This window comes from Triturus cristatus, chromosome 10, assembly GCF_964204655.1.
Source record: "Triturus cristatus chromosome 10, aTriCri1.1, whole genome shotgun sequence".
Classification (NCBI taxonomy): domain Eukaryota; kingdom Metazoa; phylum Chordata; class Amphibia; order Caudata; family Salamandridae; genus Triturus; species Triturus cristatus.
Window position 1 is genome coordinate 977,330,771 of NC_140593.1, and position 134,522 is coordinate 977,465,292.

The 134,522-nt window shown below is 44.5% G+C and overlaps 1 protein-coding gene across 1 annotated transcript; it reads left to right on the forward strand.

Annotated features, from left to right (window-relative positions):
* Nucleotides 1-27,416: 27,416 nt before the first annotated feature.
* On the forward strand, nt 27,417-121,414 carry DNAJC19 (DnaJ heat shock protein family (Hsp40) member C19). Its single transcript, XM_085628880.1, has 6 exons — nt 27,417-27,571; nt 60,030-60,081; nt 67,081-67,154; nt 72,296-72,372; nt 106,802-106,872; nt 114,492-121,414. The coding sequence occupies exons 1-6, from the start codon at nt 27,569-27,571 to the stop codon at nt 114,560-114,562; spliced, it is 348 nt and encodes a 115-aa protein (XP_085485006.1). The 5' UTR covers nt 27,417-27,568; the 3' UTR covers nt 114,563-121,414.
* The last annotated feature ends 13,108 nt before the right edge of the window (nt 121,415-134,522 follow it).

Below are 134,522 nucleotides of genomic sequence, written 5' to 3' on the forward strand. Positions count from 1 at the left end.
GCATATCCTCCCATAGGGATAGGGTAGACAAGTGGAGCCTGGAATCAGAATTTGGTAACACACCTCTTAGTAAAGGATGGGTTTTAAAGTCTGTGTTTGCAACAGGCACTTTTAGAAAGTGGCTATATTCGTGTCCAATTTTCCTGTGTGTTTCTGCCTCATTGTGGATAGGCTGTTTGGTCCCAGTGTGACAGAGACTGAGAATGTACATTTGGTGTGGTGTCTTCTGGTGGTGTTTTTATTGTGTTACTGTGAGTGTTGATACAAATACTTGACACATTGTATTTGGGATAAGACTATCTGCTCGTGCCCTGCTCCCAAGGGGTGAGCAGGGGTTATCTAAATTGTGTATTCCCCTTAAACGCTCACTGGAAGGAAGGGTCCCTATTTGAACAAAGGTACATACCTTTGCCCACTACAGACACTCATTTTTTTTAACCAATTGTTCTTATCTTTAGTTTTTACTGACCAGGGAGTTTGCTTTTTTAAAGGGGTAAGTATTTTTGACAGGTTTCCTTCTCAGGTCACCTACTGTCAAAGGGGGGTAGGAGATTAGCTCCTTGGCGACTAAGGAACTAACATATTAAATGAGGTGCATGGGGTGCATGGGGTGCATGAGCCTTAACTCTGAATGCCTAACACTTTAAACTGCATTTTTCTTCTTTGGCTTCTGTGCTTGGTACATATATTGTTATATGCTCTTTCGTGTTGTACGTACACAAGATGGTTTGTTGTGCGCTTTCTGTCTTTTGCGTCCGTCCGAGCTGTCTAGGAACGGTCATGACGGTGGCCATTTCCATAATACAATCGGTTGGGCTCGCTTTAGCCACTCATTTCACAGGATGCTGTGAACATGCTTTTGAATAAACAGAGACAACGCACCTCACCAGTGCATGTCTAATTGGCTATAAAATAACACTATTAAAAAAAATGTTGTCATGATTAGGAAAATGTGTCACCTTGAAGTCCGCCATGTTGCTGCTCCTCCTTTCCGTAAATTGATGGAATTGGAATTGAGATGGAGATGAAAGGACGGGTAGACTAGACTGATGTTCCCTTATCTAATCCTTAAGGGGAACTATATGTTGGTGGCTTTCGTTTAAATACCCAGGTGGCACCACCATTATTGCTCATGATACCCCAACACTACATACAGTTGTAGAGACATCACAAATCCATTATTGGTTAGCCTGAGTAACTGGGTTGCAACAGATGACATGGGAAGGAATAATGCGTTTACAGAAAATGATTAAAATAAAATGAGAGAATGTTTGTAGCAGGCCCTGCTGGGTGGGTACTGAAGTCAAGATGTCTAAGTTGAAAGTAAGGCACATTGTCAGGATGAGACATTGCTCAGCCCTTGTACTGTATGGTGCATATGATGCACATTACTAGGAAGGGTACCTGTATGACCCCAATAATTTCGTATTACACATTTTCTTTTTGAGGTTCTTCAGATGAATGATTTAGGAATGGACAGATGCAATGATCCCAAGTAAGTCTGAATTGTTCTTTCAGAGCTTAGTGAATGAATTAAAGCTTACCCCATTACTTGGTTTGGGGAGCGAAAAATAAGTTATATAAAGTTTTATCCTTGCCAGTTAACTACAAGTTCACATTATATCCATTATTAGGTCGGGGACGCCCTGCAGTCACAAAAGAGAGAGAGGGGCCAGGATGCAATGTACAGCCTGGCTGCGTGTTATGAAACATCTATGAATACGACTGAGGCGAAGCTGCAGAGCAAAGAGGTGTTGGACGAGGCAGTATCACTGAAAACAAAAAGAGAGAAGGGTTATCCAGGAGCCCCAGCCTGTTGGTCTACTTGTGCCTGAGTCCCAGCCATTGAGCCTAGTCTGTGGGCTCGCCTGTGTTTGAGTCTCTGCCCCTTGGTCCCTCTTGAGTCTGACCCCCTTCTTCCTTTGACCCCTTTGTGTAAGGTACAATGTACGCCCAATGGAGAAACAGTGCACCAAGGTAAAGTTGTATTAGTAGGGATGGACTTCATGGATGAAGAATAGGGTGCGGGTACCATGTCTAAGAGTTAATATGACCGTTCGTTTTCGTATATAGGGGCGAGGGAGATTAAGATGGGTGACAACATATGACTTCATTTACAGACTGAACATGACAATAGGCCCGTCCTAGAACCTGCCTCATAATGTTCGCTTCGCCTGTGGATCACAAGTTCATATTTATCATCTGAGGGGGATGGTTTGCAAATGCTGTTTTTTTCTTTTCTCTTTTCTTCACTGTATTTGTTGCCCCAGCTAGGTATTGCACCTATCCCCAGGTACAATGTAAAACTATGTGACACGACAAAGTAGGCCCTTGTCTGCACTGTCTCTCAGTTTGTTGCATCTACTGTGTAAGTACATTAACTGCTAAGGAAAGGATATCCATGCAATACAAATGCTAAGACCATGTTTCAGAAGGGGATAAAAGGGCGGATGAGCGTTGATGTGGATACCTTTTAGATCAATATGTCTCTTATAGTTTCCCTGCTTAATAATGAACATTTGAATAGTTCTGATACAGTCTGATTATGAAGCAGTGTTTGAGTATATAGTAGTACACCAGGGGTATACACCTAGATCAGATGGAAAGGAGGGTACCCTACATCCAGAAGTTTGTATAAATGTTTAGGTGATAATTAAGTCTCTACTATGATGATGCAAAAGATACAGGATATGAGGCTCATTAATGAAGGTATTTTTTAACACTAAGTGGATTTTGAGATTCATGTGCTGCTTAGTTTCCCATTGCAATTTGAGTGACTATGCATTTTCTTTCTCTCCACTTAGAAATGTAAAGACCCTACCGGATAGCCTCAATAAAGCATTTAGCCACCCATGCTAAAAGGAGGGTCTGTTAGGTTTGAAAACCCCATTCCTGCTATACACTTGTTTCATGTTATATTAGGTTAGCATTGTATTCACGTTATGCAACCCACTGAGTTATCCCTGCAACGTGCAAGCTTTAGTTAGCAAGTGTGACTTCATTTTGTATTTCGTAATCCCTATTAGGCTGCTTAGGCTGTGTCTGAAACGATGCCTCATTATTCATATTGCTTGCCTCAGCAGAACACTGTATTTAGTTATTATTTTCTTTTTGCCTTTGCATACCTATCTGAGTGTGTAGTTCTGCTCCCACATTAGGAGACGCTGAGACCCAGCACAGTCACCTTGGGTCTCTGATAGCATGCACCCATCTGGCAGTTGTTAGCCCATCCTTCTGTGCCTCCTTTGTTCATGTTCAGCCTAAGCCGGTAACTTTCTACTGTGGGCGTGGTTGGAGGTTCTTGGAGGAACTATCACGCATTGCAGGCTGATGGGGAGCCAGTCCCTCGGCAGACATCTTAGGGTGCAGGTCAGATTGGACTCCTCTGCAGAGTATTGCTAATAATCCAATACTTGTATTCTCTACTGTCTGCCCAACTCTTTATTTGTTTGAAGGCGATCAGGTGTTTGTAGATAACCCGGGTGACCCCTAAGGACCACTTCCTTCAAGGTTCAGTCAGCACTGTTCCTTTTGGAGCACAACCAATTTTGCAATGGTTGGTCACTGTGGCACAATGGGTAAAAAAAATGGTTGACTGGAATGCAGCTCTTGTAATCACAAATGGTTGAGCTTGATTAAAGCAGCCTTTCGATTAATCTCTTGTTTGTTGCATTAGCTGCCTTAAGTGTAATGGGTATGGCCAGATATGGGTCTGGGGCTCACTGTGCCAAAGGTCTTAGGGCTAGATTTAGAGTTTGGGGAACAGGGTACTCTGTTGCAAATGTAATGAAGTACCCTGCCCCCAAACCAATGATGCGCCCACCTTATTTAGGGTTGGTAGGACCACCATTTTTCCACCAAAGTATGCCCCATTGGCTCTATCAATGTAAAGCTTCCCCTGACAGTCCAGTGGAGTTAGGGCAGTCAGAGGATGGGCACTTCACCGCCCGCCCTATTAAGGGTGGATGATGTGATGTTCTTTTCTTTCTGTCCGTCACTGGTAGATAAACCCTGGTGGTGAGGGAAACAAAAAAAAAAAAATAATGACCCTCCAGACCCAGGTAAAAAAGTCCTGGTTATAGGGGTCATTAGTTATTTGTTTTTTGAAAAACTAAATATTGGTAAAGTTTGGTGAATGGCCATCAAACCTGTCTGCTGCAGTCCCCCAAATGTTTTGTAATATGACAGGAATGTCCACAGTGGCTAATTCTGTCAGGTACAGAAATCACTGCAGGCCCTGCGGCGATCTCTAAATTTGGAGCTCGGTATTCCATTAGGGTGGTGAACTTAATGCCTTCAGACAAAATGATGGGCTGTGTTGCATCTCATAAATGCCCTAAATCAGTATCTCATTGATGAGGCACAGGTAGACCACAACTAATCTGGGTTGGTTGAGTTCCTATCAGGATGGGACCTGGTCTGGCAGTTTGAGCAGGACAGTTATTACAGGAGCAGCACCAAGGCTGATTTGCATATGGCTGCTCTCTGAATTAGGGTGGCACAGTAGGTGGAAAACAATGGCCTGGGATGCAGTCTTGGGTAATTACCAGAGGCTTAGATAGATTCAAGCATCCCAGCCATCACTTTCTTTTGTTTTCATTTTTTGTTGTTGTTACCTTCAGCGGGTACCGCTTTTTATACCTGTCCCAGTAGTCCTCTTTCCAAGTATCTACAAGTTCTTACAATAAGACTCAAGCCAATCCATGCCCCAGTCTTATTAATCAATAGATAAGTTTGCACTTGGGGGTATTAGAAAATTCCTCGCTCATAAAGAATGGGGCTGGTAGTAGAACAAAGCAAGTTTTACACCGCGATCAGTCTCATAGCGGATCACGTCCCACATCTTCCTATTTAACACATAGCACACAAGTCAGTCTTATTGTTTTTTTACATTTTTTTATAGTAAAATTTTTTATTGAGTTTTAATAGTATATAGGTCATCCGATAAACAAAAATCTACTGCAAGAATATATGAAAGCAGATTTCTATATCCCATTGTCTAATCCAAAGAAGTCCTTTCTTTACATTTCATTGTCACTTTGAGTCTTCGAAGGTGTATTTTCCATCAGCAACATCTACATTCAAGGTTCAGTGTTTAAGCATATTAATTGTGTTACAGTTTTACAAATGGTAGCAGTGGTTGAATTTAACCACACATCAAAAAGAGATGTAAGGCTCTGTGACAATGAAAACAATATGCATTTAATAAAGCTCAGAAGCAACTGGGTGCTACACAGGTCGCATTTTCACTAACAATTAAGTGCTGACAAAGGGTGGCAAGAAGCCACACTAAACTAAATTTTCAACAGATCCAAAAGACACCACAATTTATAATCCAGAAATGAAGTATCGGGAATCTATGCACACTAAGTAAAAGTTATGATTTTTTTATTGAAGAATAATGTCCATGAGCTAGGTAGAGAGAACCAGTGATAAGACATCCATTAGATATCAGTTGAAAATTTATTTTATTTTATTTATGGGTTTTGTATAGCGCCTGAATCACCCCCTGAGGGGTATCTCTGTGCTCCGGACTGTGCTGCTCAGCGGGCTGATGAGCAATGTTAAAATAGGGAAGTCTTAAGAAGTTTTCTGAAGCGCAATTAGTCAGGGCATTGTCTCAGATGAATGGGAATCTGGTTCCAGTAAAGGGGAGCGAGGTAGGAAAAAGATTTCCCACCTAGTCTTGTTTTCTGACCCAAGGGACTAAAAAAAGCAATTTGCTTCCTGACCTAAGGGTCCTAGTAGGAGCGTAAAGCTTAAGTTTCCTAGAGATGTAAAGAGGGCCTTTGTTGTGCAGGGCTTTATGGACGATACAGCAGACTTCGAATTTGACACGCATGCGGATTGGGAGCCAGTGGAGCTGTTGGAGAAGGGGAAGGGAGGGAGTTTTGAACGGAGCGTTTGTGACGAGGCACGCAACAGTGTTCTGGACCACCTGCAACATGCTGGGTGAAGACTCATTAGCAGAGACCAGGAGAGCATTACAGTAGTCAAGACGGCTCATAATCATGGTCTGAATGAGGGTTTTACTGGTGTAATCTGGAAGAAAAGGAAAGACTCGTCCTAGCAAGCCCAACACATAAAAACAGGTGCCGGCCGTGTGAGCAGCATGCACCTTTAATGTTAAGGCATGATCTAGACAAATGCCGAGGTTTTTAACTAGGGACTTAGGGCCAAGAGGGGCACCAAAGGCTGCCGGCCACCAGTCTGGGGTCCACAGTAGAGGGGCATCTCCGAAGAGCATAATCTCCGTCTTCCCTGCATTAAGTTGGAGAAGATTGCTTTTCATCCAATGAGCAATGGCTGTCATTTCCTCCGAAAAAGTGGGCAAAGCCGACATGGAGGATTTGGTAAAGGAGAAGAGAAGCTGCGTGTCATCAGCATAAGAAATGGGCAGGAAGCCGCTGGACCTAAGGAGGTTGGCCAAGGGAGCAATGTAGATGTTAAACAATGTAGGGCTCAAACATGAGCCCTGAGGAACGCCCTTGGTCACTTCTATCGTCTTCAACCGAAAAGGACCTAGATTGACAGTCTGGGTACAGGAGGACAGGAAGCTTGTCATCCTCTAAGTCCAATATCCTCCAATCTCCTGAGCAAGATCTGGTGTGAGACCGTGTCGAACGCGGCAGAAAGGTCCACCAGCACAAGAATTATAGAGTGGTCACTGTCTAAGGTCATCCTGATGTTGTCCGTGACCTCCAACAGGGCCGACTCCGTACTGCAATTGGGCCTGAAACCAGATTGAGAAGGGTCCAGGCTGCCATTATTTTCGACATGGACAGATAGATGTTGATTGATGTATTTTGCCAGAACTTTGCTCAGGAAAGGTAGTAGGGAAATGGGGTGGAGGTTGGAGAGCTCTTCCATAGGAACCTTGAGATTTTTACGGATAGGGATGACCTGTGCTGCCTTCCATTCCCGTGGGAGATGACCCTCTCTCATAGAGAGGTTGATAATTGTGCCTATGGGTGAAGACAGTTGGTTGGAAAGACAGGAGGCTTCTTTGCTGGGATAACATCCAGGGGGGAGCCTGATTTTACATTATAAAGTAAGGCTGCCACTACCTCGGTTGACAGAGGGAGGCAGCTCTCCAGCAGTTGTGTAGTTGCAAATACTGGTGCGTTGGGAGAAAATGCAATCAGTTGCTGGCTCCCAGGGGGAGACATCTTATCATAGATATGTTAAATTTTCTGTGAGAAATACTGGGCGATGTCGTCACAGAGAGCTTGAGAGGGAGTTTCAGGGTTTTCGCAGGCCTTGGGACTGGTAAAAGATTTCAGTATCTGAAATAGGGTTTTGTGAGCGTTCTCTGCTTTAACTAACTGTTGGTCGATAAACGTTTTGCGCGCTCCATTTATATTTTTGTGGTAGGAGGAGAGGGCATTCTTGAAGTTGTCTTTGTCCCTCGCATCCTGGGACCTGCACCAACGTCTCTCCAGATTTTTGCACTGCTGTTTTTCAGCATGAAGCTCGGGGGGGTACCAAGCTGATTGAGGACTCCTAGCTGTATTCAGGAATGATTTAAGAGGCGCAGGCAGGTCAATGGCACTTGTAACAGCCGAATTGTATCTGGCTAGGCCCTCCTCAGTGTTGGAAGGTTCAACTTCAACTTCCCAGGGTGGCGAGTAGGCTGCCTGGAAGCTATTCGGGGAGATCTTATACCATTGTCTGCGGACGCTGAGGACGGGGTGCATGATCTGACCAAGTCAGAGGTTGTGGGGGTTCACACATGATACAAGGGGCTTTGGAAAAGATGATATCCAGTGTGTGACCCGCAGAGTGGGTCGGGCCATCATTGAGCTTTGTTAGGCCAAGGAGAGCCAGGTCTGCAAGGAACAGCGATGTGTCGTGGAGGGTGTCACATTCACTCTGCACATTGAAGTCGCCCAGCAGTAGGAATTTATTAGTCAAGATTACATGGGGAGCAATTATTTCCATAAGCTGGATTGAAAAGTCTGCCAACGGGCCGGGAGGCCGGTACACTAAGGCACCTTTCCAGCTGAGTTGCGAATGGAAATCAATGTGAAAGACAGAAATTTCAATATTGGCGTTGCAGCGTTGCTCGAGTGTTGAGAGTGAAATGCAGTCTTTATAAGTAATAGCAATCCCGCCTCCCCTTTTGATTGTCTGTCCATCCTTAGGAGCCTGTAGCCAGGTGGTGGCGCTAAGGTAATGGCAGGAGAAGAGTTAGGCTTGAGCCATGTCTCAGTCAGAAACCCTAGGTCGGGTTTACCGAGGTGAGTAGGTACCACACCTCTGTAGCATGTTTAGGGAGGGATCTCACATTACATAAGACACCTTTCCAGCCTTTGTTGGGCCTGTTGGACGACCTTACTGGTTCCGGGAAGGGAGAGGAAACGTTCTTAGGGGGTGAGAGGATGATGTATAGAGCTATAACCCCCAGGGATATCTGATGTTAGATTACTATTAGTAGTGTTGCACTGGAACTGACAGCGAATGCATGAAAAAGGGCCTTCTGGTGTTGGCCAGGACCGCACAGCGTCCCGGGCAGGATGCCCACAGGGGGGTAATAGAACTTTTCTTAGTTCGTATAGTGCCTTGCGAGAATAAGAAAAACCTGGGGTTAATACAGTATCTGGGGTAGGACAGGCAGGGTTCCTGGCTCCTGGGGACATCCTGGCGTGGACGGGTGCAGATGGGCTTGCCTTCGGCGCGCCTTTGGCGTGCTGCCGGCACATCCGCTGCACGTCGTGCAAAGCATCCGGTTTTATGGAGGGGGTTGTGGCCTCTAGACCGCCAACCTCCCTCAAACCGGAAGTCGCCTTTTCCTCCCTCCACTCAAGCGGGACGTGACCCGTGGTGAACCGGGGAGGGGCAACTGAGCCAGAGAGCGTCAAAGGTAAAGCCAGGAGGAGTACTAAATTCACGAGAGGCAAGTAATATCAATTTAAAACTGTGCAAATTCGAGTGCAAATATAGCAAGGTAAAAACAGGATTAAAAATCAAAACAATACAGGCATTTTAAAATATAGACGTGGTTAGGCAGCAGAGAGACAAAATGAATCAGAGCATCAGCCTTGCAGGACCGAACCTGCTGCGCGTCGTGCAGAGCATCCGGATTTATGGAGGATTTGTGGCCACTAGACCGCCAACCTCCCTCAAACGGGAAGTCGCCTTTTCCTCCCTCCACTCAAGCGGGACGTGACCCGTGGTGGACCGGGGAGGGGCAACTGAGCCAGAGAGCATCAGAGGTAAAGCCAGGAAGAGTTCTAAATTCACGAGAGGCAAGTAATATCAATTTAAAGCTGTGCAAATCTGAGTACCAATATAGCAAGGTAAACACAGAATTAAAAATCAAAACAATACAGGCGTTTCAAAATATAAGCGTGGTTAGGCAGCAGAGAGACAAAATGAATCAGAGCATCAGCCTTGCAGAAGCTCGTCCGCACGACCGGTAGTTGAATTAACAGCAATGTTGTAGTCTGCATATGCGTGAGATCAAGATCTTCTTGTGCACTCAGAGGAGGACATATGTTTCGTTGAAACAACATTTTCAAGGCTGAAAGATGTATATTTGCAATATAAAGAAGTACCACAAAAATTCTTTCATTACAAACCATTGTCTTTTGGGACTACACCAACACATAACATTTAATGTGATATGTCTATACAAGATGTGATGGATCTGCATACTCTTATCTCTTTGAATGATGCCCAAAACATTACTTTCAAGGAACTATTCTTTGATCTAGATATCATCACAGGTTTGACTACTGACAGTGGTCTTAAACCGAGGTCTACTTTCCACCCTCCCTTACCTTCTGCAATAATATTGATCTCTTTTATAAACTTGTGGTTCAAGACTTTTATCCTTCTTATTGTAATTCTGCAATTGACTGAAACCTTATTTCATACATCATACATACATCACAACCTCTCCTCTTTAAAGCCCAGTCCCTGTAATCTTACACTACCTAATCTTCACCCACCTATCTATGTCACTGACCATTCATCTGAAACAACATGGCCCCCACTGGTGATCACACTTACTAGGTATTAATATATCACAAGATAACTGGAGTAAATGCATGCACTTTTTTTTGAGAGCACATTACTAATCACAATAACCACTAGATTAACCACTAACCTTGGGTCCGCAGTAGTGTGCTACTTGCCGTAAAGTGCTTCAACGCCTCGGCAGGGGTAGTAAGAGCTATATAAATCCAAGTGCAATTATAATTATGGCATCTGGCACCGCAATTGTAAGTGGCCTACCTACTCTGTATCTAATAAAAGTTTGAACTGCTGCTGTCTGTGACACAGCTGTTCACAGATATGGAAAATGGATTAATGTATGTTTTGGCATTAAACAAAACCTGCCTTGGCTCATCCTTTTTTTGTAGCCAGTGTAAAAGAAACTTGATATGATTTGAGACTTAGAAGGGGCAGTGCTTCTGTTGACAGTTTTACTACACCCCAGTGACCTTTTCCACCTGGCTTTATGTATTTCAGCCTTTCGTTTTCATTTTTGAAAGACCAGGTTGAAATTACTAGAGCAGGGTAGCAAAGGGCACGTGAGTCTGCTCAGGGCTGTCGGTAGCCCCTGTGAGCTCTCATATTTATGGAGTTACTATTCCTTAAATGAAGTGCTTCTGGGCTCCACCAGAATACATTAACTACTAAATGATGTTCAGCATGTGACCAAATGTTAAACACACGTCGGCAGCCAGAACTAAACAAACAGGGCTATTTAAAGCATTAAGTCTGTATAAAAATGCTTGTATAGTACTTTCTAGCTTCAAATTGCACTCCGCAAGTCGAATAATTAAAAAACAATTTGAATCGTTACAAAAAGAAACATGGTACGCTTTCCAGCTGCTGAACTAAAACTACTTGCAGCTATAAAGAACGTGTGGATTTAAGGTTAATCACTATACTGGGTTTGTTAAATATGAACACTAAGCACTTGGAGCGACACTACCACCTAGAGGTCAAAAGTAAAATCACACATTTTCTATGACTTCGTTTTACATCTGGAAGGACAGACAGATGAAGACTGAGTATAAGGGAGCGGATTCATTCTAGAGGTTAGAACTATAAAAGAGATTTGGCTCTTTTGCTTCTGTCGGAGATCCTTAAACAATGAATGATGCTGCATAGAGCAACTTAAGGATTAAAGCAATTCTAAGTGAATTCAAACAGGACATAAATTAAAGCAAAAAGGAAATTGACTTAAAAAGTTATTATAAAAGGTCAGTTTGCTGAAAATAATAAAGGGTTTTAAACAGGAAGAATAGGTTCCCATTCCTAAATTAAATAGAGGAAAATGTCTTTTGAAAGACATTTTTTTCAATGTACTCCAGAATTTGCAATAGTGAACTGTGATTGTAATCAGGGCACAAGTCCCAAAAATAGAAGTGGGAGAACTAACCTAATTAATCAGTATGCAAGTGCCATCACGGCGCCTGACATCACGGCGCGTGACATCACAGCGCGTGACATCATAGGAAATGGCATCACAAGAAGTAACATCATATCTTAAGCCTTCACATGTATGTTTGGCGGGTCTATCACAAGTACAATTAAGCACATTTCCAGTATACTTATGAACCCTCCTGATTTAGGCAGAAGATTCACACTTTTGAAAGCTTCACGTAAACCAATGTTGCCTTTTCTCAGAGTAAAGCTTCTCATAGTGCTTTAAAAGAAAAAATAGTGAAATTTAAATTATTACATGGCCTCCTCAGGGGTAGTATGCGCTATATGAATGCTATTTATTTTGTGCAAATACTGGGAAAGATCAACACATCTGACGTTCTTACAGTGCATGCATATCTCCTAAACAGAGCCTGAACAAAGTGAAAAGCTGCCTCTCTTAAGTATGTGTGAAGTGCTAACAAGGTGTGAGCCTTTGTTTCCCCTCTGATGCATTTGCTTTTAGGTGTGAGGCTCCTGACTGCTGCCAGCCAGGAGACTCGAACAAAAGGAGGCCTGATGACCCCTCCTCTTTCTTTGTTATAGGCCCAGCAGGAGTATGCAATAAGAGACCCCCGTCCCCACCTGCACCGCACATTGTTGAAGATGGAAAGCAGACAACAACGTGCAGGCGCTGCTGAAAGTGTCCCTGGGATTGGAAATTACACAGGGACGAATTCAGCATCTTTTTCTGTGGGGCCCAACTTCTTGGCAGGGCGGACAGCGTCCACCCTGTGAAAAAAGTGGGGGGATGCCGTCCACCCACATGTACCCCCGACTCGTACCCTGTTTGTAATTGGATTGATATAGCGCTTACCACACCTGATGAGTAGCTGAAGCACTTTACTGCAAGTACCACGCAACTCGGGTGGTTAATCGAGTGGCTATTGTTAGTTATTGTGATTAGTCATGTGCTCTCCAGTTACTTTGTGATATTAATAGGCCTGGGCGAAGCACTACGCTACGCTCGCGAAGTTTGCGAAGTTCGCGCTACTTCGCACTACGCGAACTGCACGTAGCACAGTGCGAACACGCGTAGCGTAGTGTTGCGTAGTGCTGCGGTCATTTTTTGCTTGCTCGCGGTCCTCAACTTCAAGTTGGCGACCGCGAGCAAGCAAAATGACATCCCGGCGAGACTTTTTCCTTGTTCGCGATCGCGAGCATGGAAAATAAACCTCCCGGCGAGATTCCCAACGCGAGGAGGTCAGGTTTCTCATTGCGAGGGGTCGCGTATGCTCGCGACCGCTTGCGATGAGAAACTACCAGTTCGCGTTGAGAAAGCTGCCGCTCGAGTAAAAATCTACTCGAGCAGCAGAAAACTGCAGCTCGCACTGTGCAAGATGCCATTTTCAATGATTGCACAGTGCCGGTTGCTTGTCCGCACTGTGCAATCATTGAAAACTACATCTTGCACAGTGCGAACATGTTACTACGCAGTTCGCGAAGTGCTACGCGTAGCTCGCGTAGTGCGAACTTCACTTTGCGTAGCTTCGCGAAGTGCTACTTCGCGAACTACGCCCACCCTTAGATATTAATTGATTAATATACCAGATATGTGTGTGATCATTAGTGTGGTCTATGTTGTTTCAGGTGAATCGGTAGTAAAATAGGTTGGCAGAAATTAGGTACGGTTAGATTACAGCATTAGAGTTTTAAAGAGGAGAAGTTGTGAGCTATGAAATTAGGTATCACTCAATTGCAGAATTACAAAAAAAAGGATTGAGGCAGGCATGATACTGAGAGGAGGCTATTTTCAGAAATAGAAGGTATGCAGAGGATGAAATGTAAAATCAGGGTCACTCTGAAGAAAGAAATGAGAGAAATGAAATGGGAGTAAGTCATGGTCCATTTTTCATGCACGGTTTAGGGGTGTAGTAGGAAGAGTGTTTTTGAGTTAGCAAGAAATCAGAGAATGTAAGCTGTAGAAAGAAATAACATTATACATAGTGCTCCATATCCAGGGCAGACAGTTAAAACATGTGATTCGGTGTGCACACATCATTTAAACATTAAAAGCCATAGCCTATTGTGCCCCAAGCCTGGGACAGCTCTTTTAAACATAGTCTGAAGTATCAGAACCTCTGTACAGGGTCTGTACACTACACAAGGGGAGCTGGTGCAGAAAAAGAAAGGTCTGATTTTAAGATTTTACCTCACTATTCTGTAAATAGGTGATTTTTATTCACTCACAAAAAATTAGTAATTTGGCACTAGTTGAGAGTCTCACTAATGCACAATCAGATTTCTACTCTTTATGTCACCTAATTCCATCCAAGTGTAAGCGGGGAGAGGAGTTGGCCTAACGGCTATGGCGGTCGGCATCAAATCTGGGGAACTGGGTTTGAGTCTCAGCAAGGACATGCAACATCCTGTGATTCTGGGCGAATCACTTAATCTCCCCGTGCCTAACTAAAAACAAATGAATGTGTCCTCATGTAACTCAACTGGTGCTTGTGTAAAGCACTCTGATACCCAATACCTTCGGGTCACGTTCGCGCTATATAAAACTCCGTAAAAAAAAGTGTATGTTTGTGTGTGTGACTATTTTAGATACAGTTCTTCTGAACTATTTGTGTTGACTTCATTAGGACTGTAACTGCCTACTGACTAAGATTTGTCATAAACCAGAAAGACATGAACCACCCACCCCAGAAATCCATTTTAAATTGAACAGTCTGATTCTGGGACTGACAGCTCAATGGCAAGATGCATCTATCCCATGATCATAGGTTTGAATCCCGGCTGGTCCACAGTTTTTTTTAATACTCTACAGACACCCCACAGCATGATCTGGTGCCAAGAGCCACCCAACCTTTATCAGCGTGATGGGCACATCATTGCTAGTGTCCACCTCTGTCTGACCTCTGCTACCAAGAACCTAATTTTTCTGCCCAGGCCCCAATCTGTGCTAGCACAGACCGCTTGCCTAAGTTCATGCTTTTTCATTCTCTTGCCAAATCCTGCTCATACCAATCCTCATCTCTGGGCCAAGCCTCCTCATAGAGAAGTCATGAGTGCCCCCACTTCAGGTCTATATTGCCAGTTCCCTGCCTGGGAGCTGTGTGCCTTTGATCTGCTACAAATGTGTTGCATTCCAACATGCCTTACAATTGGAAGATGGCTTTCTGCTCCCTTTGCTATAACTTTTTTTGTGAAGCTTATTCTACTGCATAGGCTGCACTGTCTCATGTGAGGGAAGCTTGCACCACTGCTGCCAGTACTATACAGGGTAAGTCATTACTAAGGGTAGGTTTTGCTTTTTGGCCCATCAAATAATAAACACAGAGGTACCAAATATAATAACTCATGAAAATAATAATCCGCTTAGCAAGTCTAGCGCAAAAGTAGAATCAAAAATGTGGTAGGGCTCAGCCACCTTTAGTTAGGGGTAGTTTAATAAATCTTAAAACCTTCTTGGTGTTTGGACTCCCGAAGTAAAGCCTGGTATTTATTGGACTGTCAGGCCACTGGGAAAATGACACAGGTATGTATTACAAGACAGAAGGATAGAGGCATTAAATATTTGGTATAATAGCTATTTTAACTAGGAAAAAATGGCAGCCAGCTGATCAGGCTGTCAGGGTGCCCACCAATAAATTCCTACTAGCTTCCCTCACTCTTGTGATTATTGATAACATTTAGAGTAACAGTGTCTTTTGAGTTAATATTATTTCACAGAGGGAGATGTTTCTGGTAGTCCAAGGGGGTGACTTCTGTGGGAGTTGATCCGTGTTCATGAGACCCCTAATCTGTTGTTGTGCATTGTGGAGGAACTGGCCTCTCTGCAAGTAAACTGCAAATTCTCCGCTACTGATCTGTAGGGTCATCCCAACATGATCTCTTATTTACAATCTTGATCTCTGTATGCAGCTGCCGTCTCTGGCAATGGTCTATTCCTGCCTTATGGTGGTTTCCCTTGGTCAGAAAAGCTTGGACAAAGGATCTAAATTTATGAATACCACTTTCACTAAACTTATCAAAAAAGAAGTCCACACAGAGAATAAAGGAAGTAGAAGGCCTCACCCCTTAGCGACACGCAATCAAAATCTATAGCCTTGGTCCACCCTACAGCAGTCTCTCTTTTGGAAAGAGACTTACAGCCAGCTATAAAGACAATTTTTTGAAAGTCTGTTCTGATGGCTCATGTGATCCTTTACAGTGCTCCATGATCTGCCATGTTAAATTTCCTTGAGGAGACCTTTAGGAGCTGCACTTTGTCGCAAATCAACACGCACAACACAGAAAAAAAGTTACACTTTTTGGAATATGCGTGTAGGGACCTTGAGGTAACCCTGCTACTGGTTTAAGGACCATCAAAAAGCAAAGATCTTTTCATTACAGGTACAGAAAAGTAGACAAAGAAAAGGAACATTTGGCTAAGATTAGTGATGATGAAGGGAATTTGCTTAGACTGTTCAATGAAAAACGGTATGGCTTCACCACTCAATCTCTTCTTCCAAGGACTTGCTCCAGGGTAATTGGTGGCAACGCCCTGTAGTGAGGCTGGTGGATTCATTGCTGACATTGCTAAGTTAGCACAAGCTTGGCTCCCATGCTGCTGCTTTTGCGCACATTACTACATGACTTTGTTTTTGCAAAACTCTGCTTGTGTCTGTTCACATAAGAACCGTCTACCTTTCGCGTTTCTTGCTGTTCTCTGTGGTTTTCATCTGCACATGATGTACAAGGTCGAAAAACAATGTCCCTTGTTATTCTGTTCTGGTCAGTCCCCTGCACCTAGAAATAACATGAAGCACAGCTGCACTGCTGAAAATCGAGTGCTTTTAATATTGCACCCATGCATGTTAGAGACACTTGGAGAAATACCTTTCCAGACAGAAGAGCTGTGCTTGTCCGGAGATATAAACCTTTCATCTAGGCCTTGAGATATCGGGTCCCGCTGACAAAGCCCAGCGGTCTTCTAATCTTATAATAAACTAGTTCCTAGCACGGGGAGGGTGGCAAGGCACAGTAGTCCTTTTTCCACTATCTTTATAAAATGATAACCCTGTTTATATTCTATGGACTTGTAACAATGCTGACTATACTGTGTTTATGCATTATGCTGATAGTACTGGCACGTGTACTGTATCATAGAGCACGTTAGTTAAAATAAACATTTTAAACTATACAATGTCTCTGATTACTCATGTTGTGGACAGGCATGAGTGAGTGAGCGATAGAGTGTTCTTATTCCCGCAATTCCTGAGAGGGTCAGAGTGACATGTTCTGGGGTGTCTAATTATTGGTAGCTTCGCTGTAGTATGGAGAACGAATGAGACACTATAGCTAGTCAGATTGGAATTTTGGGCACTAAGGTGGGTAGTTGGTACACCACTTTACACCGAGGTCCTGGTTTCCTGCGCATAGTTCTGTATATGTGCAGAATCCCTGCAACATGGCGCCGCCAACGTTTGGTCTGTTTCTTATCTGCAAGACGCTTGAGTAGTACTTGTGCTTGTCCACAATACCCTCACGTCTGTTTCCGGTAACAGCTGTGACAGTGTAACCTCCTATATTGATGTTTTTATAGGTTCTTTCAAGCTTGACATTGTTAAAAATGTTTTGACTCTTCATTGTTAACCATTTATTGTGCTGCCATCCAGTAGGTTTATTGTCGCTCTTTGCCTTCATGGCTGATATAGATATTGATATAGACCAGAATCGGCTCTATATCATTTGTACAATGCCCAGCCGGACATTGAAGTTTTAATGATCAATAGAAGTAGTTTTTGACATACGTTAGAATGTAGAGTGGGACACAGTCCTGTGTCCTTACACACTAAACAAAAAGTACAGACAGTCAAACACATGAAACATTCATCAGGCTGAAGAGTGAAGCTTGTAGCCAATACGAGATACAAGGGCAAGCTTTCTTAAAGGTACAGTGTCATGCACAATTTTTAACATATGCGTTTAACATGCATGTTTGTACATGGGGTCGACGACGTTTCGATCTATTCAACCAATACATAGATCATCATCAGGACTAGAGAGAATATAAGCCTGAAATTACAATTCCCATTTCGGAGACGAATGACTCCTAGAATTAATTCACACAAATCCAGATAAGGAAGTAGTTGCGCGGAACAACCGGCCAGGACAATTCCATGGAATGGCACAGCTGAAAACACTTGATCGCCGCAGCGTGTGGAGGGAATTTAAGGGAATCACCAGCTACCCAGCGTAGCGGCTTGAGAATCCAAGGTCCGCCAGCATCAGGGGGAACTGCACAATCGCAAGTTCCCCCTGATGCTGGCGGACCTTGGATTCTCAAGCCGCTACGCTGGGTAGCTGGTCATTCCCTTAAATTCCCTCCACACGCTGCGGCGATCAAGTGTTTTCAGCTGTGCCATTCCATGGAATTGTCCTGGCCGGTTGTTCCGCACAACTACTTCCTTATCTGGATTTGTGTGAATTAATTCTAGGAGTCATTCGTCTCCGAAATGGGAATTGTAATTTCAGGCTTATATTCTCTCTAGTCCTGATGATGATCTATGTATTGGTTGAATAGATCGAAACGTCGTCGACCCCATGTACAAACATGCATGTTAAACGCATATGTTAAAAATTGTGCATGACACTGTACCTTTAAGAAAGCTTGCCCTTGTATCTCGTATTGGCTACAAGCTTCACTCTTCAGCCTGATGAATGGTTCATGTGTTTGACTGTCTGTACTTTTTGTTTAGTGTGTAAGGACACAGGACTGTGTCCCACTCTACATTCTAACGTATGTCAAAAACTACTTCTATTGATCATTAAAACTTCAATGTCCGGCTGGGCATTGTACAAATGATATAGAGCCGATTCTGGTCTATATTTATCGTATATTGTATTGTTTTTGAAGGACCTCCTGTTTTTCAAACTAGTAAGTACCCTGGGTCCTTCCTACCTTACGGGTTTCCCCTTGTCAAGTATTAATATGATATAGATATTGAGGCACATAGCCGCGCAGTGCTCCGTGCTCATTTAACAGCTTATGGAGTGCCAGATGCGGGTGTTGATCTTATCTTCATGGTAGAGGCTGATCCAACTTACCACTTTGAAGTATTTTATTCTTGGGTCACTTTTCCGGCAGGGGATGGAACCGATAATTTTTTCCATGTATACACTGCCACGGCCCTTCCTAATATTTATAGACCTTGTCGAAATCTTGAGGCTCCACTCACAGCATGGCAACACCGCATTTTGTTTAATGGAGCCCTCCCATGCCTAGTGACTCCGATCCGTTTAGGCCCTTTATCGATAAATGGTGCCACTTGGCCCGTTTTGGCTGGGTACATCCCACACCCACCTTATCTGACAGTTCGAGTGGAGGAACTCCGCGTGTTGCACACCTCCTTAATAAGGGTGCATAGAGCTGTTGTATGATATGTCAAACGCAACGTCCAGGTGAGACCACCTGGAGCTGCGGTGCATCCAGCTGGACCTTGCGGAGTAACTATCAGTCCCGTCATGGTTAATTCGGTGAAGGGCAGGCATTCTCAAAATAAGTATGATTTACCTTATTGGCTTGCTGAGAAATTTGACCAACTGGAGGCGGTATTTCCGAACACCTCTCCTGTGGAGAAACACAGGATATTAACTATAAGTTTGCAAAAAAGACTGATTGAAACAATTGGGGATAAGGTGTTTGCAGCAGTATATGAGAAGTGTTTTGGCACTCCCTCAATGACTGTACTCTCCACCATGATTAAGCGTGTTCAAGATAAGCACGGCCCTGAAGCTGCTGTTGAATTGGGGATGAGGATGGTGGGGGTGTTTGACCTAGTTGCTGATCTGATCCTTGCAAATGTGAAGGGAGATGCAGTAAACTTTCAAGTAGATATTGCTTTGGCTCTTGTCCCAGAGGAGGACAGGCCACACAAATTACCAAAAATGATTGCGCAAGCTTATAAAACCATTGTCCGCAATAGTTTGGGGCTTAAGCCTTTTGCTAAAATACCACCGCAGACGTAAACAAACACGAAGGCTCAGTCAGATAAAGATGAGCGACCGTTCTTTTCTAAAAAGAATTGGAAAAATAAGAAACAGTGGAAGCAACAACAGCAACAGGGGTCGCGTGCTGTGTCACCGACACCCGAGTCACTCCGGCGGGAAGCAAAAGGTCCCGTTGCTGAGATTCTGACGCAGTTAGAGTATTAAGAAGTGATTGAGACATGGGTATTACCAATGAATAACTCTGTTTTTACATGGGTCATACCACTTAGTTTTGGATTACAGGCATTTGAACTCTCATTGTCGCACTTTTCCGTTGCAGAATACCCATAGTTCTGCTCTTGTAGACAGTCTTGTTCGTAAAAAATATAAAATGACACTTGACATTTCCAATGGCTTCTACAGTCATAATCTTTTCCCTGGATGCATTCAATGGACAGCATCCCCAGCCGACGGGAAACAAAAACAATTCAGGCGATTAGCAATGGGCTATAACAACAGCCCCGGAGTTTTCGCCGCCCGTGTTGTCTCTTTGCTAGACAGCATAGACCCGAAGGCTGCTGTCTTTATTGGCCCAGGTTACTTGGACAGACAAATAAGGAGGCAATATTCATGCCTCCATCACAGACTAACACAGCCTGAGTTGGAACTCTGACTAGGCCAGAGTCCATCTCAGATCCCAGGGTTAACCCTACTACACCCTGACTCTTTGCATTACCACTTTGAGCTGAACTAGGGGTAACAGTTGCCTTAGGAGCAGTGGTGGCTGGAGTAGATTCCTTGGCCCTTGGACAATCAGCATCATTTGTCCAATGTGTTTTCTGTTTACAGATATAACACCAAGATTTCTTTTTGTTTTTACCCTTGCTGGATTGTGACTCCCCCCCTCCTACTCCCCACCCCCCTCCCGATGAAATCTTTTGGGGCCCTTGTGAAGACTTCTGGTCTTTACCTTTCTCCCCACCCTTATCTGAGGTTTTAGAATCTTGCTTCTTAGAGTCACCACCTTTGTTCTGAGCTTTCTGCTTCACCCTGGTTCTTATCCATTTGTCTGCCTTCTTTCCCAATTCTTGGGGAGAGATCAGATCAGAGTCCAACAGTTACTGATGCAACAACTGATTTTGACAATTATTAAGGATCTGCTCCCTCATAATTAAATTGTACAATCCTTTAAAATCACACACTTTACTGCCAAGTAACCAGCCTTCCAGAGCCTTTGTAGCACAATCTACAAAGTCAACCCAGTCCTGAGGCTGTGTCTTCTGGGTGTCTCTGAACGTAATCCTGTATTGCTCTGTGGTTAGGCCAAACCCTTCAATCAATGCACTTTTCAGACTGGTATAATCATCTGCCACCTCCTCTCTAACAGTGAGGAGCTTATCTCTACCTTTGTCAGCAAAGGAGAGCCACAAGATTGCTGCCCACTCCTCCTGGGGGACCCTCTGTACTTTAAAGGCCCTCTCGAGTGCAGTTATCCATTTGTGGATGTCATTCCCACTCTGGTAGGGAGGGCCTATCTTGTTCAGGTTCTTATGATGATGAGTATACTCTCTAGTTCTAGGGACAATGGTGCTGCCACCATGGGGCTCGAGCCCCCACCTTCTGGAAGCTCCCTGGAGCTCTAGGGATTCCCTGTCTAAGGCCAATTGTTCTCTTCTGAGCCTGAGTTTGATTCTCTCATACTCTAGTAATTGGCATTTCTTATCATAAGAGGGGTCACTTTTATGAGAAGCAGAGGTCCCTACAGAAGTACCTGAATGATTAGATTCCTCAGAAGGAGATCTTGATCTTCTAGGTAAACTTTGTACTCTCCCTGGTGGGGTAAAGAGAGAGCCACTGGGGCCTTCTCCTCCACCTACAGGAAGAGTTGGATTTTCCAGGTTGGAATCATTTTGATCCTCCTGGCCAGGGTTAGAGTCCATGTCAAAGACGTGTTCACTTCCTGGTCTGTCCTCACCTCCTGTCCCTCCCACTCTTTCTACTTCATCAGACCCTGGGGTCTTTCTGAGGTCATCTAAGAGCAACATATCTATGAGATGTTGGGTGCTTGCACTTCTCCCTGACCTCAGCTTCCTAGATGTACACATACTTCTCAATCCCTGAAATGAGAGATGATCATATCTAATTGGCAGAGAGCCATTGGCTTCTCCTTTAGAAGACATACTAGTGTTATGAGGTGTAGGCACCTACCTAATCTAGTGGGAACTAAACTCTCTTGAGTTGGAGAAAAGGTGTGCTAGACCCTTAACTACCCAACTCCAAGTTCAGTAGAACTTACGTATTCTAGTATTGATGTATTATATGTACCTAATACCTTTAGTGGTTTTCAGTTAATCACTCAATGAGATTTATCTGGTAAAACAATAGCAAGCTTGAATCCCAACCGCTGCACACCAATGTGAGAAGCTGGCCTGGTATATGCTGTCCACTAATTAAAGTGGGCACCTTGTACCAGTCCAAACAACCCTTATTGATGATTAGTTTTAAGACAACCTTAATAGAAAGCTATGATAGTGGTAGCTAGGGAGAGCAGCCTTCAGGCTAAGTCTCGAAGGAATGTAGAGAAGCTTGTTTTACCAGATCTGAGGAAATTCAATTTTCGATCTCGCTTGTATTCAGTTGTGTTCCACCGCCATTTTGTGTTGCCCTCACTCAGGCAGCACAATGAACAAAGTTTTTCTGCTGATCTTACTGCGACGTGTCAAATAACCTTCTGCCTCTGTTTACGAGACTGATGTCAGGGACTGGCTGAGTCCACTAATCCTTGTCTGGTTTGACTAAACCCTGTCTCAACTGTCTGTCGGTTCACACCATTCTTTCCTGACTTTATCTTATCTTCTGGCCTTCGCTAATCTCTACTTGTATTCTCTCATTTCACAACTGTCCTCCAAAGCATACAAATATGTCCTGCCACCTGCAAGTTGAGTTGTAGACACTACCACTGATTAACTTGTGGGGAGGGGTGACAAAAACAGTTGGAAGAGAGGTTTATTTGGGTTACTTGATATCTTGTTTTCAAACTTTTCTCATTGGTTATATCTTGTTTTCAAATTCTACTCTTTGGATAACCATGTATGCATTGGGAGTGTTCTTGGTGAATCTATGCGCTATAAAAGATTGTGCGCCACGGAGTAAAGTGGCAGTCTCCTAAGAACATACTGAGTGTACTTCTGGGACAACTGTACTTAGCTGCAGTTAATAAACCTGATCTACTACCCTCAACAGAATGTCCTGTGTCTCTGTTCAACAAAGCAGGTGAACTCAGGAGATTAAGGCGTGCCCTGCGCAGCCAGGCCCATAAGGCCCTGGTTCTTCAGATCAAAACCTCCTGAAAGACCAAATGAAAGGAGAACCACACCAGAGTTATATAAAATATATGTATTTATTACTAAACACTCTCTGCTAACCTCTTTATGAGATTAGAGCACAAGATACACAATACTTAATCAATAGAACGATAGTAAATAGCACAATACACAGCGGGCTCCAGGGGGAGACTGAACCATATACTAAACAAAAGGTATAACAACAACGACTGCACTGGACACAGTGCCTAGAGCACGTAGAATCGCTGGGACCCCAAGGAACCACCCAAAGTAGTGACACAGGGGACCGATGGAGGGCGGGTGCAGTGTGAGAACACAGACACGAGCTCCATATAACTCTATTGGAAAGTCGCGGTTGGAAAATTACAGTTTAAGGACACCTCGGAGAGGACTTCAAGCAAACCCCTTGGAACATAGAAGGTTATAAGGCCAGCACCCTTGTGAGTACCAAGGTACCCGTGTTACCTATCCCAGATGAGCCGGGTGCATAGGGGTCAAGTGGTGTCGCAAAAACCCTCGTCGTTTTCAATGGATTGATGCGAAGAAGTGCTGCTGCCGGTAAGATGAAAAGTGTCCGGTGGAATTCAAGCCTGGATCCAAGGTGAGAAGAACCTGAAAGCAGAGGGGACAGAGTCTGGGTCACTTCAGGGTGACCAGGGGCTCAGTGAACGAATGCCCACCGATGTTGGGTGCTTCAGGTGAGAAGATTGGATGCTTGACTCTGCAGCCACGGGGACCAGGAGACGTCGACGGCGACCAAAGTCCGGAGGTGACCTGTCCCACGAAGGATGTCGAGTGCTGGAGGGTCAGTGTCCGGATTGAACACCCACAAGCCTTGGCAACGGCAACCCATGCGGGCAGAGGAAACAGGTTACGGTGAGGACCAGCCAGGTCCTGGGGACTCTCCAAGCAATGGAGAGTCAGGGCAGGTCTGGAGCAACCAGGGAAGCCCAAGGATAGTCAAAGTTACCTTCACAGGGACCCACAGGCCAACGGACCAGGGATCACGAAGGGACCTCGAGCTGAATCACGAAATACCAGCCCACTGAACACTCGTGGAGTGGAGGCCGGAAATCTTCGGTGGAAATACTGCTCAGGGTCAGGACTACACGTAGCCGAAAGCACAGCTTCAGTGATCACCAAAAAGCATATGCTGCTGCAAAAGTACAGGGTGCACAGGGGTTCGGGTTGCACGGTCCCCACGAGGGATACTGGTCTCAGAATTACTGAGAGGTCAGATCAACCTCAGGGACGCTCGGGAACTCACCTCCTGTGTTACAGAAATCTTCGGAGTCCTCAGGAGCTCAGGAGATGCAAACCGGTCAGATGCGTTAAGGTGCCTGCTTCAACAGGGGAGTAACTCATTTACTCCAAGGGAGATTCTTCTGTCGTCCAGCGAAGTGTAGATCTTGGTTTCTGCTTGCAGAGTTTAGTCCAGGTAAAATCTAAAGTCCTGTAGTCAGGGTTTCTACTTTATACCCAAGGAAGGGATTGGACAAACTCTGGGGACCCACCTATGTGAGGGTCAGGACAGAGGGGTGGCTACACCAATGTCCTTTGTCCAGTTTCACGCCAGAACATGAGCAAATGGCTCCTGCAACTGGTTTGAGCTGGACTATGCACAGGGACACCAAATGTGCCCCAGTGTAGACATTCAGGCACTCTCAGAGTGCACCCACCCAGCCCCAATACACTAAATCCTGTCTGGAAGGTGGTCATACCTCCCTGTGACAGGAAACCTATTGTCAAGTCTTCCCCTACCCGAGCTCAGCTCAGCAGTAGGAGGGCAGACTCATGTCTGTGGCTGGCAGCATCCATTTTGTGATGCCCAGGTCGAGAAAGCTGGTACCGGGTGTACCGGTGTTTCACATAAGTCCCTCTAGAAGGGTGGAATCATACCTTCCTCACCAGTTACTGGTGATGAGGTATGATTCCAAGGTGTTTGACACCAGATGTTTCTAAGCAGCCGTTTTAAAGTTAGCATTCACCGCGAGGTTATAATGTACTTAAATATATAGGGTTGGCTGCATCACAGACAACCCCGGAGACGAGAATAGGTTCCGAAGGCTGCAGAGGGGCTTTGCTCATGCAGTGGCACCCTCTCACATAAAACCCAGCACCCTGCCTTCAGGATTGATAAGGCCTGCCATAGGGGGTAACTGATAGGTTTATATGTGCGGTGATTTAGAATAGATATAGTGAACCTATATCTAAGTAAGGGGTGCATACACCACCTTACACAGGCTGCAGTAGCAGACCTGTGGTGTCAGTTTGAATAGTCTCTCAGGGGTGGCATAATACATGCTACAGCCCCTGGGAGGCCTCTGGGGTACCTATGCCCGGGGTACATGGTGTACCATATACTAGGGACTTATAAGGGTACCCCAGTATCCAATTTAGAGTGTACCTAAAGTACATGCAATCAATTTAGAGGAGAAAGCATCTTGACTGGGGTCCTGGATAGCAGGATCCCAGTCAGTCTAAGTCGAAAACAGTGATACATCAGCAAAAAGTGGGGGTAACCATAAGAAGCAGATCCTACTCTCCTACACTGCCCCGCTGGTATTTTGCTGCTTCTGTCCATTCATCCAGATATCTAACACAACAAACAACATTACATATACAACAAGCCAGGACTATTGGCTTTGTCAGTGGTTGTTAGTTGCATAAGATAAATAAGCAACTACTATGGCTTCGTTGTGTAGAAGATTGAAAATGCTTCTGTTCTTACGGGCCAGGTTGTGGCGTAAGGTTAGAGCTGCCAACTTTCGAGCTGCAAAGCAGGTTCGGGCCTCACGATGCCTCAACATCCTGTGATTTAAAACATGAATATGTCCTCGTGTAATGTAACTTGTTTGCTCCAAGTTTGAGGAGTATAAAACTGAAAAATGAGTCTCTTTGAAGTTGCATCAAAAGCAGTGACAGATGGTACTATTGCAGAGTCAAGCTTTTTTTTCCCCCCACCTTGAAGGTAAAAATGGAGAGCTCGATAGAGACCCGTCTTGGCACCTGATTTTAAGAACTGCCGGTGATGAGCACCGATGGGACCCGGCCCACTTAAAGCCCTGGCTGTGGGCATCATGAGCTTTGAGGTTCCAGGAAGGGAGATATGGAGAATAGAGTATCTTACGGGCTCTCTGAACTGTGCAGGACATAGAAGTGGGCGAGCCACTAAAAGCATGTGCAGGATGCCTGGCTCTGGTTCAGGTTGAAGTCTTCTTGAATTATTGAACCTCATATCCGTGCTGTAAGAACATGAACAAGACATTTTTGAAGAACAGTGTATTCTATTAGGAAAGCTATGAGATACTTCTTTTCTCGTACAGATGACATCAGATTTAATTTTGGAACTTCTGTCATACACTGCACCTGGCGCTTTGTTTAAACAACATGGGTTTAAAACCAACCGAAAGTGAAGCTGAATTCTTTGTGTGCCCAGTTTTCATGCAACAGTAAAAATGTCAAGATAACTGGTGAATAAGGAAGTGCTTCAAGACCAGCGTTTTGTCTAGTGACAGTTTTCACAAAAGAACATGAATCACGCATATTTGCAAAACTGTATTTTATGAGGATTAGCTGTGAGTAACTAGGTCAGTACCATTCCATTTCTGGTGGTTTGAGGCAGTTTTAAGATCTTCTTAAAGTTTCTTGTTGTTCAAATGGGTGTAATTTCTGATATTTATGTTTCCCTAGTCTTAATGGCTTCATTTTGCTTGCGAGAAAGTGTCACTCATAGTCATTGAATGTCACTCATAATTACACTGAAATTATGAAAATGTCACACATGCGAAATCTGAAACCTTGGCAGCTATGGTCTGGTAATGAGTATGGTACTATGTCCAGCAATCATAGAAAGGTTAAATTACAGTCTAGGTTCTTGGATTAAGATTTATCAGTTGTAAAGGGGGAGGTGTGTGTAGTATGGGGCTTGGGAGTTATTTCTTGTGTACTGAACTTAATGTTTCTATTTGTATATCATGTCTTGCACATAGATGTTTTGGAAGGGGAACAATGTCAGAGTTCGGATCCCTGGGGTGCATTCTTTGCCTGCGCGCGATGTCCTTCACTTCATTCTCCTCCGTCGTGGGTCTTTGGCTGGAACTTGGAAGAATAAATATCTCATTGGATATATCGCCTATGTTTCCATACCACATACCACACTGGTAACCTGAAATCACAGTACGGCGTGCTGATTGTGAAAAGCTACTGTAATAAACGTTCGCTTTGGTTTACGACTTACGAGCAGCCGAGAACCATCAAATATAGACATTGAAATAAATAAGGGACTAACCGTACCCGAAAAGTGTCGGGAATGCACACTAATGATGTACTTAAAAAGGCTTCCGATGAAACCAAAGAAGATCGAACTGTTTATAAAGAGAGTATAACAAACGTAAATAAATATAGAATGAGAACAAATAGCAAAAAAAAATGTTAAGCTGCATCAAAATTAAAAACAGCATTCATGATTTCATAGTCTCACATTTCTGGATCTTATTAAAATATATACAGTGTTTCGTATGCCAAAGGTTTTCGTTCTTCCTAATAAAGAAAACGCTGTTCACAAAAAGCTACCTCCACCTCGTGAGCTGGTGCGAGTGCTGCCAGTTACATCTATTTCCATTCAAGGGACAATCTTTAGTCCTTCCTCCATCTCAATAGCAGAAACTGTGAGCCGGTGCATAAGCAACTTGCCGTAAAGCGTTTCTAATTGCGACACTTGTCTTGAATTGGTTTCTGTACTCTAGAGAAATTGACCTTTTAGAGTGGCAGGCAGGGGATGATCTGTTCTAGGGGCTCGATGTACGACAGAGCCCCCTCCTACGCTTCACTTCAAAGGACACCACTGCGCTGCTAGCCTGACAATGGTAAGTTTGGTCACTTATCTGCAACTTATCAGACTGAAGAAGCCCTGGTCTGTCAGTCTAGCCTGGGAACTTCGAAGAATGTGCTTCTTTGAACACGTTAGTTTAATTAACATTGCGATTATTATTATTTTAGAACTAAACTAATGATAACCTGTATACAGGCGTTTACCGGTGCTAGTAAATGACTGTATGTGAGACGTTTAAACGAATCCTGGATTTCCCTATTAAGACAAGCCATGCAATCAGTGGCAAGTGCTTTCAGTTGACTCCGCAGAAATGCCTTCCAAAGCATGAACAGTGTTTACTGAAAAGCCAACACTTGCACAGAGATCAGTGTTCACGTGCTATTTTGATACACAAAAGTGAGTAAATAGTACCCTGGAATTTAAGTATGAATGATCCTGTCGTGTCTCATACCCGGCAGTACATAATAAGTGTCTTTGAAGCAGATCACTTTTGTACCCTATATTCTCGTGACTGTAAAATTCTTTGAGACAACCAGATCATCAATGGAGCCGTTAAAGTTTTTAGATGTTTACTTCATCTTGCATTCCATAGGAGGATTGATTTTGTTTCCCCATGTTGTGTCTTTGTAATTTTTTTCTTGCAACATATGACTCTTGATGGAGTGGCCTCAAGGTATCTGGGTAAGTTCAGACTGTGGCCGACATATCAGGGCAAAATATACTTTTGGGGGGGAAGCAGGTGGTTGGATGTTAAGCTTATCTATCAAGAATGAAAAATTTCCTAGCTACCGCGAAGAAAAGTTTCAATTCTATTACGGACACGGAGGCGTGGACTATCCTTTTCTCTTCCATTTTTATTGATCAGCAACCTTAACAACAAGATAAGTAAAAGACTACAAATCCCATGAGTCTTTTCATAAACAAATTACCATAGAGGCAGTCCCATAAAAACAGAATCCGGGAACAACACTTTCTCTTTCTTCGGGCGAACCGCAACATTCAACTTGCATTAATATTCTTGTTTCTGATCCAATCCTGAAATAAAAGGAACAGTGTCAGCCCATTGAAAACTATCATTATACCTACAACAGTAGATGTATTAAGCATGTCAATCCAACTCAAAAACAAAGTTACAAGACAAAGTCACCACCAGCATTTCTACAAAGCCCTCTAAAGAATCCATACTTATCCAACTCAAAGCTTATTCTTGGGAGTGTAAGAGTAAGACAGTACGCTGGGTGGGATAATCCTGGCCTCTGCGTCATTAATAGAATTGAAACTTTCCTTCGCGGTAGCTAGGACATTTTTCATTCTATGGCAGGACCGGAGGTTCGGATTATGTTAGTTCAAAGCTGATCGACAACCATAGATGCCATGCCCAATATAGGCTTAAAATAGAACGTTTTGAAGGTGGAGTACGAGGACCAATCTGCAGCTCTAAGGATGTCCTCTAAGCTCCCACCAAGGGCAAAGGATTTCGACGCCACGGCTCCCCTTGCTGAGTGTGCTCCAAAGGCCGAGTTACCAACTCCTGCTTCCTGGAGCACCCATCTTACCCAACGGGCAATTGTGGCGGCTGTCACAGCTTTGAAAGGTTTCTTGAAAGACAGAAAAAGTTGTGATACTCCAGGAGGTCTGTATCCCTCCCTCCATCATCATCTCATATGCTGGTATAAGACTTAGTACACTACGCGACCGTGAATGACACCCCATCTGTTGTGAACACGCGAGCTGATATCTCCAAAGCTCGGACATCTAATACTCGCTTACAAGAAATCAGGCAAAACAACATCGCCAGCTTACCTGTCAGTTCCTTACGGGAAAGATATTGATTATCCTGCCAAGATTGCAAGAAACGGAGTACCATATTAACGTCCCACAAAGAGGAATACTTCAGATGAGGAGGAAACGACAAGCATATGACTCTCAGCAGCCTGCAAACTAAGGGGTGTTCCCCAATTGGAACCTCATGAACGGGCCGGTGGCCCGCCGAAATGGCGGATCTACTCGCATTAATCGAGCAGTAGGCAAAGCCTTGATCCACTAGCTCTGATAGATAGATCACCACGTGAATCACATCAGACCCCACAGGATCCAGACCCCGTCGCACATACCAGCGAAACCACTTTCTCCAAGATGATCTGAAGCGTTTGACCATAGATTCTGCCCAAGCCTTTCTGATAAGGGATGAAGCTCTTGCCGAAAGGCCCGGGACCTCCCAACGTCCCCTGTAATCCTCCAGCCCATGAGATGGAGGTTGCCCTCTCTGAACTAGAGGGTGCAAGTTGCCCTGAGCATCTGTCAGGAGAAGAGGCGTCTGGGTTAGTAGGATTGGAGAATCCATAGAAAGTTCCATAAGAACTGGATACCAGACTTGAGATCTCCAGTGTGGCGTCATTAGAATTACTTTCGCCTTCTGCCTCCGGATTGGAGCCGTGAGTCTTGGGATCATGGGGAACGGGGGAAAGGCATAGACGCGGAACAGGGTCCAATCCTGTAAGAAGGCATCCGTCACCTCCGCCAGGGGGACCGGGGGCCAGCTGAAGAAGCGAGAAATCTGAAAGTTGAGATGCGACGCAAAAAGATCCACTTTACACGGGCCCCACCGAGCCACCAACATGCGGAAGATGGCCGGATCCAGCTTCCAAGCACTATAATCCTGTAGGTGCCTGCAAAACCAGTCCGCCGTCTGGTTGATGGAACCCTGGGAGGTATTCCGCCGTGACCGACAAATTGTGAGTCAGGCAATGTTCCCAGAATTCTTTGGCCAGGTCCGCTACAAGTTTGGACCAAGTGCCCCCTAGACGATTGATATATCTCTCCGCCGAGATAGTGTCCACTTTAGAAGGATGGGACACAAGACCTTGTTGGCTGCTAGGCTGCGAATCGCGAACGATCCGCTAGGAGCTCCAAGCAATTTATGTGCAACGATTGCTCGTGCTCTGACCAGGGCCCGCCTGTAGTAACATCTCCACAGCGGGCGCCCAGACCGAGACGACTGGCGTCTGACTTGATCACCAGGTCCGGATCTCATCTGAATATGGCCCTCCCATTCCAGGCTTCCATGTGTTCAAGGATCTCCGGGAGGGAGATCTCATCGGAATACGAGAGACCGCGATGTAGATGCGTCATCAAGCATTGTGAAGCCCGATAATGCAATAGGCCTGGAAAGATCGCCTGTATCGAGGAGGAAAGAAGCCCGACGATCTGGGCTAAATGATGTAACGAGAATATTTTTCTCTCCCTATCGCCCTCTCTCCCCCCCCTCTCCCTCTCTCCCCCTCTCTGCGTATCAAGCGCATTTTCTGTTAGGGTAAGCGGAGGCACTGCCGGACTGTATCAACCTCGAAACCCAAACAAGACATTTGTTGGGCTGAAATGTACACCGATTTCTGATCATTCAAGATGAGCACCAGATTCTGAAGAAGGTTCTGGGCCACACCCAGTTGCGATATCACGGTGTGTTTCTCCTGGTGCATCAGAAGGATGTTGGCCAGGTACCTGATGAGAAGAACTCCTCGCACCCAGAGCCATTCCATGGCTGGACGTAAGACCTTGGTAAAAAGGAGCTGAGGATAGCTCGAACGGCAGGCACATAAACCCGTAGATGAGGCCGCCCCACTGGAATTGTAGGAACCATCTATGAGGCGGAAAGATAGGTATGGTCATATAGGCATCCTTTAGTTCGAGCAGTACGAGCCAATCTTTGGGGAGTAACACATCTCTGAGAAGATGGATGCCCTCCATCTTGAAGTGGCGGTACACATCCCATTGATTGAAATCTCGGAGATTGATCACTGGACAGAACCCCTTGATTTTCTTTTCGACAAGGAAGATATTGTTTAAGAACCCGTGGGGATGAAGAGAAGTTTGGACACTGGCCTTTTTATTTAGGAGTTTACGAACCTCAACTTCCACTATTTGGGTACTCTCTTTAAAGAAGGTCAGAGGTCTGGGACGTGAGAGTTGCTGGGGAACCCCATGACACTCAATGTGGAAACCCCCACCGTTTGCAACACCCAAGCGTCTCCTGTAATTGCCACCCAATTGTGACGGAACCATTGCAACCTTCCCCCCCCCCCCCCCGCCCCCACCCCCCCCAACCTCTGGTTGGAAAAAAGGGATAGGCCTTACCGGTGGGTCCACCAGGTGCGTTGTTTGCTCCTCGGGGATAGCCTTTCCCCCCACGGCCTTTGCCACGTCTTTTTGAGGGGTAGAACACTCCAAATTTCTTCTGGTCCTGCCACTGCATGGATCTTTTAGTCTGGAGCTTATGGGGTGGTTGGTATACGGCCGGCCGGAGGAGCGCCTCCTACCTCTTCCGGCCCCTCCAAAAATCTGCTGCCTGAACACCGTTTTGATGGATTGTTGAGCTTTATCCAGTGACGAAAAGGTGTTGACAAAACGGGATAGCTCTTTAATAAAAGGTTTCCCAAAGAGACCCCTATTGGCCACCGCTCCAGCCTTGGTAGAAGCTAGCTCACCCAGTCATGGTTCAATTTTAATGAGCAACGAGCGTCTCTGCTCAATCGACAGCGCAAAATTGGCATTGCCAAGAAAACAGAGGGCTCTTTAGGCCCAGCCCGAGAGGATCTCAGGATCTATCATGTGCCCCGTTTCTTTGGAATCTTCCACCATATCCATAATCTTGGTAAGCGGGCCTAAAATATTCAAGACCTTATCCTTGCAGGAACACCAGGAACGGTCCAGACCCTTTTTAGGGTCCTTAATGAACTTGCCAATGAAAGTGGCCATCTTGGTGTCAATCTCTGGAATACACGCCACCTTACCTGGGAGGGAAGGCCGAGTACATTCGCCTTTCAAGCGGCCTTGGACCTCCTGGTCCATCAGCTTCTGAATCCGGCTAGCCACATAAGACGCCTCCAAGGGCGCGGGAATCCAGTCCGCAGAGCGGGGGTGGTATATATCCTCCTGGTTCAGTAATCCGAGATATCTATTGAGTCCTGAGTGTAAGGTACCTCCAACCGGGATTTCTTAGCGCCCCCATCCTGACGTCAGGGTCTGCTCGACTCGGTTCATCATCAGACTCCTTGTTAGGAGCGCCTGAATCACCCCGGTATCTCCCTCTGCCCCCGCAGGGTGGCAGGAATCGTCATCGGGGGTCCCCTCCGGTTGGTTATCCTCAGGCCGATCCACAGCATTTAGGCGTCTCTTAAGGAAAGCCTGGCACAACCTCTCAAAGGCGTCGGACAAGGAGTGACCCTCGGTAGCCTTACCCGGGGTTTTAGCCTTGCCCTTGGACGGATCCCTAGTATTGGGAGGAACAGCCTCCGACCAGACACCCTCACTAGATGAAACCACCCTGCGCCGGACCGTAAGTACAGTAATACGGCGGCTCAGGGGTTTGAGGGCTGAGGAAACTGCCCTTTCCAGTGATGCATCTATTGCATCCACCAGCCCCATGTGAATGGGGAGTAGTGACTGGTCCTCCTCCTCCTGCTCCCAGGTATGAAATGTACCTGCCATAATCGACTTGTAAAGCAAATGGCCAATGGGGGGGAAAAAAAAAAGCACCAGAGCTCTGGGATAGCTTTAAACTGTCCCTGAGAGCAATTGGTTGTGCCAATGCTTGTTAAGCACAAACCACCTAAGTACCAGGCTCCGCGGGAAAACCGCACTGCTGGAGCAATATTAGCCAGAAATTTGCTACGCCTAACAAGAACGTACGCTGACTCGGCTGAATCACCCTCGGGCACGAGGAACTGTCTCCGCTCCTCAGCAGGAAACTGTCACCGCGTGCTGAGGAATGACCGGAATGCGCAGAAGCATCTCCTCCCTAGTGACCACACCGTCATCCGCTCCACTCAACACGTATGCACAGACGTCACCCAAAGATTACACTGACACATTCATTTATGGGTGAAGAACTGCTGCAGGTTTATTTCATGCAACATAAGTATGACGATAGAGTGGGTTATCTTACGGGCGATCCAGGGCAAGCAGCCCCTCGCTGCTCCGCCTGCCTTGCGAGCCAGCACGCACGGTGGGTCGATGCCCGGCAGTGCGGCACATTCTTTTCAGATCCTCCTTTGGATCACGTGATCTGTCTAATACTCCCGCCCCTTTTTACGGGGGCGGAGCGTGTTATGGCACACCCCCGGTTGGTCAGGCCCCCCAACCGCCCGAAGGACTAACTGGGCGCCGTCGCGGTCTTCCCAGAACCTCCTTCGGCTCCCGGACCTTGGCTCGGGCACCCTTACTGTGCCGGACAGGGGTACCCTTACTGTACCGACTGTCGCAGAGGTACCCTTACTGTACCCTTCTGCCTCCAGATCGCCCTGTAACTCCGCCTGCTAAACAAGAAAAAACATTATAACATTCCAGTTGCGCGCTGCCTACGCCGCGCAGGGTAAGCGTGGGATCTCGCGCGGCCAGGAGCGTACACAGGAAGCAAAGGGCGATCTACGGGGGCGGGAGGCTTAAATAGGGCCTGGCCCCGCCCAGCCCAGTGGCCCGCCTCTTCCAGCAATGCCCATTGGGGCCTCCCCTCCCCAAGGCGCGGCCTCTCGAGAGAGATGGACCAGGGGGGGGGGGTGGGGGGGGAGGCTTCGACGGGTGGCCACTAGAGAGCTGCCCTGCTGATGTCCCCCTGCGTGGGACACGGGCAGCGGCATTCTCAGGCAAGCGCACATCACGCCCTCTACCGGGGTGAGTGCATCCACGCTGACGGAGACTGCGATAGTGAGGACGCCCCGCAGGGCGCAAAGAGCAGCTAGAATTACCCAACCACGCAGGCCGAGCCCCCGTACAGCTGCCAATGCCGGAGCATGACAGGGTGCGAAGGGGTGCGGAAGCGTCCTAATGAGCGACGTGATGAACTCACGCGTTCGCCTAAACACAAAATGGCTAAAAATTGAAACACTCCGGATCGCCAAACCGTCGCAGGCTGCGTGGAGAGCCGCAATGCCCAACCAGTAAGTAAGCGCTGACAAAGGCCAAGCTTTAGGTTATACCCGCAATGACATAAAATTATATCCACACATGATGTCCCAACACATAAACAGAATCGAGTAAAGGCACTTATCTGGCTGCTGAGCAGCAAAGAAAGAGGAAGTGCTGTTCCCAGATTCTGTTTATATGTGACTGCATCTATGGTCATTTGTTTATGAAAAGTGTCATGGGATTTGTAGTCTTTTACTTATCTTGTTGTTAAAGCGCTGAGCATAATCCGAGCCTCTGGTCCTGCCATAGAATCTGAGTTTCACGTTTTTAAGGTATTTGAGATATATTTGGTGCATGGTTCAGAAAGTCAGCAGGCAGTGTGGGAGCTTCCTGTTCATCACATGTGTACTTACTAGTTTACATGTAATTTTCTAGAATGTTATGGTTAGAATGGTCTGAATCGCTACTGGTCAGTTACTCCAAGGCTGCACTCCCTGTTGGACCCCTTTACTTCTGTAGAGTAAAGCTGCTGCTAATACAACTACTTTGGCCTACAAGCATCACCACACCCACTTAACACTATTGCTCAGGTTTATGATTTGTGTGAGTGCATTTCACAATTTAAAAACAATCCTTTCTATGATAACTCTACTGCTGTGTGGGGCCTGACCATACTCTTCGCAAAACTGATTAAAGCTGTCGATCATGTAAGGTTGGTGCAACCTGTTTGCTCTCTGAGCCTGTAAGGTCGGTGAATGATCAATACTATTGCTGTATGAATCAGGAGTCAGTAGGATTTGTCTTGCATATTTTGCACATTTGTCTATAGTATGTGAAATTTAGATGTGCATGACATTTGATTTTTCCACCCGAACAAGTTGATTCTCAGTCATAACTTGTAACATGACTGAGAAGCTCTATTTGGACATGAAAGAAATAAAGACTGGCTAGGTGTAAACAGTATGTTTCCACCCATGCACTCACTCATTCAGTCATTAGCTATCCTATCCAACCATTTACCATTAGACTCATCCAATTCCTAGGATGTAGACCGTTCTAGATGCTAGGAGCAAAACCAGAGAAATACTGGTTAAAGATTAATTGCTTTTTAAGTCTGGGTTGACAGCGCAGCTATCTCCATATCTGATATTGTCCTCAGAGATAGGGGTTTACGAAACACTACTGAGAGAGGGGCCTAAGTTCTACTTTATGTTGATATGATTGGGCTGAATGTTTGTGCTACCACTGAAAAGAATATATATATATATATATATATTGACCACCAAATAACACCTTACTGCTGCTGAACTCTTTTCACGATGGGTGCCTCCTCTCGTGCAGGTGTTTGGCACGTATTTAAATAATCCAACAAAAGTCCCAAATGAGACAGGAGCACTCTCGGGATTCTAGTATCATTTAATTGCTCCAAGAGACGCGTTTCAGCAATTTATGCCTTTCTCAATGTTGGTCACGCAATCACAGTTCTCACGTTGCTGGTGTTTAAAAGAGCATCATGGTGCACTTCCATTTAACCTCTTCTGTTCCCATTGACGAGATAGTCTCGTCATGGAGCACGGTCGCGCTGTGCCCATGACGAGACTATCTCGTCATGAACCCCACCCACTAATGCAACGCCCGGCACAGGAGAGGGAAAGGGCGTGGCACTGAAGGGGTTAATAAAGCTTTAGTTGACAGAAACAAGGGACCACTTGGTTCACGCCCCCCGTTAAGCCTGCAGGTCGCCATGATTGAAAGGGTATTTTTCAGCAAAATACATTCATTTTATAATGCTTTCGTAGATCTTTAATCATGTGCTGAAAGTTTTATCACATGTAGGCTATTGTTAAACACCAGCAACGTGAGAACTGTGATTGCGTGACCAACATTGAGAAAGGCATAAATTGCTGAAACGCGTCTGTTGGAGCAATTAAATGATACTAGAAACCCGAGAGTGCTCCTGTCTCATTTGGGACTTTTGTTGGATTATATATATATATATATATATATATATATATATATATATATATATATATATTTTAGTTTTTTATAGCGCGAACTCGACCTGAAGGTATCAAAGCGCTTTACAGGTGCACCAGTTACGTCACAGACGGATACATTCTTTTTTCTCCGATAAACGCGAGGAGATTACATTATTTGTACAAAATCACAGGATGTTGAGCGTCCCTCCTGAGGCTCGAACCTGGTTCCCCAGCTTCGAGGTCAACTGATCTAACCATTAGGCCACATCATCTCCCCTGTCTGGCTTAGCGGGAAAGGGAAAGCTTATTCTCTGTACATAAAGTATTCCAGTTATTTTTTGTAAAGTTATGTACCTTGGCATAATTCTAATCTGTTTATTATCAAAAGTTGGGACTATTTTTATCTTTATTGCATGATTAATAAAAACCGTTCCAATGTAATAAATAATAAGCACTAATGCAAAACACATGAAATAAAATCATCACCAAATATTTAAAGAATGTGAAATCAATTAAAACCCCATTGAGATTACGAAATTGTGTTCAAAATTAAGAAAAGAAGGCTCTAGCCAATCAAAACAACCATTACACAGAGAACAATTAAGACTAGAGTAAAGGCACAAATATTTTTTAACACGTTAAAATACAGAGATTAAGATTATAAAATCTGGTGGAGCAAAAAAACAACTAAGTGGTACGTGTGGTGTGGTGTGGGGCAAGCTCATGGCACAGTGTCATTTTGGCCTCAAGTTTGAGTGGCTCATTAAGTACAGAAGTGGCCATCTCAGTCTTTTTAAAGTGCAAATACTTACGCCGTAGTCATTTACGAACAAAACAAGATTCTGGGAAAAGTATTAAGGTGTAAGTATGTAAATAGTCAGAAACAGTGGTATTGTCTCATATAATTACTTCTATCTCGCCTTCTGCTGAGTTCTTAATCGCAGGCTTCTGTCCAAGTCTCTGTAAGAACTTGACCATGGCACAATTCTGACCTACATCTGTTGGATCAAAGCAATCCAGTACCGCCTCCCTGCATGACCTTACTCCCGATCTCTCCACTGCCTTCGCAGGAGCCCTCATCGATCCTGCTTCACACAGACATAAGACGTAAACAATGTCATCCTGCTCATTTTTGCAAAGCCGGCAAATGTCTTGCCCCGAGCTCCTTCTCCGTGGGGTAGATGACTTAATAATGGTAATAAACGTAGTAAAGTACATTTCAGGAAATGTACTTTACCCTGATTCCTAAATAGTTCACTAAGGTTGCTTTGAGGTTTTAAGTCTATCTCTGTCCATAAGCATTGATAGGCATTGCAAGCTGGATTTAGTTTGTTTATTTAACTCAGGATGGCCTAAGGATAAATCCAAGGCATGAGTTAGGCTGAGAAAAACCAAGGCCTAATTCAAATCGACCTTTGCCGGGGAGCACAGCTTGTGCATCTGTTCTTGCCATTAGTGGTGGCTCAAAGAACCCTCAGAGGCTATCCTTATCTTGTGACAACAGATCACAGAAGCAACCTTTTGTGCCAAAGACTGTTTGGCAATGCCAAACACCAGCCTGATTTGCGCATGCGATGTATTAGGTGGTAATTGGAAAACAGACCTGTAGATTTTAAGGACCATTCTGTCCAAGGTGGTGCAGTCTTGACCTCTGAGTGCCTTACGCCCATAGGCCAAGGTAGGGAGGCTCCACCTGCAAGATTGGTGTTGGCGTTGGCCCCATTAATTTATTATATAGAGATCTCAAACCAAAAGCCAAAGCATTGCCTTTCTTCCGCATTTCTTCCAGTTGTTCCTGATAACCTTAATACACATTTAAATAGACACAAACTTTTTACTATTTCAATTTCTTCATGGCCAGGAAACCAGGTTTGCTTCTGTGCCCTTTTTCCTTGCACTATCGGTACTTTTGTTTTTTTCTATTAATGGTCAGACCTTTCCTTGTGGAATAGACACTAGTAGCATAAAACAGGCGTTTTAGGTCAGCCTTAGTTCTGTTTATGAGGGCTAAATCATCCTCATACAATAAATTCGATAGCGAAAGGCCCCCTAAATTGGGTGAATGAGAATTTACACCGTTTAGTAAGGGACTGAGGTCAGAAAGAAAGAAAATAAATAAGGTGGAGGCCAGGACACACCTCTGCTTCAGCCCTTGCGCTGTTTGGATTTCTCTTGATACATAGGAGCCATCCCCCTATTTTCTTCTAACCCAGGTTTCAGTGTGTAATAATTCCAAGGCTTTTAACAATCCAGATGGAATGTTTTAAGTTTGTAAATTTCCTTCAGAGTTTACCCCGGTTCATCTTATTGTATTCTGATTTATAGTCGATTAATCCAGAGTAAAGTGGGTGTTTATTTGTTTGAGCGGAATCAACCAGCAGTGAAAGTGCCATGATGTTTATGATAGAGATCAGGGTATCACAAATATGCCCACTACCACAGATAGAGTAATCTCACAGTTACACGCACATACATTCATCATACACTAGGGCCCATTTCACTAACACACGCTCAAATACTCTACCAGCAATAAACCTGTGGGAAGAAAACTCCTAAACCACCCTGCATCTATATCTAAGCGATAGGACCTGATTATAGTGGTTGTCCCTAAACATACTCTATAATCTATACAACAATAATCAAAATGTACACAATAATTGACAAGAAAGAATATTCAACACCATATTTTAAAAGTTATATTGCTTTATCTAAATTAGTCAAAGTAAATCAATCAGAATAAATCATTTCTCATAATTACCTATTCTAACTAAGTGTCAGAACGGGTCAGGACCAGTCTCTCGGTAAAGTCTCTCGGGACAGAGTCCTCAGCATCGAACCTCAGCAACGCGTGAAGGCGGTCAAAGAGTGGGGAGAGCCCTCCCTAAACTAACAGTTTTTATAATGGAAAATACAATAGAAACACACATAAAGTTGGCTGAATAAACTGTATCACCGAGCAGAACGAGAAGGAAGAAATGTAGCTTTGCTACATCTGGAAATCTCCGCTCAGGAAAAGTCACAAGGCATAAACTACGGAACAGGAACCAAGGAAATAAACATGTAACACTTTTAATCCGATTCCTCCTCGGCCATCGAGCCACAGTTCAGAGTTTCCCTCTAAGGCTCCTTTGTCCTTTGAGAAAGCCAAGGACACTCTCATTTTTCTTGGAGTACACCCAAAGCTGCTGCCGTCCTCATGGAAATTTTCATAGAAGGACTATGGTCAGTTGTCTTCGACCTTTCTCCAGCAGGGGTCCCTCTTGCCACATCACAGAAATATTCACTCGAGGCCAGGCTCTCAAATCAGCCAACAAGAATTAGGCCTCCATAGGCCACAATAGACCATCTCAATTTAAAAGAAATAAAAACAACGTTAATACAACATAATGATTAAACAGTGTTAACCCCACTAATACCCTTATGTGTATGCATTTATCTAGCTTTGCAAAATAAAAAGCATTAATTCTGACAGCATTTTGTGCTCAAAATAAATAGCACACAGCAACGTTTAAACATGAAAACTTGCACGTTATTGTAAATACATGAACAGCACACATAAGCTAACCCTCATGTAACATTCTCTTATGTTAGAACAAACGAGTTGATTATTGAAACATACCTTCACAAGACAAATAATTAATTGTTAATTATTAATAAAATTAATAAAACGCATAGACATGCCAGAGCTTCAAAAGCCCAGAATTTTCTAAAGGAAAACTCTGCTCCAGCAATCCCCCCTTTGGTGATTTTATCACCAAATAAACCCAAAAAAAAATTAGTGAAAATTTTAGTCCCATTCTAGGAAATCAGAAATGTCTCTTCCCTTTAGACAACATTAAACACCAGTCACTCTTTCATCATCTCTCTTTGTCTCCAAATAAACACTCTCCCTCAATTCTTCTAATACAATCTCTTCTGGTTCTCTTTTCGCAATTTTCGAATTCTTGTTTTTCTTTTCATTTTTCAATTTCTCTTTCCCTCTCCTGTTTTTACAACACACACACACCAATCTTAGTATCAGTAAAGCAACAATTATACAAGACAAAGGAAACAATATTCTACCTATAATAGTACTACCTATTTTTGCAATAAAATCCTTAACAGCTATCATTTTATTAGCTAATTTAGTCCATAAACTCCCAGTTTCAAGTGGTACTAATTCTTCATGCAAATCAGTAATATTTTTAATATAGACCTTCAGGTCTTTACTTTCGTCAGGAATGTAAGTGCAACAATGTTGAACTTTTAAAATTCCACAAACTCCACCCTCCTTAGCCAAAAGAATATCAAGGGCAAGTCGATTTTGCATGGACATGGCACGTACGGCACTTAATTCCGTATTCACTAAAAGAAACCCTCCTGCGGTATTTGTTGATAAGCGATCAACCACTGTGGACAGTTTCCGAATTCCATAAGCATTTAAAGAAATTCCCACTGCTGGAATCAAAACCCCAAAAATGTCACCCACAATTTCAGACCAAGTTTCTCTCTTAAAACGTGTTAATAGATTAATATCTTCTACATCTTTTACTTTATCTGTATGAAAAATCTTAGGAAAAACCAGGCCCACATAACATGTGCCATACCAATGGTCAGGCAACTTGTAATAAGCCTTGTTCCCACAAACATAGTACACTCCTGGAAAAATCGTATCTTCTCCACCTCTGAAACCCCAACCTGTCGCAATGAAGTATGTATCATGGCACTCACTAGTTCCCACAAAATATGTATCATATTGGGATTTCCTTCTGGTAATGCATAGTTTACCCTTCTGCGGTGCATCTAGAGCCAAAGTTGGACTAGCCCCATTCCTCAACTCCTTTCCCATCTCAATGTCCCAAATTGTCTCACTCACTTCATATTTTCCCCCTTTCTCATGCATGTTCATTCTCCTTTCCTCAACCATGTCCAGGAAAGCTTTCTCCTCTCCTTTCAAATTGCAAGTTAAATTATTCTTAAAAATGTAATCTAATGTTAGTCCTTTTTCTTCAATAAAAATCTCACCAAAAGTGTTAGCTTCTTTAGCTGGATTCAGCTCTTTGTTCATTGGCAAGTGCCCAAAAATACTATCTCTGTTAGACATCTTATAATCTATTTTCCCTAACAAATAAAAAACACTACTTAAAATACTACAAGAAATACCATATGTAGCTGGTAAATGGTGATAAGTAACACCCTCTGAAACGGATGCAGGTAATTGCATGCAGACATAGCAATCCCTCACTTCCATCGTCTTCACATATTCATATAACAGTTTAGAAAAAACATTACTTGAAAAATTATTAATTGACCTATCCTTATGTAAGTAACTACTACTTCTAATTGGAACTACTTTTTGTGAATTCTTCTCTTCATTAGTCACATTTGCTATATCCATTCCAAATTCTACTCTAAAAGTAACTAATAAAATTAAAACACCCCATAGAAGCATTAATAATCCAGTACAACAGCAGCACATTTTGCACCATCTCTTTAAAAAGGCACATCTATTTCTATTCTCCTCTATGTTAGCCATTTTAGTTTATCTTCTACTACTCCACTACTGTTTGAACTTCTTCAATTCTTCAGCAATTCTTCAGCTTTCAGTCTATCCAAATGATCTCCTTATTCACTTGATCCAAGTGAATCCTTCTTTCACTCAGTTTGGATACTTGTCGATCTTTACTTCAATTTCCTCAGCATCAAATTGTATCAGATCCCCAACGTCGGAATCCTCAGTACTCGACTCTTCTCCAATGTCAGTCAAGAGTACTTTCAGAATTTCACCAGTATCTTCCTCAACCACTTTTCTCAAGACCACTTCCGGATTATCTCGAGTCACTGTTTCTTCTTTTCCTTCTTCAGACAGTGTCACATAAGACCATTCCGGTGATCTGTACTTTTGGTTGGGTCTTTTAACTCTTCTTATTTCTACTGGTTCTTTTGTTTTCTTTGTTTCTTTTTCTTCAGCTCTCGGAGTTTGGCTTGATACTTCATTCACTTGTTCAGCTTTTGATGAATTTGCTCTTATTATTCTGTATCTCACCCTCTTTACTCTGTTGTTAGGCCAACGATCTCCTCTCACAACCTTTTTCGGCTTCAATTGTTTAACACTCTTTTCTCCAATCGAAGTTCTCTTTCTCAGAACTCGACCTTCTGTTTGTTCATCTTCATCATCTGTTTCAAGTGCCTCTTGTTTCCGTTTCCCAGTAGCTTTTCTTTTCTCCACAGATTTTTCCACCACTGTTTGAGACTTCCCTACTTCTGTCCCTCCTCGGGTCTCCGACACGCAATCTTCTTGCTGTCTACTTGTCCCTTCACCTAACTCCTCATCAATGTTCCCTACACCTCCTCGGGGGTCTTCCGCAATCTGTCCCTCTCTATCTTTTTCTGACCCTGTTTCTTCAAGAATAATCTCAAGTGGTTCTTCAATCTCCTCCTCTTCTGATTCAGGAGTAATCTCTGTGTGATTTTTCTTTTCTTTTCTTTTACTCCCACTGCTACTTGAAACTTCAGGCTCTGTAACAGAATTCGATTCTCCCTCTGATACTCGCAGTGAATCTCTTGAAGCTCTCTCCGCTTCTTTTCTCACTGATTCTGTATCTTCAGGATCTTCACCATCACTGGAATCTGACTCTTCATAATACTCTTCACCAGTTCCCTCTCTCGGGCTTGGAACTCTCAGAGTATGACTTGCATGTACCCAGTGCTTCACTCCAGCACACTTTACTGCAGTCGTTGTAGTCAGAATGACTTGTCTCGGCCTTCCCCACCTTGGAATCAAGCAATTTCTTCTTCTGTGCACCTTAATCCTTACCCAGTCACCTGGACTCAGATCATGGGCTTGCTTCTTCTCAAGTGTGGTAGCTTCTTCTCCAATCTGGTGAAACACAGAATGAACTGCGTCAGCCAGGCCTTTACAGTAATCCAAAATCATGTCATCAGTTATTGACACCAATTTATTCACAGGCACGAATGCATGGCGCATAGCACGTCCCATGATTATTTCATGCGGGCTCAAACCAGTAGTTCTATCTGGAGTAGATCTCATTGTCATCAGGACTAGAGGTAACACATCTGGCCATTTCATGCCAGTGGCTAAACACATCTTTCCAATTCTATTCTTGATTGTGCCATTGATCTGCTCAACCACACCAGAAGCCTCTGGTCGGTATGCACAATGTAGCTTCTGCTGTATTTTTAATGCTTCACAAATTAAACCAATGAGCTCATTTTGAAAGTGTCTACCTCTGTCAGACTCAACTGTAACTGGAAACCCGTACCTAGGAATCAATTCCCTCAACAGTAATTTTGCCACTGTTAATCCATCATTTCTTCTAGTCGGGTAAGCTTCCACCCACCTTGAAAACAAACAGACTACCACTAGAACATACCTTAGTCTGTTCACTTGGGGCATCTCAATGAAATCAATTTGCATTCTCGTAAAAGGACCTCCTTCTCTGCCAATTGTCCCTAGACTCACCACTGTCTTTTTCCCTGTGTTAAATTGCTGACAAATCAAACACCTTTGACAGATGCTTTCCGCAATTGTCCTAAACTTTGCATTGTACCAGGTTTGTTTAAAGGACCTTACCATTGCGTCCCTCCCCAGATGTCCCTGGCCATGATACATCCTTGCCATTGACGACAAAATTGAGTTTGGCATTACTGGTCTGCCATCTCTGTAGACCCAAACATGGTCTGTTTCTCTTGGAGCACATCCTGCTTTAACCCAATCTTGTTTCTCTTCCTCTCCTGCCTCATCTTGTAACTGCTTTACTTCATCCCACGTTTCTAAGACATTAGTAAACATCACAGAAAGGAGAGACATTTCCTCCATCCTACTCCGGTTAATAGATTGGTTGGTCTTAGCGCAATATTGCGCCACATCGTTGGCAAACCTGTTACCAACAGAGATAAAATCGTCCCCTGTACCATGTGCGGTACATTTTACAACCGCTAACTCCTTAGGCAGCTGTATTGCCTCAAGCAATTTTCCAATCAACTCAGCATTCTTTATCGGGGTTCCACCCGATGTCAAGAAACCTCTTTGTAGCCACAGTTGGCCAAAGTCATGCACCACTCCAAATCCATACTGACTATCAGTCAACACGGTTGTTCTCATGTCTTTCCCAATCTCACAAGCTCTTGTCAATGCCACCAATTCAGCAACTTGCGCAGATTTCACTCCTTTCAATGGTGATGCTTCCATGATCTCTGAAACTTTGCACACTGCATATGCTGCACATAGCACACCATTATCATTTCTCAGGCATGATCCATCCACAAACAACACATGGTCATTCTCAGGTAAGGGAATATCCCTTATGTCTGGTCTCGGTTTTGTACAGTACTCAAGCACATCCAAACAATCATGATCATCTTCCATCTTTATACCCACATTTTCAATATCCGGCAAGAGTGTCGCCGGATTCACATTCACACATCTCTCAAGAGTCACATTTGATGCTCCCAGAATCACTTTTTCATATTTAGTCAGCCGACTATGTGACATATGCTGAGTTCTGCTTCTTGTCAAAAGAATTGCCACATTGTGAGGTACGAATACCCTTACAGGATACCCCATTATGATTCCCTCACTCTGTTCCAGGCTTCTGCATGTCGCAGCTACAGCCTTCAGACAACCTGGTAACCCCACGGCTACAGCGTCAAGTGTCGATGAAAAGTATGCAATAGGCCTTCTCAATTGCCCATGTTTCTGGATTAACACTGAAAGTGCACATCCATTCCTCTCACTGCAGTACAGTTCGAATTCTTTTTCATAGTCTGGCATACCCAAAGCTGGAGCCTCACACATTTTAGTTTTGAGCTCTTCAAATGCTGCCAGTTGTTCTGCATCCAGATCTAACGGATCTGTCATTTCATTTTTTGTCAATTTAATCAATGGCTTTGCTATCAGGGAAAAATTAATTATCCACTGACGACAATATCCCACCATACCCAGGAACATTCTCACTTCTCTCTGGGTTTTCGGAGCTTTCATTTCTTTGATTATTTTGATCCTGTCAGTAGTCACTTTTCTCAGACCTTTTTCAATATTATGTCCAAGATAATGCACCTCTTTCTTGCAAAATTGCAATTTGGCTGGAGATACCTTTAACCCTCCATCTGCCAGATGATTCAGTAAAGCTATGGTATCCACTTCACAAGCTTCACGTGTCTTTGATGCCACAAGTAGGTCATCAATATATTGTACTAGCACTGAGCTCTCAGCCATGATCAAACTTTCCAACGATTTCTTCAATAACTGATTAAATATCGAAGGACTCTCCGTATACCCCTGTGGGATACGACACCATGCTAAGATACGCTGGCCAAACCTAAATGCAAAAATTGACTGGCTGTCATGATGCAATGGAATTGAAAAGAACGCATGACACAAATCAATCACTGTATACCACTCAGCATCATGTGGAATTTGATACAGAATCACTGATGGATTTGGCACAATGGGACAACATGCCACCACAATTTGATTAACTTTTCTCAGATCTTGCACGATCCTAAACTTGCCATTGGGCTTTTTCAGTCCCATTATCGGTGAATTACACGGACTACTCAGTAGTTCTCTCAGAACTCCCTGCTGAATCATTTTCTCAATTATAGGAGTTATCCCTTCAATTATTTCTGGTGTCATTTTGTACTGAGGAATGTTAGGATATGTAATTCCCTCTTTCACTGCAATTTTCACTGGATCTACATTATTCATCAATCCCACATCCTCTCCTGTAAAATCCCAAACTGCTCTTTTCACTGTATCTCTCAACACTTGAGGCAAATCCTCCGGATTGAACATTGGAAATGCACCAATTAACTCATTTTCTCTATTCTCTAGAGTCATTCGGTAGAATACATCATCATCTGGTGTCTCAAAAGCTATTCCATCTGGTGTACAAAAAATTGTACAATTCATTTTACACAATAGGTCCCTACCTAACAGGTTCACTGGACTCGTGTCACAGACAATAAATCTGTGCATGTCTGAAAATTTCCCTATCTGTACTCTTACTGGCTCAGTAAGACGTGTTCTGATCTGTGTATTGGCTACACCAACTACTTGGATTGCTTCATCCGAGAGAGGAAGATTTTTAACATCTGTTGACCTGACAGTTGATCTTGTCGCACCTGTGTCTACCAAAAAAGTAACACCTTCTTCATTTATTTTCCCATCCACAAATGGTCCTGCCTGGTCTACTTCTAGAGTTGCACCAAGTATGCACTCTTCTTCCTCTCCTCGGCACCGTCAATAATCACCCTCAGACTCACTCCCTTCACTTTTTAACAAGTACTGCTGTACTTTGTTAGTACGTTTCGGTTTGTTTACCTGCTCATCATTGAAGAATCCTGAGTCCTGATTGTACTTTTGTACCCCTCTATTCTGCGGTAAGGGCGGTTTTGGCTCTTGACTCTGCTGCTGTCTCACCACTTTCTGCTGTTGTTGCTGCTGGTTATTCCCATCATTCTGCACCTGTTGATTTAAGGATTTACCCTCATTATTCACTAATGGTGGATTAGGACATTCAGATCTCCAATGTCCCAGTTGGCCACAGTTGTGACAAGGGAACTTCTTTTTGGCTTCCTCAAGACTTCCCCTTCCTTTTCCTGCAAATCTCGGTCTATTTCCTCCATTATTTCCTGGATTATTTGCCTGTTCCACCAACTGTGCTTCCTGTCTTTCTGCAACTTTCACTTGTGCCCACATTGCTTTCTCTTTCAGCTTTCTTTGTTTTGCTTCAATTTCATCACTGAAATATTTTGCATGTCTCAAAATCTCATCTACTTTTTTACTCTGCCAATCCACTGTGTGTTCACGAATTCTCTCACCAATTTCAGGTCTAAGACCATGTACAAACCTGTATACAAAATGACTCAAATCCTTGTCACCCAGGTGTTCATCTCCACTGAATTGTTTAAATGCCAGTATCAGCCTTTCGTAAAAAGCATGAACTGATTCTTTTGCTTCCTGTTGTGTTCGATCTATCTTAACCCAGTCTGTCTCTTTTGGAGGAACTTTACTCTTCAGGTATACCATCACCTGATCATACTTCCTCATCACTTCTGGATCTGGTGCCCCTGTTCTTGAATCTCTTGGATATTCCTCAGTAGGCCAACTCACAACTATTTTACACTCAGTCCACAAGTCTGCTGGAACAATTATATCAAACAGACTATTCAGGTCAACCCACAGCACTTTTGACAATTTCACAAACCTATCTACCTGCCTATACCACTCGACGGGCTTTTCTCTCAATCGAGGAAAATCATTCGTAAATGATAAAATATCCTGTCTGGTCCATGGAACATGTACATATCCTCCTCCAGGTATTTCTCTCATAGGATAATTCTCCACTGGCTTCTCTTTTTCTCTCACTGGAAATGCTGAATAAGTTGTTCTATCTTCAGATTCCTCTCTTTTCTTATACCACCTATCCTTCCACTTTTCTACATCACCCCATCTTCGCAATAATGCCACCATTTCTTTAATCTGTCCTGTTCTTCCAGAAGTATTCAAATTCTCAATGTCTTTCTCAGTGAAATCCATCCTGTACGTTTTCTGCAAAGCCTTTACTCTATCAATGTCAACTCCTTGCTCATTTGCTATCGCTCTTAGTCTATCATGAGTATTTCTTGCTCTCCATGTTATGCTCTTGCACATAAACATTAATTCACCATCATGATGACTCTTCAGGATTTCTGTTGGAACTGTTCCTGTCACAAGCTCTTCTAATTCTATTCGTAACTTAACCACATCAATAACTTGTGAATCTTTATCCTTTTTCTGAAGAACTTTCATCCAATCATTTAAATCGTCCACTGTTATTTCTGCAGTTTTTCTTACTGGAACCACTTTTTTCTGCGGTTCTAAAATCGGCATTCCTGAACAACTAGGTTCACTGACATCCAATAGTTCACTACATGTTTCATGTCTGGTTTGTCTCAGGTCACTTCTCCCTGTCCTTTTTTCTGAATCTCCTGAAGGACCAACTGAATTTGTCGATTCATTTGCAATATATGGAATTACCAGTCCATTCTCACCTGCTCTCTGTTTGTCAAACACAGGCATAACTGGACCTATAGTTACAGGCACCGTAACAGCTTCCAGATTCTTCGTTAACTCTCTAATCTTCTCAGCTAGTTCTGTTGTCGTCTTTGCTAATTTTCTAGCATTTTCCTCACTACCTCCATTCTCCCTCTCCCTGAAGGAACTACTACCTCTTGATTCAGGTGTCATTTTTTCTTTCTCAACTGTATCTCTTATCGGAGAAACAACTGGTGTACTCTCATCTGGTTCTGTTCTATATGGAGGTGGTCTCTTGTAAATCATGTCATTTAAGACCTCATCCTCATATTCTCCATACCTTCTCATATCTGACTCAGAAGCTCTTTCTGTCGAAGGAGCAGAAGCTTCAACTGTTCTCATTGGATATAATCCCTCTGACATACAAGCATCTCGCCATCTTTTCATTCGATCTTGATGTGTTTCCCGATCATGTCTCCTCCCAAACATGTACCTATAATACCCTCCAGACCTTTGTTTTTCCCGGTCATGAACTTCCTCTTCCCATTCCACTAAAGCCTCGAACTGTGTAGGTCTCGGCTTCGGGTCAAGACATAACATCTTTTCCCGTAAATTTCTTAACACGGCCAAATTAAATGAACCATGTTCCGGAAATGCTAGAACACCATCTTCTTTAGTATACTTAACCCAATTCTGCAACCATATACAGGTATGCAATCCATATTTCACAGCCATGAAGGATGCAGGCGTTTTCGCTGGAGGTAACAACTCACCCTCTCTCGTTTTAACCTCTTTATCCTTGGTAAACCACTTTTTAACCTTTCCAAAGAAGGTCTTTTTCTTTTTCTCTTCTTGGTAATACATTTTAGCAAGCGCTTATCAAATTCTCTACTTTCTCCGTATTATAAATATACAATACAAGTTTCTCAACCAATAACAGCGCGACTCACACTAACGCACCAATCCTGGAGCGTCTACGTCACTAAACGGCTCTTCCAATCCCTGCGCGACTCACACTAACGCACCAATCCCAGCGCGAACCCTATTCTGATTCACTATCCAATCAGTGCGCGGACCTTCTGACGTCAACAGTCGCTGCAGTCTCTGTCTCCTGTCTCTGTCATTCGTCTACCCCTCCTTTACAAAACTCTCAATAGAGTTCGTGTGTCAAAATTTCTACAAATCTATTAGTTACAACATAAAAACATCTCCATTGTCTGCTTCGCTAACCACAGAATAGTAAAAGAGAGTCTATTTCTCAAGAATCAACAACTTTCATACATCGCATAACCGTTTTCTCTAGGACTTATCCAAAGAGTCTTACAGTCAATAAATGTATATGCATTCACGCACATTCATACTTGAAAAATATAGTATATGCACACAGAATCCTGCTTCTCGAGAACAGCATAACCTGTCTCTGTACAGAATTATAACTCCCAGTTCCTCAAACAAGCTCAGAGAATACCTATTACTCCTCCCGCGATAAGCTTTAACGGCAATCCTTACGGATCCCTGGGACTTAAGACCAGAGTTTCACAGATAACCTTCACTACGATACACACTCCTTATATACCAGAAATGTTTTCTAATAGTAACATACGACGATGTCACTGATTCCGAACCCAGACAATGTGAACGCGCAACTTCAATTGTCACACGTAATTCCTTACAATCCCGTCTTTCCCGAGAGCAGCATATACACCTTCTCTGCCCTACTACGGAACTGTTTCCAGCTTCCAAATTCCAGAAGCACTACATATAACTCAACATGACAACCCCAACATATAATATTAGTACATATACCAACAACATCAAAATAAATCAATAATCAATAAGCTAATTTACAAGCAATCTTATCTCATCTTATCAGATCAAGACAACCATCTACAACCATCCTCTGCTACCAGAGAAATTGATAGAGATCAGGGTATCAAAAATATGCCCACTACCACAGATAGAGTAATCTCACAGTTACACGCACATACATTCATCATACACTAGGGCCCATTTCACTAACACACGCTCAAATACTCTACCAGCAATAAACCTGTGGGAAGAAAACTCCTAAACCACCCTGCATCTATATCTAAGCGATAGGACCTGATTATAGTGGTTGTCCCTAAACATACTCTATAATCTATACAACAATAATCAAAATGTACACAATAATTGACAAGAAAGAATATTCAACACCATATTTTAAAAGTTATATTGCTTTATCTAAATTAGTCAAAGTAAATCAATCAGAATAAATCATTTCTCATAATTACCTATTCTAACTAAGTGTCAGAACGGGTCAGGACCAGTCTCTCGGTAAAGTCTCTCGGGACAGAGTCCTCAGCATCGAACCTCAGCAACGCGTGAAGGCGGTCAAAGAGTGGGGAGAGCCCTCCCTAAACTAACAGTTTTTATAATGGAAAATACAATAGAAACACACATAAAGTTGGCTGAATAAACTGTATCACCGAGCAGAACGAGAAGGAAGAAATGTAGCTTTGCTACATCTGGAAATCTCCGCTCAGGAAAAGTCACAAGGCATAAACTACGGAACAGGAACCAAGGAAATAAACATGTAACACTTTTAATCCGATTCCTCCTCGGCCATCGAGCCACAGTTCAGAGTTTCCCTCTAAGGCTCCTTTGTCCTTTGAGAAAGCCAAGGACACTCTCATTTTTCTTGGAGTACACCCAAAGCTGCTGCCGTCCTCATGGAAATTTTCATAGAAGGACTATGGTCAGTTGTCTTCGACCTTTCTCCAGCAGGGGTCCCTCTTGCCACATCACAGAAATATTCACTCGAGGCCAGGCTCTCAAATCAGCCAACAAGAATTAGGCCTCCATAGGCCACAATAGACCATCTCAATTTAAAAGAAATAAAAACAACGTTAATACAACATAATGATTAAACAGTGTTAACCCCACTAATACCCTTATGTGTATGCATTTATCTAGCTTTGCAACATAAAAAGCATTAATTCTGACAGCATTTTGTGCTCAAAATAAATAGCACACAGCAACGTTTAAACATGAAAACTTGCACGTTATTGTAAATACATGAACAGCACACATAAGCTAACCCTCATGTAACATTCTCTTATGTTAGAACAAACGAGTTGATTATTGAAACATACCTTCACAAGACAAATAATTAATTGTTAATTATTAATAAAATTAATAAAACGCATAGACATGCCAGAGCTTCAAAAGCCCAGAATTTTCTAAAAGAAAACTCTGCTCCAGCAATTACACTGGTCCCTGTCTAATTTCTGATGCCAGTTTGATTAGGAGGGAGGATAAAATACTTCTCTGCCCAGTGCTGTAATTTCTCCAAGAGCACACCAGCAAAATATTTTGCATCAGTGTCAATGAGCGGTACGAATTGATAGTTTCCAGGGTTGCTTGTTTCCCCATTCTTCGAAATTGGAGAGAGAATCGAACCCCTCCAGAAAAATGGAAAACTATGTAGCTGAATAAGTGTGTTAAAGACCAGGGCTAGTTCTGTTGCCCAGAAGGATGGGTCCTCCGTGTAGATAGCTGAGGGATGCCATTCGTACCAGGCACTGCTTACCTGCACCCCCTTGCTATTTGCCTCTGAACAGAACATGCACTGACAGTGCACCAATGTGTTCTTTGATCCCTCTCCCTGTATGGGGATTGACATTACCTTACTGTAACTGAATCTTTTGAGTTGTTTTCAGGTTGTTCCACCTGACTCCCTGGGTTGTGGGGATTGAACAGAAATTGACTCCAGGTGACCTCAGATATGTTGGAAATGGACACCCTCGGGTGGGCACTGCTGATTCCATTTACAGTTTGCCAGAAAGAGGTGGAGTATGCTTCCTTATATCGTGCAACAGTTTGGCCCAGAATGAATCCTGGCGCTCCCTTAGGAGCTGCCACTTTGCCCTTTTTAATTGCCTCCTCGTGGTCCTAAGAGCCCTCAAGATAGCAGGTTCAGAGGTTGATCTTTTCAGAGCATGCCTGAGGAGATTTAATTTCCTTTTGATGATCCTAATCCTCAGGGGGCACTTCATCCCCATATGAGGGTGAGCCTTACCCTCATACCTTTGAATATTAGATGTCACTGGCTTAACTGGTTTTGCATTCTGCTCTCCAAATGTTTTGATTTACTTACGACTAAGGTAGTAGGCATGATTGATTTAGTGTGAAAGCATATGTTAATATATTATTATTACACTGTGTTAAAGCCTATTAACACGTATTTAGTTAATTTGAGTCTCATAGATTAATGTAGTAGGCAAGGGCTTTGGTGTATCTTTCTCTCACTGGATGGGTTATATATTGTTTAGCCAACTGTGATTTTGATTTGTGTTAAAGCTTATTCTCGACACAGTAGCCCTGATTGGTATTGACAACAAACCACTGAGTAAAGGATGGTGGCCTGATTGGTGCACTAAGAAAACGTTATGTCTGTTAGCATATATCTGATCTCTTTATAATAAAACATTAAAACAAAGGCAGTAGGACTGACTTGTTTATTTTGAAAAGGATCTGCTAAAGCCTGGCCTTTAAGAGGGAATTTGCATTATACTCTTAACCAGGTTTGTGTTATGTTATAAGGGAGTTCACAGATTCCTGTGGTAGGCAAGGGTTTTAAGTGTTGGTTACTGTCCTCTAACACTCCCTGGTTGTAGAAGAGTGTGAATAGATCAATGGACTAGCCCATTCAACCAGCAGCTCTGTTGCACATATGTCTGAAAAGTCGTGCCAGGCGAGTCCTTTTTCTTTTTTCTTTCTCTTCTTCTTTTGTAGGTCACCTTCATATATTTTCTTCTGTTCCACAGTCAGTCCTGCCTGGCTGCTCTCATGTCACTAATTTGATCTGCAGTGCTATGCATCTGGGTGGCCACCTGTTTTAAACTGGATGGTCTTTTTGGATTTTTATTGTCCATATTGTATCGTTGTATTAAGGTCAGACTCCATTCAAGGGCCACAGGTTAGACCAGGGCTATTGGCCCTACTTGAGGTTATTTTACACCAGTGTCCTGGGGTTGCTATTACTGCGGCTCTGCAAAGTACATGTACATCTTTTCTGCACTTGATTCACGGGATAGTAAGTTCAAGCAGTCAACTGCTCTTCAGGGAGGTCGTGTGGGGCACAAGAGCTCAGAACTCCACAGTCAAACAACATATTGAATATTGAATAACTGTCCAGCCCGTTGCTAATTTTTTATTTACAATAAAAGTATTTTAAACATAGAGTAAAATTGAAATATCATACACTGCAAAGCTGGCAGAGTTACAGTATAGCAATACCCCTACAAGTTTAGTGAAAGGCTGGTACCCACCTCCCATCCCCTTTCTCTTGGGAGTTCCCTTCTGTCTAAGATTCAGGAATGGAGTAGATTAAGCAGAGGTGAACAGAACCATTAACTATCCCAGTTTTAGCTCATAGCCCAGTTTATTTTTCTTTCAGAGCCATGAAGTTTATATTGACAAAGGTTTGCATTCTTGGAGCCTTTTTTTCCTTTTTACGCTTGTTTGGCCATGCGATACCTACTCAAGACGTGTAGTGACTCACTGACGCAAGCCTGTGCATTGAACAACTTCGCCCCCAGGCATCCGCTTCGGTGACAGGACCATGGCTGGTGGTCTTGCGCCTCTGTACTACTTGAGTTTAACAGTGCTATGAGATAGCTAGTCCGCAGTTGCAGTAACTGCAACTCCAGAGGCGAAGCAGGCAGGCACTGGTCTTTGGCAATTGTTCTTCTTGGCCGATGCAGACAGGCATATTTTTTCAGCAGTTGTGGCTTTCAGGGCCATACTGCAGATCATGTAGTGGCAGCAACAGTACCAGTTCTTCGGGATCAGCAATGGGAATGCTCGGCAGCAAAATGACAATTTGATGCTCAAAGTCTTAGGCACTTCACAGCAGGAACTGCAGCAGGAGACCGAGGGACTGATCACACTTTGCATTAGTACCTGCTTCACTCTTTGTCAGCAGACACTGTTCACTCTCTGATTAGGCCATCCAGCCTTTTATGTGCTTAGTCCTCTTGAATTTCTAAAGTCAGCCCTTTTCTCCATCTTCCCTCACTTCAGTGTCTGGATCTCTGCCATACAGAAGCAGGAATGCAGGCAATACACATGCACTGTTTGGAAAACCTCTACCCTCCTTCTTGTGGCATACAACACCAAGGGCTACCAAAAAGGAAATAACTGGTCCTACTAGTCCGATTCTTTCTACACAGGTTACTTACCTACTACTTCTTCACAGGTTACTTACCTATTACATATATATGCACTTGACATGCACATGGAATGTCAAAGCAAGGGCTGGGGTTTACGTACAGAGCTGACTTTACACGAGCGGTTTAGGTAGGCTCGCTGTTGACAGAGAGAAAGGGGTCTGATCAGAATAAAAATTCACAATAAGTCGGTACACTTTCGAGACCACTTTTGTGATTTACCCCGTGCATTGTCAGTAGTTCTATGCCCTCTATGAGCACAACCTTTGGTGCCCCTTGAGGTTATTGTACCCGTTCTGGACATCACAATACCAGGGACTGGCCTAGGTCTTTGCGCACACAGTAGATTAGCGTGACTCCAGGGCAAACATGTCACAGGGAAAGAAGTCCGCTTATAAAGTGCCCAACCGGCACGAATACACAGCCCCTCCTCCCCCTTAAATGGCTTCATGTACAATAGAGTATGCTTTGCTCCATGCAGCACAGCCTCCCATGCCGCAGGAAAAGAAGACCGCTTATAAAATGCCTGACCGGCACAAATACACAGCATCTCCTCCTCCTTCTCTTTGAAGGGCTTTATGGGCAATAGAGTCAGCTCTGCTCTGTGCAGCGAGCTGAGAACGATCACAATCCCCTGATACTTAAACTAAAACAGTCAACTTTATTGTTCTTTGAGGCTATAGTGGAGGGACATCAGAACCAGCTAGAAGTCACGAATAATAGGAGGAATGTTAAGTGGAAGATAGTGAGCACTGCACCCAATGCAATTCCTGACTTATATTTGATCCTTTCCACCCAAATAGAGACTGGGCTTGCTAACTGGGGAAATAACACAACAATCCTGACTAAGCACAATGCTGTGTTCTTAAAATTGAGGGATCCTTTTACCAAGCGAGTCGTAGGGCAACCTAAATTGATTTCCTCAAAAGGGTAGTTCAGTGAGTCATGTAGAACGGCAAAGACCAAGCTGCTGGAAGCAATAAAAAAGGGCGTCCCCCGGGTCATCAGGGAAAGCAGGGCCCTATATCTGTCCTCTTTAAAGCAATTCAAAGCAGAATGGGGAATTTTAATTTGACTAGACCTCTTGAATGACTCCACTACTAACAACCAGAAGAAATTGTGGTATTTAGTCAGGCTTGGCTGGGGGAAACTGAGGAAAACAGCGGAGTCTTTAATCCTACCCTGAGAATGGGTATTCTATTTCTGAAACCTGTTCTCCACCCCATATGAAACAAAGAGGGTTGTCTCCCCTGGGAACGCCTAATTTTCACTTGCCCCCCAGTAGTTTCTCTCTAGAAGAAACTGCACATGCCGTGGCCTCTTTCAGAAATGGGAATGCACCCGGGATCTTGATCCCTGAAGACCTCTTTAAATTGGATAATTCTGTTTGGATCCCCTACATCTATGCCGTCTCCAATGCAATTGTGGCGAAGGAGGCTATTCCTACATCATGGAAGGGTGCTGAAATCTTGCCAATTTTTACGAAAGGGAACCTCAGCATCCCTTCTAATTACCGCCGGATCAATCTTATAGATAATTTACAAGAGGTCTTCTGTAAGCAGGTTTGGAGCTACTCTTAGATTGGTGTGAGACGAATTATAACCTCTCAAACCTGGTGGCAGGTTTCAGGCATTAAACCAATACGCTTGACCAGGCCTTCCGATTTCCCTTGGCCAAATGGAAAACGGTAGACCTGGGAAGGGTAACCTCTTTGTGGCACTCATCAACCTCCGTGCTGCATTTGACTTGGTGCCCAGGGGAAAATTGTGTGGAGTTCTTTGAGAGATGGGTCCCTCCTAACTAGTTGCACATAGTCATGCTCCTCCACGATGGAAATTTTGCCAAGGTCTGGTGAGTCGGGAATTGATTGAGGTTTTCCCAGTTGAACTAGGTGTGCATCAAGGTTGCCTCCTAGCCCCAACACTTTTTCTCTTATACATCAACAATTGTGTCAGTTATCTGTTGAACTACTGTGGAAATTATTCCCCTTCCCTGGCGGGCCACAAAACCCCAGCGCTACTGGCATAAACTATGAGGGGCCTACAAATTCTGATCAACAGCTTTATCAGTTTTGCGTAGAGCATGGTCTTGAAATTAACACCACAAAAATCCTACTGAAGGAGAGGAAGGTGAGGGGTGTCATCAGAGTGGGGAATGTGTCCAGGGTCCTGCAAACCGCAGATCTTTAAAAGCTCAATTGCAGTCAAACACAAAGTTAGGGCAATATGGAAAAAAAGCCACCTGGGCGCCAATCCTCCCAGCTGTGGTGTGGAAATCTACAAGGCCCAAGCAAGGGGGTTAGCCGTATTCAGAGCTGAATTATGTAATCATTGCAACATGGATGTCCTGAGTGTTGCTGAAGACTATTTTCTCAGAGCTCTTACTGGCCTAGGGAGGGGAACACCAATAGTACTACTACACCTGGATCTAGGTATCCATGAAATAGCTGTGTTGGCTGCATTAAGGCCTTTGTTATACGGGATACGTATTTGGAGCACCAGTGAGTTGTGCCACTCTAGAGAACGGTTAGCAGAAATTTTAAGAACAAACCAGCAGTAAAAATCAAATGGTTGGGCTTTGTGAAGAAGACTTGGAGTGACATGGCCCTGAAAATATTTTGGATAGATCCCTGTTCTATCCAACCAGGAGACCTACAGATGGAAAACAATGGTTTTTTGCGTATTTTGACACTTACAGAGAGCCCTAAAAATATATGGGCAGTTTAACCAGATCCAACCTACTACATTAATCCATCAACAAACCTGCGGAATTGTTCGATTTCGCATACGCAGCACGCGCGCGTACAGTGTTTCTACAGTTTCGATATGGAAATCTCCCAGTTGCAACCTTTACTGTTTTTTGGGTGGGCGCCAAGCCGGTTCCATGTTGTTGTTTTTGCTGTATAACTGTTGTAGATGTCCCACCTGATACGGTGTGATGCTCGGGTTCGGGGATGGCAGTTGGAGGGTGGCATTGCGGACCACAGTGCTTTTAATGCAGACGACGTTCTGGTGTTCCTAGGCGACCCAAATTCCTCGGGCCCCAGATCCCTTGAAATCCTCCATCTTTATGGGGAGAAATCCGGCTTGCGAATTAACATACACAAATCACTTTTGGTGGTGCTGGCAGGGGATACCGCTAGGCAGTACGGGTGTCCTGTGATACCTATATGACTTAACTCCTTTAAATATCTTGGTATTCATGTCTCCTGCCTCCTGGATCTGAGTTGGTCCCTCAATTTTCGGCGGGTGCAGCTGCCTTAGATAACGACTTGTGTAGGTGTGGCTGCCTGTTGTTAAATCCAATGGGATGCATTGCTGTCTTCAAAATAATGAGTCTCTCTCTATATTCTGACAAACTTTCCCCTTCCGATCCCTCGGACGTGGTTTCAATCCCTGACTTTGAAGATGATGGTCTTTTTTTGGGTGGGGCGACACCGTGTGGTCTTTGCCTCTGTGTAAAAGTCCCTGTTCGACGGTGGCCTTGGCGTGCCCGATGTTTATGGCTACTACCGCGCTTTCACAAAAAATTGGGGACCTAGAGCGCATAGAGGTCCAGCATACATGCTGCACTGTTAATTCAAAGTTAAGAAAAAGGTATGCTGTTACTAAAGGGGATAAAGGACAAAGGGGAGTAGGTCAGAGAAAAGGAGCCACTACAAGGGGAGTAGTTCCTTTTTGGAAATGGGGCCCTCACACACCCTTGCAGGTGTCATGCTTAATCATTGGGTTTTCTCCTCGTCAGGCCGGCGCTGCAATATCTGATGGGCACCCTCAAGGGGGCTCTTTATCGGAGACCTTTTCCCAAAGCTGTGATGTGAAGTGCAAGTTAAGGGCCCTTTGTGTCGAGGTAGTGATTAATGACTTAAAAAAGGCTAGGCAAGTCTCAAATCAAATTTTAATCCATGAGTATGCCTGACTTATTAAAAACGTGATGTCACCAGTGGGGACAATGATCCCTGGTGACTTATAAGGTCAACATGTTTCATGCCGTCAATTAATCAAGATGTGATCTAGGTCAATTCTTCAGGACCTTAAAATTAATAACTATTCTACACAGTTTCTGGGACCAAGGATGCAACAAGTACTGTCCAAACAGTAAGTACCCTATAAGTGTGCCTGCAGAATATAAAATCACTGACCCCGTGAGGGTGATGTCATCACCTCCTCGAGAAGAACACTGATAAAAATTCAAACATTTTTAGCGTGGTCATCCATTGGAGAACTTCACCAGCGACCTACCCCTTCTCATGTGCCTCGGCTCCCGTTATAAATTTTACGATCCTGAAGAAATGCACTAGATCACATCCCGACTAATTGATGGCATGAAACATTGACATCAACATCAGTCATAGTAGCCATGTCAAAGTTTCTATACACAGCTTGGAAAATGAGGCAAAAGTTATTCAGCAATATGATGGCATGAGATGTTAGGAGGTTCTTACTTGATACACTTTTGCCTTTAATGATTTTTTATCTCACTAATTAAGGTTGTTTTTATCTATGTGTAAACCATGCACACCTATGCATTACTGTAATAAAATTTTTTACTGGTATTTGTTTTTATGCCGTTGATGATGACATTTTTCGAACTGTCAATAAATTTGACTTGTTTCACGTGCAGTCTGGCATGCTGGTTAGGGGTATACGCCATCATGCAGTGAAATTCCTGTCCCAACTTTATTGTTCCAACATGGCTATCCTATTTAGAAGCATCTTGGTAGCTTTGTTTGAATAGTGTAATGAAAGACTGTGCACAGTACACTTCCAAGATGGTATGCCAGTATGATGCTTAATAAGCGGCCATCTTTGAATGGTAATGTGCATAGTGTAACATTCTTTTACGGTCCACAATAGCTGCCACGTTTAGAAGACATGTGGAGGCTCTTTGGACCTATAAAACAACTATACATGATGGAGTATATCTCTCCAAGATGGACATCCACTGCTATGTTTCATTTATTTTATTTATTGTTTTTGCAAGAATATACCTGCCACATTTAGGCTGCATCATTTTCCCTTTTCCTACTTTTTATTCTTTTAAGTTATCTTGCATATGTTTTTGAGGTTGTGTGTGTTTTTGCATGAATTATGGATGAGTGAGCGGGTGAATGTAAGGATGAGAAACTGCATGGAAGAATGGATGAATGAGTGCAAGGATGAGTGACAGAATGCATTCATGATGACTTACTGAGTGTGTAAATTCACCAGTGACTGAATAGACACTTTGAGTTGCAAGCTAGACCCTAAGATATTTCCAAATCTTGATAAGTCAGTGTCTCTAACTCCATAACTGGGAACTAGAGCTGTAAGTTACATGAAATACATGCCTGAAAGGTAAACATAAAAAACTAATATTCTTTCCTTCATTGCTTTATAGGCCAGTACTATGATAGCAGCAGGCTTGACCATTGCTGTCGCTGGATTTGCAGGTTAGAAGATGAAAATAGTGATTTCTTTACATTGTGAACCTGGTAATGTGTACTATTTGTAGTAATTGTGCTCACATTGTTTTGCAGTCTGCATATTGTTCTCCACAGAGATTTTTAAATGAGGGCAAACAAACCATGCTCTTACCTCTGGAGCAGTCAAAGTCCGCACCCAACGAAATTTTGGGTTTAGACGTTGTGGGTAAATGAAGTAGAAGCCATTTTTGAGAATGTTGTAATGTAGTATGAGTTATTTGTTGGTTGCAGTCAGACTAAAGGTGAAATAGTTGAAATGAATCATTGCAGTCCTTTGTAGACACTTCTCTTACACAGTTTCTGGTCACGGTACAATAATCTTCTCTGGGCACATACTAGGAGCCCTAACTTGGCGATGAAGCCCTTCCACTCCCTTTTAACTTAAATTGTAGGATCAGAATCCCTTAAAGCAAATGAAATGAGTTGTGACCAGTATTGTGCGCCTAGGGGATCATAGAACCTTCTTAAAATGTCAAAACTGTGTTCTCACCAAAACTCCCGTTGTCGCTAGATGGGAAAGGGTTCAAAAGCCCCTGGTAGAGCCAGGTAGTACAGTGCAACACAAAATCACTTATAAAGCACACAGCTTCAATACGAAGGCGTCCTGGCGCAACTTGCAAAAACATAGGCCAACCATGCTAACACTCACTGGCAGAATACCGAAGTCTTAATTTGTTTTCTAAACTGAACTTCGAATGAAATTCTACAAAGGAAGAGAGGCAACTCATTCCATGCCTTGGTGGCCAGACACATGAAAGAGCAGCCACCCTTGGAGTTCAGATGAAATCTAGGGGTTGTTCGCAGCAGTGTCTCGTTTGATCTAAGGGGTAAGCAGGTCTATAGGGACAAAGCTGCGTGTGGGGGGATAAGAGCTCAGACCTCAGCAGTCAATCAACAGATGCAGTAGTATGTTATTTTCCATCCCAATGCTCATCTTTATTTAAATTAAAGGAATGTAATCATAGAGCAAAATGAAATACTATATGTTGCAAAGCTGGAAGGATGAAAGGGTTGCAATAATCCTGCAAGTCTAGTGAAATGCTGCAGTGCCTCCTTTGATGTAATGTGAATGAAGCAGGTACATAAGGACAAAGCCATGTGTAGGGGACAAGACCTGAGAACTCGTCAAACAACAGATTCAATATGATGTTATTGTCCAGCCCAGTGCTCATCTTTTGTTAAAAATAAAGCACTTTCATCATAGAGCAGAATGAAATACCATACACTGCAAAGCTGACAGTTACAGGGTTGCAGAGTTACTTAGGAGTCATCCCATGAAAAAAGCCAAAAGTAGCGCCTGCGCTTTAAAAGTGGTATACTTCTCAGTAGGGAGCCAATTTAATTCTTTGAAGCAAACAGCTATCGAGTGGTGTCTAGGAACCCCCAATATCAGTCTAGCATTTTGAACTACTTGCAAATGTTTGATCTGATAGCCAGGCAGGTACAAAAATAGAGCATTAGCGTATCCGGTCTGGAGGTATTGCCACATGTACAATAGTTATCTGTCATTCAAAGGGAATGTAGTCTAGTGTCTTCTTCAACGAGTGAATCTGAGTAAAACATATCTCTAACAGGGAAGTGAGGTGGGATTGAAAAGAACGCCTGTCGTACATTTTTACCCCAAGACTTTTTACCACAGGTACATAGGTTGGGGCCGAGCCCAGTTCAGTTGGCCACCAGTCATTAGACCTGCCGGTTACTTTGTGCCCAAAACATAGGAATCTCTGTGTAGCAGATTTACAACGTAAACTGTCCAGATTTAATCTGCTTCACCACTTCAGTATATGGTGCTTGAAAGTCTCCTGCCCATTGCTGGGTTATCCCCTATAGAAAATATAAGTTGAGTGTCATCCACATAGGTGATAACCTGAATGCTTCAATAATGGAAGCCAAAGGTGACATATACACATTATATAGGGTGGTACTCGGGGACAAACTCTGAGTAACCCCACATTTAAGGGCTTTAGCAGGGGAGAGAAAAGGCTCCAATCTGACAGCTTGCCGTCTATCTGACAGGAGGGACTGGCAAGTTTTGTAAGTAGTATTTAATGTGAATTGGAATCAAACGCTACTGAAAAATTCAAAAGGATTACATTTTTGCCCTGGCCCTTGTCCAGATACCTCTTGATAGATTTAAAGACCTCCAGCAGAGCTGTCGCAGTAATAATTCTCTGACTAAATTTTAATTGAGAAGTATGCAACAGCTCATGGTGTTCCAAAAAGTTATTTAATTGCTAACTAATTAACTTCTCAAGCATTTTAGATGCGACGGGTAGCAATAAAATAGATCTAAAATTTTCTAACTTAGTGGGATCAGCCATTAGTTTTTTTTACCAAAGGAATTACAGTAGCTTGTTTTCAGACCTTATAAACCACTCCAGAAACCAATGAGTCATTTAACCTTTTGTTAAAACTTTGAAATGTCTCTTCGACAGACGCTAAAACACTGGTGGACACGGACCCGTTACTGAACCTTTCTAGCACTGAAAAATGGCCTGCTTGGATTCCTCTAATGAAATCCTCTTAAATCAAGATAGGGGGTCTAAAACTTTAGCTGGAGAAATACTGTTCGGACCATGAAAGAAAATGGAAGACTTAACAACTCTCTCTTGCATGAAATTATGCTGAATGGAGTCTACCTTCTCCTCAATAAAAGATGACCGATTGTAGCATAATTCTTGGGTCTGGGGAACTCTTGAGATACAAGCTTTCGGCTTGAGAAAAGCTTACGCAACTTTAAAGGTTTCCTTTGTAGAGTTATCAGCTTCTCTTATCTTCATAGAGAAATACTCCACCTGTGCTCTCTTTGTCCATTTCCTAAAATCTTTAAGCACCTGTTTATAAATAATGTTATCGTCCAGGTAGTAGTTTGAGCTCCATTTACTTTCCAATTGTTTACGTTTTTTTATCAAGCAGAAGTGTAATAGAGAACCATAGGGCTGAGGCGTAACACCGAGGGGAGTGAAGAATTCTGCTCAGCATAACTTTATTCACAGCAACCCGCACAAGATGAGGGCCCAGTCTTCTTCGGCACAACCTGACAATAGAGGGCAGGAGGACTGTAAGGTAGCCTCAAAATCTACTTTGTTCGCTAACCTTTGGGGGCATGAAGTTCTTGGGATAACTGGCCCTTGAAGCGCCATAGGTTATAAGGACAAGTGGAAAGGAATCGACCAATGATCCGTCCAAGCTAACTCACAAGAGTAGTCTAACTCAATATGAACGAAGTTACAGAAAACAAAGTCAATGGTTTCATCAGCCTTGTGAGAGGGCATTTTAATGAGTTGCTGAAGATTGAGTGAAGCCAGCGAGCCAATCAAACGGCCAGCCAAAGCATCCTTTGGATCATCTGTATAAATGTTAAAATCCCCAAGAAACAAAACCTAGCCAGCTTAAATACATAAAGGTCAAGAACGTTGGCAATAGAATTAACAAAATCTACTTCGTGTCCAGATGGACAATATAGGAGGGCCTCCTGAAATAGTGAAGTTAGGGTAGAAACCCATCCCTTACTTTGCTGCAAATTCTCCAAAGGAAAGGACAGACCCTGATATAGTTCTTGAAATATAATCCCCAATAACCCCCCTCCCTCCCACCCCACATTTTGACCAACCTTATTTAAATGGATAACAGGGTAGCCCACAGGGAGAGACAATGCAGTCTCTGGATTTGAGGAATCTCGGAGCCAAGTCTCATTGAGGAATTATCGGTCAGCCATTACATCAATAAGAAAATTACAAATATTAACAGAATGTTGAGGAAGCAACCAAGCATTGATAAGGTAGACAGATATCTTAACTGGGGTGCAGTGAGCAGACTAAAGACCTGTATTTATTTTCTTCTTACATGGTGTTGACTCTTGAGAATCCCCTGGCTTAAAGTTCAAGGGATATGAAGTTCCACCTTTCTAGTGCTTGACCCATGCCCCAGATTACTGTAGTGATGTTCACAAGATAACACTCCAAGGGATAAACTTCTTTACTTCCCATAACAATCACTATCTTGTAGTCTTGAGGCCACGGTTTACAAATGCATAGAAATGATTGATTGATGGAAACTAACAACAGTAAAGTCATCATTTACGTCTCAGTTGAAAGGGCTGTATTTATATTTGACCACATGCATCCGTTCTCTTTCTTTCCCTTTGAACTGATTTGTACACCGAATTCATGACCTGGCCAAATGCAAATAAAAACATTGTAACTGGGGGAGGAGCCAAGATGGCGGACGGACAGGACGTCTGAGCTCCCGGCTCCGCAGCCCGTCTGCTGTTTACATGACATCCTGATCTTTAATCCTGCCTACGGCGCGAGCAAATGTAACCACGAATGCGCTGATACTTCCCGCATTCCTCCGATGTTCCCGCCGGCTTTTTTGGTCGAGGATTCATAGAGTTTGCCGACTTTGGACTTTGCCCACGCATTCTGGCCCGACCACCACCGCCGGACACCGCTTATCACGTACGGTGAGACGACCTGGGGCTGGACCGGCGCCGGGGGAAATGTGACCGGACGTGGAGTGGGCGGCCTGGCGGAGCCTTCTTCGCGACGGAGAGAATTCCTGTACGATTGGGTCCGGGCTGGCGAATCTTCCTTTGTCCTCCTACCAGCGGTCAGAGCGGTGACCGTTTGAGAGCGCCCACCACCCGCATTGCAACACAGCCGAGGGCTCTCCCATCGTGTGAGCCCCGTATAGCGAGCAGCAACTCCTCTTGCCCTCACTATTGTTCCTCCGTCCTATGGAGTCGCCCTCACCCCTCCGAGGTGGGCTGGCGGCGGAAATGGTGTCGGCGCCGGTCTGCTTCGCCGGAGAGGCGGAGGCCGCCATGTCCCTGACGCAGGCTTCACTGCCTGCTGTCGAGCTGGAGGGTGTCCCGGTGGCGCCTTTACATACAGTCGGCATGCTGCAGCAGGGAGCAGACCTGACCTATGGTGATATCCTTCTAGCCCTGGGGGACTTGCGGGCGACATGGTGCCAACGCACTCGAGAACTGGAGTGGAAGATCGATGCTGCTATGCCATCCAGGGAACTACTGCGGTTGTCTGACCCCCCAATGCCTCTCATTCCCTTTGAGGCGGATACAAATTGGCGACAGGGGGGTACTATGGATCGTCCTCTCCCTGGTTACAGTGTCGAGGGTTTGTCTAATGATCAAGTTGCAGATACAAAGCTCCCTTCCACTTTACAAGCTGAGACTCTGCCTCTGCGGGTGTTGCCGTGTCTGCCTCAACATCGCCGGAGTGTGTGCCGTTCGGTGGGGAAAACTGTGTTTGTCACTATCGATGTGGTGATGGTCTATGACTGGGAACTCTCGCTTCTTCTCCCTCTGCGTCTTCTTTGCCGTGAGCGGCCATCTTGCTCCTTTGTTCTGCCTGAGGTACACTCCCAGCGGCGGCCATGTTTGGTGGGGTCTCCGCGTTCAGGCCAGGGTTGATGTTGCCTCCCTTGATGATCCTGCTTGACCGCCTGGCATGACCCGGACTAGAATATTTGCTTATGTATCGGTTGTGCCGCATGTGTGTAAATTGCTACTGTTTACCGCGGGGGTGGATCTGTGGGGCCGCTCAGGATCGGGCCGGGGCTGGGCGATTTTCTTTAGTTTGCTGTACGTATTGGCGGGCGGGGACTAGGATGAGGCTGCTAATTATCTGCTTTGCTCGCACATTTGAAATGGAGTCTCCCCACCTGCCGCTTTGCTTGCTTCTTCAGTTGTGCTGATGATTTTCAGGGTGGGGGATGCTTAATGGGCTGTGGTGACCGGGAGTATGTAACATTTCCTCCTCCTGCCTTCTCTGGGAGTCGGAGACTGGGAGGTTATTTCCCACTCTCCGGACTCTCTTTCCTACTTGGGGTTCATTTGGGGCGACAGGCATGCCTATTGGGGGGGGGTGGGCCATGGCCTTCCGCTGGTATGCAGGGTGGGGGGATGGGATGTGTTCTATGTCTTCTTCGTCTCTATGGCCCTCTCTCTCTTTCTTTCTCCCTTCCTCTTTGGTTTCCTTTTCTTTTATGTTTCTTTGTTTCTTCGGGGTCGGGGTTCAGTGTTAGTAAGGAGCTTATTGTGTTTTATCATTCTGTGGTATAGTGTATGCTCTTCGTCCCTGGATGGTGGCCACCTGTCTCCTTACCAATGCCTTCCTATATAACGCTTCCTTCTGGGTGCTCCGTGAACGGTGATGTCTCTCCTGGTCAGTGATTAGCTTCGACTCTGTTCGAAGTACACTACGTTGTACTCGACAAAACCATAAAATTAAACCTTTTCTTATCCTGACATTATTGTTCTATGTTCTCCAATGTCATAGCGGCCGGCCCCGAGGGGGTTGTAGGCAGACGCTGTGTATTGTGCATCTATCGAAATAAAGGTTTTTAAAAAAAAAAAAAAAAAAAAAAAAACATTGTAACTGGCTTAAAACCTGTATAGAAAACACGGACAATTAAAACAAATATTTTAGATAATTGGATCTGCTGTAGGAGTTGCATCCCCTTCAAAGCAAGGTATCTGTTTTGTGTAGAAGACTTATAGCTTTGGTACCATTCGATCTTAATTTTGCTTCTGACATACTTGCATAATTAACAGTAGTCTTATAATCAGTGATTGTTACTGACAATAGGCTATATTAGTCTAACAATAGGTGATTGCTACTGATAATTGGCTATATTCTTACACTTTGCCCTAGAATGGCTTTCATTGAGCCCTACTTCTGGGACAACATCACGCCTAGAGACATTTCTGGTGAACAAACCAATTTTTCTTGTTTAGTGTTCTTAGAATGACCTAAGAAAAATCCTCTATCACTTTCTATTTAGACATGTGGTGGTCATGTCATATGGTTCCGCCTCGAAGCAAACAAGGGTGGTTGGCATACAGGTTCTCTTACAGAATTGGTGCAGTAAGTGTTTATGTTTGTTGATATGCACGGTCCGCAATTCTTCTTTTTTTTTTTTTGTTTTTGTTTTTTGTATTAGGTCGCTATGCCTTGCAGGCCATGAAGCAGATGGAGCCTCAAGTAAAGCAAGCTTTTCAGAGCTTGCCAAAGTCTGTAAGTGATTCCTCTCAATGCATATGACAGCTGTTGCTAAATGTACATGTTCTAATTGACAGGTTGGAGTGTTGCATTCATTTCTACCTTATTTGCTCCAGAACGTAGCAGCGTGCAGTAGGCATCCCTGGGAAAGATGGTGTAAGTCCAGACCTCCAGCATATATTCTCAATCTTCATTGCCACCTCTCAAAGCCTTGCTGCGTTCAGCAGCTATGTTACTCTGCTCTGCCAGTAACATTGATCACATTTCACCTCTATTTTGCAATTTTTCATTAGTTGAATATTTGGGTTAGAATTAAATACAATATCTGCTGCCGTGTCCCCAAGACCTTCTGTGATAACAATCTACCTTAACTGGCCGACATGTTCAAGGTCCCCGACAGTCAAGGAGGAAATAAATCTCTTCTTGATACTCCAGAGTTTAGAACCTTAACTACTCAAAGCAATCCGTCTCCGATGTGCCCCCCTGCAGCCTGGAACTCTCGCCCTTCAGGCTTCAGCCTCTTTAGATAAAACGTATTATCATTGTATTGCACAAATCTGATAAACTCTATTCTCATATCCTCTGTCTTGAATGTTCTATGCATTTATTTAATGACAGGATATTTTTTGGTCCATCTTGATGTATCTTTTGATTTTATAATGCTTCGCTGTAAAGCGCCCTAGTACCGATGAGATCTAGGTGCACTATGTAAATGTTTAAAGTAAATGAATATGTTTGAAGTTGTTTATATCAAATGGCATTTTCCAGAATTACAGTGCTGATTAGAATTCTTAGGCTTTAATTGCTCAATTCAGTCAAGATAAGCTCTCCTGCAGAGAAATTCTACTCCTCTGAGTGTCCACAAACCAGAAAGAATAAAGTTTGTTTCATGAGAACAGAGTTCTCCTTTTGAGTTCCAGGTCTGTAAAGGCTTGTCACTTCCTAACTTATTCCATATACTTCCAGAATAAAAAGGAAATTCTAGCCAAAGGCGCATTGTTCTGGAATAGTACTACTGCTGGTCCTGCAAACTCCCCAGGCACCTTTGATTTTGCAAGATTGAGGAGATTTAAAGTGGCCTTCAAGAAAGCATTGATATTTTGGGAGGGTGGAGAAAAGCTAGGCACCTTCATGTTAATGCATTTTATGTTACCATGGAAGATGACAGACTGTTCTGTTACATCCAAGCCCGACATCAGCGTGTTATTCACGTTAGAAGTGGTCACTGGACAGACATGGAGGATTAGGTTTCTTATTTCTATGTTTAAACAGGATGGTTTTGCTGAAAATTCTTCTTTCACGGAATTGTAATTCATAATCCTAGTTATCTTCATGAAAGACCAAATGCAGTGCAATCCCAGTGACATACTGATGCCTTTAAACCTATTTGTTTTAAAGTACAAACAAGTTTAAACTCAAAACCAATACAAATATTTTACCATTTAAAGAAGTAAATAGTTTTTAATAAATTGCCTTTCACCAACTCCAGAATAATTGTGCTGTCTAGCCTTCTAGATCCAGGGTGTCCAACTATGGTCTGGGGCTAAATTCATACTGGGCTTTCAGGATGACCACTGACTCTAAATTTTGATTTCGATTAATTCTATATAAATTAATTGTATGGATACCGTAAAAATCTGATGTGGATCTGCCTCTCATGGACCTACTTTGTACTCCCATGTAAGTTGTCATTCAAAATTAGAGGTAAGAAACATTTCCTTCACAGTCATGCAATCTTTATTAAAAGAGAACCTTTTGGATAGAATGGAAAGACGTACCCACCACAAGCCTAGGGAACAGGACAGGCACTTAATATGGTACCAACAATGGTTTTTGAGAGTAGAAGCCCAACTTGACAATTTGTTTTAGGTAAAAAAAAAAGCTTTGCCACCCTGTGGATTGATCTCTGTGTAACAACATGTGCTGTGATAGCAGTTTTATCACTAGTAAAGGCAGATCGACATTTTCTGAGAAATGTGGGCGTTTGCATTTTCATAACCTAAACAAATGCTAGAAGCTATCAATTGCCCATTGACTCCTTGAAACGGGAGCCTCTGCACCTAGAATGTTTTGATCTAATTTTACAATTACAGCTTTGTCTTAGCTAAGCATTATACAGGAACCCACTTAGCCTCCAGCTGTAGGGTTAGCAAAGAAAACAACTGAAAGGATTGGTTGTTTAATTGGCGACCTAAAATTATATTTGGTATGAAAATTGTGAGAACAAGTGTATCCCGATAGCAGGTAACTGTCTTCAGGGGAATTTTACTAACCCTCCTTGTTCATACTATAGGTACCACAAATGTTAACTTCTTTGTTATATATTTTAAATCAAAATTGTGCATCAGGTTAAAATGAGAAGAGCACTTTGAAAGCACATCTTTTAGATTCCAAGAAAGAGCTATTCTCCTGATGGATGAAAAAATCTTATACAGACCTTCTAAAAAAATCTTCAATACCAAAAATGAATAAACATGAACTATGCTTGAGGTTATTAGTAGTGGCAGAAAAATTCACAGGTAAACAAGATTAGAAGCTCGTCCTTGCAAAATGAAGATGCTTTTTTCTCGGGTTTCCATGTTTCCTTTATGAAGTAGAGCCTCTGCCTCTTAAAAACATATCACTTCATCTTGGGCATCTTCACTTCTTTTAAGACCTGTTTACAGTACAAGTAGATTTAGATGATCATAATAACGGAGGACTATAGGTGCATGTAATACAACACTGTTATTTTGTGATAACATGTCTTTCCTAATGCCCTGTAAGAAGGTTCTGCCTTCATCACAGCCTCTAGTGTTCCTGGGCTGATAATTGCTAATGTTACGGTTAGCACAGCTGGTGAGATGTTGGGCAGTTAATGTCATGTACTAGTGGGCATTTTTAAATTCCTAAATCATTCTGGGAGTCCTGTGAATTGAAATCAATAACCATATAATTGACTGTGCAGAAATGTTGGTTCCCAGGATCATTGTCTTCTGCAGCCAATACATTTGAAGATGTTGGCATATAAATAAATATATTAACAAATGTAACCTCACTTAATATAAGATTAAAATATATCCTTAAAATTCATATTTATTTTAATTGAGAAACCTTTGCTTTTTAAATTCTTAGCAATTGTTAACAAGTGACCCTACACCTTCATAAAATTGAGCAATTAAAATTTTTGTCAAAAGGCACCCGTGTGCTCTGCCCCTATAAGATGTGGTTGCTAAGAAGCTGTGTTCTTAAAATGTTTTATGGTCACAATAAGTATGGTGCTAGTAAAATGCAAATGTTCAACCTATGAATCAAATGTAGACGACATTGGCACTATTCGCTCTTTTTGGGTATAAATTATTCTACAACACCTCGTATTCTTCTAACTGGAACATTTCTAACTCACAATTGCAGCAATTATTTAGAAGAAAGGTGTCTGGTAAATTATATAAGTAGTGCCAAGACAATTTTAACCTCAAGAACAGAATAACTTTCTCTGTAGACTTTTCCCCCGCAAAGTGCTACTGATCTTTTAAAGCACTAATAGGGCAAGCCTTTTCTTAAAAAATTGCTTTCATTATTAATGGGATGTCTGATAATCTAACACATTTGTTAAACTGCCCTCCAAACATCTGTTTTTCTCAAGGTATTGTAAGTTGACAGGAATCCATTTGGTTTCAGATACTACCAGGAGATATTTTACATTTACATTTCCTCTTGTTAATTGAGTTTCAGTAGATGTTTTAGCAGATTTAGTAAGGAACAGATGCCAAGATCAATTTTCAGCAGTTGGACTGTGAATGTTATACCAAAAGCAAGCCCAAAGTTCAGGAATTTCGCTTCTGTTATCTAAAAGTGTGCTTTCTTATCAATTAAGAGGTTTACTGGTATATAGTGTGTAATAATTACTTCACACTAAAAGCTTTTCACTGCTTCAGTAAGGTATAGTGGCCACTAAACAACTCCAAGAGAAACCACCAAATTTTCTTGTAGAACCTCATCCAACCAATCGTTGTGGAAGACCGTTTTGTTCCAGCACTGTTTCCAGAATAGGTTTCAGTCAACTTTAATTCCCAGATACTTAAAGTTGACTACCAGTTCTAGCTTTTATCTCTCCAACACTAGTTTGTTGCCATTATTTCTTCAGCAGCACATATTCATTTTTTTTAAACATAAATCTTCAATGATTCCATTCAACTCCAGCAGTGTAGCATGTGCATTTTTATATCCCAAGCACAAAATGACCTCTGATAACTGCTTAAAAGGCATCCCAGCAAATCCTATAAAACTGGTGTTCCTCGGTTTGAATTATTGAGTTTATTATGTTCTTAAGTTGGTTGAGTTAGAAATTAATTGCCCTGAATCTAGGAGTGTCTGTCACCATCTTAACAACCACCTCAGTCAATTTATGATCTAGATAATGATACAGCCACCCACCTAGCTTTGAATTAACTGGTGCTCGGTCGTTAAAGAAACATAAAGCTTAATCGCAAGAAAGGATATTCTCTCCAACAGTAATTCAAAACTGACGGTAAGGGTGTCAAACATTGTGTGCCCTTCTCAGGTGAATTCTCTTCCAAAGTCCCAGTGAGGGTTCTAGAACAGTAGACAATGTTGAGATCTAGGATCTCTTTGTCTGATATCTATATACTTTATAGTTCTAAAAATTCCTTGAGATACAATAATGTTGTGTATATTATTTCCCAGTGATAATCAAATCAACCTGAAGTTTTATTTTATTACTTCGTCCAATATTATTTCCACGTTTTCAGTCATGAGCTGCATTACATCTTAATTTTTAAAAAGTAGCAGTTAGTTGTTCTTAAAACAGATACTCCTTAGTTTTAAGTGTAATGCCTCTATGAGTATGAATACCTCATGCATTTATATTAACTGACCTTGCTATTACAGAACTAAACAGTGCATCTCACCTAAAAAAATGTTCTTGCCCAACTTCTTGTTTCTGAATTGTAAAATCTTGATGCAACAACCTTTGGTGGACTAAATATATTATTTTGAAGCATGTTGATATTTCTGATTTAAAGCGGCATGCCTACTCCTCTAGAAAGAAAGAAACCTATTTTGGATATGTGGTTAGTTTTATATACCGATAGTGGTTTGCAGCAGGGTTTACAGTGCTTTACATGTTCTTAATTTATGTTTTCTTTTTCCTTTAGGCCTTCAGTGCTTATTACAAAGGTGGATTTGAACCAAAAATGACCAAAAGAGAGGCTGCATTAGTCCTAGGAGTGAGGTAACTAGTTATTTTCTATAGAGCATCGCAGATGTACTTCCATGTCGTATAGACCCTTTGGCGTTTCGCCTCTTCAATCTAGTTGGTCTGTTTAAACCTATGCACTTCAAAAGCCATTGCTTTAAGACATGAGTTTAGCAGTCTGTACCATTTCCATTAAGTGACTTGACTTCACCTTTTAAAAAGTTGCATTGAAATGTATTTACTTGCAAGGGCCCTTTCTTTCTAACATTTTCTGCTGATGCCTTAGTAATTAGTTTTGTTGTTTTGCATTGTAGTGATATAACGTCTCTTTGTATTATTTACAATGCATTCAATATCTATGGTGATTAGACAGTAACAGCCACAGTAACTGCAATGTAATTTGTATGACATAATTGCACTTGATTGTCAGAGCTTAGCAGGGTGTACATCTGTACACTTTTCTAGTCTGTGTGTGTGTGCCTGTGTAGGGGTTGCTCTCTCTGGTTTGCCTCTGGAAAATCAATTTGCCACAGATTTGAGAATTCATTTGTAAAGCACTCGGGCTCAGGTCTAATTTGTGAGATGCACTGAGTCATTTCAGAGTATACTCTGAGAACTTACTGAAGGTCTCACTCGGTTCTGGGTCAGATTACACCTCTAATATTGCAGTCCTCATTGGGTTAAAACAGGGCTGTGTTTGTTGCCCTTGTTATTTTCCTTATACCTCGCTGATTTTCCTGATCTGATAAACAATTTAAATGCGCACCCTCTGAAATTAGGTTCAAACCCAATTTCTGTATTAATCATGCCGACGATTTAACTTTTATGCCTCTAAAGCCTGTTGGTGTTCAAAGGCAGTTCAGAAGCTCTAGCACAACTATATCTATATATATATATATATATATATATATATATATATATTCAAAACCACAGTTGCCCAAGAGCGAGGCGCACTCCCCCTCGGCGTTGTCAGGTCAAGGAAGGTTGCAGGCAACACCTGCGTCTGCAGCAATCGACGCGTTTCAGGCTAACGCCCTTCTTCAAAGGTTAATGCTGCTCCCCACAGAATACCAACAAACAGAACATCCAGTGAACGCCCTTTATTATATCCACAATGTGACTCAGGTGAGTAAATGTTGCAATGAATTCTGGGACTGGAAGTTCTTTGTAAAATAACACCCAAGTGGGCTGTTGGCAGCTTAGAGGCAAATATCAAAGTTAATATCCTCGGTATGTCCACACTTCCTTCCTCCATTCCGCCTTTCGCCTGTTTGGCCCACAGCGCTATCACAAGAACAGCAGCGGGACCGCTCATAAGCGGCGGTGCGCCTCCCGGCCGGACCGGCCGTAAATATTCAAAACCACAGTTGCCCAAGAGCGAGGCGCACTCCCCCTCGGCGTTGTCAGGTCAAGGAAGGTTGCAGGCAACACCTGCGTCTGCAGCAACCAACGCGTTTCAGGCTAACGCCCTTCTTCAAAGGTTAATGCTGCTCCCCACAGAATACCAACAAACAGAACATCCAGTGAACGCCCTTTATTATATCCACAATGTGACTCAGGTGAGTAAATGTTGCAATGAATTCTGGGACTGGAAGTTCTTTGGAGTCACATTGTGGATATAATAAAGGGCGTTCACTGGATGTTCTGTTTGTTGGTATTCTGTGGGGAGCAGCATTAACCTTTGAAGAAGGGCGTTAGCCTGAAACGCGTCGGTTGCTGCAGACGCAGGTGTTGCCTGCAACCTTCCTTGACCTGACAACGCCGAGGGGGAGTGCGCCTCGCTCTTGGGCAACTGTGGTTTTGAATATTTACGGCCGGTCCGGCCGGGAGGCGCACCGCCGCTTATGAGCGGTCCCGCTGCTGTTCTTGTGATAGCGCTGTGGGCCAAACAGGCGAAAGGCGGAATGGAGGAAGGAAGTGTGGACATACCGAGGATATTAACTTTGATATTTGCCTCTAAGCTGCCAACAGCCCACTTGGGTGTTATTTTACAAAGAACTTCCAGTCCCAGAATTCATTGCAACATTTACTCACCTGAGTCACATTGTGGATATAATAAAGGGCGTTCACTGGATGTTCTGTTTGTTGGTATTCTGTGGGGAGCAGCATTAACCTTTGAAGAAGGGCGTTAGCCTGAAACGCGTCGGTTGCTGCAGACGCAGGTGTTGCCTGCAACCTTCCTTGACCTGACAACGCCGAGAGGGAGTGCGCCTCGCTCTTGGACAACTGTGGTTTTGAATATTTACGGCCGGTCCGGCCGGGAGGCGCACCGCCGCTTATGAGCGGTCCCGCAGCTGTTCTTGTGATAGCGCTGTGGGCCAAACAGGCGAAAGGCGGAATGGAGGAAGGAAGTGTGGACATACCGAGGATATTAACTTTGATATTTGCCTCTAAGCTGCCAACAGCCCACTTGGGTGTTATTTTACAAAGAACTTCCAGTCCCAGAATTCATTGCAACATTTACTCACCTGAGTCACATTGTGGATATAATAAAGGGCGTTCACTGGATGTTCTGTTTGTTGGTATTCTGTGGGGAGCAGCATTAACCTTTGAAGAAGGGCGTTAGCCTGAAACACGTCGGTTGCTGCATACGCAGGTGTTGCCTGCAACCTTCCTTGACCTGACAACGCCGAGGGGGGAGTGCGCCTCGCTCTTGGGCAACTGTGGTTTTGAATATTTACGGCCGGTCCGGCCGGGAGGCGCACCGCCGCTTATGAGCGGTCCCGCTGCTGTTCTTGTGATAGCGCTGTGGGCCAAACAGGCGAAAGGTGGAATGGAGGAAGGAAGTGTGGACATACCGAGGATATTAACTTTGATATTTGCCTCTAAGCTGCCAACAGCCCACTTGGGTGTTATTTTACAAAGAACTTCCAGTCCCAGAATTCATTGCAACATTTACTCACCTGAGTCACATTGTGGATATAATAAAGGGCGTTCACTGGATGTTCTGTTTGTTGGTATTCTGTGGGGAGCAGCATTAACCTTTGAAGAAGGGCGTTAGACTGAAACGCGTCGATTGCTGCAGACGCAGGTGTTGCCTGCAACCTTCCTTGACCTGACAACGCCGAGGGGGAGTGCGCCTCGCTCTTGGGCAACTGTGGTTTTGAATATATATATATATATATATATATATATATATATATATATATATATATATATATATATATATATTACCTACTGGCGGTCGCCAGTAGGTAGTTATAGTTAGGACCACGTGTCCATAGGAAATCCGCAACATTCTATTTTGAATAACTTTGGCGCCGGTTGACGAATCCTCGCGAATTTTTCAAAATAGGTGGGGCGCTACGCTCCGCTCCTACCCTGAAAGTCTCGGGGGGATTCGTCAAGCGGGGGCTGAGATAAAAGGGGGGTCCCAAAACGCGTTTTTCCCATGCATTTTTCCATAGGACCTTTAGACACAGCTACAGCCCGAACGGCTGAACAGAATTACTTGAAATTTGGCAGAGAGGTAGTCCTCAGGTCAAGGAAGTGCCTTTTGTAGGTTTGGTGTAAATCTGTTCAGTAGATTCTGAGAAAATAGCCTTTAAATCAATATATATATCTGTGGCAGCTTACGGTGCGCTTACCGTAAGCTTACCGTACGCGTACGGTGGCATGCGTGAGCGCGATTTTGATTGGCTCTTAGATCTTAGTAAACATTCGAATCGGTCGAAACCAGGAAGCGGCGGCCGCCATTTTCTCTCTCGCTCTCTGAGTTGGGCAGCAAAACCGAAGCCAAAAAATGTCTAAAGAGGCAGTTTCTTGAGATCCTAACCACCCAGCATTGATATAGGGGTCCCCAAACAACCCCTAAGCCCAAAAAAAAAAATTGTTTTTTTTCGGAAAGTCACGGATTACGCTTACCGTACGCGTACGGTAAAAATTAAAAAAAAAAAAAAATTATCCACACTCTCCCCACCCCATGTGCAAATGGTGCCCGAAGGGCACCATTTGTGCATGGCTTATTAGAGATAAGAAATTAACAAAGAATAAATTTCACAAAGATGCGCATAATATGTCCCCCATGTGCGCACGGTGCGCGAAGCGCATCGTGCGTACATGGCCCATCCCGCATAACGTGGGCACGCGGTGCGCGCAGCGCACCGCGTGACCACCGTGCGTGCACGGCACTAACTGCGTAAAGTGGGTGCGCGAAGCGCACCGCGTGCTCACTGTGCGCGCACGGAACGAACTGCGTTAACTGGGCGCGCACGCCACGAATGGCGTAAAGTAACTTAGCATTTAAAAAACCGTACAAATTCACTGAAAAAACCATAGGTTTCACACACGTTATAGTTAGGAATTAGCATTTAAAAAACCTTGCAAATTCACTGAAAAAACCATAGGTTTCACACATGTTATAGTTAGCTGTACATTTCACTCGTAAAAAACCAATGAAATGCCCCCGTTATAGTTAGTGCAGGCAACTATAACTCACGCGACCGCAATCTTCTGCTGATGACATATGTGTCTTTATGAAAAAAAAATATTTGTAATATATGTATAGCTAAAATTTAATGGAAGAAGACATGGGCAAATAAGTGTCTAAATACAGTATTAGCATCAGCAGAGGATTGCGGTCGCGTGAGTTATAGTTGCCTGCACTAACTATAACGGGGGAATTTCATTGGTTTTTTACGAGTTAAATGTACAGCTAACTATAACATGTGTGAAACCTATGGTTTTTTCAGTGAATATATATATATATATATATATAATACCAGCCTGACAGCGTCCAACAAACAGGCACCGACTCCATGAGTAATTCAGCAAAGAAAGAGTTTATTCCAACTTTTAGCACAGACGCGTTTCGGCGGAGACAACCGCCTTGTTCACTGCATCCAGTTCTAAGTTAATCATGCATGGTTAAATAATCATTATCGTTACACTCTCTTAAGGGTTGTCATAGTAACCAACAGAAAAACGCAATAGACATAGTGAAGGTCCTGTTAGGTTTAGTTGTTATGGCAACTAGAAGACAGACCTAGTTTGCTTTCGATACGAAAATATAATAAATAACGTTCAAAGTAAAAAACTGTACTATGGTTATATAGTCACACAATAGCAGTGAAAAAATTTTAGACAATACAGAATAATAAGCATTATACAATTTTTACAACGTGTTGGTTACATATGTAAACCCCAAATGCGAACTTGCCCAAGAAAAGAAAATACAGCACTAAGATAGTGAGAAAGAGAGGTGTACGCTTTCTAGTTTCGTAAATTAAGAGTACTCAAAAAAGAGATTAGAAGACCTAGTGCAAAGGTGTGTATAGAGTACTGGCCAGGAAACACTGGTTGGTCCCATGTGTGAAGAACTATTTTTATACACTTTAAGTAAAGAAATATTTGTTTTGGGTTTCAAGGGACTGTTTTTAACATTGATGCCCGAGTGGGCAGAGAGGTAACCAGTCAAATACAGTGTTGCGTGGTTAATGAAAATCTAATTGTATCTTGGGCAGGTAGTCACAGTTAAAAAAGACAGTGAAAAGTGACGGGTATGCCAGAGATAGGATAGTAGAGCGTGCGAGAACTGAACGCTAAGAGGAATGGAACAGTGGGAACGGAGAGTGTATTTATTATTAAAGATGGACACTGAGAGCTTCATCGACGTTCATCCCATGTGGGATTTTGGAATTGAGGAGAATGATGTATCTTGACTCCAGTCTCCTAAGTGCCAATTGCCTGTTGCCTCCCCTTGGATTTTTGGGAATATTGTCGATGACAAAAAAAGAAAGATCCTGGGATCTGCCGGCATGTTGTGAGTTTATGTGTCTGGCAACGGGATATGTTTGGTCATTGTGCACGATGGCTCTAAGATGTTGCAGGATACGGATGTGTGCTGGGTGAATGGTGCTTCCTACATAGTTTTTACCACATGTGCATTGTAGGACATACACAGCAAAGTCTGTTTTACAGTTGAAACTCCCTCTTATTTCATACGGTGTGTTTCTGAAGGGCATGTGGACTATTTTGGTATTCATTCCATGTTTACACGCTTTGCATTTGCTACATTTAGTGAATCCCTTAGGTGTTTGAAACCAATTTGTTTTTTTGATGATGGTAGGTGCATTACGCACTAGTTCCTGACGCATGGATTTGGCACGTCTGAAACTAATTGAAGGGACTTTAGCGCATGTTGGTCCTATGATGGGGTCATTCCGTATGTTGTTCCAATGTTTGTACAGGATTTTTCGCAGGGAAGTATGATACGCATTAAACCCTGTAATCAATCTTGGCGTATCTATTTTAATGGGTTCATGTTTAGCCTGGTTGTTTCTTTTCTTAGTGAATAGAAGTTCCTCTCTGGTGATTTTCTCATTTCTAGTTTTGGCATTATTTAAGATTTTAGTTTCGTATCCCCTGCTCTGTAGTCTATTGAAGAGGTCATTAGTGGATTTATTTAGACTCTCTTCCGTGCTGCGGTTGCGCTTCATTCTTATGCATTCTGCATAGGGGATGCCCTTTTTGACACTATCATAATGGAAAGTATTAGCGTGCAGGATAGCATTGCCTGCTGTAGGTTTCCTGTATGTTCTCGTTTGGATTTTGTCTTGTTCTATATACAATTCTATGTCCAGAAATTGTATACATTCTTTACTGGTATGGCTGGTAAAAGAGAGGTTGGGAGTGTTGTTGTTTAATTCTTGTGCAAACTGTTCTGCACTTTCTTGTGTACCTTGCCATGAAACAAAAATTTCATCTATGTACCTGACATAGATAACTACATTTTCTTTCATTTCCAGACTGTGTCTTGCCATGAGTACTTGCTCCTCCCACCAGCCCATATGCAAATTAGCATAGCTGGGGGCGAAGCAAGTACCCATGGCTGTGCCCTGTAATTGTCTATAAAACAAATTGTCAAATATGAAGACATATATATATATATATATATATATATATATATATATATCAGTGAAAAAAACATAGGTTTCACACATGTTATAGTTTGCTGGACATTTTACTGATAAAAAACCAATGAAATTCCCCCGTTATAGTTAGTGCAGGCAACTATAACTCACGCGACCGCAATCCTCTGCTGATGCTAATACTGTATTTAGACAATTATTTGCCCATGTCTTCTTCCATTAAATTTTAGCTATACATATATTACAAATATTTTTTTTTCATAAAGACACATATGTCATCAGCAGAGGATTGCGGTCGCGTGAGTTATAGTTGCCTGCACTAACTATAACGGGGGAATTTCATTGGTTTTTTATCAGTAAAATGTCCAGCTAACTATAACATGTGTGAAACCTATGGTTTTTTCACTGAATATATATATATATATATATATATATATTATAGCATTTTGAAGGGTCTATACTACAAATTGTGCGTATATATAGTTACCTCAGAACAGTTATTACAAATAATCTCTCTTGATCCAAACATGTAAAGGGCCAAATTTCTAAAGCGTCTGCAATCGGGCTAGGTTTAAAGAAATGTTTTTATTCGGTAGTGGGTAGAGACACCTCATCGCTATTAAAAGTGTATGTCTCCAAAAACCCGTCCGTGGTAGTTTATGCGTCTGAGTCTCATCCAGTAGCAGCCCTGAATAGTCCTGCCAGCATTGCGTCTAAACTTTGGAAACATTACTCAAGTTTGGGGCAGTCATCTTCCAGTCAAATGATTTGTCTAGAGCTCGCAATAACCAGTATTAAACATATGGCCCTTGGGTAAATTCTTCGCTATGCTTACAGGCTTTTTAAGTTGTGATGATGTTCTAAAAAAAAAACATGTGGCGTGCATTTGTGCACGACTCTGAAAGGTTTTTCCTTCACTAAACTATTCTGGTATTCAATAGTCAAATTAGACATTTCCAAAGAAGTCATTTTTGTGTCAAACTTGTTAAAAATTCAGTCTTTTAAAATTGAATTTTTTTAATAAAACTCAAGTTATTAATGCGATTTTAGCACACTGCCAGCAGAGTTCAAGAATAAAATGGAGCTGTTCTCTTGTCAATCATGGTGAGGTGCAATTTTACCTAAGAGCTCATTTAGACACTCAAGTGAGATCAATTTATATGAAGTTTAAATTTGGTCTGCTCCCTTTAAACATGAACCCATGGGGCAAAGTCAGAGGAGTAGAGTGTCCTTGCAATTGTCAATGTTGCAATGCTGTGATTCACAATTTAGTGCATGTGTTGTTATTCTGTCCAGGTCTACAAATTTTGAGATCTAAATATTTGGTCCAGATATGGTAGAAATTCTCCTGTGAGGCTAGAGATGAAGCATCATTTTTATTGTTCAACATCCTTCTGTAAATATTTGCTGTAGTTAGTTTAAAAAAAACTTTTTATGCCATTTCTCAGATTTTAAGGAGGCTATTTGGACTAATATAAGATGACTTTAGAATATTATACTGCATTTTGGGAAACAGCATGATAGGCTTTATGCTACTTAATAACTTTTTGTTATTTAATTGTAATTTTTTTAAATTATTTTTAAGTATAGCTAATATATGTTTATAAGGTCTGTCTGGAACACCTGGTGTTCGGATAGAGCTCACTGATTTTCCCTACAACGCATTTATAATATCAGATCAGTAGCACAGTTTAAATGGAAGAACCAACAGGACTCAATAATAGACAGATTTAGATCAATTTGGTTATTGTATTACAGAATCGAAATTCATTAAAATAAGCAGTTTCTTAAGGACTTAAGTAAAAAATATCACAGCTTGCATTAAAGCACCAAACATTTAGGCAAATTCTTATCGAGTGGTTATGAAGTCAGTTTGCAGAGTTACAAACTCCTAAGGCAGACAGATGGTTTAAGTTTCTAATACCTCAGATCCTACGGGAAAAGGGGAAAGTTCAGACTTCAAGTCCATTAGCTTAGAGCTAAAAATATAAGGAAAATTGGAAAATGGAAATGGTTCAGCAAAGAAGGTCTAAGTCCGTCAGCTACCAATTGTAGCATCAACAAACAGTCCAAAGTAAAAGATCGATCAGCATAGCACCCGGGACTCAAGTATGAAACGTCAGAATGGTGGTTGTGTCAGGAAGCAAAAATCAATGGCATTCTGGTGCCCCTCCTTTGAGGTTTCTTCTTTTATAGAGTTTATTTGTAAGGGTGGGCGGTGAACTCCGCTCCGCCGGCCGAGTTCGCAGAGTTTTGCCCACTTTGCGTGCCGCTTGGAACACGGAGTGCAGCAATAACTCTGCAGGCCACTGCGTAGGGGAGTTTACCGGTGCCAGCCGCTAAATTGTAATACTGAAATTGGATGATAGTCGGACTTTGTTGTTCAGTGGCAATGCTGCAGTCTTTTTTGGGCTGTCACTGTTTAATATATGCTGGTAGCTCCATCTAGTGGCCACCTTACAGCATCTATTAGTAAACAGTAACACACAGCATCCCTTCGTGCTATGGTAGTGCTGGGGACTATGAGAGAGAAGGGCCCGGTTTCTACTTTCAACTTGAAGCCGTTCTCCACAAGTAACTGGGCAGCAGTCTTTTCAGGCAGGTGTTGGTTTATAAATTACTTTTTAGTTTTCATGGAGCGAAGCGGGTAGGATTAACGTCATTAGTCACAATACCTCTTAAAACATGTGCAGGATGCGCTTGGCAGCATCTGTGGGCATATCGTTCACTCTGTCACGCACCACAATGAGGAGCCTTTCTCTGCTCCCTCCACCCCTGTAGCAGTGTAGCCCAGATATGCTGACAGTCACAGACCGTGGAGGGTGTCTCGTTTTCTGCATATTGCTGTCTGTGATCACAACGTGCAGGCTCTGCCTGCCTCATTGTGAAGGGCCCTTTTGTTATCATGCCGTAAAGGGTCAGTACTGGCTGTCTAGCACTGTGCAGAGTGTAAATATGCAGGTAGCTGTGTGCAAAGCACACGGCGTGCGGCGCATTATGTTTGTACTGGATGCCTCACATTATGAAGGCTGCTTATAGTGTCGGGCTTGGATTGTGTAGATGAAGCCTGTGCACACACTGTGACGGGTGTGACTGTGTCTGATTGTATGGCTGCACAAGTTGTATAGTGTGCTGACTGCGGGGGATGTTGACTGTGCTCTAGATTATGTGGCATTGGGCTGTAAAGGGTGTTGCCAATGCTCTGGTTGTGTGGTGCTGCACGCATTGTGAAGGATGTCAGTAACTGTCTGAGTGTGGGGCTGCACACGTTGTTTTTGTGGGTGATGCTGACTGTGCCATTGATTGTGTTTTGTTGGACTGTGCTCACTATGTGTAGGGTGATGCTTGTGCTCTGGTCAGGACTCCTGTGGTGCTGGTAAGTAAGTAAGTAAAATGTTTATTGTACAGTTAATTAAAACCAATACAAAGAATAAAAAATAAATAAATAAAAAATGGAAAAAAATGGGGGAAAAAATGGGAAAAAAAGAAAAAAAATGAAGAAAAAAAAATGAAACAAAATTGTGGTGCACATTGTGGAATGATTTTACTGCCTCAGGTTGTAGGAGTGCTCAGGTTGCGTGGTGTGCTGGCAGTGCACAGAGTTTGCGTGGCAGTGACCCTGTCATAAGTAAGATTGCATCGGATGCCTTGCAGGACATCGGTCAGTCACAGATTTTCAGCCACGTATTGTAGGGGCACAGCAGTGGCCCAGCTACCTTCAAAAACAAGAAGTTAGTTTTATTTTTTTGTGCGCCTCTGGCAGTGTGACAAGCCTGTCTTTAGTTTTAATTCACCCCCGAATGACACAAAAGAGATGGTTGGAACCCATCTCTTTTGTTTTTTTCAGTTTTTTCTCATTTCTTTGCCGGGATGCTTGATAATGGTGCTGTCAGGGTAGGATTCCAGTTAACATGTTCGCATCCGAGAGGTGCCTCGACCTCGCTTGTGGAAGCGCAGTGACTCGGTGTGGCCCGCACGCCTTCAAGTGCCTCCGGGGTGAAGTGCCAGTGGTGGAACAGAGCAGCAGTCATTCACCACACAAGCTCCACATTTCCTGCTGAGATCACTACAGCTGACAGCAGAACCTTCTGAGACCGGACGGAGCTCACAAGAGCCAGCTCCAGTCCACATGCAGCTGTCGGCGGCCGGGGTGGGTGAATACCAGATTCCCGATCCTTCACATTCTTTGTAGGTTGGGGCTGCTTCCAATCCGAGTCAGGATTCACAAATGCATTCCCTGTCACAAACAAGGCAGATGTCAGGGCCAGAAGTGCTCAGGAATGCCAGAAACAATATACAGTTTCGCCCCACTCCGCTGGCAGGCATACAGCTGCAGAAAGCCTTATAACAGTAATCCTTGGCTTCATCATCACGTTCCATGCAAACACATGCAAATGAAGGACAAAACTGTCCTGAAAAAGAAGATATGTTCCTTACACAGTGCGACAACACAATAACATAAACATCAACGAACAGTACCTTTGCATTGTTGTATAGCACAATCTAGTGGATAGATAGAGAAGGCTCTGCATTAGAAAATGAATAAAGTACTACTATACTGCTGGTCATGGAACTCCGCGGAATCTCGCTGAGTTTTTAGCTAACTCCGCAGAGTAAAATTCTGTGAACTCCGTCCACCCTTAGTTTTTAGCAATGTCCAGTGGCGTGGCATCACACCACCTTCGAAAGACCATCTCATGTCCATATTGACACAATGGCACCGGAGATGGTTGAAACATCAAGCTGGTCTCCCATGCTATTGATGAGAAATGAGAGATTTGTGAGTCCTCACAGGCCTAATTGATAGGAAAGAAATACAAAGTTGTGAATTATAGGCATAGCTGAAATTCTATTCCCACAGGAATATTCCACTGTGAACGTTGAAGAGACATTCAAGAATGTCAGGGTTCACTTGCAAAGAACGATCCATTGTATTAAATCAGGGAAAAGGTCTGCAGTAGAGAAAAAGCATTTTAAGAAGGCCTTTAAGTTAGCATTGCACGTTTAAATGAAATGAGCTCTAACTTTAACTTCAAATATAATGAAATTAAATCAATTTATATGAAGAATATATATTTATATATAACTTTCACAGATATTATTACATGGAAATAGCTAATGTTAGAAATACCCTACTACCACAAAATTTCACGATATTCACATCAATGTACGTTTTTCATATTTCATACTTCAGAAGACTCTAGTATCCTATTGCCAAACATCAAGATTGCACTTCATTGCTACACATTTTTGCTCAGACTTTTCTAACTGGTGCATTCTCAGCAAAGAGCATAAAAATCACTAGGCCACTTCACATTGTATCACAATTTTCATTAATATATGTCAATAAGAAACATATGCATTAAAATTCATTATCACAACTCATTTATATGTATTAGTGTTGTCTTCTAAATGTGTTTTCTTTCTTTCACGTTTTAAAGCATGCTTTTATAATGCTTCTACTACACTTGTCTTTGTTTCTTGTGTCACTGTGCCTAACGTATGCAACGTGTACTTTCAACCTTTCGTGTCTTCTATGTATAAACATGTCATGTAATATATAATTTTATAATCGTGCTGCATCAGAAACCCTATATTGAACAGAGTGCAGGCCTTGAAATACCTCTTCGCCCTCGTTATGCCAAAAGGATTTATTGAAGGTCAACCTGCTTTAAACTCTTTACTGGTCCAAAGTGGAGAGGCAGTGGATTTTTCCATTAAACACTCGTATGTATAGAACAGACTTACTTAATGGGAACCTAGAAGTAGACCTCCTCGATGAACAAATTGCATCACTAAGGAATGTATTCACATTGTGTGGGATTTTAGTAGATCTATGGGGATCTTTTGAAGCAGTTCTGATGTGCCTGTCCGAACATTTTAAGGATAGATTGCGGGGGGCGTGGCCAACCGGGCAGCGAAATGGCCGCTCTGTGAGCGAGCTCCGCCGGCTACATGAATAAATCCTGAAATAATCCTACCCAAGCACGCGAAGAGTCCCGTTTTCTACACCGGAGGGTGCCGCACATCGAGCAGCGCTGCCGTCTGCCATCTGAAGGCAGCTGGAAACCGCGGAGCCGAGCTGTGCCCCTGTCCTCCCCACCCGCGTGGATCCTCTGGTGCGAGCCCGCCGCTGTGAGGGTCGGAGGCGGCTGGTTGCGGCTGCGCGAGGCCGGGGCTGTGCGGGCTTGGAGTGAGGCGGCCGGCTGCTCCCCCGGACCTGGAGCGAGTGGAAGTGTGGGGTCCGTCGCCGCAGGAGCGGAACCATCTGGGGACCCGGCCGCTGTGCTCCGTCTGCCGCGCTGTGTGGAGCGCTGCCGGGCCTGCCTGCGCCCGACCGAGGAAGGAGGTCACCCGGGCGGCGCGGGCGCCATCTTGTGAACACTAGCGGGGGCGGCCGAGCGACTGGCCAGCGCGGCGGACACCGGACTATAGCTTGGCCCGCGCCCCTACACGCTTGATGTGAAGGTAGGCGACGGCCTGTGTGAGGTGACCTGCGGATGGGGCTGGCGCTGTGATGACTGCTGGACACACGCTATAGACTGTCACTGGCGCTGCTGCGGGCGGCCTGGAGGCGATTGGAACCGCGAGAGGCCACGGTGTTGCCTTAACATACCGCATCGTCCCTGTGCCGGACTCGGAGATTGTCGGGTTGAGGACGCGGCTTGGTCGCGCCGGGTGCGGCCGAGTCGGGACAGTCGGGCTCCTGTGGACACCTGCGGATGAGGAGGGGGCGGCAGCGAGACTATACGTGGCGCCACAGGTGAGAGATAGTTGGGCTGCCTGTGGCCCATCGCACAACACCCGCGCTGCCCGGCGAGAAGGGGGCAGATTGGACCGGACTGGCGGGTGCGATTACATGCTGCGCCCCAACTGATCTGAGCCCGCAGGGGTGTAGAGGAGGCGGGGAGACTGCACCCCGGGGGTTGATCCCGGCGCACGGGGCGCTGTCTGAGATACGTTGCCATACCGGATTATCTCAGCGGACACCGTCCTGTAGGGGTCCGTGGCGGGCCAGACGCCATGGGAGGGAAGAACGAGGCGAAGCAGTCCCGGCTCACATTTGAACACAAACGCCAGGCCAGGCAGCAGACAGCGGAACAGGAGGCGGCGGAGTCTACCTCGCAGGGGTCGGGGCCTGAAAGTGAATACCGCGCGCTGATGCTGGAGGTGCGGTCGAGCCTGAAGAGCATTGATGCAAAACTGGACGCCATGGCCTCACAGCTGGAATCAGTCAAGCAACAGGTGGACTCGCACGAATCACGACTCGACAGCCTGGAGAACGAACGCACTGAATGTTGTGAGTTCAGACGGGAGACCAAACAACACCTCACGTTTGTGGATAAGGAACTGGCATTCCTCAGGGCCAAGACTGATGATTTAGAGGCCAGGTCCCGCAGATCCAACATTCGCATCACTGGCATCCCGGAAACGACGAACATGGGCAAGATGGAGCTCTATGTGTCGGAGCTGCTCCACGAGCTCTTTGATCCGGCGCTTTCCCCGATGTTCGCGGTTGAGAGGGCACACCGGTCGCTGGGGAAGAAGCCTCCAGTGGGGGCGGCGCCGCGCCCGATCCTGGCTAAGATCCTGAACTTTCAAGATAGGGACCTTATCTTACGCCTTGCACGTGAAAAGGGAAAAATCGAACATAAAGGTAACCACATCTCCTTTTACCCGGATTTCACTCCTCTGGTGCAGGCCGCCCGGAAAGAATTTTTGCCTGCCAAAAAGCTGCTCCTGCAGGCTACCATCCCATATCCACTGTTATATCCAGCCAAGCTGAAGGTGACACATGAAGGCACCACTCACTACTTTACCGAGGCAAAGGAGGCGTTGAAGTTTGCTAAGCGGCTCGGTGGAGCTGCGGCTAGACGCACGTCGCCACGTGCGGAGATGGTAGACGATCGCCTGAGTGACAATGACTGAATAGGACGTGAGTAGGCGGCTAGTGCCACCCATGTTGTTCATTGAGGGTTCTACGGGATGGGTTGTCTTCTTCCCGCCGGTGATCGCTCCGGTGGGCCGGATACATGTTTCCGGGTTGCCGAGGGAGGCCTATCCCTGGTATGTGCAATTTAACTCCAGAACTGGAACTCCTCGACAGTACAAGGGACTCGGATGTGTTATGGGTTGCTTATGGTGTAGCCACCCTGTGAAAGCGGGGGAGTTCGTCTGGAGCACCACGCCCCATGGGGTGTCTCCCATTGTTTGTGGGTTGCATGTGCACATATGTTTTGCGTGTACATGGTGGGGATCTGTCACAACCTGATTGGGGGGTTGGTGAGGGTGGAGGGCGGGGGGGGAAGTTGGGTTCGTTACAGTTTAACATGTTATGGTACGATGGATATACTTTCTGGCATTTCAACACACTGCAGCCACACACAGGGCACGGGCTATACACTGTGTTGGTGATACAGTGCAGGGGCGAGGGCGTAGAGACATCACGTGACTGATGGGATGACGACCGTTAGGTTATTGACGTGGAACGTTAGAGGGCTTGGGGACTACAAAAAGGCTCGGCTGATGCAGGGGTATCTCGCCCGACACAAGATAGATATCTGCTTTCTGCAGGAAACACACCTGTCCTCCACTCCCTCACACAGGCTGAAACACTCACGTTGGGCAGGGGTGTACTCCGCTGTCTATTCGAATTATGCTAGAGGGGTGGCCATACTCATACGGGCCGGGTTGGATTGGAAGGAACATCACACTGTATTGGACAAAGAGGGCCGCTATGTTATCACACACGGGGTGTTACAGGGGAGGGAGATTGTATTGGCTGCAGTGTACGGACCTAACGTTGATGACCCCGACTTCTTCAGGGAACTGTGGGCTCAGATCGTGTTACGGGATTGTTCCACTATTATTCTGGGCGGGGATTTTAATGTGGCACTGGTGGATGCAATGGACCGTAAGGGGGCGGGTGGGCCAACCCACATCAGAGCGCGACAAGCCGTTTTCGATATCATGGCCGAGGGATTGCTGTTGGATATATGGAGAGATAGGCACCCCTCTGATGCTGTGGGGACTTGCATAACGAGCCAGCATGCGGCATGGTCCCGACTGGATTACTGGCTGGTCTCGCCGGATGTGGCGACCTGGGGGGTTGCGGTGGACATTCAAGCACGGTCACTATCGGATCACGCCCCCTGCTTGCTAGGGATTCGAGTACCTGATGCCCCCACCCGCGCGTTCTCCTGGCGGCTACCCCAGCATGCACTCACAGACTCTGCTTTCACCGATGAAATCAGGGAGGACATTGTGAAGTATTTTGAAACCAACACGGGGTCAGTGGCTACCGAGGCGTCCCTCTGGGACGCATTTAAGGCGGTGATCCGAGGCCAGTGTATTTCCAGGCAGGCCGGGGTTCTCAAGGCCATCCGCGGGATCCTGAGCAGATTGGAGGGGGAGCTACGGGACTTAGAGGAACGATTCTGTGCTGACCCGTCGCCTTCACTGGCGGCCCAAATGAAGGCCAAGCTCCTAGAGTTCGAAACCGAGGCGCAGCGTGAGGTAAAATTCCTGGGTAAACAGGCGGAGGCCCGTCGGTACGGGGAGGGGGATAGACCTAGCAGGACCCTGGCGCGGCTGATTTCCCCGCGTGCGCAGTCCCACTTTATAGCCGCCATACAGGACGTGGGGGGTGAGCTCCAGCTAGGGCACGATGCAGTCCTGACTGCTTTTGCCCAGTTCTACTCGTCCCTGTACACTTCTAGACAGACTGCAGTCCCTGAGTCCCTAGATGCCTTCCTCGACTCGATCGCCCTTGTCTGGTTTAGCGACCACCACCGCCGCTACATGGATGTCCCGTTCACTGCCCGGGATGTGGCGCAGGTGATAAAGAGCATGCCCGCGCATAAAGCCCCTGGCCCGGACGGCCTGACCACCACCTTCTATAAAACATACGTTGATGAACTTGCCCCCAGGCTCCTCTCGGTATTTGCGGAGGCCCAGGAGACTGGTTCCCTGCCGGACTCGATGCGAGAGGCACTCATAATCACGCTGCTGAAGCCGGACAAGGATAGTCAACTGCTGGACTCGTACCGTCCGCTCTCCCTTATTAACGTAGACGTTAAAATCTACGCTAAACTGATTGCAGACAGGCTTCAGCCCTTGTTACCGATGGTGGCGCTGCCCGATCAATCGGGGTTTATCCCCGGCCGCGCCACGTCCCACAATCTGCGAACGATTTTCTCAGTATTACACCACCTACACCCCTCTGTACAGGCGGCGGTCGTTTTCCTAGACGCAACGAAAGCGTTTGACTCGCTAGAGTGGCCCTACCTTTTTCGGATTCTTGGGAGAATGGGATTTAGTCCCCTCTTCATAAACCTGATTCGGCCCCTGTATGCCGCTCCAAGAGCACGGGTGCGGGTGAATGGGCTGATCTCCCAGCCTTTTGGCATATCACGCGGGACCAGGCAGGGGTGCCCTCTGTCCCCTCTACTTTTTGCCATTGCCATGGAGCCTCTGGCGGCTCGGGTCCGCCAGCACCATACCGCCCGGGGTATAGGCTTCAGCTCTCGCAGCCTGCTGATCTCCCTGTACGCAGACGATGTGACGTTATATGTCACCAATCCCGCCGAGAACCTGAGCCCACTTCTGAGGGAATTCGTGCGGTTCGAGGGATTGGCGGGTGTGGCGATTAACTGGTCCAAGTCTGTCGCGTTCCCCCTGACGGATGCCACATTGGAGGTGACCTCAGACTATCCCCTGCGCTGGGAAACAGACTCGGTCAAATACCTGGGGGTCTGGATCAGCCGTAGCCTGAACGACTTGTGGTTGCTGAATTTCGGCAGGGCGGTAGACTGGTTGGAATGGAAAGTTGAACTCTGGAATAAGCTCCCCCTGTCTCTGGTTGCGCGGATCGCCCTCGTAAAAATGGTGGTCCTTCCTAAGTTTTTATACCTATTCGTGAATGTACCCTTGCCCCTGACGACGCATTTCCACACGCGGGTGCGGTCACTTCTGTTGACGCTGGTTTGGGCTGGGGGCCAGGCGCGATCTTCCTGGGCGCTGCTTACTCTCCCGTTGCGACAGGGCGGACTGGGGGCCCCTGACATGGCATTATACGCGCTTTGCGCGCAGGCGCAATTTCTGCACTTTTGGGTGTTCCCCACACCTTACCAACCGCATATTGCAGTGGAGACGGCGGCCGCTGCTCCTTTACCCCTGAGTGTGGCAGTATACGGAAAGCCGTCCCGCCCCTCCGGGGATGTGGACACGGTAGCCTTGCTTCGCTGGACATGGCGGGAGCTGAGACGGCGGGCGCGACTCCCCCTCCTGTATGCACCGGCCGCCCCCCTGAGGGGCAACCCCTTGCTTCCCTGCTTGCTAGACAGAGGGGGAGCCGTGGTGATCAGAGGAAAAACGCTGCACACATTTGCTGACATTTATCCGGGGGGCACCTTCGGGGTTCCAGTGGAGGGTGAGTCTGACTCACAGGGGACCTTTAGTGATCTCTTTACCCTACACCAGCTAAGAGAATCCTGCAAAACGCTGTGGCCTCAATTCCCGGAGGAACCCCCACAACTCCAGGCATTACAAAACTTACTCTCGAGAGCCTCCCCCAAAAAACTGGTGTCCCGGCTCTACAACTGTATGCAAGAGCAGGCCCCTGTCGTGGTACCTACCTCGCTCACTGTGTGGAACGAGGATCTAGAGACCCCTTTGTCTGAAGAGCAATGGGCCTTTTGTTGTGGGCAATTGAAGGAACTATCCCCTAATTACAGGTTGCGCCTGGTGCATTTCAAGTTCCTACACAGGTACTATCGCACACCGAGATCGCTGCATCGTATGGGCCTGAGGGAGGATGACAACTGTTGGAAGTGTGGGGCCGAGCAGGCCACTTTCCTGCATGTGGCATGGAGTTGCCCGCGCCTGGAGGAATACTGGGTGAATATCTTCACGGCCATCAATCAAATCCTTCACAGAACCGACACCACTTCTGGGGCTGTTGGGATATGTCCAAGCTACCCCACCAAAGACCAGGAAACTACACGCGCTACTGCTCCTTTATGCTAAAAGGCAAGTGGCGGTGCGCTGGGGCCGTAAATCCGTGCCTAAATTTACAGAATGGGTGAAAGATGTCACGTATGGAAATGCACAGCTGGAATGTTACTGGGAGACGATGCCGACCGCTTCCCGCCCGAGGGACATTTGGGAGCCCTTTCTGCAGTGGACCCGGGAGGGGGCGGGCTCCCCCGACTCTCCACGTTCCCTGGCAGGGGCAGTTTCGGACGACATGGGTTGAGGAGGTTGGGGGTCGGGTGGGGTTGGCCTAGTATGCTGGGCTCTAGCCTATTTTACAGATGTCGGTGGCTGACTGGGTGTGCATGCATGGAGACGGGACGGTGGGAAGAGTGAGGTGTTTCGCCTGGCCGGGCCGGGCAGTGTGCCAGTGGGGGATATGGCTGGGACCACGTGGGTCGCGACATACTTGGGTCCGATACATACAAAAGTTCGTCATTGCTGTGTGCCACTTGATATAAGGTGCCCCCTTTGCAGATTTCGCTCCTGAATTGCCACGTGTAAACTGTTTGTGCGCTGCTGATTCCCATCTGTACCGGAGTTTGTGTTGGTTTTGGTTATGTAAAAATGTATTTGGGTGTAATATGAAAACCGAATATTGCATTCACGCTGATTTACAGTACTTGATATGTTCGGACACAGCCCGCAGATGCGGCAGCTTGGAGTATCTATAACTGTATTGTCATTTACTTGCTGACCTGAATAAACAAATTAAAAAAAAAAAAAGGATAGATTGCAATCAAGGAATGAGAATAACTCTATTGATTTAAATCATAGGAACCAATGGGTCTTAGGTGATCGTGTCCACTGATGGTAAACTGTGTGCACCTTTCAGAAAACCTGAAATATGTGCTTCTTGAGGACAACATGAGGAATATTTGTAGCGCACTATTTGTAGTCAGACTGAGTCCTTAAAGTTAGGATTAAAATACTATGAGGGACTAGTGGCTTGTTCTCCTGACATCCTGCTTCTTTCTGTTAAAAGTCTTATTGTAAAACATGTTATGGGCAAACACTGTTGATAAGTGGAAAATCTGACTGCAGCGGTAATTCACATTGCCAAAGCCAACAGGTCTCTGCTTCGAAATGCAATTCAGACGCTGTTGTTGCATTAGGAATACAAATGATGTGCCTTACAATATACTTCCTGTGACTCTGTTGTCATACATATTGGTGACAGGGCTTTCTTAGAAGGGGCTTAGTCTGTTGTTAGGTGACCTATTTTAACCACTGATGGTAGTGGAGCCTAACGTAAGAAACTGTGCTATTTGGACGGTATCCAATGTAGTTATTTGCTTTGAAAAGAAAGAGGTATTTTTTTTGTAAGCGTTAAAAAAAAGTATTTTTATGTTTTTTATTTTATGCGCATTTAAGTCGTAGAACCTCCTGTTTGAGAACATGCTTGATTTTATAGTCTGTTTTAACACATGAAAGGACAGTGAGGTTTGGTGTTTCTTTGGTTTTTTCTTTGTAATTTCCAGATAATGGTTCTCTTAAAGGTTTACCTGCGGGGGGTATGAACGTGGGTGGATGTTTTTTCCTACTGTATCTTCCTAGTTCGGGCTAATTTGGCTGTGTGTCCCTGTGACCCCACTCTGCTAGGCTGGTGTTTTGGGTTCTGTTACTCTCTCTTCTCTTGAACCCGATGTGGAATATTGCATGACTGTTCCAGCTACTGTTATGTAGGTTTATATACTTTTTTGGCAAGATTTGAGACTATTTTTAGCTGCTTAGTAGATAATCCATTTTGACTATTGTGCAGATACAAACATTAATGGAGAACGTAGCTTGGATTGATGCACAGTGCACGTTTATGTACATATAATAACAATTTTGAAAGCACTTGAGGATGATGTTTAAGGTGACGAGTTTTAATGGCTTGTCATGCTCCCATCGTGAAATATATTACAGTGCGCATTTGTCAGAAAATGGCGCTTTAGTGGCCGATGATGCTGGAGGAACTGTTTAAAAGTAAGTAAAGCAGTAACGTATTCTTGCCACAAGATGGGGCTGAAGCGCGACCAATGGTGAATGAAAAGAGGAATCTGTTTTTTTTGTGTGCAGATTGATATTGCGCAAACTCGGCCCGGAGGTATTAGAGCGCTTTACATGAACACCAGTCACGTTACACAAAGACACATGCATTTTTTGGTAGGTACGGGGATATTAAGTGATTTGCCCAGAATCACAGGATGCTAAGCCGACGCTGAGGCTCGAACCTGGTTCCCCAGCACCAAAGTAGGCAGCTCTGGCCGTAAGGCCACATCCTCTCCCATGTGCTCATCTTGCACGTTTCCAGAAGCATACCAGTTTGTATTTCTTATTGTTGACGCAATGTTAACCCCTTCAGTGCCCATGACGAGATAGTCTCGTCATGGAGCGCGGTTGCGCTGTGCCCATGACGAGACTATCTCGTCATGAACCCCGCCCGCTAATGCAACGCCCGGCACAGGGCGGGGAAAGGGCGGGGCACTGAAGAGGTTAAAATAATATAAAGCAGACCTGCCATCTCTCACCGTGCCTCTGCGTTTCTCGCTATCGACTCTCCTCACCCAGTCATCCACTGAAGAACCATGTCACACGGTGAGCAGCAGGTGAGCTGGAACTCCGACTCATGGTGGGTTTCCAGCTTGCTTGTAGGGGCTCCACACATTTGCAATGCATTATGGATTTCGCAGCTTCTCCTGACCACATGCGAAGTGGCATCAGAAGCATTTACGCTCTTGGCCCTGGTGGGATGAACCACCCCCTCTAGGACCCTACTATCTCCTTAACCGTCTAACTGGAATTTAAAGTAAGCATTGAAAAAACACAATTACAGTTAGCATGTAAAGGGCACCTGTCTGCAGGTACATAGAGTGTGAAGGCAGATAAAAATCAGAGCCCGTTCTAGAAGGCACAATGTCTAATAGAAAATAGGTATGTGGAGACCTTCATGAGTCTAGATAAAGCCCAGAGCTCTTTGAAAATAGTGTTTGGAGGATGTGTTTTTGACAGGGCTGGAGCAAGGGGACATTTCTCTAGCCAACATACAGCAGGTCCCATTATCAATCACCGGGACGTGGTTTGTTTAGAGGCTTCCAGTCCGCTACCAGGTTCTATTCTCTAAGAGGAAGAGTTAACAGAGGTCACCAGCCCAGAGGAAGAGCTCACATCACCAAAGGAAACCAAGGTAAGTATGAGGACCCCTTTTGTTTTTGTCCTAGGAAAGGTCGGAGCAATTAAAAATGTTCGTACACAATTGGAAAGCATTAAGAAAGGATCAGTGGGTTCCTGACGCTGTCCAAGGTTACACAATAGAGTTCAGGGAACAATTAGTTCAAAAAACAGAACCATTGGAGATAGTGTTTCAAGTGGACCAACAAAATTTGGTGGAATTGGAGGTTCAAGAAATGGTAAAGAAAGGAGCGATAGAGAGTGTGTCAGAGGAAGAGTTGACGTTTGTGAGCACAATTTTTTGGGTCAGGAAAAAGGACAAAGGTTGGTGTCCTGTAACAAATTTAAGGAACTTGAATTGGTTTTTGATTTACAGGCATTTCAAGATGGAGTGTATCCATCTTCTAAGAGATATTTTGGAGACGAACGATTGGTTGATAAACTGGATTTAAAAGATGCTTATTTTACCATTCCAATAGCGGAAAGCAGTCATAGGTATCTGCAGCTAAGATGGTTATCAAACCTTTATCAGGTCACTTGTCTACCTTTTGGACTGGTATCAGCTCCTTGGTGTTTTACAAAGGTACTGAAGCCAGTTGCTGCATTACTTTGAGAAAGGGGCATTTGAATGATTATGTATCTTGATGATTTTTTGATCATGTTACAGGAGTAAGAAGAACTGAGGACACAACTTTGTTTAGTGTTCGCTCTGTTGGAATTCCTGGGATTCTTTGTCAATATGGAGAAATTAATTCTGGTTCCTTATAAGGAAGTGGAGTTGCTTGGGTTTCAGGTGAACACAGTGCTTACAATTTTAAGTCTGCTGGAGAAAAAAGTTGTGAAAATAAAGACAGAAGCCAAACAGGTTTTGAAAAGACAGTTTATTACGTTGAGGACTTTAGCAACGATTATAGGTTTGCTTTCATCTTCTATTCAGACAGTCTTTTTAGTGCCACTTCATTACAGAGGCTGAAGGTGGAAGGCCTAAGAAGGGTTTATGGCATGAAGACCAAGTGAAGGTTACTCCAGAAGTGCAGGAAGAGTTGAATTGCTGGCTAGAAAATGTGGATGCTTGGAATGGCAGAGCCATATTTGAATATGTACAGATTATATATAGGAGGACAGATGCATGTCTTTTTGGTTGGGGAGCACTTTTGAATCAGCAAGAGACAGGTGGCTTATGGTCATGAGAAGAGAGTTGGGATCATATAAATGTTTTGGAGATGAGATCAGGTCTTTTTACACTGAAAAGTTTTGGAAGAGCATTAAAGAACTGCAATGTTTTTAATTGAAAATGGACAGTGTTTCAGCAGTCAGATATATAAGTTGATTTGGTGGCAGCAAATACAAGAACCTAACTCAGATAGCAAAATACATTTGGAGTTTCTGTCTGGAATACAGGATAGGTTTATAGGCAGAGTACTTACCAGGTCTGTTCAACACTGTGGCAGATTGGAATTCAGGATATCTCGTGGACTAAAGCGATTAAAAGGTGAATGTTCTTCTTTTCCAACGAATTTTAGAGGTTTGGGTCTGTTTGATGTTGATCTGCTTGCGTTGAGGTTGACATTCCAGTTAACTCAATATCTCAGTTGGAGGCCAGATCCCCTTGCGGAAGCAGTGGATGCTTTTCAACAGTTTTGGAGGGGATTTCGGGGGTACGCATTTCTCCCTTTTGCGATGATAAAGGGAGTGTTTTTGATGTTTCAGGCTGGACTGTCACCAAGAGGCACAGGGTCAAGACTGATTTGCATATGGCCACGTCTAAACTGGGGTGGCATAGTGAGCAAAAGAATGATGGATTTAACCCGGGTCTCTTGACTGGGGGTGAATATTTTGATTTGTTCTGCATTCCATCCGTCTATTGTGTGGCTGTTGATGGTGAGGAGGCAGAAATGTTAGGTAGTTCTGATGACTCCATTTTGGGCTGCTCAACCTTGGTTTCCAGAATTATTGGTGTTACTGGAGGAACCTTATTTGATTCCAGTTTCAGACGAAATGTTTGGTCCAGAAAGAGAGGTTCATCCTTTAGTCATGGAAGATTTCAACGGAGGAAAGCACTTTGCAGGTCTTTCAGAACAGGCTCATAAATTACTCAAAGAATCTTGGGCACCTGGAACAAGAAGATACTATGTTGGAACTTGGAAAAGATGGGTTTGTTTGTGCATGGAGAGGGACTTTGATCCTGTGGAAACATCTTTCATAGAACTCTCACATGTTTGTCTAAATTATTGGTAAAGGGTTTGAGTTCTAGGATAATCAATTGTTTTAAGTTGGCAGTGGTGGCAGGACATACTCCTGTGGGAGGATTTTCTATAGGAAGAGATAGTTTCATTTGTAGATTTAGGAAGGGTAATACATTACAGAGACCACCTAGACCAAGGTATAGTCGTTTGTGGGATGTAAATTTGTCTTTGAGAAATTAGAGGGTTGGCCTTCTAATAAATATTTGATTTCATGACAATTATCTGGCAAGATAGCAGCCCTGTTATGCTAAAAAAAAATTAGAATGGTTTCAGATGAAGAGCCTTTGAGGTGAGTAATGGTTTTTATAACCCAGATGGGGTTATGTTTCAAATCACAGAAATAACTAAGTCTATGTCTTCCTCAGTGTTTTGTCCACGATTTGCTGAGCATTCAAAATTGTGTAGTACGGTGTCTGAAGGAGTATGAATCCAGGATGAATGAGTACAGAAGAGATGATGTGACACAGTTGTTGATAACTTATGTACAGCCCTATAATCCTGTGAGTTCCGCAACTATAGTGTGGTGGGTTAGAATTTGTATACTTGAAGCAGGAATTGATTTACAGAAATTTGGTGCGCATTCAGTGGGAGGTGCGATGACGAGTAAGGTTTTTTCTTCAGGAGGTCACCTTAAGGAGCATTTGAAAGCAGCAAATTGGTCTAATGCTGGTGTGTTTGAGAGGCTCTATTTGAAATTGATGGACCATGTATCGTCTGTTGTTATTTCACTGCATTGAACATGCACAATGCTAGCCTCCAGTCTTGACATGAAATATAGATTCTCCTAGTTTTTTTATCAGAAAATCTGGATTTCATTCAAGACCCAGTGGCTAGCATTATCCTATCCTCCCTTACCAAGTAAGAGCAATTTTGGGAGGGGAGTATTTTATGCAATTTAACATGATTTATAATATTCTGTAAATACATTTTCTTTGGTAAGGAAATATTCAGATGACAGTTTACATTTATTTCAGTGTTATATTTTTTACAGAGACTCAATGAAGATGGAAAACTTCAGTATATAAGACGAGTGGAAGCTTACAATGTTTTGGAATTTTTCATTATAGTTCAAGTTTTATAGTATGATGATTTAGCCTTGGAGCAGCTGTAAATTGGAAGATGGCTGGTGGGCTTGGGGTTATATAGACTGTAGTATTGGTTCTAATTCTAGAATTTCAAGTGTGGTTAAAAGTTGCTCTAAAGTACTGCATGGAGTAGCAATAAAAGGTTAATGCACAATGCTAGCCTTCGTGTTTTTAATGAAAACCAGATTTTCTGATCACAAAAATAAGAGAATCTACATTCCCCTCCATTGCATTTGCAGTTAGGTGTGAGGCTCCAGATAGCTCCCAGCCAGGATCACGATCAAAAGGAAGCCTGATGGCCCCTTAACATCTGCCTTTGTTTAGGGCCCAGCTGAAATGTAAAATATAAAGCCCCTCACCTGCACGTTGCTGCCCATAATGAATGCAGACAACATGCAGGCACTACTGAACGTGTCCCAGTGTGTGAAAATTACACTCGGAAGAGTTCAGGATATTTCTGTGGAGCGCAACCGCTTGGCGAAAAGTGTGGGTAGACCCGGTCTACCCGCATGTACCCTCGACTTGTAACCGGAATAATTATCTTGGGTATGTGCTCATTTTATCAGTACAGCTGCCTTTCATGTAGTCTTTTTCTAATAGCATACTCTTTGTTTACATTATTCTGCGTATAATACCACGGACAACAAACATCTTACTCCATCATCCCATGGTGTCGGGTGATATGAACAGCATTTGCATTGTACTCACCACGCAGAACTGTTAGCAATGTGATGCTGCCCGGGGCAGGACCATCTATGTTAGCAACACACATACATGAATCTTTTGGTGCCTGACAGATTAGTATGAGGAAGGAGGAAGCGGCCAGGTAAGCACTGGCTCCAATAAATGACAGGCTCTGACTCACAGAAGGTGAGACCTGGAGTAAAGGTGCTACTCTGACGGCGGTGGGCACAGCAAGGAAAAACAAAACTGCCGCCTGCGTGTGCTTGCTGCTGGCCAATCAGACCATGGGTGGTTACAGGCAAGGTGCCCCCTGATCCACGTGGGGCATCGCCTTGTCTGGTTTTATTAATGAAAAAGACCCATATGCTAACACTCAGGAGCTCGGCTTCTTTGATCGTCAAGGGGTGTGGGGGAGGCTCGATGTTCTCTTGATGAGGTACTGAAGCATTTGAAGTTGAGTCACTGCCATTAAGGAAACATTAAAACAAAGGAGACCGCACTCCCACCTAACACAGCACTTGTCAGCGCGATTGCTTAATGATGTGCAGCTGAGCTTCTCGAGCGCACTTCATCAGGTAGTAGGAAATACAATAATTGTGTGACTAATGCATTTTAGTGCAGTGATGCGTACACCCGCCCTAAAATGCGTTAGACTTGATGCATGGTAGTTGGCAGGGCTAAAGCTGTGGTAAAGCGGGTGTGGAGTAGTGGGAGGGAACAGGGAAGAGGGGCACATAACATAAATAGCCCCTCGCGTCAGCAGTACAAGGATACAACCCATCCACTCAGAACACAGTGAGTTTGAAGTAGTCCTGGACAAGACAAACCCAACACAAGAATACGGAAGCAACCCACTATATCAAAGGCTGACACCTGATATTGACCACAAAGCCATCCAGTCATGAGCAAGGGGCTGGCTCAAAACTCACTTTACACATCTGTTTTTCAATCTATTTTCGATCGATGTGAAAATAACATTTTGCCAAGACAAGTCATAGTCCTTATTTTTAACAAGATCTTGAAGGCAGCATGTAAGAAGGCAGGAATGGCTTCCCATATAAACTATTTTTATTTGAAGTTGCTGCCAATCAAGCTGTTTCTGAAAGTCAAAAGCAAAATTCCTTTTTCAGGATGGAAGATCTTCTGATGTGCCCATGTTGTTACAATGAAGGAGGTCTAAACAGGACAAAATGAAAGCAGCAGTAATATGCTAGAAAGGCAAAAGTGCATTAAAGTATGTATTTTGCCATGCACCCCCAAAACTTTCAATTAGAAAAAGCTTGAGGAGCAGGGTTTTCGCTTTTACCTTTACAATATCAACAACAACAGACTGCTTAAACGTTATCAGGGACTACAAGTGTTTACTCATTAGAAGTCTTGTAATTCCCAACCTAAGCTTGAACTTTTTACTCCTTTCTCCTTGCCCAGTAGTTTCTTGGAATGTAATGTAAACAACTTGTTCACTTGGAAAAGCAGCCCTACCCTGTTTTTTCTTTTTGCTGACCTACTTAGTCCTCCATCCTTTTTCAGAAGCTTAAACAATCTGCAATTCCACTCGCAGTGCTCCCCATTTTAACAGTAAATCCCCAGTCATCGCAAGGATGGTTACTGCCCCCTTGAACGAGACTAGGAAGGGGATTGGTGGCTGCAAATAATAGGCCTGGGGTAAAGGTCCTTCTTCCTGCATCCCTGTTGAATAAGCCTCCTACTAGCCAGCCCTCTGAAGGTTCCAAGTCCAAAACTTGGGAGCTTTGAACTATTTAGTCTAAATGCCTTCCCTATGTGCGCATGTGATGCATGGTTTAAGTGAGCCTTCCAAGTGGCCACGGACCAGTAGACAGGGACAGGTGGCTATTTGGGACACTGTTCAGGTTATACAAAATGGTGACTAAACTGTCTGCTTCTCTTTTTCCATTGTGGACTGATCCTTTATCCTTTGCCACCTCTCCAAAACTGTTGGGCTAGGCGTACAATACTCACGGTCCCTCCCATTGTAGAACCTGTTTTCTTCCCCTGCAAAACCTGGCCACTCCTCTTTTGTTGGGTTGTGCTGTGCAGGACCAGCAGCTAGAGCTCTGTAGTTTTACCAACCTATCTCTACTCTATGAACAATTCTGACGACTTTGGACCTGTTGACCTACAATACATATCTAGAAAAACCTACCAAGGCAAAACCAAAGGCCATGCATGTGGCTTCTCCTGATTGCACGAAATTATTGAACTTTAAAACAATCTTGAACATTGGTTGGCTTGGGTACTTTCTAATTGCCTAGCAGAAGGATAATGATGGATTCATTCCAGACAGTAACATCTGCTTTTTCTGATCTTCATGGAGACTTTGCACAGTTAGTAGATTAGATGTGTCCCGGTGACAGGGCCTGATAACCTGTCCTCCAGGAAGATGGAGTACTCTGGAAGAAACCTTTCTATGATGACTGGCTAGAAAAGGAACCTGAAATGCCCAGTATTCAGTATAGGGCCCCAAAGTGTAAGGAAGATTTGATCAGGGCCTACTGGACTGAAGTCCTGCTTGAAGGTCACCTTGCTGGAGCGAGTTGCTCATAAGCCACATTCTTTGCGGAATAGCTGCCCACAGAGACTGAGTCAAAGATAATTAGCTAAGGTTGTGATACTATAGAGTTGCTTTCCTGCCAACATATGTATTGAACCTGCATTGTCACTTACCAATGGATGACGGTAGAGGAACCAGAACATTGTCCCTTGTGGTAAAATTAACCATAAGGCATAATATTATTTGAAATATAACACCTAGTATATAACCATTTTAAAAAAAAGTTTGTAGTTTTGCCTCCGCTTCAGAATGTGCTAGCCCATTCTGATTGTTGTGTAGATTGTCATTTTGCCTCCCCTGTTGCACTTGCCTGTTAATAAAGTCCACATTTTCTTTAAAGTTAAAGCACTCCCGGGTGACTAGGTTTGTGTGTTATTTACTGGTGTTATGGTGTATCTGAGTATTTATCACCTAACACCTCTGAGTTATCTTAACTGCTGTACTTTATTGCCTCTGAAGCATGAAGTCACCAAGGGAAACAGCTTTGTTATCCAAATAAAGTATTGTCCAATAACCACTGACTGCCACCTGGTCCCAAGAAAAGGCCTTACATAGTTAGATAGACTTCTTGATGGTGCTGTTGTGACAGGAGGCATTAATTGTAAAGTTTACATTGCTTTCATCGTAGCTACATTAAATATTTCGGTTGGATGATGATGTTAACCATCTTCTCATGCAGTGGCCCTCTTAATCCTTGGGCTTAGTTGAAGAACCCAGGTGGAGCTTAATGTGATGCTTAGTTCAAGACCATTACAAGGTTTACAGAGGGAATTGCCGCAACTGTCCTTCTGTTTATAACTTCGAAAGGATCTGATGAACAAGAAGCACGAGGTTCTGATTAGGTCATTGCATGCCGAGTTTGCATATAAGATCTCGGGTCTAGAAAGAGAAACTCCAGATCAGTTAGGAATAGTGGAGGTGGCCTGGTGTAAAAGAAGTACTGAATAATGGCTCTTGATGGACAACTATACCATATGGGTAGATCGATATTTCAATTGGTACCGATGGTCACTGGTTCCATTATTGCCTCTACAGCTGAGCCCGGTTTCAGTGATCCTAATGACAACAAGCTGCTTCTTTCTTTAATTTATCCATGAGGTGGTGGAAACAGCATTTTTTGGAATGTCAATTCCAGAACTACCAGAGGAATTCCAAAGTTGTTTTTACTGCTCTTTGGTAGCAAATTCTGTCTGCCAAGAGTCTATCGTTTGGAACCAAAATCCAGGAATGAGGAACAATCAACTTCCAAGGGAGAGGTTTCAGATAAGTTGACTCTCCTAGGAGATTTGACCAAAGCATGGTCCGCTCAGAGCATTTGTCTTCTAAATAGAGTGCAACCGGGGTCTGGCATATTACTTTTATTTTGAAAGTGAATTACTCATCTAGTAGCATGGGAGTTCCATCTTTCAGCAAAGTGTTTTCACTCTGAGTTAGCAGTCATCGGGAGGGCAAACCTCCAAAACTGTCGAGTAGAGCACTCAAACACCGAGGAGGACGGTGCAGGCCTCACACTGATAGTGAAAAGTGAATCATATTCTAAAACCACATCCTCTGCCAGATCTCTCTAATCTGTGAGGGCTTGCACCAAATGATGAAATCGGTTGTTGCTTGGGATAGCTGACCCCCATCAGACCGTAGGATGTATTTTTGAACAAAACAAACAAGTAAACTGCAAGTATACGTATATAAAGCAGGATATGCTGGCTTGCGCAATTGAGTCAATTCACCATTTGACGCCTTAACATTTAAGGCTGCAGCGGTACTTTTTTCTTTAGGTTGGATGACATGAAAGGAAAAAAGGTTTTCTTTTGTACTTTTACCACCTTCTGATGTAGGCCTACAAAGATCTATCCATCCTCTCCCAGCTGTTAAATTGACTCTCAGAGCTCTAATACTACTTTCTGAGGACACGCTCACATTTTCAGTCATCAGTTGGCCGCTTCGCAGTGATTATTTTCCATACTCATACTTCCTAGAGTACCCAGTGAATAGTATTCTTTTCTCACCTTGGCACCGGACCAGAAGTTGACTGAACTAATTTTCACTGTACCGTCCGCTATTAAAATGTAATTGTTGTGTTGTGTAATGTTTTGTCAGTGATTTATGTCTGTCTCAACAATTTCACTATCACTTTATGTAATCAGTTTTAGCAGACATATTGAACTGCCATGTTACTGTGTACAAGTTCTTGAAGTACCTCCTATAAGCCAAAATACAGATGCAGAAATGCAAGGAAAACAAAAAGAACATAGTGGGGCAGTTAGTGGAGAGAGTGGAGATTTGTTCAGACCTTCTGGAAAACCCTATATCAAGTCAATGTGGTCTTCGCCTGATCATAGTTTCAATCAATCAATCCATCAAGTATTTATATAGCACAGCAAATCACCCTTGTGGGTCCCAAGGCGCTGCAGATGCTACCGGCTTGGTTGAGCTTTGTTATTGGAACAGCCATGTCTTGAGCCCCTCTCTAATTCCGGAGAGATGCCCTCTTTCCTGTCCAGTACGAAAGTTACACCCACACATGTTGGGTTCTATTTATATTGAAAATCAGGATGGTAGCACGTTTGCAGTTGGCGACATATTCACACATATTTTGCAGTTTCTATCACATAATGTGAGGAAATTGTAAGTGTTGTGTGTGTTTTAACCCCTAGCTCGATGTTTGCTAGGTATTTGAGAATGCTGACTGGTAACCTTTTTCTGACATTTGCGGTGAATTCTAGTGTTCTCTGTTAAGTAAATGTAAGAAGTGGGTACTCTCCATATTTTACTTTTGCAGGGTATTATGAGGAAGGAAAGCTTGTACAATGCTTGCAAGTACCAACCACTGAGACTTTCCCAGGTCTCTGCTCTTCAAAAATAGGTGTTGAGATGATAGGATTCCCTGGCTGCTGTCGAATCTCTTGGGGCAAAAACTGTAGACTTACCAGATAACTGTGTGATAGGCGGTACAAGGAACTTAACGCTATACCATGTTGCACAGGGCTTTAGCATTTCTAGAAAACGATTCCTTAGTTAGTGGGTCTCAGCGCCTCTAGGGTGCCGAGACCCACTACTACCAAGGAAGGTAAAATGCACATGATAGGTGGGGGGTCACAAAAGAGCACACCTTGTGCCAGTAACCCCAACTGGCCACTGTTACTTTTTTTTCCCTTAACAAATACTTACCTATGATGTTTAGATGGCATTTCAGGTTGACAGAAGGACCGAATATGGGTTAAAAACCTCAATGCACTCCCTTAGGGAAGCTGAAATGCAGACTATGGGTACAGGGGAGAGTCTGTTTTCCTTGTGCCAGGAAGCCCGGCCCAGACTGTTTACATTTTATCCTTAACAATATATGATCCCTGATTTCCAGGAGGGCATTTTAGGTCCCAGAGAGAGGCATATCTGGAATACCAAGCCCTAATCTGCTCAAGGGTGCTTAAATACGGACAGTGAGTTTATGCCAGAGAGGAGCCTATCTTGTGCCAGGATCCCCAGCCCCCCCCCCCCCCCCACCCCCCAGGGAACAGAAAGGTATTTTTCTCAAGGAAGTTGAGGTGTGCTACGTACGTGTGTGAAGGATGGGCTCCCCATTAATCCTTCACCACTCCCTGGAACGACTCCTGGTGGCCCTCGGAACTAGGACAATCACCCACACTGACTGACCACCACAGAAACGTCAGCATCATCCTGGAGAGCAAGCTGACCAGAAAATCTCAGATCAACCCAGTCTCCTTCGCCTGCTTCCTCACATTGTTCATGCCACGAAAAATCTTCAAATGGCTTCCCAGGACACAAGATGCTCCGTCACACAGGTCCTAATCACCAGACGACGGGACTATAGCAACGATCTATATGCAGCGATCGCCACACAACTCCTACAGAGACTTCAAACCATACAGAACACTGCAGCCAGACTCATCCTCCACGAACCCATATCACCCCATCTCAGAAAGGAAACTCCACTGGCTCTCCATACAGAAGAGGTGGGGATTTAAGTTGATGATCCATGTGTATGAGACACTACACAACCAGGGACCCCTCTACATCAACCACCACCTCGCCTACATCAACCACGGCCTGAGCTTCCACCAACCTTCCAGAAAAGCTACTCTCCGCATCCCCATCCCTCCACCGAAGCAGAAGCAGAGAACGCTAATTCTCCTACCTCGCAGCGAAGACATGGAATGTGATAACGCAGAGGGTGCAAGATTGATGAGGTCTGTGTGCTATTGACATCAGTCTGTTGAGGGAGTTGCACGGACTTGCAGGAAGCATTTCTACAACAGTCCCTAATGGCGGTAGAAAGTGTGGAAAACATAATTTGTGAGCACCATGGGTTTGCCTGCACCTCTGGGCTAAGATGTGACATCAACGTCCTGTGCACTCTTTTGATTGTGCAGAGGATGTGGAGATCACTTCTGCAGCACTAAAAGTATTAAGTGTGGTTTCTATTATTTTGCCATTGCAATTTGCTTAGCATACAGCCTGGCAATATTATAGCATGCAGCTTTAAGTATTCTGACAAAAAAGGCTTTTCAACGATTTTGTTGCTTGCATCGAAGGCCATGGACAGATTCAACTTTTGGATATGGGCTGGTGGTAGAGAGGTTTTTGGACTTTGTTGAGTGAGACCTGTAGGCTGTACCAAATTATTAATGCTTTATATTGGTTGGTGTATGTGATGCCCATTGCTTAGCAAAAAAAAACTGATCATGGACGAAATGCTGAACAAATCAAATATTCACCCCCCAGTCACAGATTTGGGTTTAATTCATTGTTTTTTTGCTAACCACGCCACCCCAGTTTGGACCTAGCTATAATCACATCAGTCTTGACCCTGCTCCCCATGGGAACAGTCCAGCCCGAACAGCCATGCCAGGTCTTCCCCAGACTGTAAACTAGCATCCTGGGACAGGTTTTGAGGTATCACCCCATATCAGCCAGGCTAGCTTGAATCCAGTGGCATAGTGAGCACGGTACCCATGTCGGGGCAAACCCTTTCCACGTAGGGGACAAAAGCAAAAAGACCTGATGATGGGCAGGGTTTGTGGTTGGATCTTCTGGTTTGAAAGTGGAGTAGAATGTTGGGTCAGAACTTTGGTGGGTAAATGAGGTAAAGATTCTTAGTTTGGCAGTTGCTGCATGACCATCTGTGCTGCTGGATGTAAACGCACCACAAACTTACCACTGAGTGTCTTCTTTTTAGTTACGTTATAGGGTAGCGCGGAGAATGCTAGCGTGAGCTCAGTGACGCACAAAGATATGGTGCCACACCACTTGCATCCATAATGTTGCTTCAGGGCATATACTCAAAGTGCAACATATCAGAACTAAAATAAGAGTTTTCCACAAGCTTCATGCACATTGTTTTGTTTCTGCCAGTTTCTTTGAAGCTTGGTCCAAACGTCTATCCCTCTCTGGTGGGTGGGGGGGGGGGGGGAGTGTTCATGGTCCAATGTATTTTAATAAGACCTGTTGGCAACTGCCAAGGTTGTCAGTCTTCATTAATCTTCTCAAGTCTCAGATAAATAAGTTACTGTTATCTGACAGACGTGCGTGTTTTACTTTGCATGGAGTGGTAAATGTTGATATATTACAGGCTAACTAGAATTAATGTGTCCACTTGCGTTGCATGAAATGTCACTCTTGACAAGATTACAATTATTTTCACTGTTATATCCGTGAAAATCCAACCCATTGTGACATTAATAACTAAGGCTACTCTGATGTATCAAGACTTGCATGGTATTTATAAGAACACCCAAATGCATATACTTCACATTGAAAACAATTACTTACTATATGTTCTGTGTTTTTTTTTATTTATTTTAGCCCCACTGCTAACAAAGTGAAGATCAGGGAAGCGCATAGAAGGATAATGCTTTTGAACCACCCCGACAAAGGTAATGAAAGGCAAACTCCGGAGGAGCTAATGTCCTATGTGCAAAAAATTAATAGCTTTACGAAAATGTAGTATTTGGTTCACACATTTATTACGAATTTATTGCTATACTACTACAGTGCAAAGGTCGAATTCCAGTTTTTTTGCCACAATAAAGAGAAATTGATGTGAGAAAACACTGTTTACCTTCTCACAGATTGCACGTTACAACTAGTTTACACATGGAAAGAACTCTCCTACCAGTTAAAAGCCTCTTCAACACGATTTTACCTTACTGCACAAATGTAACCTCTTAATCCTAGCTTTGGTTAAAAACCTTTTTTTAAACTAATGCACCTAGTTGAAATGCCATGGCATAAACCTTATGTGCAGATGGACAGAGTGCAATATGCTAATTAATATACTGTTGCCAAAAGAAAAGGGAGCGGCATCTTGACCTGTTCTCCTGAGAGTTTTGCCTCTCCTGAGTCATGGTCCCTTCCCACCCCAAAAATAGTAATCAGTAGTATATTACACTTTGCGTCCATAACCCCCCCCCCCCTCCCCTCCCCCCACACACACACAAAATATTATTGAAGGCGCATTGAATTTTACCTGGAAAAATAAAAAGGAAAAAATATATATTTCCCTTAATAAACTATATGAAAAATAAAAGAATGGAAAGAGGAACGTTGTAAATCATCATAATACTTGTATATAACAAGAAGGGAAAAGAACCACAAACAGATGGAGAACACAATAAGTGGTTCTAGATCAGTATATAGTTTATTCAATAAAGATACGCTGGCCATCGGTTCCTGCAGTCAGTAAGCTAGTGACGGGAGCTTTGATGAGCCACCCCCTAAGCCAGTGAGATCCGACAATCGCCTTGCACTGAGTTTGTGTACTACGATCAACCCTGAGGCTGCTTCATGTCTTATTCCAGGTGAAAGATGTATTGCATGTTGAATTTATTTTATGAAGTATCTTAGACCAGTAAATGATAGCATGCAAACAAGGATATCACATTAGAATCCGTGGTATTATGTTATGGTATCTGGATTTGTAGAGCGCAACTTGTCACCCAGCAAGGTTATCCAGGCGTAGGAGCAGGTGTGTAGGTGTGGATCTAAGGGGGATGACCGAGAGGTAAGTGGGAGGTTAGTTGATTAGCCAGATCTTCAGCTTCTTGCGAAATTCAAGAAGCGAGTAGGAGACCCGGATGGACGTTTAGATGTTGGCTTCAGGCCTTGAGTAAATGGCTTCCTTTTCATATAATGCATCCTTGGAAGAGTGCTGGGACATTACGTGTGCAGGTTAGCAGGTTGTATAAAACCCACAATGTTACAGAAAGCATATCACATAATGGACCTAGAGGCACATAAAAGTATTTTTTCCGCTAAAGTGAGCGAAAAGATGCTCTAGCCCCACAATAGTAATTTTTGTGTCAATTTAATAGGTGGTTAGCTGCAAGCACTCAGTATTGATAAGGCCTTTGGGTATCCCTTCCGTATACTAAGCGGATGACACATGAGTGACCATCAGCTTCAATCACTGTATGCCTTCCTGACGGTCTGGAAGCTGTGGGTCACTTTGTGTGAACTAACATTTTATTGTTTTTTAGAAAAAGAAAATGTGTTCTCTGTCTGTGGCAGTCTTGAGTGCTCTGTTCACCGTGACTATTCTCTGAGACCTGAAACAAGTGCTGGTTTAAAAGAAGCAGGTAGAGCCGCCTTGTTTGTAGCAAGGAAACGGAGGGCGAGGAGGAGAACCAGTGTTTATAGTTGGGGACCCCCAGGAATGCCCAAACCAAGCCAAGTCATCATGGACAAGTGTGGTGCTCCTGGAAACCTCCTCACCCAGCATGCTCATAGTTAACGGCCCTGCATTGTTGTCTGTAGACTCCCTATTAAAATGCAGAGAAGGTGCAGATGGAGTGCGATCACAGAGTGCTGTAAAAAAAAAAAAAAGGGAGAAAATGTATGTCATTGCAAGATGATAGCGATGCAATGTAAATTGCAGCTAGGGCATCAGTTTGCATAAAACCTGAGGTAGGACTCTGCTCCCATTTCTCATCCTTTCCTCCCTGAGATAATAGTGTCATTTCAAGAGCATGAGGGGATGGGATTATATTATTTTCCTTCCTCTCTTCATCTCTCTTACTATCCTCAAAAATGTTCTCATTTTCAGTGAAAATCAATATTAAAATATATATATATATATTTTTTTAATCAGAATTATTTTAAAACAATACATTGAACTGTTTTTAAATTGTTCTTTACATATCACATTAAAATTTCAATGTAACTTCGATTCTAGATGGAACCTATTTGGGTATGTGCAAAGCGAACAGAAGAATCAAACCTGCCTAGCCAAGGCTGTCTTAAATTGAACAAACGTGTGAAATATTGCCTTGTGGTAGATCATTAGGACCAGTGTTGGCCTGTCTACTTTCATCCAGAGTCACTCTGTGCACTTGGTTGTGCCATTTGATACATGCCACATCTGCTTGCAAGGAAGGAATAAAAACATCACTCCATGTTTTTTTGCTGAGGTATCTGTTGCGCTCTACAAATGCTATTATTATTATTATACACTGCATAATGTTTCAGACACATTTTCCTTAATTATCTATACCAAAGATCCCGTCTAAGGTCTGTGAATGGCTGTTTCAAACCCATACCATAAAATATACTGATCATTCCCTCAGGTAATAACCCCACCTACCACACCATCCGATGCTACTCAGTTTTTAGGTCTCGCGCCTAGCGATGCAGTGCGCAGCACTGCTCCCGCAGCGAGAGTCCTTTTGTCCGGGGTTCCGAAACGGACCCTGGAATTGTACACGCTCGTGCGTGTGTTTTTAGTTTTGGCTTCCGTTATTATGCTTTGAGTGCGTGTTTTTTTTAAACAGGGCACGCAATAGGCCAAAGGCGGGCGCATTGCTCTGCCCATGGCCTATTGGCTGTGGCGCGCGCACCACTAGTTTCATATGTCCTTGATCATTTATAGCATGTATAGCTTTTACTATAGTTCAAATACATCACAACCAACAGCACCGTACAATGAAGAACTGGCTGCGTCAACAAGTCAAACAAACATTTACAATGCAATGGTTTCGGCATTGTTAAAGTTAGAGCTGTTGGCATTGTTCATGACATTATTCTTGTTTGTTTTTGTTTTTAAAACATTAGAAGAAACTGCATTGTTATTTACAATGTCAATAGCTTAATCACTCTCCAATGCGAGACCTATTGCATTTGCACCCACACACAGAGCCACACACACAAAGCCACCCACACACAGCCACCCACACATACAGAGCCACTCACATAGAGCAACCCACACACCAATAGAGCCACCCACAGAGCCACCCACACACACACAGAGCCACCCACACACACACAGAGCCACATACACATAGTGAAAGCTCCAAAGGTCCCATATACCCTCCGCATCATGCCCTTTCTGCCAAGGATATTAAAATGCAAGCATCACAACAGGTAGGCAATGGGGGCCTGAACAGGCTACTAAACAATGAAGAGAGACCACACGAGCTAAGCAGTGCGTATCTCTTGTCTGGCTTTAAAAGCAGGAGGTTTCAACAGTCTGCTGCAATAGCCTGAGTCTGAATGCTCTAAGGCTGGTTGGGTCGAAGCATGTTGAAAGGGCTGGGACTCCACGGGTGCTGCTGCAGCGTGAAAGATTGGCGTTTATTCTCTTGTCAGTAGTCACCAGAGCTACTTTGTGTCGGTTGGGGTTACTGGAAGACCGTAGCCCGGCAAGTTGCTTTTTCGCAAAAATATGTGGAAAGAATTTGGCAGGAAAAGAGGACAGCTAAACATTTCCACCGATTAAGCCGAGCTGAATGACAGCAGCGTTTGAAGGCCGATGGGGGATTCTGAAAGCCTTTTTCCCCGTGATTCAGACAGGAAACCGGAGCCTGCGGTGACACACTGCATCATCAAATCTAGACCCGCCCCTGGTTAGCAGGAACACCTCTACTAGAGCCCAGGCCTGGCTTTGTAGCCAACAGCAGTGTGTGTGCCGGGACTTGTCCTAACACACTGCTGGGCCTTGTCGGACCGTACTGCTGGGACTTGCCCATAGTACTTCTAACATGGAAAACAACACATTGGCAAGTGGCGGAATGCCTGCGTCAAATACTAATCCTGGCCTTTCTATATAGGGTTTCATCGCACACCTCTGCCACTTCTAAGCGCTGTACATAACGTTACTATTGTCCAAATAATGGCACTCAGTTTATTGACGTAGGTAGTATGAAAGGCCGAATCAGACATTTAGATAACTACAGTCATCAGTGACAGGTATTTACTTATAGAGCCGTCCTTTACACGTCATTTGCATTTTGTCCGCCCGAGGATGCTTACTTACCAGAGGCAGGCTAGCTTTTAGTCTATTTTGAGTTCCCTGCAAACGCTCGGCGCCTCTGCAGTGCCAGTAGGGCTGGGCCAGAGTCAGACGTTTGTCAGGCCCCTTCCCGCCACGAAATCTTTGCCCCCCGTCCCGCCTCTGTCCTCCGAGGAGCCCGCCTACCAGGCTGGCCTCCATTGTACCCGGCTCTTGGAACCAGCCCCCATTTTGTGGCCTCTTGTGCCGTGGACAGGCCTTGTTATTTTGCTCGCAGATTCCCCACTGTAGAAATGCCCAGAGGAGCCATTCTTCGTGCATCAGCCGCAGACGCCTTTGTTTAAGGCAACACTTTCAAAACAATAATATTTGCGTGTGTTATTATAAATACAGATTTCACTACCTCTGTGCACTAATAAAGATATTGAATGGAGACCCCGTTCCTCAGGCTGTCATCTAAAGAGGCAGCATGTGTTTCCTGGTTGGGGGGGTCGGCGGGTGGGCGCTCTGTCCTGACGACTCTGGCAGTGACACGGGTGTGTTTGTTAACGGCGCAGGGTAGCTCGGTGGGTGCTGGCCCGGGATGGGTGGGGTCTCCTTCCTTCCTCATGGCCCCTGCCCACACAGGAGGATTTTTCACCCTTCTCTCGCTCTTGTATTTTCACTGCCCTACCCCCTACAGCGCCAGTTTAAGCATTTTGCCCCCTGGAAAGGCATATTTCATGGTACCTGTTTGGGAAACCTTTAATTTTATCATCTATTTTCTGCTAATTCAAGACTGCAAGAAACCAAACAATACTGAAGTATATGTCAAAGTATCGGAAACGGGGGTCACACAAAAGCAGCCATGCTTTGCCTTGACTGGGGCCCCAGATCAAATGCAATAAAATGGCTCTGGGTAAAAGAGAGCCCTGGTGAGATAGAAAAATACAGATGATGTGGAGAGACAACTCGCTTTTCTTGGGGGGATGTTGGGCTTTAAACATGGGGGTCCCGGGCGATTGCCTACTTTGTCTGCGACTTAATACGGCTCTGTCCTCGTACCGCTAAGCTGTTGCTTATTTACGAGCCCCGTGTGCCTCAGTTGGGTGGAGGGAGGAAGGATTCGGCCCCTCAGCCCCCCGGCATGAGGTGGAGGGCTCGGACGGCCCCTGCACCCACAACTGCTGCTTCTGCAGAGAGGGGCGCGTGAACGGGGAAGACGGGGGCAACGAGAGGCCCAGCTCTGAATTTAACATCACAAGCACCTCACAGAGAAAACAAAGAGCGAAATAATATACATGCACCTGTGGAAACTATACACAGACACAACAAAACACACAGTACATTATATAATTCATAAGTTGATTTCGTCTAACGTTAGAAATACTACCCACGTCATGTAAAGGAAACTTACCAATATTTTATCTGCTTTTGAAAAGCTTGCTGTAGGCCTTCTCTTTTCAAATGTATGTTTCGCTTTTTTGGTGTAAACCTTCTTTTTGTGGTGGAAACATTTTGGTGTTAAAAGTTGCTTCCCTGTACTCCCTTTTAATTAACGTGTTTGTAATACACATAAGTATACCCTCTGATAGTTTTGTGTTGGGAACATCACATGCAGCACACCAGGTGTGTTCACATGAGTCAGTTCTCGCATGCGTTAATATAAAATAGAGTGCTATAAAGTAATTGCGGACAGACTGGTTAATGTAGCCTAGTGGGCTGAGCACCTGCTGAGACTCCCGCAGTCTGCGAGGTTCGTACCGACCCTGCCTTTCATCATTCCGAAGCTGTTGTAGTTTATGGTGAGCGCGCTACAGGTGGAAGGTGTGATTGTGGTCTGGGTGGTGGCGGACCCACGAGAATAGTTAAGTCCCTCGCCTTACGAGGAGCCGTAGAAGGGACACATAGGATCGGGTCGGAGCGGTCAATGAACGGGAGGGGTGTCCGGCAGAGAGCAGCTCCTTACTGCTCTGATGGGGCCAGTCGGGCAAAAGCTCAGCATCTTTGAAGTACTCTGTGTGCCTTGCTTCCTGGCCCTGCTGTAAAGCCGGGGTCTCAGCTCTGCGAGTTCGGGCCACTTTCAACTCTCTCGTCTCTGTTACTAACAGACAGTGAACCGAAGGAAGAGAGTGTGCAGCGAGTGACACTATCCCACACATCCTCCCGCCCTCTATCTTTATCCCTTTCCCCTCCAGGGGTTTGCCGGGCCGTGCGGGCGCCCTGCGGCTTGTGGCTGGTCCCTGTCCGCCGGCCGCCCCTGCCGGTGTGCACACGCCCGGCCGTATATTAGCCGAAGGTGAGCAGGGGTGCGCGCTGTTTATTTGAGGTGATAAAGCTGCCCTCAGCAGTAATCTGCATCGATATGTGCCAGCAGCGGATCTTGGGTCATAGGAATCAGCGGCATAGAGAGGGAAAAAAACTCAAGTGCGCCACAACCTACGTGAGGAGAATGGAAGCAGCGGCGCCAGCCCGGCAACAACAAACGGCCCATGGATGCGACGCTCGCGGAGGTAAGCGGGAGACAGTGCAGCAGCCGAACACGGGAGCCGACAGCAGGGGGAGAGGACGCCATTAACACCACCGCCTTTCTCCGAGGTGAAGCAGAAATGCCTCGGAGAAACGCAGCGGCGTTTTCAGATTCGGGGGCGTGTTTTCCTTTCTCTCCTCTTGCCATTGGCTGGAATGTTTACATTCCAGAGGAGAGAAAGAATCGAAAAAAACACGCCCCCGAATCGCAAAAAGACGGGGCTTGTTTGGAGCGACAAAGCTCTTCTCCAATGGCTGACCAGCATTTAAGAGGCCAGCCAATGGAGAAGAGGGAAAAAAAGCCCCACTCCTAAAACATTAAATCTCGCGAGCGAGACTGCGCAAGCGCAGCCTTCGCTAGCCGAGACCTAAAATCTTTTTTTTGTCTCATGAATATGTTTTGTAGAACATTGTCTTTTTTGTGCACGACGATTTTCAGTGTTTTGAACTATTCTTGAACCAATTATTCAGGCCAAAGAGAGACTGGCTTCTTACATGGATCAATGCCTCTGTTAGAGGGTCTGATGGTGACGTGATCGAAAAGCAGCCACAATCTCCAGACTTCCTCTTTATTTCCCCTCAGAACCAATCCACATTCAGTACTACTAGACATGCCCCAAGAATTTGGGAATATATCATTTTGTATGTGGAATTTGCAATGCTTTTTGCAACCAGTTCATATCAATGAAATGTTAACACTCATTGAATTGTTTGACTGAAAATTTCCATACTTTATCATAATACTTGCTTGTTCTATTTTAGGTGGTTCTCCTTACTTGGCAGCCAAAATTAATGAAGCAAAGGATCTACTGGACGGTCAAGCTAAGAAGTGAAGAAGACCAACATCTAATTAAAACATGATAGTATCCCTGAACTGTTGTACATTTTATAGTAAAACAAATGAAGAAAACGGATTCTTGGTTCCAGACAAGGCTATGAAGTAACACCAAGTGGTACCTTCTGTTACTTTGTAATGGATGATTCGTTTGGCTTGAGCTCCACTCAAAAACTGGCTTACATACTGTTGAGGACGTTGATTTCGTTGTATTGGACCTATTCTTTTTCTGACCAGGATTACTGAGCAATTAAAATGGAGACCCATGATTGTGGAAATTAATGCTGCTTTGGTTCTGTGTAATAAACCGAAGAGATACCTCTTGGATGGAAAAAGCATTTTAAGAAGCCACATTTTACAGGGGATTCGTTTTTGAAGTTTTAGGAATTTAGGTTTGTGAGAGTTGGCCCTTTATTGGCACACCTACATTTGGATATTTTAGTAAAGACAATCCCAGTCCAATGTTTCTCCGAATCTTCCTAGACTTCATTGTATTATCCACTCAAATTTTGTCTTGCAGCCATGACTGAATGGAACAATCGGCAAAGATGTAATTGATTGCAGAATTGGTGATCTTTAATGTAAACCTACATCTAAGATGCTGCATAGTGAACTTTGTCACATAATATTGTTGAGTGGGAAATGTCCTCCACAGAGGTCAAGTGTGGGTGTGATGTTCATCTAAGGGAATTTTAGAGCTGCTGCGTTATATAATGGAACATTATAATCACAATGTGATGAACACACTATGAATGTGGCGGAAAAGTACTTCATATAGAGAAAGTAGAGTGGCTAGGTAACCGGTTATATTCAGGAACATTGTATTTCTGGGGTAAAAATGGGGAAATTCACAAAGTGAAACCTTGATTTAGAAAAATGGCACTAACTTTGTTAAACCCGGCTCAGACAGACCACTTTTAAAGCTACAAGATCTTGCACGTTTTTAGGTCTGGCCTATGCAGCGCGCATGCACTGCTTAGGAAAAAGACCTTTAGCCATCGCTTCACTTTTGCACGCAAAAACGTGCACGCGTTGCATTGCTTTGAATGGCAACGCGTGCAAGTTTGGCGATTCCCTTGCGGGAGCGAGCGGCTCCATGTGTTGGCAATTATCACGCTCGCTCCCGCAAGGTAAACGCTGTGTGTCCCTGCTGCAGATCTCCGTACAGTGACTGTTGCCTTTATGATAACGGGCACCCACGTGACCAGCCGCCGAACCTTGCTCCATCCGGACTGGGGGGCGTTGATGTGTGTCCACAGGAGGTTAGGGACACATGATGGGAGGGCAAGGTAGGAGTCTAATAAGGTGCTAGACCGCAGCATGTTAATGACTACTGGAAGCACTTTAATGGAAATCACTGGAACCCAGGAAGCCGGGCGTTCCTGTTTGCAGGAACATTATGCAAACAGTTCTTTTCGCCCTATGAAGATTGGCGCCCTAGGTCTGCGCCTACTTCCATCCCAAAAGCCGGCACTGAGCAAGAGTTGGAAGGTGGCTGACGGACCGAGCCCTTCCTACGATGCACTTTCTTTTCACACACCATATCCGGGTGCACGAATGTGGTCACGAGCTACGACAAAGACATCAAGTACCCTGCGCGTTACCTGGATTGTGGAAAAGAAGGGCAAGACAAATCAGGCGTCTCATCGAAAGCAGCTTGTAGTCGAGGTGAAGACTATATACAAAATAAATAAGGCTCTTCAGCCACTGGCGAGAACTCTCTTCTCAAGGTACATCAAGACTTCTACTTTCGCTTTCTTTATCGTTCGCTTGAAAATGGCATATCCGGATTTGTGCAATACAGAGAATAGCCATCAAGGGGCACACGTACATTAAATAAAATTTAGACATCATTTATTTATCGAATTTCGAGTTTTCTCGACCCAGAAGTCTACAGGATAGACTAGAGTGCAACCAGTAAGAGGTGCCAGTGACAAAAGTTGGATTCGTTTTTATATTTAACTTGACAGAGTATTGATTTTAACATTGAAGTACGTGTTTACTGTTGACAAAACGAATATCACTGCTTGTTTTTAAAACAGCTGGTTCGGAGACCCCTTTCAGGCTCGAGGGGGGAGGGGAGGGGAAGGAGATTTATGTGACTTGAGTCAGTATGGAGGATGACTATAGAGCTTTTTCACAAGCGTCCACTCTAGGTGGACGACCCAAGGAAAACAAGCATTGGCATAGCCAATAGGTCTCGCCTTTGGGACCTTATAAGTATTTAATTATGTAGCACAATATCCTTGGTGCAACATCAACTGTTGCATGGCTAAACACTTACAATGTCCCAAAGGCGAGACCTATTGGCTATGCAAATGCTTGTTGCTTGATGGCTTTTCGACTAAACCATCACCTGAAGCTTTACTGCCAGTTGTCCAAAACCTGGGGCCAGTTTTCGCTCAGTAAAAGGATCAATCTAAGGTGTTCTAAATGAGATTCTGTTATCTTTTCTACATTCGGAATAAGAAGCACACATGGTGAAAATGTTAAGAAATTAGCATTTGGGCTGAACAAAAATATATTTACGCAGTCCAAGATAAATAGGACTCCAACTGAACCCACTTCCCATTCTCACCCAGTAACTAGCCCAGTGTGATCACTGGATATATTATGGTTACCAAGATTGGTGGCGCTCTTGAAGAATTTGAATAGCAAAGCGAGAGTGATAGGCGCTCACATTGAAGGGGATATATTTTAAAATCGGAAAAAGACCGCACATGTAGTTTTGTACGTCTACCTGGCTACCCAGTGTTTATGATTTCGTTCTTGGCGTGGCTGCAAATGATAAAGACGTATATCTTCTGGTTCCTTAACGGTAGTGTAAGAAATGCAGTTCAATTGAGTTTTGAATAGATGAATGAAACAGAGACCCGATTTCAGAAATCTTCGGGGCTACCAGACCACCCATTGCCCCCAAATCGTTGCAAATGCATCTCTGGTGACACTTTTCACATGACCTGAATATGGGGGTCTCTTGATCTAATGCGATGCCTTCATGATGACTAATACGCCATCTCCCATAGTAGGAAGAACTGTTTGTCAACAAGGCTCGTCCTGCTGGAACTCTCTTCCTCCTCATCTACATAAGGAATCAAATGAGTAATCATTTTGGAAACAGTTGCAGACCCACATCTTCCTCCAAGCTTTCACAATTGAATGACTCATTCCCCTACCTCCTTTTACCTCTGTCCCATGATAAGATTCGGTCTCTCAGTGAGTACATGATTAAAACTGTATAAATTATTTGGAGTTTTGTACCTGCTTAACCTGGCCTTTTATTCAACTAAATATAATGGTCGCTCTGTTAGTCTGCATGACTTTGGTTTGCAGTTACAGGCAAACCTTTGGTCTGTGACCTGGGATTCACAGGCCAAGCTTCACTGAAGCATAGTTCAGATTAGTGTATTCTCTAGCCCATTTGTGAAGAGATGTTTGGATATTAATGTGTTTCTGGCAAGCGGGGGGCAGGGGTGGGAGTTCTGCAGCTTTCGCAATATAGATACAGAATACTGTGGTCAAATTTTGGGCATTCAGCTAGAAAAGCTCAAGGCAGACCAAGATCAAATGAAATATGCATGACTCTGTATCCAGGAAGGTGTGGTCAAAGTAGTAATTTGATGACTCCCGAGAAAGCAGGTGTATTCTGGTTTTGAATGGTGATTCCCTCAGGATGTGTCATGGGTGCCCAAGTTTGTCATGCATTCTAAAATGTGGAAAGAAGTGCACAATTGTGTTTTTTGGGGTGTGAAGCATTGGCTACAGACCCAATCGCCAATGGGTTGCAGTCCCGTTTGTTTCCCCACTTTTTAGGTCTCGCCTGACCCAGCGCATGCGCTGGTCTGGCGAGACTTATTGAGAGGGCTCCAAAAAGTGCTACCAGGCCAGCCTAGAGCTACAGTGCATGTGCGCGGGCACGCGCGCCGCGCTTTACCACGATTACTTTCACTTTCAAGGCCGCTTTGATGTTTGATCATGATCGCGATTGCGATCACTTTCACTTTTGCGGCCGCTAGGCATAGCCAATAGGTCTCGCTTTTGGGACCTTATAAGTATTTAGTTATGCAACTGTTGCATGGCTAAACACTTATAAGATCCCAAAGGCGAGACCTTTTGGCTATGCCAATGCTTGTTTCTGCCCTGTATGCTATGCAATAGGCTTGACCACGACTGCCAGTAACTTTGTAGGCTTAGTCTAGCTCGTGATAACAAGTCTTAGAGTTGACCATTATTGATACAATAGTGTGCCAGCAGGAATAAGCATCTGGTATGGATTGCACTTTGGAGGGATGCCCTCATATAGAAAGAATTTTAGCATTTATTTATCGGTGAAATTGCAGGCAATTAATTGTTGCAGTGCAAGCAAGGAAGCCCTGTGTGCAGCCCTTAGTTCCTCCAACCAACTCTCTGTTGCCCATGTGCTTTCCCCAGTCCCTCCTCCGCTCCTCTGCTTAACCTCGACCCCTCCTGCCCTACCTCCATTACATGCCTGTTTGCCTCAGCCCCTCCTGCCCATCCTGTTTTGTCTATATGCTTGCCCCTCTGCCCACTCTCTGTTTTCTCTGTGGTCGCACACTCCCGACCACCATCCATTGTTCATGTGCATGCCCCAGCCCTCTTCCAACTTTGTTGTCCACCTGCTTGCCTCCTGCCCCTGACACCCACCCTCCTTTGTCTTTTTATTCCCCTAGCACCTCCCGACTACCCTCTGTTGTCCATCTGTTTGCTTCTAGTCCCCCTGCCCTCCCTCAGTTGTCTATGTACTCCCTATATCCATATCCCCTTGCGTGTCATATCCCCAACCCACGTCCTTTTCTCCCACACTTTGTGTTGCCTCAGCAGCACACAGCAACAAAAAAATATGACTCTTTGGCATAGTGCTTTTTTTCATTATTGGTTTTAGCCACACTTCTGTACAGCATGGCTACAAAACATTGCCAAAGCCATTAGCTCTTGAAGGCCAGAACTGCCGGCTTTTGCAAATGCTGTTTCCTCTGTTGTTGTGTTTGAGAAGTGTTTCCCATCACTTGTTGGACGTCAGATCTCTCTAAAAAGGGACACAAGTACACATGTCGTAGAAGTCACCAATATTCAAATCCATAGTGTTTTTCGTGACAAGGGTTGCCAGACTCCTGCCACATGCAGATCCCCATTACTGCATTTTAATGCATTTCCTGTAGCTTTCTAAATACTCCCACTGGTGGTGAACATTGTGACATTCTTGTTAAAGTCAGTCATTCAGCTCGATTGTACTTTGAAAACTATGTTGAACATTCCTGTTGGATGTCTGTCCTTTATCAGTATGCTTTTACCCACGTGAATTTTTTTTTTCTTTCTTTTTTTGCCCGTGACTATGATGTGCATTTTCTTTTTCATTTCTTTGCATTTCCCTCTTGCGAACCGTTGGGCCCCCTTTCTCCTACTGAGCGGGGCGCTTCCAACCTCAGCCCTGTCTTTGACTCATCACTACTCTGGCAACAAATCCCGTGTAACACCTAGGTTTATTAACCACGGCAGACAATATTTTTGCTTTGGGTATTGCCTTGTTACCAGAGAAACTAGACAGTCCCTCATTATCAACGAAAACAAAGTTAAAATGCATCCAACATCTGTTTCTAAGGCAAGTAAGTCGGGTATTGCAAAGTTATGGGTAGGCGTAGGCAGGAGGTTGCAGCTGCTAACCCTGGCTCGCCCTTCAATACCTCTGGCACAGCCTTTGCTGCCCCTGGTTTGAGTGGCCATGAAATCTGTAGATTTAAAATATTGTGTTTGGTATGGCACATCCGCATCAAGTCGCTGGCTTTTGACTGGCCTAGGATGGAACAAGTGATCAAGCCTGTGATGTCACTGAGACATAGGAGGTATGACTTCAATGATGCCACCACTGGCATTCTGGTGAATCGAAGTCCATGAATAAATACATGCAAATAAAATAAACAATACCGCCATATGGGAACTTTTAAAGGTAAATTCTTACAAGACTGAATTGCTACAGTTCCTCTTGGTGGCACCCATGGTTCATTTATGGCTCTCTATTATTTTTTCTATTAGAGCTTTGCTGACTTTCTGTTTATTGAGAACTTAATATGAAAGGTCATATTGCTAAACTTGATAAATTCTGCAATTTTCAGTTGCGTTTAATACACCAAATCAGTACACTTAACTATTTTGATTGTAACCCCACTGGTTAATTTGGGTTGGGTGATGGTTTCATTTTTGCTCCAATGAGGCAGCTCTCATTGATGGCGCTACACCGTTGCTGGGGAGTGTTAAAAGTAGGAACACATCAGTTCTGCTACATTCTCACCTCACTGGCTTCCGGTAGACTTTGACTCTTAGCTCCTATCATTTTGAGAGCTAGTCTTCTACCAACATGCTTTTTAAACAGTGCTTTGAGTACTCTGTAATGCAGATCCTCCGTTCACTGCCCTGCGTAACAGACACCAGGCCCACTGGCCCAGCAGTAATTCATGTGTAGGAGCTCATTGAATCTGGCCTGACCTATTGGAGACACCTCAGGAAGACCCAAGGAAACTCTTCACTCTTTCCCCTTATGGATCCTCAGACTAATGCCACATGATGTCTGCTTTTTCGGTGGATGTACGTGTTTCATGGCTGCAAGGAAATCACATATAAAACAGCATTTGGAAACCATATTGGAGACTTATCAGAGCGTGAACAATATCCGTTTTAATTGTATTTTATTATTATCACTTTGCGTCATTTAAAAGTTCGACTACCCTTTAATATGTGAAAAAGATTTTATTGAAATGGGTAAAATAAAAAAAAATTGAAAAAGTTTGATATGACTTTACAATTGGGAAACTTGCTAATAAAGGTTCTTTTCACATTTCTGTGTGCGATATGATTTCATGACATATATAATGAATGATAGCATAAGAGGGTAAAACTTGGTAAACAAATCTTTCCACTTCTAGTTGTCCGTTTTGCTGCAGAGCAGGTATGATTAAATATGTGTGCCTGCATTACTTTTATAAGTATGCCCGTGCATCACCTCTAGAATTCACCATTGTTTTTCAGTAACAGAAAAATAGGTGATAGTTAGGAATGTGTGGTTTATATATGAACATGTATATCTATGGTACACATATTTATATAAAATAGACATCTATGGTACTTTGCACATCAGTTTTGATAATTTTCTTGTTGAACCATTCTGTGTGCCTCTGCCTGTTTGTGGATTGACAGTCTGGTTTTCAATTCAATTAATCTTTATTCGGATGCAGAATGTATCCATAAAAGCACAGGTCAAAAAGAGCAATATTAAAATACATAAAATATTTAAGAACACAGGAATATAAAAAGAACAGCATCATGAAAGAAAATATCCATAGAATAACTTATTCGTACAAAATAGCACTGCAATATAACTATAAAGTGCATTTAGTTTCTTGTATTCGCTATAAAGTGCCTCAGTTTCACATATTTCCAGAGAAAATAACATGTACAATGTGCGCATAAGTATTTTACGACTCCTCCAAACTGTAATTTTAAAAGCAGTGAGATGCGCAATAAAAATCAGCCATCATTGAGTGCTCATGGAGATGCATGAGCAAACTGCCGCTTTAAAAAAAGAACATACGCGATAAACCAGAGCATCCTCCTCCAACTTAAGAATTACAGAAAAATAGAAAATGTAACATGGTTTGTTTGCTATAGTTATCACATGGACATAGCATTTGATCAAGCTTGGCATTGAACCCCAGGGGAAAACAAAGCATGTATTTTATGGTACCTGCCCTTAGGCGGAACAACAATCCTCTTTCCCAGCGGCCAATATTCTTTAGAAGGTAACTAGATGGCAGATAAGATGGCGACAATCGTGCATCTTCTAAGGACATATACCTTACTACTGAGGATTTCAAGAGCCTTCTTCATGTCTTGCCCTGCTATACTTATCATATAACGCCTCTTGAAGCAAGTTTTTGCTTACTCCGCCCATGTCACTTGGGTTTAAAAAAGTGTGTTCAAGGTTCACACTGTTCAGGCTTTCCCGTACGGCAGCAAGCCACGGTATGTCCATGCCCTTTTCACATTTGAGGCAGTCGTTAATTATGTTTCTAGTTAGGGTTGCCGCAGGGTACCACCAGATTTTAAGCCAGAATATAGCTGGCCGAGCCCTGATGTAATCCTCAAAATATGTCAGTTTTAACTCCCCGTGACAGATATACTGTGATGAGGAGATCGGGGCCCCCAGCAATTTCCTGCAGAACTGTTTTCCTCACCTTGTATGCCGCTGCAACCCGTGAAGCCCCAAACTTCTGCACCATAAGTTGCAGCAGGGATACATTGTAATTTAAAATAAATTGTGACAGGACAGAATTAATTGCTTTTACGAATTTGCCCTTACTATATGCCACGTGATTAGTCCAGGAACCATTGGCTGCAAATACTAGCCCCAGATATGGAAAAGTGCAAGTGCAATGTAAACGGTCATTACCTATGGAAATTGAGTTAACAAGATGCTTTTTCTGGGCCACATGCCATTAAAAATGATTTGTTAAAATTTGTACGAAGATGTAAAGCGGCCATAAAATCAACAAAGCCCTGTACTAAAGTGCCCAGTGCGTTTGGTGTGCGGCCCATTAGGACCGCATCATCCGCATATAATAAGGCGGGTAGGGTGTTACCATTAATAATAGGAACATCATTGGTGAGCTTGGTCAGGGAATCATGCAAATCATTGATGTATAAAATAAATAAGAGTGGGGCCAATACGCACCACTGCCTGACCCCTCTGCCAATAATTATGTCCTGTGAGACCTCTCTGCCTTTACCAATCCGCACCCGGGCCTTCAAGTCCCTATACAGATACACCAGGAAATTAACTAAAACTTCGTCCAACCCATATTTTAAAAGAATCGACCAAAGATGTGACCTGTTGTCGAAATCAAAAGCTGAAGTAAGGTCCATGAAGGCCAGATAGATAGGGGATTTCTGTGCTACGGTATATTTACCAATCATCAAGTTGAGGTTTAGGCACTGTTCGACTATGCCTATTTTACTTCTGAAACCTAACTGATAAGAATTTAAAATATGTTCATTCTCGGCCCAGGACCTAATCTTGTTAAACAGGACGCTCCCAAGGATTTTTAGTGTATTATCAATCAGGGTAATCGGTTTATGTAGCAGCTAGGGTTGGAACGATCGCCCTTTTTAAAAATAGGGACAATAATACTAGTAGACCATGTGCTAGGAATTGAAGCAGCCGTTAAGTTATTAAAAACATTAAGTAAGAGGGGTGCCCAAAATTCAGGTTTGTGTTTAATAAGGTCTATCGGTAGCCCATCAGGACCAGGAGCTTTATTGCCCAAACTTTGATGTAAAGCGTCCTCGACTTCTAACACGGATATCTCGATCCTTGAGGTTCTTTGATAATTATATAAATCCTTATTCGGTGATGTGGCTTGATAGATCTTTGAGAAATGGGATACCCACAATTCGCTGGTAACGGTACAGCTTATCGGTGTGAATGTGAGACCTACAGATCTCATATCCTTGACTGCTGACCAGAAGCCATTCCAATTATTGAGTCTGGCGGCACAAGCAAGGTTATCCCATCTTTCTTTTAAAACCTCGTCTTTCCGCTGTTTCGTGATACACTTATATTGATGCCTCAGGGACTTTACTAGTGCCGGGTCCCTTGGGCTCATCACAAGGGCCTCACGAAGCTCTCTGTTTGCTCTAGAGCAGGCACTATTAAACCATTGTGGTCCCCGATTGGGCTCCGTTATCGGTCTAGATATCATTTGTTTAATACCCCCACAAAGTTGGACAAAGGCGTTAATTACCACAGGGTTATGACCACATGGTGACAGGCAAATTTCGATAAGTGTTGAGTGAGTTTTTATCATTCTGGGAAATAGATCATTGTTATCGACACATCGCCAAGCCAATCTTAAAGTGTCAGTAGAGGGCACTAAGTTACTGGCCCCACATTCTTTCCCAAATTTCGGCCTAGGGGCGACTCTTAATGTTGTAGCAATAGGATTATGATCGCCCAAGGAAGTTGGTATGACCTCAGCCTTTAACAAACAATCTTCCAATGCAGCAGATATAAACACGTAATCAATAATAGAGGCACAGCCTCGCCCTCTATATGTTGGTACAATATGATTATCTTGGTGGGGTACTGCCGCAATTTCCATTACGTTTGTTAAATTATAGTTGGACAAGAAGTCCAGCAACTCTACCCCCCTGTTACATCGTGTTTGTTGGTGTGGGAATCCCTGTCTAGTTTGTTATTGCTTGAGATCCTGACGTTAAAATCACCACCTAGACAGATACCAACTAATTTGTCAAACAGCTTTTGCCTTTGTAAGTGAGAGATAAAGTTAACCAAATTAGTGAAGTTCACATTTGGGACATTGTGAAAATCATTATTATAGAAATTAATAAAACAAATGTAGACACCCCGTGTATAGATCAGCGCCTGAAGGTTGTCATTGTCTGTTGTTAAGGCCTAAGCACTACCACCTGTAGAGATTTTGACCCAAATAGAGAGTCCACCTGATGGGCGGCCAATCTTGGGGGTAGTGGCGATTATATTATAACATTTGAACCCTTCTTGATGTAATTTCCGTGTTTCCCACGTTTCGTGCAGCATAAGTATGTCATATGTTTGAACAGTTTTTATCCAGCCCTCCAATTCGATTTTAGATGCCAAGCCGACGACATTCCAGTTCAAGATATTTAAATTTGATTTGCTTTCAACAGTGGATGTGGTGTCTTGGCCTGGACATACGTGCGGGGCTGGTGAGGAAGTAGTCATGTCAGATATTAATGGAGGGGCCAGTCAGTCCTGATTATCAAGGCCAGACAGGGTGGAAAACCTGTTATGCGTAGTCACTGTAGGGGCCTCGTGGGTTACCATCCCTGACACTGGCTTGTAGAAATAACCCAGCGGCAGTGACCAAATGAGGGTGGAGTACGCTGTGTTGGACTCCTCCGAAGTCAGTAATAATTTTACCAACGCTGGTTTTCTAAAATTGATAACTATGCAGTCGCCCTTAATATTCTTCCCGGAGGTACCAACCCACCCTATCCTCAGTACCATGATAATGTCACAAATATTTGCTGCCTGCAACCCTTTATGTTTTCTGAGCCAAGTGGCCCATTTATTACGCAACTGGTCCCAAGATTCTGTCTGATCATTTCTGAGTGGAGGTACTCCTGCTAAAACCAATATGTATGGGCAAGCTGCTGGGGGGAGGCTAAGGACTTCCCTGCTGCCCTCCATTGTTTCCATGCTTGGGCAGTTAGGGCCCCCACCACTGTGTGCATTGTGTGAGCTACCCCCTAAATTTGCTCGAACTACAGTGCTCACTCGGGCATTATGTGGAGCTGATAACCTGCATAGTGGAATAGCGGGTGAGCAGCTTGTTTGCCCAGCGATAGATGGTTTGTCGTGGACAGCAGTGGGTTTAGGTAAAAAACATTCCTTAACTTTGTGACAAGTGTCACAGGCTTCTGATAAAGGAGTGGCTATTGAAGCTGATGCCTGTGACTGCTGGCCAGCTGTAGGTGCACCAACAAGATTAGAATTTGACCCATGTTGTGTGACAATCTTAGGGATATTAATTTGGGAGTTTAGCCTATTTGACAATGTCTTAAGGCAATCTAGACGTTTCCAAAGGGCGGAACAATTTTTGTCCACAAGGTCTTTAATGCGCTCACATGCAGTGTCCACAATGGAATTAATTTAGGCCTCGCCAAATCTGCAGCTGGTAGAACAAGCCACAGCGGCGTCAGTTTGTGTGCAAATGGAACAGGTTGTTGCCTTGTTTTGTGTGGGCTCAGCTATTGAGTCAGCGATACCGCCGTTAGAGGCGGTTACAGAGCCCTGAATCCATGAGCTCATGGCGGTACGGGGGTGATTTGCACGGGGGTTGTTTTCTCTTGAAGCTAATCGGTTTAATTAGTTTTCTTTTCCATTGCTCCCCTGTTAATGTCGTTATGGGAAGAGCGACTGCATCCAATGAGCCGTTACAGGGTGCCACCGGTAAGTCCTCGTTGTTACAGTCGCTAGGTATTATGAGTGGCTGGGTGCTGGGGATTACAATCTGTGTATTAGGTGCCACAGGATGGCTGACATGATCATCTAAGACTTCCCCTACAGTAAGGCCGCACTGTGGTGCCACCAGTCCCAATGCCTCTCGGTTAGCACTATTTCATTGGTGAATATATTAATTGCTCTTTCCAGCATGCTATCAATACTTGTGGTGGTCCGGGAATTTGAGCTTGATACTCCGTTAGGTTTCCCAATATTTTATGTGTGCAGCAATGCTTGCAATTATGATGGATGTGGCTCACCTCAGTACACTTGGTTGATTGCACTTGAACGAGGGGTGGCCCAGCCCGGCCTCTTCTGGGCTCTGATGGGCGCAGACGGGCCCACCCTTGGCCCAGGCTTTGCCCGGGCTCGGCCCGGGCATGCCTGCGCGCGTCCCGCGCTGCCGGAGCCCCAGCCGCCACTTGAGCGCCTCCTGGCGCATGCGGCGATAGTGGTGGAATGCGCGCCGCTTTGCGAGTCGGGAATTGTAGTTCGCTGGTCGTCCTGGCTCCTCGTGCCCCTCAGCAGTCTGGTTGGTGGCAAGAATCCAGCAGGCAACCGCAGGACAAAGAGAAAAGAGCTCCCGCGCTGCGTGAGCCCCGGCTGCTACTTGAGCGCCTCCTGGCACGTGCGGTGATGTTGCTGGAATGCGCACCGCTTGGTGAGTTGAGAATTGTAGTTCCCTGGTCGTCCCCGCTCCTCGCGCCCCTCAGAGCCCCTCAGCAGTCTGGTCGGTGGCAGGAATCCAGCAGGCAGCCGCAGGATGAAGAGAAATGAGCTACCATGCTGCGGGAGCCCCGGCTGCAACTTGAGCGCCTCGTGGTGCGTGCAGTGACGGTGGTGGAATGCGCACCGCTCGGCGAGTCAGGAATTGTAGTTCCCTGGTCATCCTCGTGCCCCTCAGCAGTCTGGTCGGTGGCAGGAATCCAGCAGGCAACCGTAGGACAAAGAGAAAAGAGCTCCCCCGCTGTGGGAGCCCCAGACGCTACTTGAGCGCCTCCTGGTGCGTGCAGTGACGGTGGTGGAATGTGCGCCGCTCGGCGAGTCGGGAATTGTAGTTCCCTGGTCGTCCCCGCTCCTCGCGCCCCTCAGCTGTCTGGTCAGTGGCAGGAATCCAGCAAGCAACCGCAGGACAAAGAGAAAAGAGCTCCCATGCTGCAGGAGCCCCGGCCGCTACTTGCGCGCCTTGTGGTGCATGCGGTGACGGTGATGAAATGTGGCCGCTCGGTGAGTCGGGAATTGTAGTTCCCTGGTCATCCTCGCGCCCCTCAGCAGTCTGGTTGGTGGCAGGAATCCAGCAGGCAACCGTAGGACAAAGAGAAAAGACCTCCCGTGCTGCGGGAGGCCCGGCCGCTACTTGAGCGCCTCCTGGTGCGTGCGGTGACGGTGGTGGAATGCGCGCCGCTCGGCGAATCGGGAATTGTAGTTCCCCGGTCGTCCTCACTCCTCCCGCCCCTCAGCAGTCTGGTCGGTGGCAGGAATCCAGCAGGCAACCGTAGGACAAAGAGAAAAGACCTCCCGTGCTGCGGGAGCCCCGGCCGCTACTTGAGCGCCTCCTGGCGTGTGCGGTGACGGTGGTGGAATGCGCACCGCTCGTCAAGTCGGGAATTGTAGTTCCCTGGTCGTCCTCGCGCTCCTCATTCCTCTCAGCAGTCTGGTCGGTGGCAGGAATCCAGCAGGTAACCACAGGACAAAGAGAAAAGAGCCAGTCTGGTTTTGGAGTGACAGGGGCTGGGGATGTGCATTCATTGTATACAGCCACTGGGAGGTTGAGGTTGAGGTGTGCCTGGCCCTTCATGGGTGACTCAGAGCTGAGCTAAATGGGGCTAGGCTGTATTTAGAGTAGTGGGAGAAGATTTCCTTGCACCTGAATAGGGCCAGTCTCCCTTGCACAAGGCTGTTTCAACCCCCTGTGGTCATACTGCACCAGTGAGGACAGAATTGTTTTGGACTGGTCTCAGAGACCCATGCATAAAGAAGAACAAATACATAATGGGGCATAAGTAGTGGGCCTTAAACCCCTAGAACTTCAGATCTCTTCTAGACTCAAGAGGAACCTTTGCCAAGGTGAAAGCTGTGAGGAGGAGTACTGCCCCATTGTTGTGTGCTGTGTAGGGTTGGCCTGTAGTTGCTGTTTCTGCCAATGAAAGGACAAAGACTGAAACTTTGCTGTGAACCTGCTTGAAAAAGTATCTCCAAGGGCATGTGTGTGCTGGCCTGTTCTGAAGTCTCAGGGATACAAAAACTTCACCCCCCAGCTCCCCTGAACTCTACTGCTGAGAGTTCTGTCCTGCCCAGAGGTGCCTGTTCGAGTTTTGGGCCTTTGAAGGTTGTTATTGCTGTTGGGAGCTGGAATAACCTGAAGAAATCGACGCATCGCCCTTCTTGCGGCTGTTTTTCCGAGGCAGCCCCACCGTGCAGGAAGAATCTTCATGCCCCACCTCCACATGGCTGTAGAGACGACGCAATGCCTGCAACTGCCAGAACCAATGGCTCAGGGGGATCGCGGCTGAAGAAACCGATGCAGTGCTGCTTGCCGTATCGATCGCCAGCGCATCCCAGATTTCCTTGCATCGCACCTGATGCAAGCTTTCCCAACGCATCACCCATGGACCAGAGCTGTCTTGGAGTTGACGCATCACTTACCCCTACAGTCCAGATTTGACGCATCACTTCTCCTGCGTGCAGCAGAACTGTCGCACTGCCTCCCCAAGGACTGAGGAGCTGACGCATACCTTTGCTCCTCGACCCTTCTCTTCTCTTTGGCTGTTTGGCATTGTGAATTTTGATGCAACTACAGGTACTTTGTGTGAAATCACGCATCCATAGTTTCCTAGGGACCCAGTTGCTAGAAACCTTTTAAAAGTTGTATTCTTATTACATGTATGTACGATTTTTGTCGTTTTGGTACTTTTGAGTTTAGATAAAGATACTTTATTTTCCTAATCTTGTGTGGTGTCAATATGTGGTGTTCTCATTGTATTACTGTGTGGTTTGGGTACAAATACTTTACACATTGCCTTTGGGATAGGTCTGTCTGCTCTTGCCAAGCTACCAAGGTGGTGAGCAGAGTTTATCTAAAGTGAGTATCCCCCTTATCCTGACTAGAAGCAAGGGTCCCTATTTGGACAAAGGTGCATACCTCTGCCAACTAGAGACCCCCAGTTCTAACAGTAACTAAATTATGCATGGCCCTTACTAAAGTAAAATGCGACCTTATACTTCAAACCTTGCATCAAAACATGGTGTTCGAGGCGTCTTATGGTGCATGTTATCGCCTTTGCACCTTACAGATGGTACTTTTGAATATACAGTTCTCATCAATATCAAACTGAAATCATTTTGCATACTCTCAACACCACATCTAGTCCTTTCACGAACTGTATGACCGGCTCCCATACAATAGTCAATCAATTGATTGAGTAAGGTGGATGGAGGAGAAAATATACAATCTACTTATGATCCTAAGAAACGGGTAACAGTGTAAACTCTATGTCCCCATGAAATAAGCCATATTCCATCTGGCACATGAGGACGACTAAGCAAAAGTAGCAGCAAAAAAATGGTGATACAAGAGAATTGGTGTGTCTCTTTGGATAAATTGGAAGAACATACCCTTATTGAGCATCTGATCTGTCAGAAAATATGTGATTCTGGTGGCACTGAGCCACTGCAAATATCTATGTTCCCTCTGTGCATATAGAAGATGTTGCTTTTGACTTCCTTGGTCGACTGCCTTCTGGTCTGTACGTATTAGTAGTTATTGATGAAGATTGGGGGTATACAGAATTATCAGATTGGAGGTTGTCATCATTTCGGTGCCTTTCTCCACCTATGCCACACTTGTGGCAGTAAAGTGAGATATTACACCACTATTCAATGGCAAAGAGTTTCAGCACATTGCTAATTATCTATGTTTACAACACAAAAAAATTCCACCAAACTGGCATCAGGATAAAGAAGTAGCTGAGTGGAATAGGGCTCTCTGAAGAAGGCTGTACATGTAACTCAGCTCTCCAGAGCAGTCATTTCACAAGTGTGTATACGAACTTTGTTATTACTGTAATACCCTGCAGAGCACTATCAGCAAGTACCCATACTGTCTGATGCTTAGTGAGTGACTCTGATTCTCCTGCTCACGGCCACCAGCACTAGGTCATGGGCTCTTGATGAAAGTCAGCATAAGAAATAAATAAATGGGAATTCAGGTTGAAGTCCTTGCTGTCTCATCTCACTTAAGGCTGCCAGCATGGGTTTGTGGACAAGGCTTCTGTTCAAGAAGGTCACATCAGGTTATTGCCATTATCCTTTCATTGTCACTGAAATAAAAAGTATAGATGTGTATTACACTATGGGGTCAATTACAAAGTTGTTCGGAAAGGCACCGAACAGCATTCGATTCGTCCGAATCCGATTCGGAACCCGCCTTTCTGACCGACTCGGACACATTTCCGAATGACCGATTACGATGGCTGGAAAGCATTCGGACTGTCCGACTCTGTTCTGAAAGGCATTGGGAGTAACCGAGTCGGTCGGAACTGAATCGTAGCGGTCTACGGACCGCGTTGCCAGCCGAGCGATGATGTCAGATTAGGACAGCCTTTCCGAATCAGTTGTTCCGACACAGATCAGCTGTCAGAATCTGACTTTGGGTGCCTGTAGCAGGCCCCCCTTCACCCCAGGCCCGCCGAATCAGGCCACTGGTGGTACCTATGGGTCCCCACCCCCTTCTCATGCATGTACAGTGTGGCAGGCACCAAGGGGTGCCCGCCACAGGGTGCAAGGTTTTCCCCAACCACACCTTTTGTCAATGGGAGCCTGTGTTCTCATTCGGGACACAGAATCCCATTGAAGTCAACGCGAGTCCGACCGAACGTTGTACGGAAGCATCGTAATCGTTCGATCTGACTCGCAGAACCCGATTCGGTCGGAAGAGTTTCTGAGCGACATCGTAATCAGCCCCTTAGTGGGGGTCCAGTGTTTGTGATTAGTCAAGCAGCAGAGTTGTAGTTAGTAATGTCTGTTTCAGTTTGGTGACATGCAATTTAGAATATTCCCATCACGTACATTAGTGCGAGGTTGAGCAGGTTTTACATAGAAGGCGAATTTCACCCCCTGGATCCTTTATATTCTGAAGAGATGTGACGTCATCATATTTGGGGAGGACTCTGCGGCAGAAAAGGGTGAAGATGGACAGTAAATCAAATCAAATCAGGTGTTTGTTAAGCGTGGCTACTCACCCGTAAGGGTCTAAAGGCACTGGGAGGTGTGGGTTCGCAGGTTTCAGTCCATCAAGGAGGGGGTCTGTCGAAGAGCCAGGTTTTGAGGTTTCTTGCGAAGATGGGGAGCGATGTTATCTGTCTGAGGTGGAGCGGAAGGTCGTTCCTGGCTCTGGCCGCGCAGAAGGAGAAGGAGCGGCCTCCTGATCTGGTCTTTCTGGTGCTGGGGACCACGGCCTAGGAGAACTGGGCTGATTGTAGGGTCCTTTGGGGTGCGTGGAATTTGAGTCGGCTAGTCAGGTATGCTGGTTCGGTGTCGTGGAGGGCCTTGTGAGCGTGGGTTAGCATCCTGAAGGTGACTAACTTCGATGGGGAGCCAGTGAAGTGTGTGTAGGTGCTGGGAGATGTGGCAGTGTCTTGGCAGGTTAAGGACCAGTCTTGCGGCGGTATTTTGGATGTTCTGTAGCTTGCGGGTGAGGTTTTTGTTTATTCCAGCATAGAATGCGTTGCCGTACTCGATCCTGCTGGTGACCAGGGTGCGAGTGACGGTTTTTCTGTGTTTGAGGGGGATCCATTTGAAGGTCTTACGTAGGAGGCGGAGGGTGTGGAAGTAGGAGAACTAGACAGAGTTGATCTGGCGGTCCATTTAGAGCTCTGAGTCCAGGATGATTCCCAGGTTGCGTCCGTGGGCGGGGGGCCACCAGGTGTCGTTCCAGACGTCTGGGCCCATGATGAGTACTTCCGTTTTGTTGGTGTTTAGTTGTAGGCAGCTGTTTTTCATCCATTTGGTGACGGTTTCCATGCCTTCTCGAAAGTTGTGTCTGGCGGTGTTGGGTTCGTTGGATAGGGAGAGGATGAGTTGGGTGTCGTCTGCGTATGACACAATGTTGAGTCTGTAGGTTCGGACGATGGGGGCGAGAGGACCCATGTAGATGTTGAAGAGCGTAGGGTTGAGGGAGGACCCCTGGGGGACTCCGCAGGTGGTAGGTGTAGGGTCCGAGAGGAAAGGGGGGAGTCTGATGCGCTGCGTTCTGCCGGAGAGGAAGGAGCAGATCCAGTCGAGGGCCTTGTCTTGGATCCCTGCGTCATGGAGTCTGCGTATTAGGGTGCGGTGAGAGATTGTGTCGAATGCCGCTGAGAGGTCGAGGAGGATGAGGGCTGCTATTTCTCCTATGTCCAGTAAGGTACGGATGTCGTCTGTTGCGGCGAGGAGGGCGGTTTCCATACTGTGGTTTTTTCTGAAGCCGGATTGGGAGGAGTCGAGGATGTTGTGCTCTTCGATGAATGTGGTGAGTTGGCTGTTGATGGCTTTCTCAATGACTTTCTCTAGGAACGGGAGCAGGGAGATGGGTCTGTAGTTTTTGAGGTCAGTGGGGTCCGCCAAGGGTTTCTTCAGGAGGGGGTTGATCTCAGCGTGTTTCCAGTCATCAGGGAACGAGGCGGTTGCCAGGGAGCGGTTGATGGTGTGGTAGAGCATGGGTGCGATGGTGTCGGCGGCTCTGTTGAAAATGTGATGGGGGCAGGGGTCCGTGGGGCCCCCGGAGTGGATTGACTTCATCGTCTTCAGTGTGTCTTCGGTAGTGAGGGATGTCCAGTTGTCGGTCGCTGGCTTCCGGGTGTCAGGGTGGTTGGTGAGGGTTCAGTGTGTTGGTTGTCTTTGTCGAAGTTGTCGTAGATGCTCTTGATTTTGTGGTGGAAAAATGTGCTGAGTTTGTCGCAGAGGTCTTGTGAGGGAGGGATGTCGGTGGACTCACTGGTGGGTTGGGCGAACTCCTTGATGATGTTGAAGAGTTCTTTGCTGTTGTGTGCATGAGTGGAGATTCTGTCTTCAATCGCTTTTTTCCTAATTTTTCTGATGAGTTGATGGTGGGCGTTGTTGGCGGCTCTGAAGTTGTTGTGGGCTTCTGTGGATTTGGTGTTCCTCCAGGCCTTTTCGAGGCGGCAGCAAGTGCGTCTGGACTCTCGAAGTTCAGTGGTGAACCATCTAGCTTTCTTGGCATGGGTATTGTTGTTTTTCTTAAGGGGGGGGCTATGATGTTGGCACTGTCGGAGATCCATCTGTGCATGGTTCGGACTGCGGTGTTGGCGTCATTTTCCGCGATGGTTGAGGTGGAGTTGCTGAGTGATGAGGTTAGCTGGTCGTCAGTGATTCTGGTCCAGTTTCTTTGTGGGAGCAGGTGCTGGTGTCTGTGGATGGTGGGTGTTCTGAAGGTGAAGTGGATGCATCGATAGTCAGTCCATGGGAGTTCGGTGGTGTGGCTGAAGGTGATGGAGTTTCCTGTTGTGAAGAGGGGGTCGAGGGGGTGTCCTGCTGAGTGCGTGTGTTCGGTCACGATCTGGCGGAGTCCAATGTTGTGGAGGTTGTCCAGGAGGGATGTTGTGCTGGGGTCCAGTTGGTTGTCGAGGTGGAAGTTGAGGTCTCCCAGTAGGGTGTAGTTGGTGGCCGCGATGGCATGCGGGGAGATGATGTCCGTGATGGAGTTGGCAAAAAGTCCGCAGGGTCCAGGGGTTCGGTAGATGAGGGTTCCTCGGAGGGTGGAGGTAGGGCTGGCCAGTATCTTGAAGTGAAGGTGTTCCATCAGGTCTGTGGGCTCATCAGGGAGTGTGCTCAGGCGGAGGGTGGATTTGTGGACGATGGCTTCCTCCTCCCGGGTGGGTGGGGCAGT

Excerpts from the sequence above, each read along its gene's own strand:
- DNAJC19 (XM_085628880.1), top strand. Across the intron at positions 60,082-67,080 it reads TGCTGTCGCTGGATTTGCAG|GTCGCTATGCCTTGCAGGCC; the intron begins GTTAGAAGATGA and ends TTTTTGTATTAG. Across the intron at positions 106,873-114,491 it reads TTTGAACCACCCCGACAAAG|GTGGTTCTCCTTACTTGGCA; the intron begins GTAATGAAAGGC and ends GTTCTATTTTAG.